Source organism: Microtus oregoni, unplaced genomic scaffold (assembly GCF_018167655.1).
Source record: "Microtus oregoni isolate MIOR12 unplaced genomic scaffold, Mior012 000143F_ref0000043, whole genome shotgun sequence".
Taxonomy (NCBI): domain Eukaryota; kingdom Metazoa; phylum Chordata; class Mammalia; order Rodentia; family Cricetidae; genus Microtus; species Microtus oregoni.
Genome location: NW_024544793.1, coordinates 1,014,409 through 1,158,587, shown reverse-complemented (window position 1 = coordinate 1,158,587; position 144,179 = coordinate 1,014,409). Strand labels below are relative to the sequence as shown.

Here is a 144,179-nt window from a genome sequence, read left to right as displayed (position 1 = left end):
ACGTGGAGGAAGCAGGGCAAAGGCAGAGCCTTTCCTACCTGGCCAGTTCCAGGAGGCCAGAGGCCAGACTCCAAGGTGGGGAGGGGCAGAGGTCAGGCAGAGGAGAAACTTACAGGGCTAGTACACCTCCTATACACGGAGACTAAGTACTTCACACACGTCATCTCACTGAACTGCCCAACTACAACTCTTTGTCCCTGCTGCTATGACAAAATGTCAGAGACATTTTGTGATTTATGTACAGTCAGTAAAAATACATTTCTTATAGTTGTAGAGATTGGACAGTACCAGATCAAAGCATCAAAGGGTCTGATGACAGCTTCCAAACTTTCTTTGCTTCCAATATGGCACCCTGAGTGTGGCTTCTTTTGGGGTGGGGAAGTAGGGAGTGAGGGTCAATACTGTGTTTTTACACGGCAGAAGATACATGTATTAGTTACTTTGGGGGTTGTGAACAAATACCTTAAAAAGTCAACTTCAGGGAGAAAAGATTTATTCTTGGCACACGGTTTGAGGGGGTCACATTCCATCATGGCAGAGAAGTCCTGGCATCAGTAGTGTGACGTGGCTGATTGCATTACATCCACAGTCAGGAAGCACAGAGATGAATACTTATGTTCCACACATTTTCTTCTTTCTCTCCACACCCCCCCCCCTTTTGGCAAGTACTGGGGGTTGACTCTAGGATCTCCTGCATGTGAGGCAAGTCCCAGCCTCATTTTCTTCTTTGTATTCAGTTGAGACTCTGCCAGTGGAATTGTGCCTCCCACGTCCACGATGGAGCTCCCAATGTCAGCTAAACCTCATAGCCACACCCAGAGGCTTGTCTGTCAGGTGATTCCGTATTCTGTCAAATGGGTCATCAAGATTAACTATCTTGCTGGTTAAAAGAGAACATTGGGGCCCCGTGTGGTGGTGCATGCCTTTAACCCGGGCATTTAGAAGGCAGAGGCAGGCAGATCTGAATTTGAGGCCAGCCTGGACTACAGCGTGGGTAACAGGGCAACCAGGCCTACACAGAGAAACATTATCTCAGAAGAAAAAGAAAAAGAACACAACATTGGATTGTTCCCTTCAACCTCCATTATAAGCACTCCAATCCATTCTTGAGGATGGAGCCCTCGTGAATTAATCACCTTCCAAGAGGTTCCTCTTAATACTATCACCTGGGGGGGGTTAGTTCCAACCTATGAGTTTAAAGGGGTACATACCTGGATTGTGCAGAAGCAGCTTTGAAGCCTTAAAGGGGATTCGTAAGGCACTTGGAGCCTCACAATTAATGTGAGGTGCCGAGGAGCAGAATTTAAAATAGTTTACTAAATCTGAGGTTTAAAAAACAATAAACTTCTAGGATAGAGAGCTAGATAAGTCAATGGAGCAGCGATATAGCCCACGGTAATGATATATGACACTATGGAACTGAATTGCATAGTGTTGATGTGGGGACTAATGACATGCCAGGTTCACATAGGTCGGCTATCTCATTTCTGTTCCCAACTACAGCAGATATGGCTAGAGAACAATATTTCTTCTTCTCATTCAACTAATTTTTCCAGTAGGAAAGCAAAAAAAAAAAGCCCCCCCCCCACTGCCTGCTCACAGCCGGGGTTCCCTGGGATGAAGACATGCTTTTCTTCCTACTCCCCCTCTTCTTCAATGTGGCCAGTTGGATCTCAGGCCATTATCAAGAACTCTTATTCCCATCCAACTCCCTTGATTTATTTGAATAGCTTACTCATATATTCAGAATCACATATTGAGAAGCACCAGCTCACTCTGAGGCACTGTTCTGGTCTGGGGCTGCATTTATACCGAAGACAAAGGTCACTTTGTTGGGGATAGTTTTGGTGAAGGGAGACTGCCAAAGTGTATGCATTAGGATTTTGTAACATTTCAAAGCTTTTTCATGGCATATACTATGGATTTCACATCCTCTGTGATACATAGAAACACTGCCCCACTGTATCTTTGCTGTAGATTTGATGTACACTTGGAACAAACTGCCTTGCTCCCTGCAAGGTGGAAACACCTCTTGATTCAGCCTTTTAAATGTGTGTTGAGTGCCACCTATGTGCAGAGAGTGATATTGGGGAGTTCGGAGAGATCCAGAAGATCCAGAAGAAGGGGGTTCCCAGTCTGAGGAAAGAAGAGGTGCATTTCTTTGGGAACCCCCATGCTGTGGAAGGAGATTAGAGTCCAGAGTAGAAAGACAAACGACCCCAGGACCCTCTTATAACGGGGAATCCCAGCTGAATGTAAAAGAAAACCAGGTGAGTTTGGAAAGAGTTGGGAGGCCCTTCCCCATAATGAGACAAAACTAGGTAGGGGACAGCTCCAAGCAACAAGAAAGGGCACATGGCAGAACCTGCAGAATGTCTCCCGACAGTGTAGAGGAACCAGGAGGCAGCATCTCCAGGGGAATGGTTGGGGCACAGGGACAGGAGGACGCCTTTTAGATTGGGTGGGATTGTGAAGTTTTGCCACATGCCTGAAGAACTCACTCGCGGGGCCAGACCAGGGTAGAGGGTACTCGCTAGGAGACAGCAGGAGAAACAAGGGTGGTAGGCAGTTACCCAGGCAATCACCTCCAATTCTAATTCAGTTGAAGAGAAAGAGGGGGAAGGAGGCGGAGTCAGGGAAGATTTTGAGTACCCCCCCACACACACACTTGGTAATAGAGAGTGACAAAGGGAGAAAGAACGTGATCGGGGTCAGAAATGGACTGGGGTGTTGTGGGGATCCCAAATAGGGTCCTTCTCCAAATGCTCAGGTACACTGACAGCTGTTAAGGAAACCAGGTCGGAAAGGGTTAAGTGTGCCCCTCCATTGATCCAAAGGCTTCCTGTGTTTGAAATCCTTCAGGTCTCTACGAACTCTCTGGACCCCGGCCAGGCAGGCATTGTCCGGGGAGCGGCTGTGGGTTGTCCGAGCGGCCGCTCAGCCTTTGTTGTGGGGCCACCTCGGGGTTCCCTCTCGCGTCCTGGATAGGGCTGCAGCGTGCTTGCCGGGAGGGGGGCGGTGCGGGAGGCTCACTCCCTCACCCTCTTCCTGCTCTCCGCCCCCCCACCCCCACCCAGCCCTCCCGATGACCACATGACCAAGTGGGCTCGCGGCCAAACCACAAGCTACAAAATGCAGCCCCCGAAGTGAGCAGGGAAGCATTCTCTCTAGCAGCCTGGACCAACGGGAAGTTGCGAGTCGCGGGGCGAGCACAGCCGGCCACTTGGAGAGTTTTTGCTGCTGTCCCAGAGCCACCTAGGCTAACTTCGCGGCGTTGCCCCGCGGCGGCAGAGAAGGCTGCTGCAGAGCAGAGGCGGCCAGCGGGCGTGGGGCCGGCTGCCAGCAGCACTGCTGGGGCGCGCACCCTCCCGTGGTCCGGGAGCCATGCGAACTCTGTGCCCGCACGCGCCAGCCCCAGCTCGCGCCTTTCTCAGTGTCCCTGGTGCCCCACTTCTCTGCCCCTCTTCAGGGCCGCTGCAGACCGAGTTGCAACATGAATCTGCGACTCTGCGTGCAGGCGCTGCTGCTGCTCTGGCTCTCCTTGACTGCGGTGTGTGGAGGTGAGTGCGTGCCCTTCCACTTGCCCGGGTTTTCTCCAGGGCTCTTCCTAGTTGCAGCCAGCGCGCTCCTCTCTTTCTGCCCCACGCTCTTCCCGCCTCCCAGGAAACTCGGCGCGAGCCTTGCAGGAGCAGCCACGCGCCAGCCACACCGGGAGACAGATTGACAGGGCATCCCAGGGCGGGGGGCGGGGGGCGGGGGCGACATGTTATGTAGGCACTGCTTCTTCGGACATTGCGGGGAGGGGGGTTCGGGAATATCTCATACATCACCATTTGGCCCCTCTTGAGTACTCCTCTCAGTTTAAGGCACTCAGGGCCCCAGACTTGCACCCTGTGTCCTATACCCTGCACCCCACTTGGTGGCAGGGAGTATGGGGATATGTCCAGTTCACCTCATGGATCAGTGGAGGTGACTGACCTGAGCTGAGTGGTCTGAGCTCCACGTTGAAGGTCTCTGTGTCTTGGAGTTTAGGGGGCCGCTGGCAAGTTCAGGGGCTTAAGCGGCTGGGGATGATGTGCCAACTTGTAGACGTGACACTTGTTGCATAGTCAGGGGGGCGGAGGCGGGGGGGGGGAGGGGGGAGGGCGGGGGCGACCGCAGTGGCTAGTGAATCCCAGCTGTTGCTCCTTTCAGCCTGTGTGTGAGCAGAGGCAGCCTACTTAGGCAGATCTGGACTGGACAGGGTCAGGCTGGTCTCCTCCTGCACTCCAAGGTCCTGGATGATCTTCTTCCCTGCTCCACGTGGGCCACCTGGCCTACAGCCTCTATCTCTCTGGGAGACTTGCTTCTTCTGTATTCTGGCTTCATCCTCCACTATTGCCCCAGGTATAACTTCAGTCCCCCTGTCTCCAGGTACCAACCCAGTAAACACAGGCGGCCCTCCGTGCATCTCAGGGAAGTGGCAGGGCGGGAGGGGGGGAGTCCTTCATTTCCACGTGTACCAGCCCTGCACCTGGAAATTCTTGGCACTGGAACTCCCTTGCCTACTTCAGTCAGGGTCTTCGGTGTCCCAGGAGCCCCTGCCCAGGTTGCCTGTCCTCTGTGTGTCAGAGCCTTCTGAAGCTGCCAGCTCCCACCTTCAGCTGCCCCAGTCCTATGATCTGGCTGTCAGTGCAGCCTGCCTGGCACAGCAGAAGGGGAAGGTCAAGACCAGGTGGACAGTTGCCAGTGCCAGGGCTGGAGTCACAGGGAAGTGAGAGGGGAGAGAGAGAGAGAGAGAGAGAGAGAGAGAGAGAGAGAGAGAGAGAGCTGGACAGTGGGCTTTCTAGAGGAAGAAACCCAGGAACTTATTTGGTTTGAACCCCTCCAGAACAGGAGGATGGCCCGCTGCCCAGGAGCCTCTAGAGTTCTGGCCAACTCTGTCTGCCTCTCTTTGTGGCCACCTCCTTTCTGTGCTCTTGTTCTTTGGCATTGCCTTGCACTCAGGCTTCTCCGGAAAGTACGTTGGCCCGGTCGATGCCTCCTGCCTCCAGGTAGCTGTCCAGTGGTCTCCTGTGAGACTCTAGCACTGGGGCAGCCCCTGCTTGGGAAGAAGGGTGAAGACTTTCTTCCCAGAAACTTCTGCCGGTCAGGCAATGGCAGGAAGGGAGCAAAAGCTGTGAATAAAGATATTACAACAGCCTGCCCCTCCATTGGCTTACTTAGACAATTTGGTTGGCAAGACAACACATCTTCATAGTTTGCCTTCAGAAAGGTGGTACCTTTGGAGAAGAACATGATTGGGTACAGAAAGGGTGCCCCAAAGGAGGCTGGACCACCTGGAGCTGCATACTTCCCTAGAGGGTGAGGGGAGAGTATAAGTAAGACTTTGGCTAGTAGATACTCTGTGAATCCTTCAGGGTCCAGGGGCGAGCTGATTTCAAGGAAGTAGTTTCTGGTCCAGACCCCGAAACTTCTTGCTTTGTCTCCTCCTTTTACATGAAGTCTTTTGCACATCATAATGTGGGCGTAAGCCTCACCCTTACGTTTTATTTAAGATTAGCATTGGCTACTTCTAAAGATCCCACTATTTTCCCATACTCTTCGAGCAAAGGAGGACACCTTTTTGGAGGTAGCCAGCAGCCAGAGGTTTAGGTGTGCACACTTCTACTTCCACTGTGTCCTGGTCTAAAGAGCAGAGCCCTAGAATCACTTTGTCCTTAGAGCAGGCTTGCATGAACTCTCCACAGTCAGTCCCCAAACCTCCAGGCTCAAAATCCATACTTCCTCTTCTCTTCTACTTTCTCTTCTGACTTGGAATGTTCACCTCTCTTCTCCCCTCCTCCAACTCTACAGACTCCTCACTGCCTCCTGACCTGGGATACACTTTGCTCTTCTGAGTCTGAGAGTTTCTGAGTCCTGGCCAAGTGTCCCTAGGTCTCTGAGCACCGCTTTCTTTCGTCTCCTCCCCCTTGGCAACTTCTACTCCAGCACACAGTGTAAGGACAGCTTACTGTACCCCTCCCACTGTGGAGAACATCTCCACTTCATTCCCAGTTCTAAGCTCTAGGCATCCTTGTAACCCGAGCCAGGCCTGTCAACAGTAAAGTCCTGAGGCTAGTCGGGCTTCCCAGAGCCTGATCCAGATAAGCAAAGCTGGCTGTAGAAGACAGCACAGAGTCTCGGAGAAGGTGGCTCATATCCCAAAGACCCAAGCCTTACTACAGAGCAGTGGGCATAGATAGCATCACCAGTGGGATCTCCACCAGCACCTAGGGGTGGGCTTGGAAAGCAATCACTATACAGACCAGACCCTGAACAAGAAAATAGGTGCACCATTCTGCTGAGGCTGGCGTGTTTCTGAAAAATTTCAGACTCCTTTTTGTGTCTCAGCAGGGTTGGAGTTCAGGTTGCACGAAAATCAAATCCCGCTCTTCCCCTGGCTGCAGTTCCCAGCTTGAAAACGCCGTTGCCTCACTCTTGTGAACAAGGGCTCCAATCTTCTTGGCTTGAGATTCTCTGGGAAATAGCTTCTGCTTCCTTTTAAGCAGAAAATAAGTTGGAAGGGCACATTGAAGTGTATTGGGGTATTCCCCGTCTCTAAAGGGGAATGCCTTTTGTACAGCCAAGACCTCTGTGGTGATGAGAATCAGTGGCCTCTAATTTGTTCTTTCAGACAGGACAAAGCCAGGGTTTCAGGTATCGGCTGGCTTATCTGACTAGCAGCAAAAATAGGAAACGAATGGGTGATGGGATCAGAGTGTGGGAGGAGCCCACAGACTTCCTGTGATGGGGAGGATAATGTGCTCCACCCCAATAGGATGGAAGAGACTAAGCAGCTTCTGGGGTGGCCACTTTCCCAGGCCTGGGTGAGCCTCAGTGAGCTCAGGGTGGATTTTCTTTGCAGGTCTAGAGTCTAGACATCTTCCTGGCCTGAGTTGGAGCAACTGTCAGCATGTTGCCCATCCTGGCTCTTGACTTTCCTTCCTATGGGGCCCTTCCCCCCCCCCCAGTCTTCTTTGACTGCCATAGACACGGACAATCTCGGGCCATGAAGACATGGTGGTGGGGGTTGTGGTGGCGGTGGTGGTGGTAGGGCGTGTGTGTGTGATAACTTCCTTCCTCCTGGCACTATCCATACCTCTTTTACTCCGTGCTTACTGTATCTCTAGAACACAATGGCTTAGACCATTTTTCCAAATCCTGTAGTTGATGACATGGACATGACAACCAATGTCTTATTTTTTTAAGGCCTGTCGGGTCCTTCTCCTATGCATGACTACATGCTGGACACAGTCCTTACCATCCGCTCCCTTAAACATGTTTCTAGTTCTGACTTCTCGTTAGCATTGCTAAGACTCACCCTCAAGGCTCAGGGTAAGCTTTGATGAGATCCTAAAACTCAGGACATTGGTTAGATCAACTGCGGGGGAGGGGGAGGACACCTAACAATGGTGCTCCTGAGCCCCTTCACAGATGGTAACAGGAAGGCAACTCTAGGTTAGTCAAACAGAAGCAATCCCTAAGGCTTCTCATCATCATTCCTCTTGTCTCCAAAGTATTAATATTTTTAAATCTTAGTTCTCCTGAATAATAGGTTTACAGGCTCAGTTGTCACACTGACACACTTTAACCCCGAGCATGGAAGTGTGGCAAGTCAATCCTTGTAAACCCTTGGGTTCTAGTGGGCCTGGTGGTTTTTCTTGGACAAGAATGGAAGGGTTTGTAGGGATAGAGAAGGTATGTGTGCGGGGGGGGGGGCATGTAGTGTGCTTTCCTGGATCTGAGTGAGGAGGAAAAACAGCAGCCCTAAAGTCTGCACAAAAAGGGCCACAAGGACAAACCTCGCCCACTTTTGGCCCAAGAGGATGCCTGGAAATTGTCTGCAAGCTGAGAAAGACTCACTAGAACCAAGGGGCCAAGGAAAGAGCCAGAGTATGGGGGCATTGGAGACAGGGAGGAGTAGCCAACTGGATGCTATATGGAAACTGGGAGCCACTGGCGGGAATTCCTTGATGGACGGCAATGAGACTCAAGGAACAGGGATATATAGCTGAAGGCAAAACTGATGGTGTGCATGGAACAGAGGCTGGTATTCATTATCATCGGCCTCAGGCACTGCTGTGTTTCTGAATGCCACGCCCATATTGGGCATTGCACAAGCATCCTACTCCTCTGCCTCTTCCCCAGAACCATCTCACCCCTGCACACTGTCTGCTTCTAGTGTCCAAGGATGTCACTGGGTACTAGCTCAGCTTTCCTGGCTGCACTTCTGGCTCTGTGGGAGCTGGCACATGTGCCTTCTCCCTCATCTTTCCCAAGAACATCCTGCACAACTTGGATTCCATTAGGGTCTCAGTGGCATCAGATGCCTTTTGCACTAAGCCACATGTGGGCAGATGGAGACAGGAGCCTGGAAGGGCACAACAGAAGCCAGGTGGAAAGAATTTGAATCAGATTTTGGGTAGGAGGTGTGATCTAGAATGGTAGATTGATGGGGTGGTGCCCACCCCACTCCTGGGCTTACCCCAGGAATGAATGCATGGGCATACTGCCACGGGTGACACTTCCTGCACGCATTCACTCACATGTGCCGTATTTATTAGCCTCTAAATTTGGTCACAGGCTGAAGAGAACCCAATGCAAAGCAGGCTGAGTCAGTTATGTCCCAGCCACATCCATAAGGAAGTCTTGGGAGCAAGGAAAAGCCTCAAAGATCCCTAACTACTGACGAGGTGCCCAAGGGGGACAGATGAGACCCCTAGCACACCGAAGTGAGTCACCCTGCCTTTTTTCAAAGAATGTAAGCATGGGGTGACATTCATTTGTTATTTGTTTTAAAATATTGCAGCCAAGGGGAAAAAGAATAAGCAAAGCACACGAGCCCATTCAATAACAGACATATGGACATAGGTCCATGAAGGGGCATCATTGTGATGTTGTATGTCTGAAATGTTTGGAGGACACCAGCTGCAGGGGTGCCATTATGCATCATTGTGCACTACAGCCAAGTTGTGCTCCACGGCCAGGTATTGGCTTGATGCTCCAGAATGCACCCCGATCATGACATTGTCCAAGGAAGAACTTGTTGGTGCCTGTCAGACACATGATATAACTGCTCAAAGGATATAAAATTAGTCACCCCAATAGCAAAACAAGTGGTTCCCTTTGCCCCAGAACAGTGCACGGGTCTTTTGTCTTTTCATCAGGTTGGAAAAGAAAAATTATGAGGGGCGCCAACTTGTGGAGAAGTTGCACTGTCCCTTGGGCCGTGGCCTCCTCTGCTGTCTCCACCGTTCATCTTCCTGGCTAACGGCTTTACTCCTCTCCTCTCTGCAGTGCCACTGATGCTGCCTCCAGACGGGAAGGGGCTAGAAGAAGGCAACATGCGCTACTTGGTGCAGCCCAGAGCTTCGAGGACTGGTCCTGGGCCCTGGCAGGGAAGCAGGAGGAAATTCCGCAGACAGCGCCCCCGTCTCTCCCATAAGGGTCCCATGCCTTTCTGAATCAGGTATTAGAGCCCCTTGCCAGTTGGTAACACTAACGGGTATGGACAGCCTGCTATTGAAGATGAGACACAGCAGGGTCTTAGAGCTTCCTGGGAGCTATTTATTTCTAATCTATTTTATAGAAGAGATTGTGACCCAGCGAAGGCCTTAGCGCTTGGGGCCAATCTCCCGACTCCCTCCCAAGAGCAGAGTATTTTGTTTTCCCTCTACTCTTCTGCCTGGGATTGGACAGGCTGCTGCCACTGAGTAGTTCTCGAAGTCTTAGCAGGCCGTGGCTGGAGAGGTGTGCCGAGGGCATGCCTATAGCTATCTAGTGTGTACTCTTACCAGGTCCAGGGGCGCATGGGAAGGCAGCAGAGAGCCTAGGGACTGTCAAGCATGGGACAGGAGAGCCTGGGTGGTAGTGTCCAGAGCTGGGAGAAGCAGAGAGGAATGGAAGGTGGCCAGAGAGATCAGGGCCCTTGAAGCCTGGCCTGCTTCTTCCGCTGGTGCCTTCTTGCTTGGTGCCTTGAGAGTGGGCATGACTTTTGTTTCCTCCCTAGTATATGTCTGTGACTTCTTTCTTCTTGTTTTGTCTCTTTAGGATTGAAGGGCTCACCACGTCCCGCCTGGTGCTGTTCTCCCTACTCCACAAATTCGTTCTCTTCTCTGGAACCTTCACATCCATTTGGCTCTCGTCTTGCACCTGTTATAGCTGCCAATGGTCCTGGCTCTTCTCACCCACCAAGTTCCTCTAATGGCGTGGTCCTGCCCCTCGTTTGCATGATTCCATTTCTCTCACAAGGATCCAATTGACCCATCTCCCTGGCCACTCCTTGGACTGCCATTGGAGACCCAGCTTCTAGTTCTAGTCCCTATCAATTGGTCTTAGCCTTCCCTTGCCCCTTCCCTCTCCCCATTATCTCGGAAAATGGACAGGAGCACTCCCTCCTTTGATGGATTCCTTCATTCCTTCAAAGCACATTTGTGCTTTCTTATCCATTGGACTTCTCACTTAGGAGTACAGAGATGTGCAATGAGACACTTTGGTTGAGAGGGATTGGGTGTTGGGATCGGGAGAAGGTGCACTAGGGACACTGAAATGTGGGCAAGTGTGGTGAAGGGGTGAGGAGAAAGCGCTGCCACGGCTTCTTTCTCAGCTCTGTCTGGCCCTGTCAAGGAAAAGGCAAAGGAGAGGGACCCATGAAGTATTTTGTCCTCATCCTTTCTGCTCTCTGTCGCAGCTAGTTCAGTCTCCAGGTCAGAAGGGGAGAGTGTTGAGCCCGATATGGTTCCATACTCTCCTGGGAGTAAAAGCTAACTAAGAAGGATAGTTGTTTTTGCCAAAAAATAAAAAAATAAAAAAAAATAAAAAAAATCACCGAGAATCAGAGCCCAAAAGACCCTTGAAGATCACTTGCACAAACAGAGGCTCCTGAGAGTGGAATGACCCGCTCAGTGCCACTGCAGAGTCTCAATGGGGACCAGGTCTCCAATCTCCCACTTTGTGATGTCCGTTTTCCTCTTGATGATGTCCTTTCATAGCAAATGAAGTGACTTTGGCTGGGTTTAGTGCAGAGGGTGGCTGGGCAGGATGGGGAGGGAGAGGCAAGCCAGCTATGAACTGCCTTGTGTGAGCATAGAGCTTCCCACTCCCGACCTGTCCTGGAATATTCTGTAAGTGGTGAGATGGCCAGGTCCCAGCCACACACCCAGGCTCAAGCTACTTTAATTGGGGTTCTCAGGCACTGAAACTACCATTTAGCCCCTGGCACTGGCTGTCATGATCCCCTATGTTGACTGGGCCCTTGTTCTTGTGGCTTTGGGGGAGGCATGTCAGAGTGGAGAAAGGGGAAGAAAGGAAGGAGAGAAGGAAGAAAGGAGGAGAGATGGGCGGTTGTGAAGGTAGGGTCCATCACTCCACCAAGAGGCCCCGACTCTTGCCAGGAGTCCTTTGCAGCCCTTCCTTGAAGGGAGACCCTCATCGTTTGCCTGAGCAGATGGTCTTCTCAGAGGCCTCCCAGGAGGGAGGAAAGAGAAGACAGAAGCTTGATCTTCACTTACATATGTGTAGGGCAGGGAAGTCAGGACCCCCAAGCCCTGTATTAACCCTAAGATTGCCTATCCATCCCTCCCCAAAGCCTTTGCTTCCCATCTGCTGCTGCTAATGCTGCTGCTGCTGCCACTGCTGCCGCTTCAAAGCCCACCCTGGGGAGCTGGGCCAGGCATAGCTTCCTCTTGGGCTTGAAGTGGGGAGCTGGCTGGTGCCTCTTCTACTGCTGGTACCCCTACCAAGGACCAGGCCTTCTTCCTCTTTGTTGTTTCTGCATCTCCTGCCTTATCAGCCTGCCGTGCTCAGCCCCACAGGGAAGGGGAGAGAAGATGACAATGATGGCTGAGAAAGAGGGGAGACAGCAACAGAAGAGAGGAATAAGTGGGCCTGGTGGGCTGTCTTATTTAAAGTGGTTGTGTATGATTCTTATACTAATTTATATAAAGATATTAAGGCCTTTTGCGTAAAAAGAAAAACTGTCCCCTTAACTGTGCCCACTGTATTTGTAAAGATTGTTCTGTGTAAATATGTCTTTATAATAAAGAGTTCAATGCTGACAGTTTGCCCTTACTCTTTGAGGTCATACTCAGGAGGGGCCTTTCTCTCCCCCAAGGGCCATGCTTGTCCCTGTGCCCACAGTTTGCACGTGTAGGAGGGAAGTGCTTGCATCCCCGACTTGTTCTAGGTCAGCTGGCCTCAAACCGATTTGCTGCAAGCTCACAAAAGGACTCTCTATGTTTAAGGGCCAGTTCACATAAATTTGAGCCCCTTTTAAGTCCTCTGGCATCTGTTCGAATGTCCTCATTCTCCTGGCAGTGTCGGGTCAGGTCGAGGATTCTTTTTTCAGAAGCAATTCATTTAAGGACATGCTGATCAAAGGTGGGATTTGTACTAAACGTTTTGTATCCCTGGTGGGTGTCTACTGTTTTATCTGCTTTTGAATACTTTCAAGACTTTTCAGCCAGTTTGCCTTTCTTGAAAAATGTTGTTTCCAGCCACAAATACATTTGGTAATGACTTTGTATGTTTCATTTTATGTTTCACAAAGTGGAGTTGCTTGATGAATGAGATAGCCTGGAAAATAAAATGCAAGGAGTTCAATATAATTCTGCCCCATCTGTCTTACTTTTTCATGCCTGTTGTCAAAATGTCAATATCTTGCAGAACAGACACGAACATTGGGTACATGCTAATTTGGTTAATAAACCCATTAGGTGCGCACAAGCATACACAAAACAGAGAAAAACACAATGAGACAGAAATTGTCAGAATAGATACGTTTGATAAATCTTGTGAGAAATACTGTAGACTTGACAAATATTTAGTACCAAAAAGATTTCATTGTAAAGCAAATGCCATCAGACAAACTTGCTAAAGAGCCATAAAGCTGCTCACCAGGCAATAACACAGAAAAAGTCACCTACAAGCATGCTTAAGTTTCTCCTCATTAGCAGAATGCCGCACAGTGAGCCATAGTGATTTTAAAATACAGCACTTTGGTGAAAGCGCCTCTTAGGAAAAATATGTAGCTGTGAATCGCTGGTTTGCTGTTTAAGTGAACTGGTTGTCAGAGGAACTTAATACATTCAGGCAAAGCTTGGAATTGGGATGGGCTGCACACGGATTGCTTTGTTATCTCCCTAATCTCACCCCCAGCTCTCATTTCGCGTGGAATCAAGGGCACAGGGGTGGTGTTGGGCCACAAGTATTCTGACCCACAGGTATTCAGGCTTCTAGCAGGTTAACAGAACTCTGTACAAAATACGAACTCATTTTGTCATTAGGACATCTTGGACAGATGAGAGAACACCCCAAGGGAGGGGAAGTACTTGGCTCAAAGTTTCATAAGTTGTAAATAATTACAGAATTTATATCATGGGAGCTGGGTGGTGGTGGCGCACGCTTTTAATCCCAGCACTTGGGAGGCAGAGGTAGGCGCATCTCTGTGAGTTTGAGCCCAGCCAGGTCTACAAGAGCTAGTTCCAAGACAAACTCCAAAGCTACACAGAGAAAAAAAGAATTTATATCATGGATTCCAGAATGCAAACTCTGCAAAGTAAAAGATCTCCTAATCAGGAGGAAAAATGAAGTATAACATATGGGGTTTTGTTCCAATAAGGGAAACTGAACTTTGGTGTAGGAGACAGCATGGCCTGGTGGAATCAGGGAGAGTGAGTGAAGAGAGACTGAGTAATTAAAACTGGCCTATGAAGACCCAACAGCATCTGGGAAGAGGATGGTGAGCAGGCGAGGTAGGGGCTAAGAAAAGAACAGCAGGCACCAGGTTGCACAGGGCAAGTGTAGTGAACTGGGTACCAGTGAGTGGATGCGAACTTGACTTCCTTGGGACCGAGGACAGGGGAAGGAACACTGATGTCCCTTTGTACAGATGACTTGGGACCTAACTAGAGCAGGACCATATAGATGATATCCATTGGTGATATCTTGACTTGAACAAACAAATACAATAGAATCAGAGCAGTGTTGACTGTCAAAATGCTGAGCTTCCCAGAGATATCCAATACATGTGGCCCAGGATAGCTATGAGTACGGCCCAACATAAAAGCATAAGTATACGTAAAACACTATGAGCTTCCTTCATAACCTGATTGTGTGGTTCTTTCTTCCTTCCATTGATTTATTTGTATATGTGTATGCCTGTGTGTGGGCTTGCTTCCCGCAAGTGGAGGGGCCGGTTTATGCAGTTCTTGAGTGTGACAGCTGTAGATGGCAAATGTCACACAAAATAAATGCTTGCATACTCTTATAACCTACAAGCTGAGCTTAGACACCTGTAGCATGAATAATAAATCCAGAGACAGAAATTGGGGTTCAACCCGAAAACCAGAAAAGCAAAGCAGCCAAGCCACTAGAGAAGTCTTAACCTCTGCCAAGGCTGGGCCACCACAAAACTAAGTAGACTAAGCCTCTCTCTTCTCCCATTTTATATTCCCTCTCGTAGTGGGATTAAAGGCATGACTCCCTAGTGCTGGGATTAAAGGTGTAGGTCACCACCACCTGGATTTGTTTCTGCATTGATCTTTTGTAGCCCAGGGTAGCCTCAAATTCACAGGGATGCATCTGCATCTGTCTCCCAAATCCTGGGATAAAAGTGTGCCACCATTACCTGGCCTCTGGTGGTTTTAGCTTTCCCTCTGGTCTTCAGGCAAGATTTATTTATCAAAATACAAATAATATCCCACTACAGACACCTCTGCTAGATGAATCAACAGTGATTCACTTGATTATTTCTAGACAAGAGGCCCCAGACTGATGAGTTGAGGGGGGTCTGGCAAAGAAACTGAAAAACAACACTGCTTCTAAATCCATCCAGAAACCGGGCAGCCTTTGGAATGACAGAGACTAGGGAAATAGATTCGGGCTATGCAGGGCTTTTCAGATCCAGATGTTGATATCAAATGAGCCAAGGCTGCAATGGCGCCTTTCTCTTCATACTCTCTGATTGACTTGAGACCCCAAACTGGGGCTGGGCTCCTCTTCCACAACCAAAGAACCCATGGGGCCTGGCCTAAGTGACCATTCTAGGGTGCTTATATAATTCCGTTTCTAAGATCTAAAGGCTATTCAGCTGAATTTCTCAACCCAAGAGTTCTCTCTGCCCAGATTGAACCAGAGCCAGCTAACTGCCAAAGAAAAATGGTGGAGTAGCCTTAGCCAATATCTTCCTGTCCTGGCTGGCAAAGGCTGTTTACTCTGCCAGCATTTTTCTGGAACACCCAAAAGGAAGGCCTCGTGAGGTTTCCTTTGAAAACCTACTTTTCCCTTCCTAGCGGCTAGTGCTTGGAGAGGTAGCCCAGCAAGGAACTCACATGCCGCTGCCTTGGACTACAGTCCAGTGGTCCGAGGTCCACGGAGACACTTTCTTGAGTGTCTTTCCTCAGGGGTCAAACACCTTTTCTGCACAGTGTTTTCAAATCTGCCTCACCTATTAATTACGTCTGCCTTGTCATACAGAAGCAGCCCTAGACAGTGCATGAATCAATGGGCGTGGCTCTGTTCCAACTAAGCTTTATTTATAGAAACAGGTGGCAGGTCAAAGTTTGGCCAACTTTGGTCTAATGAAGCAACGGCCAGTTCTTCGACTCACCACTCAGATACTGCCTGGGGCAAGGCAGGAAGACCAAGTTTCTGCAGCCAAGTTTACAGTCGCGGGAATGTCATGAGCTGGCTGTGATGTGACCACTGAACCAGGATGTGATAATAGTTTCCCAGAGTGCTTTTAGTGGAAGAAGTCTGACTTTAAGATCCTGGGTCAAATCCTGCTTCATTTACTCATCTGTGTGACCTGGAAGGCAAGGTCATGGCCAGGGTGAGCCCTGTCTTCCTTCCTGCCCTAGATGCGGCAGCTTACTTTCCAGGGCTGTGATTAGAACCAGACAGTACTGCACAGGGGGAGTGTTCCACACAGACCCTAGCTCCCAGGACGCGCTCATTAAATGGGTGCAGTTATTATCTGCTCTCAGTCTCACACGAGCCCCAGGAATGAATAGGGAAGTCTTCACCTCCACTTTATACAGGGAGTAAAAAAGGCTTGAGGAGGTGAAATGGCGTGTTCAAGGGCACGGAGTAAGTAGCTCTACTTGGCAAGGCAAGCTTTAAACCCAGTGCTTACCTCAGCAGGGGTTCACTGTCCTGCTCCCAAAACATCTGCATGCCATGCCGAGTGTGTCTCGGTCACTGGAAACCAGCCCTCAGAGACAGCACACAAGGCCTTCTCCAGGGACAGAGTTGGCCCACAGAGATTCTCCCTTGTGCCAGCTTTAGCTTGGGCTGCAGCAGCCTGGAAGGTCTCTCCAAAGATGCCAATCCTCAATACTAGCACCTCACCTGGGGTTCCTGAGATGCAATTGTGGGACTAGACACCTGTTCCAGGAGACTTAGTATTTAGGGATCCTTTCTCTAAGGATCGGGGGACCCGTAAACCTAGGTTCCAGTCCTGAATCTGTTTCTGTATCCGTTTTCCAGGCAGCTTGGCCAAGCCTTTCCTCGGCTGCTTTAGGACTCAGTCTCCCCCGCCCCACCCCCTACTAGGTCACCTAGAATAGATTGTACACTGATAGATGGCTTTAAAGTCTTGGTGGCAAGCGGATCTCTGGGAGTTCGAGGCCAGCCTGGTCTACAAGAGCTAGTTCCGGGACGGGCACCAGAGCTACAGAGAAACCCTGTCTCGAAAAAACAAAATAAATAAATAAATAAATAAATAAAAATAAAGTCTCTGTGGCTGAACTATGCTTATAGCTGGAATCCAAGCCAGCAGTGAAGGTGCTTTAGGGACTTTTGGCTGTCCTGTGGTGGCAGTTCTGGTCTGGGAGAGGAAATGGCCATAGGGTGGGATGGGAACTTCAGCCTTCTCAGGCCGTTGCTGGATTACGTGGCTCTATACCACTTCCCTTTACGCCAGGGAGGCTGGTGTTTCTCCCATTGTGCAAACAAAATGCTTTCCTGTCTTCAGTGTTAAAGAACTGGTAGGCCATAGTTGAGGGAACTCAGTAGCATGAAACCCCCAAGCTCAGAGTTCTAGATCCTACCCAAGCTTGCCCAGTCTCAGACCGTGCGATTCCAGCCAGGTGACTTCATCTTTTGGGGTTCCAGTTTCCCCTCATCTATTTGCGTAGAAAAATCTAACAGTGGTCTCCCTATCTCAGCCATAAAGAATTCCAAGGTCAAAGCTACCAAGCCTGGGAGGTCATTCTGTAAGTCAAGCCCCTTCGTTTTTACAGATGACAAAATCGAGACCCTGACCAGGAGAGTGGCACTTAAAGGAGGGCATGACTAGGGACTCTAGCGTGCATCTCATGTGCCATGTATGGAACTGCGCCTGCTTTGCCTTTGTACCCATCACAACCCCATCCTGTAACTGAGGAAATGGAGGCACTGAAAAGCTAAATCCCCCGCTCGTGTAACGGTCCTGCATGGCATAATGCGAGTGAACAAAGAGTGAACACAGTGGTTTTGCGTTAAAGGAAGGCAATAGCCCTGGAGACTGGATCCATCGTCTTCCTGGGCTCCAATTTTATCCTTTCTGAAATGAAAGTCACAGTCCTTGGCTTATAGTAACCGAAGTTCCTGAAGCTGAGTGTTTGGTATGGTGCCATTGTTGTAGACTATTATTTTAACTAGGCAAAGATGCGCTACATTTGTTTATGCTGCAGACTAGTACTTTAACTGTGTAAGGGGGTGTTACTTTCGTTTCTGCTGCGTTTGTTTAATTATGTAAAGATGTGTTGCATTTGTTTCACCTTGCCTGCCTAAGGCACCTGATTGTTGTAATAAAGAGCTGGACAGCCAATAGCTAGGCAGAGAAGTGATAGGCAGGGCTGCCAGGTGGAGAGAATAAATAGAACCCTAGGCTCAAAAAGGAGAACCGAGAGACATGCCTGGGGCAAGAAGCCGGATGCCAGTCACCAACCAGCCCTAAGAGAAGCAGAGAGAGAGAGAGAGAGAGAGAGAGAGAGAGAGAGAGAGAAAGGTAAAAAGCCATGAGACAAGAGGTAAAGAGAAACAGGTTAAGTTAAAAGGGCTAGCCAGAAACGAGTATAAGCTAGACCAAGCATTCAAAACTAATAAGAAGTCTTTGTGTCATGATTTGGGAGCTGGTTGGTGGCCCAAAAGAAAAAAATCCTGGTACAGCGCCATGAGCCAGTACCTGTGTGTGCATGTGTGAGAACTGCCTCCTTCAGCGGGTGCTTATGAGCACCCCCCCACACACACATTTTGCATGTGAAAGTGTTTTATAAGGTGCAGAAAGCTATAGAAATTCTTAGGGTGTGAATATAGTTCGGGGGTTGAGTATGTGCTTAGCATGCCTTAAGTGCAGGATTCCACCTCTCCAAGAGAAATCTTAACATGTGTTAAATGTGTACAGAGTGCATATTATGAACTGCATTCCATATGAGTTGGGGAGAGAGAGAGAAAGAGAGAGATTATTTAAAATCGCAATAGATGTTTAACCATGCAGCCCTGGAAGAAAAGTCAGGACTTCTAGGCAGGTTCTCTGGGAACTGTATGGGTGTCAGAGAGGCTTCCTACAGGAGACTTGGGACATGAGACCTCAGGAATGAGTCTGGAGCAAGAAGGAGGGAGGTCCTTGTAGCCAAGGGCTCCTGTTAAAACACTGAGGTAGGACGGGATAGACATGATTTCTCTGTAGAGCCACATTACAGGTAAGGAAGAGAGGTTGTAACTTGCCCAGTGAGGGATTCCACTAGACTCCGACGTGCCCTAGACTGGGAAGGCAGGATCTGTGATAGCTAGGGCATCCAGTCTGGTAATTTGCTCAGAGGCTCTATCAATTTTATCAATTACTTAGGAAGGGCAGTGCCCCTCCCCGTACAGGCGGGAGTGGTCGAGTGCACCTGGGCCAACTTTCAGGCTGGCAGGATACTTTAAAAGTTTCTAAATTCTGCAATCCTAAACGGTGGCTCAGCGGCTCCAGCCTGCTTGCTCAGTTTTTGGGTGAAATCTAGTGTGGCGTGAAAGGCTTCCCCCTGCTGGCGGAGTCTTGGAACTGCAGCGACTTTTTCCCCACTGAGCTCCACACCTGCCAGTGGCTAATGCGTTGTTTGCTTCTCAATTATCTGTTGCCCCTGCGGCAGCCTCTGACTGTACCAGCTGTGTTTGAGCAGAGTTCTTGTTTGGAACACGGAGAGAGGCTGACATCTAAGGGTGCCGGGGGTGAATCTTGTGGAGCCGAAGAGTAGCAGCTGTGCCCCTTTGGTGGCGTCCTTTCAGAACTGTCCTGGACAGGTTCCTGGCCCTCAGTGAATGCTTCCTTCAGCGAACTCCTTGTCACCACTGGTCTCTTCTGTTTCAGGGAGTGCCTGAGGGAAGCTGCTGGCTTCTCCAAGAAACAGTTGCATGTGTTTTGGGGAAACCGCTCAAGGAGTGTGTCTAGCCTCTGCTAAGACCCATACCCTGGACTCCTCTTCGCCCCTGTCTGTGCTGGTGAAGCTGTATAGGGTGTTTCTACCCAGAGGACACCCTGATTAGTGGACATTTCTCTGCCTCGATAGTTACCCAAGATGTTCAAAGGTGTCACTCCTACTTCCTACTTTCGGGTACCATGTGTATAGTATATTAACCCAGAGCTTTAGGAGACTGCGAGTTAGGGTACCACTCCTGTTCCCAAGCCTCTTCTAAATGACTAAAAATACTAGCCCACTGTGCCCACCTCAGCAAGCAAAGTCCCCTGGTGAGGTCATTAGCAGAGTATTTGAGCCACTCCATCCGGACGGAAGTGTCAGATAAGACCCTATGAATCCCTGGACTTCAGTCAAAGGGAAGCTTCCAGGTGAGCTCAGAAACGTGGGAGCTCTGGAAAGGCCTGCTTGGCTTCTAGAAATCAGCTTCAAATGCATGCTCGCACACAGGCCTCACTTTGTCCTTTCCCCACGGGTAAAGCGCACCAGCCCTACCTGCAGTATTTCTAGGAATTACCCTCTCCGGCTCCCTTAACTGTGACGTTGACTCCTGTCACGCACCAGGACAAGCAGGGAGGAGCTGCTTCCCTCAGGCTGCTATTGCCAAGCATGGATCTTCTCTCATCCACTCTACACCTTGCTCTTTCTGTTTGCTGTCCTCCCGATAGGGTGCTCCTGAGGTCTGACAAGTGTTGTCACATAAAGGAAGCTGTTGGGCCAGCTCTGTGAGACAGATAACTGGGTCCCTCCTCATCGCCCACCTTTACTTCCCTTATTTATACCATGGAGATGATCCCACTTCCTTTCGCTGGGGTCTTTAGGGTCGGTGAATCCCAAAGCAACGTGAACAGAAAAGTCACTGCTGGGGATATCTGAGTGGAGAGTTCAAAGCCCCTGGGTCAGCACAGATCCTTGGCAGGATCCCGGATGGTGCAGGAGGATGCACAACCTACAGTCCTACAGCATCCTGCGCTTAGTGGGAACTTAAGGGGAACCATCATACCACAAAACAAGTCAACATTATGAAGCACTAACGTGCTAGGTACCATTTTGTGTGCTTGACTACCATACTCATTGAGTCTCCAGGACAACTCCACCAAGCGGAAACTCTCATCCCCCTTTTATGGATGGGGAAAGCAAGGCCCTGTAAGCTTAAGCAAATTGCCTACAGTCACACAGCTAGTAAGCTGGGCCGAGATTTAAAGATTACAACCTACTTCCAGGACCTGTGCTTGGCATAATCATTACTGTGATCCAACAGTCTACACAATCCTTGCTGAGTAGAGCTGTGTTGTCTCTGCTTGCTTTCATCTAGTAATGAGATGTTCATTACTTCCCAAGTAGCCTGGATTGGTTTCACACTGGTAGACTTTTTTTTTTTCAGTAAGTCTGGTCAAGTTTTAGTGACCCAGCCCTCACAATGATCTAAGGTCCCTGGAGATACAAGTAGGGAGTAGGTTATAGTAAATGTCATTCTTGCGCATCCTCACATAGAGAGAACTTGGCGGGGCAGGGGTGGGTTGCTGGCATTCAGGCAGATCTCTGTCCGGATCACAGAATCCCCCAAGGCACCTAGGCTTCTTTGCTACCTCATGGTCCTGGTGCAGTGGCTGAGAACTAGACAGGGTGAGTGACCTGCCCCAAGGTTCTGTGGTAGCCGAAGCCAGGAATTAAAATGGTTCTGCCTCAACATTCTTTTCAGTCAAGGACAGTGGATAATCAGGCCTTACCTCTAGTTATAACCCACCCATAGAATCCACAGCACTCGGTGTATTAGTAAGTGCTCTCTAACACCAAGAGAATGAATGGGATCTAAGGGTATGAAGTGCAAGGACACAGCCTCCTTTCTGGCTGGCCTCAATTTCCTGGAAGAGTTAGTTTTGCATCCTGCTTTGAGATCCTTAAAAGCATTTCCATGGTAACAAAGCAGAGACTTGCCACTCCAAGGCCAGATTCTTTTCTGTTGCACAGAAGCTGAGCTCACTTCAGAAAAAAATACCCTAAATGCCTCCAGTGTCTGAGGAGCAGGCCACTGTCAGTAGGGAGGCCTGAGGAGTAGGCACTGCCAAGGGCGGATCCCCCAGAGCGTATCTGGGGGGGGGGGGGAGTTCTTGGGCCCATCGACCTTGCTGGGGTTTCCATGGTAACAACACTAGGCTAATGGGTTGCCAGGGTGACAGCGCTCTACTGCTAAGATTGCACGGGACTGGACCACACAGGGCCCCTGAGTTGAAAAGATGCTAATAACACCTTTCTGAGTTTCTATGACAACAACACTCAAACACTCTGTTGGCTTTGTCCCGAATGCAGATTAGGCCTCCACCCTTCACCCTCAGCAAAGAACACCCTGGAAGGTGGGTCCCCTAGTCCTGCACGCTTAGGATTTGGCCCCTGCTGTTTCTTTCCCGAGGGAAGGGAAGGTACAGGTTTATTTCCCTTCCTCAGTGTCCCTCTGCTTTCCAGACTTTCTCAGCGTGTCTGCTTGAAACAGCCTAGTTCTGGAAGGTGGCCTGGGACAGGAACAGGGCTCGGTTTGATAGGTGTGGGAGCAAACAGAGCTTCGGGGACCTTTGGGGTTGAATGCCTTTCTGTAGTGGCTGCTCTCCGGCCACTTGAGTTCATATAGTCGCAGAGCAAAGCCAGGAACATGGGGCCAGACTTTTCAAACTCTTTCCAAGGCCATAGCACATATAAATTCATTAAAGCAAGACCAAAGCCCTCCCTGTCAACCATCGGGTTTCATTTCTCCTATCAGTGCCTCCCTGAGGCACCTACAATTCTGTGGAACACAATTCAAATAGTCTCAGCTTTGGGTCAGTCCATTTTGTGTTCCGTACGCTGCGAGACTGAGAACCAGAGAGGTTGAATGAGTGGCTTAAAGCCCCACAGACAGTCATTTGAATAGCCGGAACGAAGCCCCAGGGTTCTGGTATTTGTAGTGTCTCTTGTCTTGGGATGCTATGAATTTCTGGATGATCTCTAACCTGGACTCTTTGACGCCTAGTTTTTCTGCTTGTTCCTGGAATTTATAATAAAGGTGTGTCTGGGAGGAGAGAAGGCTCCGCGTTTAGGATGGACCTTCCAGACCTGACTTCCACACTTGTGTGCTAGCCAGTAGAGATGCTTTCTGTGCTTTATAAGAAGACATAAAGGCAGGCATGATTGGCTCCATTTAATGGAAAAAGAAACTGAAAGACAGGAGAAAATGAAGCCTGGGCGAACAACTATCTTTTCAAAAGGGTGCTACTCAATAGCTCCAGCAGAGAATTTTATGAACAGTGTTGACCCATGACCTCTCTCTGGTGACAATGAGCTGAAGCAGGTGGATTCATCCAAGTCATTAGAGACCTCTTACTACCTGCTTCTCCCACCAATATTCGCATGCAATACACTGCCTAGTTAGGGGGGAACTGGAGGGCAGCACCACTCTTCTCTCTAAAGCAGGAAGCATTCTTTCTTCTAAATGTTGCACAGCTGCAGGCCATAATCTTGTTAGTATGAGGATAGCTATGGCGATTCCTAGTTACCATGGAAACTCAGGAAAGCGTATGAACGTCAGTTGCAGCAGAGGTCTGTACCTATTGGGTGTGGTGCACACTCCCCAAATCCCAGTACTTGGGAAGGTGAGTCACAGGGATGAAGAATTCAAGGCCAGGCTGGTCTACAGAGAAAGACCTTGTCTCAAATCAAACTAAACCAAACTAGCAACGACAAAAGTGGCTGTAAGGCCAGCAGGGTTGCTCATCAGGCACATAAATCCCTTGCTATGCAAGCCTACTGGCCTGAGTTCAGTTTCTGGAATGGCAGAAAAGTGGGCTCTGTAAAGCTGTCCTCTGGTTGTCACGTGGGCCGTGGCACCCGTACACGCCACACCCACAGTGATAACCAATAGAATTGCTTTCAACGGTCTGTAGTTCCTTCAGTCTCGGGGAGCAGCACAAGCACCTCCACATTTCTTGAACATACGGACTTGTGGAGTCATGTGTCTGACTCATGACTTTGGTGAATGTAGTAACTTCTTTTGTACCACAGCAGCTGGCAAAGGATGCAGGCTGCTTGCCAGTGCCTTTCCCGGGACTTCACCCGGACTCTGTCAGCACTGAACTTCCTCAGAATGCACCCCTCCCTCCACTCGAACAGTTTATTTTCACTTATTTTTATGTGTAATGGACGTTTTGCCTGTATGTGTGTCTGTGTACCACATGTGTGCCTGGTGCCCAGAAGGTCAGAAGAGGGCATCAGATCCCTGGAACTGGGCTAACAGACAGCTGTGAGCCACTATGTAGGCGCTGGGAATAGAACCCAGGCCTCTGGAAGGAGAAACCAGTGCTCTTAATTGCAAAGCTGTTTCTCCAGCCACTATCTGAACATTCCTGTCTTGAACCCTTTGGGTTGTTTGGCAAAACACCGAACACTGGATAATTCATCAACCACAGAAATTAGTTTCTCATAGTTCTGGAAGCTAGGAATCCAAGAAGAAAGTGCTGGTAGGTTTGGTGCCTGGTGAGGCTTGCTGTCTGCTTCAGGATGGCACCCTGTGGCCAAGCCTTCCTGAGGGGAAAAACACTGTGTCCTCACATGACACAAGAGTAGAACTGGATGCCCACCCCATTTTCAAGTCATCTCTAAAGTCTCCACGAGGGCTCTACCCTTGAGACTTACCTCATAAAGATGTGTAAGTGTGTTCATATGTGAACATGAGTGCAGGTGTCCATAGACGCCACAGGCATGAGATCCCCTGGAGCTGGAGTTATAGGCACCTGTGAGCCACCTGGCATGGTTCTGGGTGTATGTGTGTCCTTGGGTCCTCTTGAAGAGTACTAAGCCCTCTTAACTGCCGAGTCACTTCCCCGGTTCAAGACCGCCCCCCACCTCTTAATACCATCACACTGGATTTAGTGGACTTATTTAGGTCAGAGTTCCTCCCTTGAGCTCTTTCTGCTGTGGGGTCACTTTTCTGTCTCTCCCTGACAGCCTCAACACAGTCACATAGGTGCCTGGTGAGTACCACATGAACAGCGACAAGGGCAGCTTGCTGGAAACACCTTTCCTCTATTCCTTTGTATTTCTACCCTGGTTTGGGGCCTTTAAAGCTTTGCTGCTCCTACAAAGGCCAGAGAACCTTGTGAGAAAGTTTACCCTGGGGCTCATGATTAAATAGGTCTCCCCCTTTTGACAGAAGGCCCGGAGGGAGGCACTTCAAGCACCTTGGTATGCACATTCTGTATGAAGAAGTGTGGGTCTCCAATAGCCCCAAATCCTGCCCTGTTGTGTTGTGCCACTTCTGAGTGACCTTGAATGAGAGTGACCCCATGGACGGCAGAGCCTAAGGCACTCCTACAAGCAACTCGCCCAGGTGGGAATGATAAGACCAGGTGGCCTGGATTCCGGGCCCAGCCCTACTACTTAGCAGCTGCACAACTACAGGCAAGGGGTGGAGCTGGCTAAGGGTCATTTCCTCATCTGGAAAATGAAGGTCCTGCTAGTTTCTACTTCTAAAGCACTGACACGTTAATTCTCTCTGTGAGAGTTGATGCTTGGTCCCAAGCCAGCACCCAACAAAAATGGAAGGTCTAGAGGTGTTGTAGCTGTAGTGTGGTGGCCAAGGAGATTCATGTAGCGCATGTGAGGTTCTGGGTTAGCATCCCAGCACCACAAAAAGAGAGTGAAGACACTTTTCATCCCCATCAAGGCTGAGACATTCTTCCCTCCCACTTAGGTCCCAGCCATTGTCACCACTCCGCTTTGCATCAGCGCTGTTCTATTGTCCCATGGAAAGAAAGCCCAGACTGTCTATTCTAGTCTGCCTGATTGAGACTCAGAGCAGAGTTTTATATTTATTATTATGCATTTGTTGAGCACCTACTATGAGCATTCTCAGGCTCCCCCGAGTGTCCTTTGGAGCAACTCTTAACTCTGCTCAGAAGAAATCTTACTACAGTTTCTCAGTGGTCCTTCCTTCCGACTGCAGCCCTCCCCTTCTGCCCTGCCCCAGCAGCTCTGTGATATTGAGACATACTTCTTGCTGCTTTTGTACTCCGGTTTTCTAGACCATGAATGTCTAGCTAGTCTCTGGGCCCACTGATAGCACAGGCGGTTACAGTGAAGTGCACTTCCACTAGGTTGTCCTAAGATCAGGCATGGAGGACTGAGCTTCCTGGCTTCTGTAAAGGCTCGACCTCTCTGTCTCCTGGGGAAAGGTAGAAGGCCAGGTTTGGCAGACATGTGGCAAAGGTTCCAAAAGGAGACCCCAATCTCACCCATAAATTTCTGCTTCAGTTCAAGGCTGTATGAAAACAACCTCGCAGGCTTGCCTAGTGCCTACCAGGTCTAACCTAAAACTGTTGCACCGACCTTGACCTTCCTGAAGAGCGAGAGAGACTGAGAGGGGGACATAATAGGTAGATCTCAAGTAGGGCTACTTACCTGTCTGCTGTCTCTTCAGACCATTGTTGATTGGCGTTGATCTCCCATCCACTATCTCATTAGGTCTCATCCAAGCCCAACTAACTTTTGTGGCTTGAAGTTCAGCAGGCCAGTCTGCAAGGGTTTTCTCAACACATCACCCTCATACCCCAAAGCCTTACAGTTTGAGCCATAACTTCTCAAGAGTGAAGACATTTCTACTTATTTTCCTGCTTGGACCTAAACCTTGGTCTTCCATTCAGTTCTTTGTGTTGTGAGGACAGTTCCTCCACCTCACAGACACAAGAAAGCCAAGCAAGGTTGCTTTTGAGCTGGGTCACAGGAACCAAAGCTGCAATCGAACCATTGAGAGGCAGAAGACCTGAATGAATTCTCCAGTCTGGTTCATTTCTTCATTGTGTATACGACTTAGGGAAGGCCATTTCCCTTCTCTGTAACTGCTTCCTCCTCATCTGTGAAATTGAGGTGATAGCCTACCAATCTTGCTAGGGAAAGATGAGGCTCACATAAGAAGGATCTGTGTTAATGCTTCCAAGCTGCACTGTGCTTATAAATACCCATAGGAGATGACAAGATGCCTGTCTTAGGGTTTCTATTGCTGTGAACAGACATCATGACCACAGCAACTCTTATGAAGGAAAACATTTAATTGGGTGGCTTACAGCTTCAGAGGTTTAGTCCATTATCTTCATGGTGGGATATGGCAGCATGCAGGCAGACATGGTGCTGGAGAAGGAGCTACATCTTGACCCCGCAGGTAACAGGAAGTGGTCTGAAACACTGGGTTTGGCTGAGCATATATGAGACCTCAGCCTGCCTCCACAGTGACACACTTCTTCCAACAAAGCCACACTTTCTGATAGTGCCATTCCCTATGAGCTTATGAAGGCTAGTTACATTCCTCAATGCCCTTCTACCCCTCCTAGATATCTGGCTTCCACCATTCCCCTCCATGCTCTGAAGTGTATTTCCCTTCACCAACTCCTTGCCCTTCTTCCTCGGCCCCCAAATGTGCTCAGAGGTTGCCTGTCTGCCAAAAATCTTGTACAACCAAACTTGTTATATATAAATTGTGTTCATGTGCCTTCATTTTTTCATCCTTACATTCTTATCTGTTGGCTTTTGATGCCACTCATCACCTCTCATCTTCCCTTATGGTCTCAGTAGAAGACCCTTTTGGTTCTAATGGTCCTCAGAGAGTACCACCTCCTGATATTCCTATCCTTGTCCAATCTAACCCGCCTTGACTATGGGCTGAACCTAGAAAGGTTAGCTAATGGATGATGCTAAGACAGATAGGCAGGCATTTCTAAGACTACACTATAAGACAGTGATACCTGTCTTATATTCTCTCATTATGCCTTCCTTGCTCAGAGGAATTTGGTTGCCATGTTGCAAGCTACCCTCTGGAGAGTTTCACATGGAAAAGCATGGAGGGCTGCCAAAAACTAACAAGTCACTGAGACTTTCCTTCCAATAACAAGCAGGCACCAGAACACTCTCTGCAGCATCCAAGTGGTTGAGCTTGGAAGTGGTCTCCCATTGAGTCCTGTAGGGACTACAGCCTGACAGACACTTTGACCCAAGCTTGGAAGAGAACTTAAGACAGAGGATCCAGCTAAGCTACACCCAGATTCTTGACTCAGAGATTATGAGATAAACTCCATTTTTGTTTCCAAACTACTAGGGATTGAACCCAGTCTTGTGTATAGCAGGCAAACACTCTAACATTGTACTATGTCCACCTTCTGCTTTTTTGAGACAAGGTCTCACTATGTAGCCCTGGCTGATCTGGAACTCGCTATATACATCATGCTGGCCTGGAACTCATGGAGATTCACCTGTCTTTGCCTTCCAAGTGCTGGGATTAAAGGCATGCACCGCCATACCCAGCTCTCCTTCTACATTTCAAGGATTTGTTTTTATTTTATTTTTTTTTTTGTGTGTGTACATGAGCGCCATGACCACAGAGGCCGTAAGAGAGCATGGGAGCATCTGGAGTTAGCCATAGGTTCTTGTAAGCGACCTGACATGGTTGTTAGAAACTAAACCCGAGTCCTCTGCAAGAGCAGTAAGTGTTTTTCACCGCCGAACCGTCTCTCTAGTTCCCCTCTCTTTTACTTTTTATTTTGAGAGAGGGTCACACTATATCAACATGGCTGGTCTTGAACTCTCTTATAGCCAGGTAGGTCTTGAACTTGCAATCCTCCCACCTCAGCCTCCTGAGTGATAGAAATATAGGTGTGTACCAAATCACGTAAGGCATCAATCATGTACTTTCTGTATGACTAACACCACAAAACTTTGCATCGCAATCTATAGAAATACAAGCAAAGCATTCAAAAAGTTGAGCAGCTGAAATTATCTTACTAGGAAGGTAGATATACAAATTGGAGCACATTTATATAGTGGGATGCCATAGAGTTAAATTGAAATAGATGTTTAAACATGCTAAATCTCAAAAACCTAATTTTGAGTAAAAAGAGCAAGTTACAAAAAGATATAAACAGGATATTGTAGTGAGTCTTTCTCTGTACTTCCAGTTAGCTCCTAAATAACAACATGGAGACTTATTAATTATGAAAGCTTGGCCTTAGCTTAGGCTTTTCTCAACTAGCTCTTATAACTTAAATTATCCCATTTCTATTAACCTATGTTTTACCACATGCATTACCTCTCTGCTACCTTGCACCTCCTGTTTCCTCTTCATGTCTCATTGGAGTCCCTGTGCACCTAGATTCCTTCTGCTCTTCCCTCCCCTCCAAATCTTGCTTAACCTTTCCTGCCTAGTTATTGGTCATTCTGCTTTTTCTTAAACCAATCAGAAGGTGCCTTAAGCAGAGACACCTCTTTATAGTGTAAATAAATCTTCTGCAACAGGATATCATTTTATATAAAGTTCATATAGTCATAAAACCACCGATTTCATTGTATATAGATGCAATGTATTGTAAAAGCATTAGAACACATGCTTATTTCAGCTGCACATATGATAAAATTTGAACTATACAGAGTAGCATGGCCTCTGCACAGATTTGGGAAATAGTCAATGATTTAACATGGAGAATCTTGCCTATGCCTCACCATACTAACTGTGGATAAAGATGGGAGCATTCGATTGTTCCTGTTGCCATGCCTTTGCTCTACCACAATGGACTCTAACCCTCTGAAGCTGTGTCAAAAGAAGCATTTTCTTTTGTAAATTGGCTTGACCCTGGTGTTTCATCACAGCAATAGAAAAGTAACGGAAAGGTGGGAACTTCGTTCCAGGCAGTAGGCTGTTGGTGTGAAGAACCTGACCATGTTGTTTTTTGGAGGACTTTGGGAGACTTTGGACAAGAAACATGGTTGTGTGTTGAAAACAGCTCGATGAGCCATGCTAGTAGGAGCTTGGGAGACAATAGTGCTGGGGGTAATGTGGACTCTGGAGGCCAAGTTCAAGTGACTTCACAGGGAAACAATATTAACCACTGGGCTCCTCTAACTAGTCCTTTTTCTTCCTCTGTTTTTCCTCCACACCACCAACCACCACATCATATGTGTTTCACTTCTTTCTTTACTGCTTTCCTCACATGAAACTGTAAACGCTAAGGCAGGGGTTCTCAGTCTTCCTAATGCTGCGACCCTTTAATATAGTTACCTCATGTCATGGTGATCCCTACCCATAAAAGGATCTTTGTTGCTACTTCATAACTATAATTTTGCTACTGTTATGAACCCTCATGTAAATATCTGATATGCAGGATATCTGATTTGTGACCATGGTAAAAGGGTCACTTGACCTTCAAGGGGTCGCAACCCACAGGTTGAGAACCACAGCTCTAAGGGGATGAGTTTGTCTATTGTGTTTCCTGAAGGGACTCTGGAGCAGGTGGAGGCTAGGGACAGCCTTCATTCAGGACATTTTTCTCTTTTTTTTGTCATGAAGTTTTCCTGGACGTGGCTCAGTTCTGAGCTTACAGCAAAGATAGTGTCTGGCCCTACCATTCCTGAAGGTTTTCCAGAACAATAGGTCAGACAAGAGTGCGCATAGGAGAGTGTGTGAAGACCTGTGCGGATGTAGGCAGGCTTGGGAATGGAAGGTAGGGTGGGACTGCGGAGCTGTGTGTTCATGCTCTGGAGGGAGAGGTAAGATATGTTCGGCTGGGAAAGGGTAAGCCCAAAGCACAGAGGCCTAGTTAGTTTCCAGCTTCACATCCAGCAGGTGTGCTTAGTATGGCTGGCACTAGGATCTGGTGATATCCTCCTGATGTCCCAGGAGGAGCCAGGAGTGCTGGTGACTAGTAGGCCAAGCATCTCTGAGGAGGTGGGGGCCAAGCCTCTGGCATTTCCCCTCCTGAGCCAAAGGAATGCCGGAGAAGCCCCAAGAACAATGGGGAGCTGACAGCCTCTCAGAGGATCTGTGACGTGGGCCCTAAAGGGGGAATGCACAGCTGCCGGCCAGAACTCAGGGGAGGGGAGTGGGGCTGGCAGGGATACAGAGAGGCTGAGGAATCCTTGAAGGAGGAAGGCGGAAGCAGCTGGGATGACACCGATCGGCATTTCCTGCCTCAGGATGCCCTCCTGCTTTCTTCACTTCCACTGCAGCTGCAAAAGCAAAAGCTGCAACTTGCATCCGGCCCCCAAAGGGCGTTCTAGAGCTCTGGAGTTGCAGACCCCAGTGAGGCACGTCCACTCTTACCACCACACCCAGTCTCAGAGAAAAGAAGGCAAATGGCTTACCCAGTAGAGGAATGCCTTCTGGGTCTAAAGGAAAGTGGTAGGGGGTGTATTCAAAGTGTTCGCCTTTGTAGCCCTTCTCCACCTTTGCCAGAAGAGTAGAGGAGGACATTTGGGTCTGGAAGGTGTGCTTGCCTTCGTGCTCACTCACTGTGAGGTGCGCCTACCTCCAAGTCACACTATTTGTTGCTCAACCTCCATGTCTTTTATGGGTGCTTTGGTGAATAATGTTTAGCCACGGGCGGGTTGAAGCCTTTCTCTTCAAAGACCTTCTTGTTTTTTTGTTTTTTTTTATTTCCCACCTTGGTACTCCATTCCAGGACTCTGAAATCTCTTTTGCATTGTAACACACACACACACTACACTACTTTGACTACTTTGGGGTATGATGATACACGCCCACCATTTGTAATCACTGGAACTGCACCTCTCAGCCATCCTTAGCGGCTATTCAAGGCTTCAGCATAGAGAGGATAAGCTAGAATCAGCATAGCAACTATACCCTTCTGTCCCACTGAAGAAGGCTTATTGGAGGGAAAGTATCCTCATTCTTGGAATAATTCCAACTGCACCCCTGCAATGAAGTTTGTCAAGATGCAACCTTATATGTAATGCAAGATCATGTCTTTGCACATTTTGAAGCTTTATCATGACATGCTTTACAACTGTCTTGACTCTGCTATTTGAAAGGGGTTCCCACCAGAGGCCACCAACTTTCCATATTAGGACAAATGCCTGAGATAATCAACTTGTAAGAAGAAAACGTCTGTTCTGTTTTAGTGCTTTCAGTCCATAATGAATTGGCCCCATTATTTTGGGCCTGTAGGAAGGTAAGCACATCATTGTAGGAGCATGTGGCAGAGAATTGCTCACCTCATCTCTGGAAAGTGAAAGAAAGAAAGACAATGACACTGGGGTCCCACAATCTCCTTCAAGAGTAGCATCCCTGTGCTGGTTAGGCTTGACTGTGAACTTGATTGCATTGAGAAGCACCTAGGTAATTAGCAGAACACACCTTTGGGTGTGTCCATTAGGTTATTTTCAGGGAGGATTGACAAGGAGGTGCTCTTGTTTCCTTCTGTTACTGTAATAAAGCAATCTGACCAAAAGCAACGTAAGGGCAGGATGGGTCTACTTGCCTTAAATTTTCGGGTCACAGTCCATCACTGAAGGAAGTCTGGGCAGGAACTCAAGCAGAAACTGAAACAGATACTGTGGAGGAATTCTGTCTACTGGCTTGCTCACTGGCTGGGCACAATTAGCTTTCTTCTACAACCTGGGACCAGCTACTTAGGGATGGCGCTGCCACAGTAGGCTGGACTCTCCTGCAGCACTTAGCAAGCAAGGCAATGCCCCCACAGACATAGCCGCATGCCAATGTCATCAGTGTAAGCTGTCAGTTGTGGCTTCCTCTTTCGTGACTCTAAGTTGTGTCAACCTGACAATAAAAACCAGCCCAGGGAGAAGTCATCTACTGAATGTTGGCAGTACCACAGGCTGGAGGCCTGAGCGGGATGGAAGGGGAGAGAGGACAGAGTCAGCGTTCTCTCTGCTTCCTGTCGGCCACGAAATGAAGAAGCTCCCCAGCCATATGTTCCTTCCACCATGATGGTCTGCCCAAGTTGGTGGGGTCAAGAAAACATCTTTTCTCCTGGAAGTTACCTGCTCATGTTTTCTGTCACAGTGACACAGAGTCTGTTTAATATAGCCCCCAGTGACCCAACTTCCTTCTGCTAACCCCTACCTTTGAAACGTTTCACTGTGTCACAACAATGCCATATTGGGGACCAAGTCTTTAACACATGGACCTTTAAGGAACACATAAGCATGACCCTGTAGTAGAAGGTCCTCCCACAGACACCTGAACCCGGTTGGGGTAGTAATGACCTCAGTGTAGATGCCAGGTAACAGGTTCAACAGCTATGCTTTGCTGGACCTCCTTAGAGCACTAGGGGGCAGCCTGCTCAGCATCTTGTAGGTGTATACCTACGAGCTGCTGTTGACTGACAGTGGGTCAGCTGAAGTGGTTCAGGGAACAGAGTGGCTGAGGACCAAAGCTAAGGATGCACTGCTGGAGATCCAGAAACCTTAGAGCCCTTCTGCATGAGGTACCACAGTATATTTTGTTACTGTAGCAGAATACTGCAACCTTGGTCATTTACAAAAATTGTTCTAGAGGCTGGAATGTTCCAAGGCTCGCCGACAGCATCTGGCAAGGATTTGAATGCCTCCGTGCTGTACGGACGACTTCCCATGAGGGCAAGTGACAATGTGCAAAATAACCACATAGGAATAAAGCCACGCCACTAAGAACGCGCACACTCCTTTAATCCATTCATGGAGGCTGCGCGTGCCAGTCAGCCTTCCTCCTCAGCACTGGGAATTAATGTTCCAACACATGGAATTTCAAACAATAGCTGAGGAAAAAGTGCTTAGAAATCAATTAAACTTCTGCTGTGTAGAACCATTACCATCAGTCACATCTGGCTACAGAGCATTTAAAATGTGGCTGTTGCTATATAGGATGTTCTCTAAGAGTAAAATATATACAAGAAGTAGAAGAGTTTGCCTGAGGAAAACAATGAACTATTTCATTAATAATCTTTTTTTTTTTCTGAGACAAGGTTTCTCTGTGTAACAGTCCTAGCTGTCCTAGAACTCACTTTGTAGACCAGGCTGGCCTTGAACTCAGAGATCCACCTGCCTCTACCTTCCGAGTGCTGGGATTAAAGGAGTTTTGCCACCACCTCCTGGCCTCATTAATATTCTTTGTACTGATTATATGTTAAAATGATGGCATGTAAAATTTTTGTATATAGTCAATTAAATAGCACAGACTACCAAATATATAAAATCACAAAAGGGAGGGTGCAGAGATGGCTCAGTGGTTGAGGATAATTGCTGCTTTCCCAGAGAAGCCAAATGTAGCTCTCAGGATTCCGGTCATGTCAGGTAGCTCGTGACTACCTGTAACTCCAATTCCTTCTATTCAACTCCGTGTTGTGAATCCCACAGGCGCCTGCATGCATACACATGCCCTCATGTGCACGGCATGCATGCACACACACACGAAAAGTAGACTTTTAAAAAGTTGCAAAGGGGCAGGAGGAGCTCTTTGAAGTGGAGGAATACACTCACTATCTAACTGTGATGATGTTTTCACAGATGCTAACATATATCAAACTGTGCGGTTCAATATATGGACTTCATTATATGTCATCTGTATAGCAATAACACTGTGCAAAAATTCCCTCATAGCTTCACTGCTACTACGCTAGAGGGTGAAAGGACTAATTTCATCTCTTTAATATTTTTTTCCATGAGACTACTAGAATACTTGGAGTTACGCGTGTGACTTGTACTGCGTTTTTATTAAGCAGGGCCAACCTAGAGATTCTGGTTCACTTTACAGATTGTAAACCCAAGGCACAGAAAGGAGAAAGGGGTTTGTTCATGGAATGAGATGAAGAAAATATTTTTTTACCAGTTAGCACCAGCAGCCACAGAAGCAGAGAATGCTGCCAAAAACCTTGAAGTTAGCTTCTAAGGGTAGGGAAAGGGTGCTTGTCCCTGATTTTCACACCTGTAATAGGTACCAAGACCTCAGGAGGCAAGGGAAGAATTTGGACCAACTTTGGGAATCTTGAAGGGAAGCGGCAAGGAGCAGTGAAGAAAGGGAGTCAGAAGTCGCAGACAGATGGAGGAAGTCTGGGCTCTCTATTGAAGATCTTCAGGAAGTTCTTGCTCTCTCATCATGTACTTGGGGAGAACTGAGGAAGGACCAAGGTTTCGAACCTTGGTCATTGTAGCAGTAACAGAGACCATGTCACAAATCACAGGAACTAGGGGGCAAAGAGGAGCACAAGATACATTTTCCCGGGGGCTGGAGAGATGGCTCAGCGGTTAAGAGCACTGGCTGTTCTTCTAGAGGTCCTGAGTTCAATTCCCAGCAACCACATGGTGGCTCACAACCATCTGTAATGAGATCTGGTGCTCTCTTCTGACCTGCAGGTATATATGCAGGCAGAACACTGTATACATAATAAATAAATAAATCTTTAAAAAAAAATTGGAGCCCTGGTACCTGCAAGTTAGGTTTCTAGTCTCCCACAGAAACTGGGAGTCAGGGTACCACCTTTAAAAAAAAAAAGATACATTTTCCCTATTATTTCCACACCCTATGAAATTCGCAAATATCATGAATAGGACTCTTCTTGGCACTGGCCTGGCACAGAGGTGAAGGAAGGCTAATGCCATTTAGGTCTCAAAGGGCACGGGGGCCTGGGGAAAGCTCAGGAATCCACTTGAGTGGTTAGAAATGCAAAGGCGAGGAACAGAGTGACTGTGGATTTCATTCCCACCTCCCACTCCTTGATTTGACAATTGAATAGTAGTAAAAGGATTAAAGAAGCTTCCATGACTTGCAAAACAAATCTCCATCCCTTCTCATCCTGCTGGGCGCTGCAATATATACAAAAAAAGCACAATCACTTGACGCCTACAGAGAAGTCATTTCAACAAGCAAGCACAATGGACAGAAATCAGATAGCAGGGTGGCTGAAGGACAGAGGGACTCTGGGGAGCGCTGAGAAAATAGCTCAGCAGAGTGGTGGAGCCTAGGTCCAGCTTTGCTCGATAATGAGCCTGATTCAAGGGATTTCTGAGTATGTCTAGAATCCTTGGGGAGGAGGGAAAGAGTGAAAGCAAGCAGACAGCATCTGGCAGGACAAGCACACGAGGGACTGAGTAAGTTGTTTGAGAAGGACGTCACTAAGATTTTCTGGGAAGATGTGTACTGACAATTCTGGGTTGAGAGTAGGCAGAAAACTGTCTAGATTGGCTCAGGGTATCTCAGGGTCACCAACAGGAATCAATGTGATGGAGGTCACCTGGTGCATACTTTCTCTGTTCCCTTTAGCGCCTTCTTCAAGTATGTACACTGGCATGTACATCTTCACAGTTTGGTAGTGATGGTAAGTCCAGCTCGGGACATCCTTCTGGGACTAGATGAAGGCCTGAGTGAATGTGTGTTGTTGAACTGAACATGTCCATGTCAACAACTCCAATGCCTCAGATCCATTGGAATAGCAACCCCCACCCCCAGTCAGGCTCAGGGAAATGGCAAAGCCTTCCTCTTGTCAAGTATCAATATCTTTAGCTAAAATCAGTACATGCAGAAACTCTGTTCCAGCTTCCTCATCAAGGATGACTGCAACCTCTGAAACTGCTCCCTGGGAAAGATCCAGTTAAAAGGTTATGGGGGGGCATTTCCCCTGGGATGGGCCAGGAAGACTGCATAAAGGACATAGCATTTGATTTGGGCTTCAAAGGAAGGCAGGAATGGTATGTTCTTTTTTTTTTTTAAGTTGAGCTCTACATTTTTCTCTACTCCCCTGCGTGCTTCTCCCCTCCCCTTTAACCCTCTCCTAAGGTCCCCATGCTCCCAATTTACTCAGGAGATCTTGTCTTTTTCTACTTCCCATGTAGATTAGATACATGTATGTCTCTCTTAGAGTCCTCATTATTGTCTAGGTTCTCTGGGATTGTGATTTGTAAGCTGGTTTTCTTTGCTTTATGTCTAAAAGCCAGTTATGAGTGAGTACATATGATATTTGTCTTTCTGGGTCTGGGTTACCTCACTCAATATGATGTTTTCTAGCTCCATCCATTTTCCTGCAAATTTCGAGATGTTGTTATTTTTGTCTGCTATGTAGTACTCCATTGTGTAAATGTACCATATTTTCCTTATCTATTATTCAGTGGAAGGGCATTTAGATTGCTTCCAGGTTCTGGCAATGACAAACAACGCTGCTATTACCATAGCTGAGAACCCGTCCTTGTGGCACGATTGAGCATCCTTTGAATATATACCCAAAAGTGGTATTACTGGGTATTGAGAAAGGTTGTTTCCTAATTTTCTGAGAAATCGTCACAATGATATCCAAGGGGCTGTACCAGTTTGCATTCCCACCAGCAATGCAGTACTGTTCCCTTTACCCCACATCCTCTCCAGCATAAGTTGTCATCAGTGTTTTTGATCTTGGCCATTCTTACAGGTGGAAGATGGAATTTCAGAGTTGTTTTGATTTGCATTCCTCTGATGACTAAGGATGTTGAACATTTCCTTAAGTGTCTTTCAGCCATTTTAGATTCCTCTGTTTAGAGTTCTCTGTTTAGGTCTGTACTCCATTTTTTTATTGGATTATGTGGGTTGTTGCTGTCCAATTTCTTGAGTTCTTTGTATATTTTGGAGATCAGACCTCTGTCTGATATGGGGTTGGTGAAGATCTTTTCCCATTCTATAGGCTGCGGTATTGTCTTCTTGACCTTGTCCTTTGCTTTACAGAAGCTTTTCAGTTTTAAGAGGTCCCATTTATTAATTGTTGCTCTTGGTGTCTGTGCTACGGGGGTTATATTTAAAAAGTGGTTCCCCATGCATATGCGTTCAAGTGTAATTTCCACTTTCTCTTCTATGAGGTTCAGTGTGGCTGGCTTTATGTTGAGGTCTTTGATCCATTTAGACTTGAGTTTTGTGCATGGTGATAGATATGGATCTATTTTCATTCTTCTACATGTTGATATCCAGTTATGCCAACACCATTTGTTAAATATGCTTTCTTTTTTCCATTTGATATTTTTTTGCTTCTTTGTCAAAAATCAGGTGTTCAAAAGTATGTGGATTAATATCCGTGTCTTCAATCCAGTTCCATTGGTCCTCCTGTCTTTTTTTATGTCAATACCAGGTATTTTCAGTACTGTAGCTCTGTAGTAGAGTTTGAAGTCAGGAATTGTGATGCCTCCAGAAGTTCCTTTATTATACAGGATTATTTTGGCTAGCCTGGGTTTTTTTTGCTTTTCCATATGAAGTTGAGTACCGTTGTTTCAAGGTCTTTGGAGAATTTTGCTGGGATTTTGATGGGCATTGCATTGAATCTGTAGATTGCTTTTAGTAAGATTGCCATTTTTACTATATTAATTCTACCTACCCAAGAGCATGGGAGATCCTTCCTCTTTCTGGTGTATTCTTCAATTTCTTTCTTCAAAGACTTAAAGTTCTTGTCATATAGGTCTTTCCCTTGTTTGTGTAGAGTTACCCCAAAATATTTTATGTTACTTGTGGCTATTGTGAAAGGTGATGTTTCTCTGATTTCTTTCCCAGCCCATTTGTCATCTGTGTACAGGAGGGCTACTGATTTTTTTGAGTTAATCTTGTATCCTGCTACATTACTGAAAGTGTTTATGAGTTATAGAAATTCCTTGGTAGAATTTTTGGGGTCATTTATGTAAACTATCATATCATCAGCAAACAGTGAGAGTTTAACTTCTTCTTTTCTGATTTGTTTCCCCTTGATTTCCTTTTGGTGTCTTATTGCTCTAGCTAGGACCTCAAGAAATATTTTGAATAGATATGGAGAGAGTGGACAACCTTGTCTTGTTCCTTATTTCAGTGGGATCACTGGGAGTTTCTCTCCATTTAGTTTGATGTTGGCTATTGTCTTCCTATGTATTGCCTTTATTATGTTTAGTTATGTTCCTTGTATCCCTGCTCTCTCCAAGACCTTTATCATGAAGGGATGTTGTATTTTGTCAAAAGGTTTTTGGCATCTAATGAGATAATCATGTGGTTTTCATTTTTCAGTTGGTTTATATGGTGGATTACGCTGACAGATTTTTATATGTTCAAACATCCCTGCATCTCTGGGATGAAGCCCACTTGATCATCGTGGATGATGGTTCTGATGTGTTGTTCTTGGATTTGATTTACCAGTATTTTATTTAAAATTTTTGCATCAATGTTCATGAGTGAGATTGGTATGTAATTCTCTTTCCTGGTAATGTCTTTCTGTGGTTTGGGTATCAGGGTAATTGTAGCCTCATAAAAAAGAGTTTCACAATGTTCCTTCTGTTTCTATTGTGTGGAATAATTTGAGAAGTATTGGTATTAGTTCTTCTCTGAAAATCTTTAGAATTCTGAACTGAAACCATCTGGTCCTGGGCTTTTTTTTTTTTTTTTGGTTGGGATACTTTTGATGACTGTTTCTATTTCTTCAGCAGTTATAGGTCTGTTTATTGCTTATCTGGTCTTGATTTAATTTTGGTAAGTGATATTTATCCAGAAAGTTGTCCATTTCCTTTAAGTTTTCCAATTTTGTGGAGGACAGGTTTTTGAAATAGGACCTGTTGATTCTCTGTGTTTCCTCCATGTCTGTTGTTATGTCCCCCTTTTCATTTCTGATTTTGTTAATTTGATATTCTCTCTCTGCCTTTTGGTTAGTTTGGATAAAGGTTTGCCTATTTTGTTGATTTTCACAAAGAACCAACTCTTGGTCTCATTGATTTTTTTGTATTGTTTTCTTTGTTTTTATTTTGTTGATTTCAGCTCTCAATTTTATTATTTCCTGACATCCAGTTCTCTCGGGTGAGTTTGCTTCTTTTTGTTCTAAAGTTTTCAAATGTTCTGTTAATTCACTAGTGTGGGATTTTTCCAGCTTCTTTTTTAAAAAAAATATTTATTTATTACGTATACAATATTCTGTCTGTGTGTATGTCTGCAGGCCAGAAGAGGGTACCAGACCCCAATTACAGATGGTTGTGAGCCACCATGTGGTTGCTGGGAATTGAACTCAGGACCTTTGGAAGAGCAGGCAATGTTCTTAACCTCTGAGCCATCTCTCCAGCCCCTTTTCCAGCTTCTTTTTTTTTTTTTTTTTTTTTTTTTTGGTTTTTCGAGACAGGGTTTCTCTGTGGTTTTGGAGCCTGTCCTGGAACTAGCTCTTGTAGACCAGGCTGGTCTCGAACTCACAGACATCCGCCTGCCTCTGCCTCCCGAGTGCTGGGATTAAAGGCGTGCGCCACCACCGCCCGGCTTCCAGCTTCTTTATGTAGGCATTTAATGCTATGAACTTTCCTCTTAACACTGTTTTCATTGTGTCCCATAAATGTGGGTATGTTGTGTGATCATTTTCATTGAATTTTAGGAAGTCTTTAATTTCTTCCTTTATTTATTCCTTGAACCATTGATGATTCAGGTGAGCATTGTTTCATTTCCATGTGTTTGTGGGCTTTCTGGAACTAGTATTGCTATTGACTTCTAGTTTTAAACCATGGTGATCTGATAAGATACATGGGGTTATTGCATTTTTTTCTATTTGTTGAGGGTTTTTTTTTTTTTTTACCAAGTATGTGGTCAATTTTTGAGAAGGTTTCACGAGGTGCTGAGAAGAAGGTATATTCTTTTATGTTTTGGTGGAATATTCTATAGATGCCTGTTAAGTCCATTTGAGTCATAACATCTGTTAGTTCTCTTATTTCTCTGTTAATTTTTTGTCGGACTGACCTGTCCAATGGTTAGAGTGTAGGGTTGAAGTCTTCCAGTATTAGTGTGTGGGTTTAATGTATGGTTTAAGCTTTAGAAATGTTTCTTTTTTTTTTTTTTTTGGTTTTTCGAGACAGGGTTTCTCTGTGGTTTTTGGAGCCTGTCCTGGAACTAGCTCTTGTAGACCAGGCTGGTCTCGAACTCACAGAGATCCGCCTGCCTCTGCCTCCCGAGTGTTTCTTTTATATATGAGGGTGCCCTTGTATTTGGGGCATAGATGTTCAATATTGAGATTTCCTCTTGATGGATTTTTCCTGTGACTATTATGAAATGTCCTTCTTTGACTCTTTTGATTGTTTTAAGTTTGAAGTCTATTTTGTTAGATATTAGGATAACTATACCAGCTTGTCTTTTAGGTCCATTCGATTAGAAATTTTTTCCCAAACCTTTACTCTGAGGCAATGTCTGTTTTTGAGATTGAGGTGTGTTTCTTGTATGCAGAAGAAGGATGGATTCTGTTTTTGTATCCAATCTGTTAGCCTGTGTCTTTTTATAGGTGAGTTGAGTCCATTTACAACTGGAGTTACAGATGGTGGTAAGCCACCAAATGGGTGCTGGAAACTGAAGCCAGGTCCTCTGTAAGAGCAACAAGTGCTCTTAACTTCTGAGCCATCTTTCTAGCCCCAAGTTGTCTTTTTCTATGTGCACTGCAAATAATGAGTAATTTAGGCTAACCACAATCCCATGAAGTAAATGCCCTTACCATCTCCATTGAACGGATACAGACATAGAAGCTGAGCAAGGCTCAGTGAGTTACTCGAGGCCACACAGCTGGTTAGAGATGAAGCCAGAATCACTCTTAGCAGATTCCATGCCATAGCTACTGCTCATACTACCTCTGGAATGGCCAGAAATAGTATGAGAGTAGGAGGTGCAAGCTATGACTTGAATAAGCAGAATCCGGGATGGATATAAATACCCAGCATCTAGTGGAAAGCAGAGATTATCTGGATGACTTTAGTGTACAGTACCTGAAGGAGAAGCTATCCACAAACAGGCAAAAAAAGAAAAAAGCAGTCTCAGATTCCATGTTCAGGTACCCAAGGGCAAAGAGTGCCATAGTGCTTTGGAGGACTCACCAGCAGCATCATTCATTCATGCCTGACTCAAGCAAGGAGATGCCAATTCCCCCCCGCCCCTTGCACCCTGCAACTGTACCCAGAGGCTGCCCATTTCCCAGAGGGCTTCACTGAGCCCCACTGACTATCTGCTGAGCTCCAAAGCCAATGTTCATCTGAGGACAAGAATGGAAAATCCATCATGCTCCAGGCAGGAAATTCCACAGTGAAGGCCCTTGAGCTGCATCCCCGCAGCAGGAGCCATCCCCCGTGCAAGACAGGTTCCGTTTCTGTTTTGTTTGTTTGAGGACTGGATGTTGTTATTCCCTGCTCTGCCTGTGTTTATGTCAGGACACATTTACCATCAGAAAACAAAGTAGAGGCCAGGGTCGGGCCAATGCAGCCCACTGTGGAGTCCTTCACTGAGGCATTTCCGGGCTTGCTCCCTCCTGATGAATTTCTCAATTGAACAACATCAAAGATCTTCTCTTCTAGCCTTTCTCTCATCTTCAAGGGACTGTGGTGCTGAAAGGAAGCCATTTGATTCTTGAAGCAAGGTAACATCTAGTCTTGATGTCCCTGCCTGATGCCAGCCCGAGTGAGAAACGGAATAGTCTTGCCAATTACACCCAGTAAGCACCAACATAGGATGGCAGACCTTGATCCTCAGGCCTCTTTCAGGAGGTATTCATTTACAGGAAGCCAGGGCCAGGCCTGAGAGGGTAGCCTGGGAGAGTGCTTCTCACTGAATCAGATCTCAGAAATGGAACGCAAGACCGGAGAGGAAACACCCCCTGCCTCCGGTAGGAGCCTCTTCATTCTGCAGACGGAATAATGGGGGTGAGTGCGAGTGATCTAACAATGGGCAAGAATGGAGGACTGGTGCTGAAGATCAAGGCTGGAAGGAGAGCAGATTGAGGATTGGAGAACAAGGACTACACACAGGGTCTGTGCAGCTATCATGCCCAAAGTCCCTCGATGCCTTTCCTTCATTTGCTCTCGGACCTCAATCTTGGGTGCTTGACCTCTGGCCTGGGCCAGACTAGTCTCTTTCTTTCCTTCTTCATCAACCTACCGGCTCTTGCTACCAGCTGACACATAGCGAATTCCGTCTCCTTCCCAGTTCAATCTAAGCCCCTTTGTCTGCTATGGCTTCCACTGCCTTTTCCGTCCCTGTGAGCTGCAAAATGTCTAGGCTGCAACATTTTGCATTATGCCATCTACCAAACAGCACGTGGGTGTCCTAACACCCTCCTAGGTGAATGAATGCAATCTATCAGTCAGAGTACAGACATTTCTCATTTCTCCTCTCCTTTTCCTTCTATTCAGTAAGGGATGCCCCGTGGACCAGTGAGAGATTGATATAATCCAGCAGACTCCTGATCAACATGGGAATCTACTGACCACTTTGACTAGGAGTGACTGAGGACAGGGACAGAGAATGGACTGGTGGCAAATAGAACAGAATAGAAAAGATAACAGGAAGAGGGCAGGGACTGTAGCCCAGTGGTAGTGCTTGCTTAGTGTATATAGCAGCCATGGATCCTATTCCCAGCAGTACAAAACTCAAAAAGTATATATATATATATATATATATATATATATATATATATATATATATAAATAGGATGAGTCTGGCTGGAAAAGGAAGACAGTTCCCAAGCAAATGGAGGAAGATGATACACTGGCGATAGCCAGAAGCCATGGAGAGTAAACAGACACATACTGACCAGTTCCCTTCTTCTCCACTGTGTCAGCCCGTCCACTGGGCACTCGGAGGAGTCTCTAGGAGTGTGGCTGTGCAGGATGGGACATGGGTGCTATGCCAAGCCACCCAGACATTTCCTGATCTGGGCCTTGTGGACATCCGACCCCGTGCTCATCCTCCTAGATTCAAGGTCTCCTGTGTGAGGCACCTGGATTTGAGCATCAGCATCTATGAGAGGAACAGGCAGATTGGTCCTTGTGTGACTTTGATTCTTCCCTCTGCTTCTTCCAGCACCTAGCATCATTCCTGGCGTACAGAGTGCTCAGCACAGTCTGAATGACAAACAGTAATATTATTTTGGGCTTCTAGATTGCCTACTATGTGACAGGTGATGTTAAGTGCTTTACAAAGATGATCTCAACCTTGACAACCCAATCAGGAGAGTGTTATATTTTAGGTTCATTTTATAGATGAAAAAATCAGGGCTAGGGCTATAGCTCAGTTGGTAGAGTGCTTGATTAGCATCCACATGGTCCTGGGTTTGACAAATTGAGAAGGCAGGCAGAGAGCAAGGCACTTGTCCCTGTGGCTCTCTGCCTGTCCCTTTCATTGGTAGGGAATGGGGTCCTTCAGAATGGCAACATCCAAAGCTTAGGGGTGGGGGTTTGCCTTTGGACATAGCCTCTTGTACCAAGCCCTACCCAAAGAGAAAAATCCACCTAGGCCATACCAGGCTAGTGCAGAAGGCCTTGTCCATACGAAAGCATGCAGCCTGGCTCCTGGGGGCAGCCCCACCCACTTCCCAGGAAGTCACTCTTTTGGTAACACCTATCCTGGCCACCATATTTAAAATTGTTCCCATCCCTTAGTCTCCTTCTATGCTTTGTTTTTCTCCATTGATGTTGATTATCAAGTGATGTGTCTGTCTGTGCAGTTTTTTTTGTCTTCTGCCCCTCTCTACTACACCATGCAGACAACAAGAGCACAGGAGTCCAGGCTGTTTCATTCACTGCTAGGATCTCAGGACCAAGAATTGGACCTGCATGAGGGAGGTCAGGACTGCAGCTTTTTGTAAGCTGTGTATGATGCTGTGCACACTGTAATATTCCTTGACTCTTCTTCATGGGGAAACACGGGGTTTTGGAGGCGCCTTTCCAGAGTCCACTAAACTGGCTGGTGTGAGGTCTTAACTTCAAGTAGAGACAGCCTCTCGCACAGATGACTTCCCTGCTGAGATCAGTGCCCGCTCCCTGTGGGCTCAGAGAAGGGCTGAGGTTCAAAAGGTTTCATCAGGTATGAAACTGATGCAAAAAAAAAAAAAACCGCAGCAGTCTCGGGGCCATTGTTTGTTTACCACAACTGTCAGCAGGCAGGATCTAAACTGCAGGAGAAGCTGATAGAGTACTTCCTAAGCAACCTGGGTCAACAATAACCACAACAAAAACAGGGGAATTCCCCAGGTTAGCGACTAATAATAGCTCACTTTACACTGGCCAGCTGTGTGACCTTTGGGCAACTTCTTTGACCTCTCTGAGCATAGCATCATTTGTGAAAAGTGGACCTCTATGAGATGAAGATGAATTAATAGAAAATGTCTGGAAAAATGTATAGCACACAGTGCATAGTGCATCAGAACATGCAAGTTGCTTACTCTTTGTGGTGTTGTTTGTAGATCATAAGTGTCCCTAGAGAGGACCCATGGCCCCATATGTCGAGCACAAAATACGCAAGCTGAAGGGAGGAGACTGTGATGTTACTGAGGATAGTCAGATCACTATGAGTTGGTAGCCTTTAAGTGAGACCAGAGCGATTAAAATGATACAACTGGCAAAGACCCAGGGGAAGAACTTTCAAGACACGGGAACAGCAAGTACAAAAGCCCAGAGACATCAAAGAACTTGGGGCTCTCCTGGATGGCTGAAGGGAGAGGCAGATATAAACTGATCCAACCAGGCCTAATAAGTCACACAAGGGAGAATTTGGAAGGGCCACCAGTACAAGGGTGGTCTCCCAGTACCGAGATCATTCCCTAGAAGAACCTGTCATAACACATTATAAAATCATGCGCATTCTGTCAGAAGAAAGACATGTCCCCCCCCCCCCCCCGTCATCCATTTCCCTGTCTGGGTTTTAGACATCTCAGGGCAGCAAAGCATCTCCATCTTTGATTTTGTCAAGGTAGACTTCACACTCATTCACTGTGGAAGCCCCAAAATGTAAGCCCATTTCTACCTTGTCTGAAGGTCAGAGAGTTTGAGTAAATAGTCTTCATTCTATTTACTCATTTTTCTGATTCCCATGGCCGTCCCCTGGTAAGTGGGTATACTTGTCGAAGCTGGTCTCTGACAGTTCACACATAAACCGGGCTTCCATTTTTTAGAAGACCCAGTCTCCTGTAGCCTAGCCCAGCCTTGAACTTGATTGATATGTGGCTAAAGATGAACTTGAACTTCAGATCTCCTGTCCCCAGGTCTCGGGAGTGCTAGAATTACAGTCACGTGTCGTCATGTCTAGCTGAGGCTGAGACACAGTGGATTTGTTAAGCTGTAGTATACAGGAGCAGCCTAATGAAGCACCTCTGCTGAAAAGAGCTGTCTTCCTGGTGTGCCCGAAACTGCACTGGGCAGCTGGGCAGCTTACCTGGCAGGCAGCTTTCCCAAGACTCCCCCTTGGCATCAATGTCTCATTGGCCTATGATTGTCTGATCAGTTCATCTGAATTTCTTGAATGACTATTGATATATCTATGATAAAATGTGTGTTCACACATTGAGTAGGAGACATTGTAACTTCAAAATATACCAAACACGGGAACGAGTTCCCCACACTTCACCCACCCCACAAGACCCCATTCCAAGTCATGGTGGACATCCTGGTGGCTTTTTTTTAAAGATAGTCTCACTGTGCAGTTCAGGTTGGTCTTGAATTTACAATCCTTCTGACTCAGCCTCCCAAGTGCTGGGATTACAGGCAGTTTATTTGCTCTTTGAAACCACTTGGCAGATAATCCTCTCTCTTTGTTGCCCTCTGTCTCTGTCTCTCTGTCACTCTATTTCTGTTTCTCTCTCTCTCTCTTTTTTTTCAAGACAGGGTTTCTCTGTAGCTTTGGAACCTGTCCTGGTCCTAGCTCTGTAGACCAGGCTGGTCTTGAACTCACAGAGATCCGCCTGCCTCTGCCTCCCGAGTCCTGGGATTAAAGGCGTGAGCCACCATCGCCCGGCTCTGTTTCTCTCTTGTGTGTTTCCTATCTGACATCTCAGAGTTGTCCTCTAACCTTCAAAAACTCTGCAAGGCTCAGCCTAGGACACAGTATATGGTAAAGCTTATATGTAACAAATGTCCTTGTATTACCCTATAATTTCCCAGCATCCCTTGCAGTTAAGTGTGGGCAATATAATTCTGATGGAAAAGCATCAGTGGAAGTTCTGTGTGCTCTTACTGTGCCACAGTGTAAGGAGTTACTGTGCTGTTATGGACTGGATTATATCCCTCTAACCCTTTGCAAGCTATTTTAGAGTGTCTGGATCAGGAGCAAAGAACTAAGCGAAGATGAATTCAGAGAGGTGGGGCCCTAATGCAGTAAGATTAGTGCTCTTATCAGAGGGGACCTTTCTCTGTCAAGCGATGATGCAGTTAAAGGACACCATTTCCAAGACAGGAAGCTGGCCCTCGCTAGACACGGAACCTTTCAGTGCATTGATGGTGGACTTCCCAGCCTTCAGGACCAAGAATGCATGCCTAATGGTTGTTGCTTTGGCTGTTGGCTGCTTTAGCCTGAGCTATGGACTCCATGTTCCTCCTGGTCTCTTTTGTCCTAGTTCAGAATTCCTGGAGGCCACTGGTTTCAGAAAGCTCCCCTAACCGTTGTCAAACCCTTGCTAGACTGTATGAGGAAGAAAGGAAACTTTCCTGTGCAGGTCGCCTTGGTTTCAGGGTGTCCATTATCACAGCGTGACCTTCTGTATACAGTTAGCAGAGAAAAGGATGGGACACACCCCTTTTAGCCAAACAAGTGTGGAACTCAGTAAGCGGTACCAGCGATTCTCTCTATCCTGGCAGGCCTCCTCTACTGAGCTGGAGTAGGAGTAGGGGTGGGGTGGGGGAGCACACATCCTGGGAATTAACACGTGTAAGCCTTGCTTCTTGGCCCCCTAGATGCAGCAAACAGGGACTGTTTAAAAGCCTCAAGGAATCTGTCAACATTTCAAATATAAAAACCAGAGCAGAGAACAGGAGCTGTTCACAAGATGGGACAGAGTGGGAGGCAGGGCTTTGTTTCTAGCAAAAGCCCCATTCAAATGCGTTCCATTTCCTTAACAGGGGTCATGCCTTCATCTTTTGAGAACCAGAAGCCCTTTCTTCAGGGCTGGTTTTCAGGAGAGGGCCGAAAGGGTGGGTCCAGGGTTTAGGAGGCCTCCTGGTCACAAAGCAGGAAGCAGACTGCACAGTCCAGCCCACAGTTAGCTCTCTGCTGCCCCGTGAGGACGTCAGGATCTCTCAAGAGTAGAAGAGGCCTGTGCTGCTACTTGAACTTCGTCATGTTTTCTCTCTTATTACAGTGCTCTCTCGGGCCATACCACCCACATGCCCAACTCTATAGACCAGAGGGTCTCAATCTGCGGGGCGTGACCCTTTTGGCAAAACTCTGTCTCCAAAAAATTTATATTAGAATTCATAACAGTAGCAAAATTACAGTTATGAAGAAGCAATGGAATAATGCTGTGGCTGCGGTCAGCACGCTGTGAGAAACTGTATTAAAGCGTCCCAGCAGCAGGAGGGCTGAGAATGCCTGCTGTACACCATCCATGGGAAAGGACGGATTTGAACTTGGGGATCTTATTTTTAGTTTTTTCAAGACTCTCTTATAAGAATCTTCTTCCGGCCGGGCAGTGGTGGTGCACGCCTTTAATCCCAGCACTCGGGAAGTAGAGGCAGGCGGATCTTTGTGAGTTCGAGGCCAGCCTGGTCTACAAGAGCTAGTTCCAGGACAGGCTCCAAAAGCTATAAAGAAACCCTGTCTTGAAAAACCAAAAAATAAAAAAAGAATCTTTTTCCAGCCAGGGGTGGTGGTGCAGGTAGTGTACACTTTTAATCCCAGCCCTCGGGAGGCAGAGGCAGGTGGATCTCTGTGAATCTGAGTCCAGCCTTGTCTACAGAGTGAATTTCAGGACAGGCACCAAAGCTACACAGAAAAACCCTGTCTCGAAAAACCATAAATAAATAAATAAATAAATAATTTTTTTTCTTCCATCAGAAAAGGCTTTCCAAATTATTTTCCTCATTCAAGGCTAAGCTCAAGCCCAAGCCCCCATTCCTGCACCCCGCTGGCACCCCAAATAAACCCTCTTTGGTAATGTCCATGAACCTTAGTATCACAGGATATAACAGATATCCACTAAGGCCACTATGTCCTGAGCATGGTGCTGGCTAATTTTGTTTCCACTCTATCTCATCCGATCCTCTTAGTCCCAGAGGGGCATGGCTAGCACCCCCAATCTGCACCCAGGGAAACCTGTTCAGAGAGGAGAAGTGACCGGTAGACTTGCCCATGTAGCATATGGCCTAGCTGGCAAAAAAGCATTTCTCATCCCCAGGCCCTGATCCTACTCCTCGCCCTCTATGCTTTCCAGAAACTCAATTCCCATCATAACTTGTCTTGAATTGTTCTGAAACAAAAGCAAAATGAACTTTAAAATTCTCTTAATTATTGTACTCCCTACAAGGTTTTGGGAGGGGGGGGGATGACTGCTTCTAGCTAATTAAAATCTACAGAGGGGCTGGAGAGATGGCTCAGTGGTTAAGAGCACTGGCTGTTTTTCCAGAGGACCTGGGTTCAATTCCCAGCACCCACATGGCAGCTCACAACTCCAGTTCCAGGGGACCCAAAACCCTCATGTAGGCAAAATACCATTGCACACAAAACAAACAAGCAAAGAAACAAACAAACAAAAAACTTACCCCTTTGGACAGGACCCTACAGTTTAAATTGGCTGCCTGCATATATAATCTCATCTAATCTTTACTACATTCCTGAGCTTTCTGCCTAGTTTACAGGCAAGGTAACCGAAGCTCAGAGTTTTTCTTTTTCTTTTTTTCTTTTTATTGAGCTATAATTTTTCTCCGCCCCCCCTTCTTTCCCTCTCCCTTTCTTCCCTCTCCCATGACCCCCAAAGTCCTAATTGACTGAGGAAATCTTGTCTTTTTCATCTTCCTATGTAGATCCATGTATGTCTCTCTTAGGGTCTTCTTTGTTGTCTAGGTTCTCCGAAATTGTGAGTTGTAAACTGGTTTTTCTTTGCTTTCTGTCTAAAAGTCACTTATGAGTCTAGGTTGTTTCCAGGATCTGGCTATTACAAATAATGCTGCTATGAACCTAGTTGAGCACATGTCCTTGTGGTATGATTGAGCATCTTTTGGGTATATACCTAATAGCGGTATTGCTGAGTCTTGAGGTAGATTGTTTCCTTATTTTTTCCAGCAACGGAGGAGTGTTCCTTTTACCGACATCCTCTCCAGCATAAGCACACTTGAAAGCATTGGCACAGGAGACCACTTCCTACGCATAACCCCAGTAGCACAGACCCTGAGAACAACAATTAATAAATGGAACCTCCTGAAACTGAAAAGCTTCTGTAAAGCAAAGGACACAGTCAACAAGACAAAACAGCAGCCTACAGACTGGGACAAGATCTTCACCAACCCCACATCAGACAGCGGTCTAATCTTCAAAATATACAAAGAACTCAAGAAATTGGACACTAAAAGAACACATAATCCAATAAAAATGGAGTACAGACCTAAACAGAGAACTCTCAACAGAGGAATCTAAAATGGCTGAAAGACACTTAAGGAAATGTTCAACATCCTTAGTCATCAGAGAAGTATACATCAAAACAACCTTGAGATTCCGTCTTACACCTGTAAGAATGGCCAAAATCAGAGCTTCTTAACAAGCCAGGGGAATGCATCCAGCAAGCAAACCCAACTTGTTTTCCTTATCCCAAGGTGCCTCTTACTCTCTAAGGGGTCTCTGTTAATCCCTTTGCCTGTCCTCTGACAATTTGGTATGCCAAACCTTATTTCCACTGGCTCTAAAATAGCTGAGGCCCATAATGGTGCTCATTTCTTCTCCAGTCTTTGGTCTTGGAGCCAAGGCACAGTGAGTTGTTCAGCAGACACTCACCAAGCACAGTGTGAGTTGGCCTTCTGGAGACCCTGGAACTGGCAGCTAGGCCTCGGAGCTGAGGAACAAGCCTCAAGAAAGACTTGCCGAGGAGCTTTCCCTGAGGGCTCATTAGGAGCTTTTCTACGGTTCCCATCATCTCCTCCCCTTGATACAGGAGGAAAGTTGGGGACATCATAGGACAGGGAGACTGGCTTAGCACTGTGGCTTCTCCCCTATCTAGTTCCCCAGAAGCGTGAGGGGGTTCCAGGAGAATTCTATCAAGGGGGTGGGGCTTGGGCTGCTAAAGAGTGAAGAATGGCATAGCTATCAAAACCCCATTCCTGGCTGGGCATCGGCGTGGGTAGCAGTCGTGTAGCTCCCTTCAGGATGCATATGCTAGCAAAGTAAGGGGGCATGGCAGCGGACTGGGCTATGGCCACTGTAGCAGGCCCCACGGGCTGCACATTTTTCCTGCTATCAAGGAGCCACCTGGGAAGAGAGCATGGTTGAGTTGTGTTTCCTTATTCCACCCACAGAGAGTGGCTGAGTAGGGGACCCTAGGAGCAAAGATCTTTGGGGATCCTCTGGAAGGGAGGATGAAAGTATACAGTGGAGGTGTGTGTGTGTGTGTGTGTGTGTGTATGTGTGTGTGTGTGTTCCCTATTGAATTAAGGCTCTGCAGTGACTCGGGTGAGACGCAGCCCCCAATTACTATGGATCCATCTCACCTTCTTTAAAGGACCCCCAGCAGCCCCTGCCTTCTGGAGGCTCCTCCCAGGCCAGGCCTGCCTAGCAGTGAGAACAAAGAAGACTAGGCTATGGGGTTCATTCTTAGACTCGAGATCAGGCCTCGAGTGAGGCACTGAGCGTTCTGAGGTGAGGCGCCCACTCTGAGCTACGGCCCTGAACCTCCTCAGGTTGCCCCTTTGAGTGAGACAGAGCGCACTTAGTTTCCCACCTGAGGGCCTTATTTGCCTCTTCATGGCCACCTTAGGGCCTGGGCCAGAACCCAGAAGACTCCACAGGGATTCCCAGTACAAGAACCTTTTGAGATTTGGTGCTGAGAATATAGGAATCGGAGGCTGGTACAGCAACCAACCTTACAACAGACGGGTGACTGCTGCAGAGCCACCTCGGGCCGCATTCCCAGGCCTAGGAGTTTTCTGAGTGTGAGAAAGGACGGGGCGGGGGGGGGGGGGGGTAAATATTCAAGGTTGTCACATTAGGAAAAGGGACAAAAAAGACCCAGGCCCGATGACTCTGCCATTCCATGTCCACCTTCTGGGTCCTGTCAGGTAGATTTAAACAGAGGGTCAGAGACGGGCATAACTGAGCAGTTCCAGTCAAGATGTGGTCTTGCCCATTGCTGAGTCCTCATCATCCGCATGGGTTCTGCCCTCTCTCTCCTGCAAGGTGCTCTGAAAAGGTGTCAGAACTATCTGGAATCTTCGGGAGACAAGCTCCTCTGTTGGCTGGCACCATGGCCTCAGCCTTTCCTTCGTCCCGCATGAATTTCCCATGGGAAAAATTTCTACGGGGTCCACTGTTTCAATAGATCTATACCCAAAGGGAGGGCCCCAACCATCTTTAGACTGTCTTCATTCCTGGTAAGATGGCCACACTCTGAATTGCTGAGAATGACTTCAAACAGAGCCCTACTCAGGAAGCTCAGCACCTTCATTCTGCCCTCAGACTTCAGGGGACACTCAGACTTTGATGAAGAGGCTGAGGTGATGTGGGAGGTCCTTCTGTATATGTGTGGCTTTTATTGGTCAATGAATAAAGCTGTTTTGGCCAATGGTATAGCAGAGTAAAGCCCGGTGGGAAATCTGAACAGATACATATAGAGAGATAGTAGGCGAAGTCACCCAGGAAACATGACATATAGAAAATGAGGTAATGTTTCAGCCATGAGGCAATCCATAGATTAAAAGAAATGGGTCAATTTTTTTCTTTGGTTTTTCGAGACAGTATTTCTCTGTAGGTTTTGGAGCCTGTCCTGGAACTAGCTCTTGTAGACCAGGCTGGTCTTGAACTCACAGAGATCCTCCTGCCTCTGCCACCTGAGTGCTGGGATTAAAGGCATGTGCCACCACCATCTGGCTTGACATGGGTTAATTTAAGATGCAAGAGCTAGCTAGAAATATGCCTGAGTCATTGGCTAAACAGTGTGGTAGTTAATACAGTCTGTGTGATTGTTCGGGTCTGGGTGGCTGGAAAATGAAAGCAGAGTCTCTGATGACACTGAGGTAATCACTGAGTGCCTGTGCCATTCCCCCCTTCTCCCCTCCACTGATTCAGGGGTCATCCAGCTGAGAAGAGCAACACGCCCTCTGCTTTCAATCAGATTTCAGGTTTGGGTTAGTCTCCTATTGTTCTGAGCCAAGACATGGGTCAAACACAGAATTCTTCATGCGGCGTAACTTTAAACTATGAGCAATAACAACTCAGAAAGAATCTACACATGATAAAGGAAGTCACGTACACAAAGTGTTTTTAAAAGTACTTCTAATAATTTTCAGATTGTAATATTTGAGTCTCTGCAAATAGTCATCTTGCTGGCTTCACTCTCACGTTCCCATCTCTCACCCTTGTCCACAGGGTCTCCAGTTGTCTACTTGAAAAATGAAGCATCTTTTCCGGGATTACCTCAGTTCCTGGAGCTGCTCCACGGCCTGCAAGTTTTCCAGAATGTGAGCCTCTGGGGGTTTGGTGAATCAAGGGTGGGCGGCACTGTAGTCGTGACCCCTGAGTTGTGCAACACCCTAGCTTCATTCTAGCAACTGATGAGAGATGCTTGCCCAACCTCCCAGCTGAGGGGCTGTGCTCCTCCTGTGTCATCGAGACATTGGCCTGTTCTGCTCCCTCTGAGAACATCAGCTTTAGCCCCACTTCCTGGCCAACTCCAACATACACACATTTTGTATATACACATGGTTGGCTCAAAGCGAAGTGCCTGAACCAACTTTTTTGCAGCTAAGGGGTCTTCCTGCCATGCATTAGCTCCATCAAACCTCAATCCTCCAGTTCCCACAAGGCCTTTGCCTGTCTTCTGCGTCACTAACCTAATCGTCCTTCCGGGGACCTCCTTAGGCAGAGGAAACTCGTCAGTCTGCAGTGGTGGGAATTGATTTTGTTCTCGGTGTATGGTATGGCTCCAACTCTGGATCCCTGCAGATGGCTATTCAGTTGTCCCAGCACTGCTGACTGAGTGCAGACATGAGAAGCAGGGCAGGGCAGTGAGAAGCGTGGACAGTGAGACGTGCTCAGGGACTAAGAGAGCGTGTGGGAGCAGCAGATGCGCCTGTTCCCAGCCGCTCAGCGCTTACTCTGAATGCGCGGGATCAGGGGCGACATGGCTGCGCCAAGCTGTATTTGTTATCTCTTTCTGTTGGTCTTCTGAGCATCTATATGTGAATTCCTTTGAGTTAAATGTTGGATGGCATAGACTGACTACGAAAGCCTGCATTAAAGTGCCCAGCCTTCACTGATAGGGCTCGGAGCAGAACAGTCTAGATTACAGTATTTAGGGAAATTTCTGTAAAGGGTCAGACAGGAAATGTTTTTGTTTGTGGGTCTCTGTGGCAACTTTCTTCTTATACTAAAATACAATTAGTGATAACATGGAAAAATAGCATTGCTATGCCCACATAAAACTTTATTTATAAAATCAGATGGTATATTGGATTTGGCCCATGGTTTGTCAACTCCTGAGAGCCACTAGAACAGAATTCTAGAGGATTTGTTCAGGGGCAACTTACAATTAGTCACACTGTATAGAACAATACTAAACATTATCATCAAAAGTCCTTTGTGGCTAGGCAGGTGGGCAAAGCTTCTGGCTAAGGTCCTTCCGTAATTATGCCCTGTTTCCAATCTCACAAAGCAGGTTATTTTGGCATTCTAGGTTTATGCTGTCCCTGAATTTAGTCTATATCTTGTCTAGGGCCATTACACAGAGCTGGGTTTACTCTCATCAACGCCCCCCACAACCTCCCTCAGGCTATTTCTGTTGGTAGGACTATACTGTCATTCACCAAGGACAGAGAAAACTCAGGAAAAGATGGCCTTAGGGTGGTATGCTGTGTTCGGTACAAGATAAATGTGGGCCATTTATCCGAGTGGAGCTCCTTAGCAGGTAGTGACATATAAGTGTTCACTTAATCTCAACTCAACCTGACTTATGCCTTCATAGAATGAGAAAATGCCAGGAGAAAGTGTTTTGAATTATCCTTGGGTCAAGCAAATGTGTTCTGCAGTCAATGTGAGATGTCACTTTGCTGTTCCTTTAGCAGGTGGCAGTTCTCAAGTTGTGTTTTGTGGTATGATCCCCTCCCAGGACTGAGCAGTGTGTACCAGGCATGGCGGTGCATATCTTTGATCCCAGCACCTGGGAGGCAGAGGCAGGTGGGTTTCTGGCTTTGAGGCCAGCCTGTTCAACAGAGTGAGTTCCAGGGTCTGAAGTGGAAGGTGACAGGGATGGATACTGCTTCAGACAGAGGTTGGGACTTGTTACCACGCACGTGGCAACTGTAGTCAAGAGAACGAGCTAGGTTAATGGAGAGCGTGGAGTAAGAAGTGTAACTAGCTAGTGGTAGAGCCAAGATGCAAAGGGAGCCTGGAACGGCACCTCCAAGTGAGTGAGGATGGAGGAAAGCTAGGAGAAGGGTTTCCCAGAGTAGGTCACGTTCATGGCTACTGGCCATTAAGACTTGATCACATGCCTTTGGAAGGCTCGACGGCAACTCACAGCAACCCCGTCCACCTGCAGCCTCCTGCGTTCCTTGTCCTCCTTCAGCCACACAGTCAGGGATCATTCGGTTTCTCCCCAGTTCTCCTTCGGGGTGCCTCCTTTCCACCCCCGCTCCTCCAGAAGGCCCGGTCATTTCCATTCTCTTCTCTTCAGAAGATCTAAGTCATTAGCTTTAGGCAGCAAGATTACCTTCCAACCGTGGATGGTGCTTTCAAAATAACTGACAAAGGAAAAGTTATTTGATTTGGCATGGTGTTTTATGGAACACAGGCATGAAATCTCTACTGCCTCTAGACAGTTTCAATTTAGGTTTTTTTTTAAAAAAGGCTTTGTTTTTGTTGGCTTTTTGAGTCACAGTAGAAAAGAAAATGATGGCAAAATAAGAAAAATCACCAGTTTTAAATGCTTTTAACAGGAGAACAGTCATCCTCTGCTGCCACCTACTGGTCATAGCTGCAGTCTGCATGTGTTCCTAGTTCTTCAAAGCCAGAGTCACTGTTAGATGGTGTTAGATACAGCTCATTGTCAGTAAAGTGGGGTGTGTGTGTATGGAGGGGGGTGTTGGAGATTTATAGCCCATGGAACTCTTTCTAGGGGGTACAGATAAGACGGGACATCAGTAATATTCTTTGTCGAAGTTTGAGGAGAAACGCCCCTCAATGTGAGGGTGAGGACATGAGGCTGGCAAGGCCTTCTCCAGTCACCTCCAGGCTTGAGCAAGACACTGTGTTCATTCATTTGAACACACAGACATTCCTTTCTTTCATGAAATAATGTTTTCCTTAATCTTTTTCTGAGTACAAAAAAGCAATACAGGCTCATTGTAAAAGCTCTAGAAACCCAGAGAAATATCAAAGTTAACTAAAAGCATTGAGGTTGTCATCACAGGGTGGCTGGGGGGTGCACTTTGTCATAATCACCAGCAACACTCCCGAAGTCACTGTGGGGGGACATGTAATTTACAGCAAAATTCCGCTTTCTGTATAAGGGCAATATACAGCGTCAAGACAAACCTTCCAGCTTCCCTCTTTTTTATTTTTTAAAAAATTTTATTTTATATTCCAAGCACAGTTCTCCCTCTCACCCCTCCTCCAGTCCCCTTCACCTTCCCCAGAACCCATCTGCCATTCACTCCTCCCAAAGGGTAAGGGCTCCCATGGGGAGTCAACAAAGCCTGGTGCATTAAATTGGGGCAGGACCAAGCCCCTCCCCTCTACATTAAGGCTGCGCATGGCATCCCACCATAGGTAATGGACTCCAACAATGTATCTCATGCACCAGGGATAGATCCTGGCCCTACTGCCAGGGGCCTCTCAGATAGTCCAAGCTTCACCACTGTCTCCGACACAAGGGTGACTTTCCCATATAATCAGATTGGTGAATCCCCCAACTACCATCATAGAGCTTTCATCCAGCAACTGACGGGACCAGATGCAGAGATCCACACCCAAACACCAGGCCAAACTCAGGGAATCCAGTCGAAGAGAGGGAGGAGGGAATATATGAGCAAGGGAGGTCAAGATCATGATGGAGAAATCTACAGAGACAGTTGAACCCAGCTCATGGAAACTCATGAACTCTAGACAGCTGTGGAACCTCCATGGGACTGAACCAGTTTTCCTCTTAGTGGCTTCTAAACTTCCCTCCATGCACATTCTGAAGTCATCACGGACTACAGTATCATGATCCACACTGACTGCTGTCAAGTGTTTAGAATGCTGTTTCCTAGTATTTTCATTTGCACGTATTGAGCAATGCAGCAGGTTTCATAATGAGGTTTTTGTGCATGCATGCAATGTACTCCAATCACATTTAACCTAATCACCCTTTCCTTTCCCTTTCTCCCTCGTCTTTGGTCTCCCTTTCCCCCAAGTAGTCCCCATTCTACTTTTTTTGATTCTTCTTTAACTTTAGTTTCCACCTAGTAGAAACTTTTTTTTCTATATAGTGGCACTTTTTTTGTGAGACTGGCTTATTTGGTTTAACATGATCATCTCCAGTTCCACCCAGTTTCCCTGTGAATACCATGATTTTGCTTTTCTCTATGGCTGAATAAAATTCCACTGAGCATACATATCTCACTTTCTTTATCCATTCATCTGTTGATGTCTGATGTGGGATTTCCCTCTGTATGCTGTGATTACCATTAATAAATAAAGAAACTACTTTGAACCAATAGCAGGGCAGAACTTAGATAGGTGGGGAAAACTAAACTGAATGCTGGGAAAAAGAAGGTCAGAGTCCCCCGCTGGAGACAGATGCCAGAACTTTAGCCAGTAAGCCACAGCCATGTGGCCATACACAGATTAATAAAAAATGGGTTAAATTAATATATGAGTTAGCCAATAAGAATCTGGAGCTAATGGGCCAAGCAGTGATTTAATTAATACAGTTTCTGTGTGGTTATTTCGGGGCTAAGCAGCCAGGAACCAACAAGTGGCTCTCTCCTTCTACAGATGGTTTCATTTTAAGCTGTTGTGCATAGTGTAGCAATAAACATGGCTGTCCATAGCTCTAGGGTGTGTTGGCAGAGTCTTTCAGTATAGTCAAGTGTGGCATAGCTGGGTCATATGGTCCTTGTATTTGCAGTTTATCTGAGGAACCTCCAATCAATTTCTCTAGTTGCTATACCAGTTCACATTCTCATCAGCACTGTGTACGTGTTCCTCTTTCTCCAAATACTTGCCGGCATTTGTTTTCGTCATAAAATCCACTCTGATTGGGTTAGATGGAATTTCAAAATAGTTTTGTCTTTGAGACAGGGTTTCTCTGTGTAGCCCTGGATATCTTGGAAATCCCTCTGTAGCCCAGGCTGGCCTTGAACTCACAGAGATCCAACTGCCTGCTCCTCCTGAGTACTGGAATTAAAGGTGTGCACCACCACCACCCGGCTGTTCATTTTTTTCAATAGCAGAGAAAATGTAGATTTATTAAGGAAAAGTGAGAAAGAACTACAGAGAGTGGGATGGGCTCTCTAATGTCCCTTTCACTGGTGCTTAAAACACTGGGCAGTTACATGCGCACTGACTATATGCACTTCCTTTGAGAATTGTCTGTTTAATTAACTTGCACATTTATAGGCTGGATTGTCTGTTCTTTAAAAAAACATTTTATTTATTCTTTCACAATATTTTTCTTTTCTTTTTTCCTTTTCCCTTTTGCTTTTCTTTTTCTTCTGAGATAAGGTCTCTCGACATAGCCCTGACTGAGCTGGAACTCCCTGTGTAGACCATGTTGGCCTCTAACTCACAGGCATCTGCCTGCCTCTGCCTACTGAGTGCTGAGATTAAAGGTGTGTGCCATCACCATCTGGCTCAATGTTTTCTCTTTTGATGCTTGATTTTTGAGTGTTTTATATACTTTACATGGGAAGTAGGAAGTAGAAAAAGACAAGATCTCCTGAGTAGATTGGGAGCATGGGGATCTTGGGGGAGGGTTGAAGGGGGAGCAGAGAGGCAGGGAGGGGAGCAGAGAAAAATGTAGAGCTCAATAAATATCAATAAAAAACCAAACTTATCTTAAGCAAGGTATTGACAGCAAACATCTTTAATCACAGCACTTGGGGGCAAGGCAGTCAAATCTCTGAATTCAAGGCCACAGAGTGAGTTTTAGTGAGTTCCAGGACAGCCAGGGCTACACCAAGAAATGCTGTCTTAAACAACAATCACAAAAAATAAACCAAACAAACAAAAAAAAACCAAAACAAAAACTGATCTTATTGTACCACATTAATGGTATGTACTAATTCCCCACCTGCTCTCTCTCTCTCCCTCCCTCCCTCCCTCCCCCCCCCCCCCCCCCCACACACACACACACACACACACACACACGCATGCGCACATGTTTCTCTGAAGTTAGAACTTAGAATGAATAATTAGTTGCATGCACATTTTAGGAACATGTATTGCACACAGACTTACATCTTCATGTATTTTCAGGAATAATTTTTGTTAACCAAATATTATTGAGTGCTTTTCCTTTGCAAGGCCCTGTGGGGAAAACTCTAAATATTCTGTTTGGTTCCATTTTTGTTGGGACTTCTGGTCCGGAGGGGCAGCAACACTCTCTGACAGGTGGCAGTCCTAAAGCATAGCCTAGAGGGAAAGTCCAGGAATGTAGGAGGCAGGAGGAAGCTTTTCTGGAGGAGAGGATAGCAGGTTTGCTTGGGCCTGAACAGATGGGGTATAGGAGCTAGGCCAGTGGTTCTCAACTTGTGGGTCACAACCCTTTCATAGGAATTACATTAGATATCCTGCATATCGGATATTTACATTACGATTCATAACAGCAGCAAAGTTCCAGTTATGGTCGGGAGTCATCACAACTTGAAGAACTGTACTGAAGGATCACAGCATTAAGAAGGTTGAGAACCACCGAGCTAGAGGGATGCAAGGGACTGATACAGACTTGGCAGTAGGATGTAGGTGGGTTTCTGCAGGGGGAGTGATAAGAAGGCTGGGAGTGGGAGATTCACTCACAGAAGTGCGCAGACAAGAAGCTCAGGTTGAAGAATTAGAGCTTGTGTGGTCAGTCGGAAGGAAAGGGCACGGAGAGGCGGAGAGGCGCTACATCAGTGGAATGCAGTAATGGGCAAGATAAGCCGAAAGAGAGAAAGACTGGCAGCTGAAAAGTTAGGCAGGAGTTGGAGAGCCTCAAGCACTGCACCCCGGATCTGATGTGATGACAGCTTGAATTCTGTGGGGCCCAGGAAGTAGGCAAGGGCAAAGAGGGCCCAGATAGGGGGAAACTTTGAGTGTCCAACCTTGGTTCCATTTCTTAGGGTGTCTTTTCAGACATTTATGTTTACTCCCCAACTCTTCCTTTCCACTTTCCCCCTTCTTTCGTCAGCCACTCACCCTTCTCTTCCCTTTCTCAAACCCATCCTCCTTCCACCGGCTTCTTCTTCCGCATTCTTATTCCCTGCTTTTCCCCAAGTATTTTTGTCTTTAAATAAAAAGAGTCCACATATTTGTCTTATTTCCCATCTTACCCATTTCAGGTTCCCTCCAAGCCTTCCAGTGGCCTGTAGCTAGTAAGAGCTTGATAAGTACTTGTTGACTTCTAATTGGTACAGGACTACAACTGGGGCCCAGAGGCCTGGAGTACACAAAGGCTTAGGCCTGGGCTTTCAGAGAGAGGAAGATATCAGGAGAAGCAGGTTAAAGTCTAAGCTAAGTTGAATATCAGCTACCAGCAAGAATATTAAGTTGATGCTCTGTATTGAGGATGAAGCTAAAGGGAATTTAAAGGGGCCTTTCTACTACTATGGTTTGGATGCTGAGTGTCCCCTAAAGGTTCATCACCTGGGGTGACAATACTAAGAGATGTTGTGAAACTGTCTTCATGGCATGGCCATTGCCATCTTGGGGTCAGAGCAGCTGTGATTACTCACTATTATCATTTCTGCCTAGGAGGCATGAGGAAAGGTAATCAGACCTCCCCCCCCCCAATCCCAGCCACTCACTTCCTCCTGTCCGTCCCTAGTTACACGTCACCTTGTTCCAGCTGCACACAGTTTAGGGAAGTGGTAGAGTGTAGTACGTAGGAGGTGGAAGGTTGTCTGGGGGAGGAGACTGCAGAGATGCAGCTTTTCTGAGTCATCACTCATGCTAGGGTGGGGCTTTCTGATGATGCAGCTGCTTGTGAGTCACCCATGCTCCTGGAAGAACTGGAATAAATTCACTCATCCACCAAACTAGACTTGGATAGAATCAGCTCTCTGGTCTATCACTGTTCTGTATGTCTTGGGGGTAAACAGACTCCCCAGAAAAAGTAACTGCAACAGAGGCTTTTGACACTTTCAAGAGGTAGGGCCTAGTAGGGGAGATCCTTAGATAAGTGGGGAGCATGCACTTCAAAGCGCTAGCAGGACACCTATCCCCTCATTTTGTCCTGACATAGAGAATTTGTCCCACCGTGAACTTCCCAACATTGCCTTCTGACACCCGCACTAGAAGGCAAAAAAAAAATCTGGTCACATGATTATGGACCAAACCTCCCAAATCAAGAGCTAAGTAAGCCCTTTCTCCTTTTAAGTTAATTATTTCAGGTATTTTATCCTAACAAGGGAAGCACACACACCTACATTCGTTTTCAGCACAGTAGTGGAGGTAACAGTTGCTTCTATTAGTCCAATTTGTACTCAGGAACATATTCTATTCCGTCATTAGTGGAGTAGTAAGTTACAGTCTCTTTGAGCCTTGCCTTGACTGTGGAAATGGGGATAAAGCAGTATCCCCATCATAAGTTTCTAAGACCACTATCAAGGCCAGAAGGGATGAAAAATGCAATATGACAGTATGGCACCATTATAGCTCTTGTGAGAGAAAGAAACATTCATATATAGAGAGAGGGGCGAGGGGGAGGGAGGTATCACCACATCAGCCTTCTGACAAGGGACACCCATAGCTTTTGTTGCTTGTGAAATCAAACAAACTCCTGTCCTTCCTTGGTTTCTTAGGTCCCCAACTACCTCTTGTCCAGCACAACCTCCCTGTCCCTCGGCTCTGCCTGGTTGTCCTCAGAACAGGCCAGCTGTTTTTCTGCCTTAGGACCTTTCCTCCCTTCTTTTGTTGAGATATAATCTTCGCACCTGGAGCCTGAATGTTTGGTTTCTGTGGTAGGTATTGTGTCACTGCAGGTCAAATACAGATAAGGTATCTTTTGGCTCCAGGGGATTTCGAAAGATCACAGCTACAACCTCTAAGACGCCTTCCCTGTGCGAGTCTTCTTGCTGTGTCCTCTTGTGCTCACCCTGCACCGGTCTCTCCACAGGGCTTGTGATGATCTGCAGTTGCTTTGTGAACGGTGTGCACGTCTGTCTACCTCCAGCTGCTCCACCTGGCCAATGAGAGCACCATCAGAGTAGGGACTTTGTCTTGTTTAGTTCTACGACTCTAGCACTCTGCATAGCAACAGTACATAAAGGAGACACCCAAGAAATATTATCAAAATATAGTACTGTTATTGAAGGTGTGAGAGGACACATCATGGTTGACAGGACAAAGTCTGGCAAGGGTGGATGGAGAAAGCATCAAAGGCATAGATGGAGGAGTTGACTTCAGCAAGGAAGAACACAACTTATTTCTGAGACAGGGCAGAAAAGAGGGGGTGGGGTGAAGATAGAGACATTGGGATGTGCAGGGGCAGCTCTTTGAGTGGGTGGCATCGGCCAGATGGCTTTGACATCTTCACAAAGTGGATAGGTACCTGTCGGGAGCTGAAGGGCAGCAGGAGAGGGGTCCGAGTATGGAAACCAATGGAACATTTTGGAATAATTAGGTTAGCTGCCATTTATTGAGCACTTGTTTACCAGGGGCTGCTCTAGGCCTTTAAAATATATTAACTGAGTTTGGCATCATCACAAGTCTGTAAGGAGGGGAGGACTATTATTGCTTCTATTCTAAGAGTGGGATCACTGCAGTTTGGATATATTTTGAGTGTATCAAGCCAAAGGACATGTGTTGTAAATTTGGTCCCTAGTGTTGAGATGGCAGGAATCTTGAAGAGGTGGAACCTAGTCATCACTGGGGATGCTGTCTTTGAAATGGATTAATGTACTTCTCAAAGGACTTGGGTTACTTCTCATAAGTGGGTTGCCGTTAAAAGAGAAGAGCGGGCCCCTGAAACGCTTGCTTCCTCTTGTGATCTCTTCCTATTGCAGTGCTCCGTCCATGATGTTGTGCTAAAGCCAGAAGTCCCTCACTAGAACTGAGCAGATTCCAGCACCAACTGAGATATCCAAACATGAAGTTGTACGAATGATAAGCGCCCAGCCTCAGGTAGTTGGTTGTAGCAATATAAAGTGAACTAAATATATAAAAATTTTGATTTGCCAATTATCTATCAATGAAGCTGGTGAAAACGTGGAGATTAAGCCAGAGAAGAGAATGAGGAGGGAGTCAATTAACTTTTGCCTAAGGAAAATTTTATATATATTTAAAATATAAAATATGACAGATCTGGGATTTGAACTCATGTTGGAGACTACATGAAAAGCCAGTAACATTTCCTATCTCTCTAGTTCTTAGTGGAACATGTAAAGGATCAGCTGGATGTGGACAGGAGGTCCATAGAACCCCATGTGATGGACACAGGGCTAGTCAGTCATAACACCATGAAAGAAAGCCAAAGAATGGGAGGAAAGAACGTGAATGGGACAACATGGAGAGCTAGTATTCGGCACAGCAAGCTGGGATCTGAGGCATTCTGAAATGGGAAGAGGGAATTAGTCTATATTATGTACAAAGACTTGAGCTGGGAAAGAATTTGCAGCTCACTAAAAGGGGTAAACGAACAATGCCAGATCAGAGTGGCAGTAATGGAGAAGGGTTATTGGTTAATGACTAAGATATTTCAGGGTAGAATTATTCAAAATATGGTCACGTAATCCTGACCTGGTCATGAAATGCTCTTGGATACTTTAGAGCAGTGCTTCTCACTTGTGATGGCTCTTCTTGGTTGTCTTTGATTTGGATCTTGAGACAAGAAGACACAGGCCTTTGATCCAGACCTTGAGGCTAGAAGGCACACCTACAATATGGGCCACACCTTCTGCTGGAAGCCTAGATAAGGACAATGGAAGAACGAAGGGTTAAAGCTTCACCTGCCTGCCCTCCCCTTGTCAGCACAGGCATTCCTTCACTGGCATTGGAGTCTGCTTCTCCAGAATTCCAGCACACACAGAAGCCCAGCTGAGACACAGGCTTTATGAGACTGAGCAACTACTAGATTCTTGTTCTTTCCATCCACAATTAGCCATTGTTGGACTGGAGCCTGTAAGTCATTCCAGTAAATACACACACACACACACACACACACACACACACACACACACACACACGTACACATACCTGCTTTTGAACCGTCTCCAGGTGATGATTCTTGGGTACACATAGACTTAGTAGCCACCAAATTCAAGGCTTGGTATACCTTGGGAAATTTTAAGGTTTTTTTTTTTCTCTTTTAGATCTGACCTACTGCAACACTTCCATTAATTAGGAATTCAGGAGAGTGGAGAGATTGGTGGTCTTAAGTCATGCTGTCTGCTATAGGGTGGGCCGAAGAGTAAGACAATTAGAAAGATAATGACCAGGTAAGAAGGTGTGCCCAAGGGATTATGGTGACCTGGACTAGTGAGAAAGATCAATGTGTGGTACCAACACTGAGGTGGGATTGGAAGGAAACGGATGAACAAAAGTTAACATGGATGTTTAGCCTAAGCTAAGCATCGGATGGTGGCATTAGCATACTCAGACTTGAGAGATAACTGATAGGAGATAGGGACTGGGCAGAAATAAATGCATTTGGGATAAGGAGTCCATTTTGGACATGTGAAGCTTGTGATGCCTGTGGGTTTTTCAAAGGTAGATATCAGTCAACTAATTTGACACATTGGGTAGAAAAAGAGAGATGAGCTCGAAATAGACATTTAGGGTCAGGATCACTGTGGTGCTAAGGCCATGGCAAATGATAAGATATCATGAAAGGGATTGATGGATGAGCAGAGTAGAACTGTTTAGAAAAGGTCAGTCCTGGTTTAGATGGAGAAGAGGCTTTAATGGGCTGGGCGGTGGTGGCACACGCCTTTAATCCCAGCACTCCAGAGGCAGAGGCAGAGGCAGGTGGATCTCTGTGAGTTCGAGACCAGCCTGGTCTACAAGACCTAGTTCCAGGACAGGCTCCAAAGTGAAACCCTGTCTTGAAAAACAAAGAAAGAAAAAAGAAAGAAGAGGCTTAATGGGCACAAGGAAGCATAAATGACTGATTAGGAGATCTAGTTCCACAGAATGGAACACCAGTTAGCTTGTAGGAAACCTAGGCATGGGGTAGCTTGCTCCACGAAGTGAATTAGACTTGGCGCAACACATCTGCAATCCCAGCACTAGAAGGCCAGGGTGGGAGGATTGCTGCTGGTTTTAAGACTAGCCTGGTCTATGTAGTGATACCTTGGATCAAAAGTGGGGAGATAGGGGCTGGAGAGACGGCTCAGTGGTTAAAAGCACTGACTGTTCTTCCAGAGGACCGGGGTTCAATTTCCAGCAACCACATGGCAGCTCACAACTGTCTGAAGATCCAGTTCCAGGGGATCTGACACCTTCATACCAATGCACATAAAATAAAAAAGTTAATAAACTATAAAGAATTTTTTTAAAGTGGGGAGATAAAGGTTTCAGAGCCTCTGAAACAAGCGTTATTAATGTAGACATCCCCATGAACAGGAATTACGGCAGGGGGTGGGGTAGACAGGGCAATTGGGAACTAGGTAATGATAATTGTTCTGTGGAGGCCAACAGGCAACCAGTGTGGTCTCTGGTCCATCAGCCTCAGCTTTCGCTGTTGTGATGGCTCGCTCTGATGTCAACCTCACACAACCTAGAATCACGTAGGAAGAGGGGTTCGATGAGGGTTTGAATACACTGGGTTGGACTGTGGACATGTCTTAGGTGAGTGCCTGATCATTGATGTGGGAAGACCTTGCCCACTGTGGGCAACACCATTCACCAGGCAGGGGATCTGGAACTGTAACAGAGTAGAAATAGAGCTGAGCACAAGCAAGCATGCAAGTATGTATGAATTAGATTCTCTCTGCTTTTGAGTAGGGATGTCATGTGACCAACCGTCTCAGGCTCCTGCCACTGTGACTTCCTGTTAGTGGTGGGCTGGAAGCTAGAATTGTGGGTTAATAAATGATGTTTATTTATCATGTATATGGTATTCTGCCTCCGTGTATCCCTGCAGGCCAGAAGAAGGCACCGGACCTCATTAGAGATGGTTGTGAGCCACCATGTGGTTGCTGGCAATTGAACTCGGGCCCTTCTGGAAGAGCAACCAGTGCTCTTAACCTCTGAGCCATCTCTCCAGCCTGAATTGTGGGTTAAAATAAACCCTTTCTCCCTTAAAAAGAAGCCCTTTATCCCTTAAGTTGCTTTTTGTCAGGATATTATATCACAGCAACAGAAATGAAACTAGAACACCCAAGAACTTGTCAGAAATACAAATGCTTGCCATTTCCCCTGCTAGGCTTTAAACATACTTGTCCTCAGGAAAAAAAATTAATGTTGGGGCTCACTTCCCAGTCATATCAGTGTCAAAAGGTAGGATCTAATGGGAGGGATGGGGGTCATAAGGACAGAGCCTTTAATAATTGAAATTAATGCTTTTCTTGTGGGAATGGGTTACATATAACGAATTCAGTCCTTTGTCATTCCTAAATGTCTCCTCCTTCTATTTCCTGCTAAGAGTTGAAGAACCAGGAAGCCCACAGCAGAAGCCAAGCAGATGCCCGTGCCATGCTCCTGAGATCTTCAACCCCCATAGTTGTCAGTCAAAATAAATATCTATGCCTCTTAAATTACCTTGTCTTGTCTATGGCCACGGCACTACGATCATTCCTGATCCCATCGATATTATCCAGTCCTTGAGTATTCTATTATAGCAACAGAACATGAAATAAGATATCCACCCCAGACCTACTCTGCAATTTGGAGGTGACTTCCAGTTTTCCTGGTAGTTCTTAAGCCCTCGGGTGACTCTGTATAGTGTGAGGACCAATGGCCTAGGAAGCTCTCAAGAGCTTTTTTTTTATGCCTAAGACTTGAGAGGGCAATCTCATTCAAGGGTTTTAAGTGTAGCTATGGCAGTGGTCATTTTTACATGCTGCGTAAAATTAGAGCAGCTTCCAGGTGTTGCTGATGCTGCTGTCCTTGGGGACCACATTTTGAGAACCATAGCTGTAGATGATGGCAATGAAGGCCAGGATTAAGAACCACTCACCTAAATTGTAGATGAGGAAGTCAACAGTCCAGAGAAATGTCTTCGAAGCATGATTCAGGAACAGGCAAACTCCTTTTCTTTACTAAGGTGGTCAGGGGAATAGGTATAGCTTTCCCAGGACAGAGATAGAAAGTAGCACTGTGGGCTAAGAATCATTTCAGGTAAGGAGTTAGCAGTGGTCTAGGCAGCAAAGGTCAAAACAAGGCATTTACTCACCAAGCAGGAAGAGGTAGAAGTCAGGCACACAGGATAAGGCAAAGCTCCTTAAAAGGCAAGAGGCAGTAGGGAGGAATGGGCAGAGTAGCCAGTGTGGCTCCCAAAGTTGGACAGCAGCCAGGTGTTTCACATGGGTGGGCTTGCTATTCATTCTTTTTTGTTTAATTTGAGTGGGTGTGGCCAAAGAGATGGCTCAGGAGCTAAAAGCACATACTGTCCCGAGGATCTGAGCTCTGTTCTTAGCACTTATATCAATTAACTTACAACTACCTAGAACCACAGTGCACAAGCACACACACACACACACACGAAGAAACAAACTACCCCAATCAATCAAGACAGGGCCTTGTTACACAGCTAAGACTAACCTTGATCCCAGCAGATAACCCAGGCTGGCTTCTTAATTGGTTCGGCCTCCTAAGCAAACACCGGGTTTACAGATGTATACCACCATATTTGTTATATCCCAAGCCCACTTTGCAAAAGGTTTATGGGGGCCACCCAGATGGGCCAGTGAGTGACAAGAACTTGTCACACAAGCTGGACAATCTGAATTTAATCCCTGAATCCCAGTATAAGGAGAGAACTGAATCCTGGAAGTTGTTCCCTGCCCTACTCTCTCTCTGTCTCTCTGTCTCTGTCTCTCTCTCTCACACACACACACACACCACACTAAAATAATAATTATCATTTGAAAATGGGCTACCGATAAGGTCTGAGACACAGAGGCATAGCTGTGCTGGGCTGGCATGTCTCAGGGTCAGATGACGGAGAGTGGAATAGACTAAGTACAAGCTGGTTCTTGCCTAGCTGACAAGGTTATTAGCATTAAGTGAGAAATCTAAAGCCTTAGGTACAGTCAGTGTGATAGAAACAGAAATCTGGGAGTGGGAAATCTATAGAGCACTTCTATGTGGCACGCAATATTGCTGGCACTTATTAATGTACTTTCCATTTAACAATGCCAGACCTCGAAGACCATGAGAAAGTTGGGACATTGTTCAGTTTTTTTTTTTTTAACAAGGAGGTGATGAGACTGATGCGATTATATCACATAGGTCAATATTACACTTGTTTCATTTTACAGGCAAGAAAACTATAGGGTAACTAGTCCAAAGTCACTCACAATAAAGAAGTGGCAGAAGCTGGATTGAACAGGAGACTCAAGATAAGGCAACTGGGGTGAAATGCTAACTGATGGGTATAAGTTAAGGCTATGTAGGGTGTTCATTGACCCACATCAAACTGTGAAGTTTAAGCCTTTTCTGTCCACCATACTACAGGACACGTCAATCATTGTCCCCTCTGAAACGCTCTATTTGTACAATGACAATGAATTAAATCATTTACTAAGTCTTTCTCCTTAACATTCTGGGGTTTTTACAGTTACACTAGGTGGCTATGGATTATTAAACCACACCAAGAGCCTGTTCAACTTGCCTTGCAACAAAAAGACTCTAGCAGGGCCCCTATAACAAGCGAGCAGCAGGGAAGGTGGGGGATGCAGATTTGCTCTGACTTCTGACAAGGACAGCTATGACGCCTGCTATGCCACGTTGCCCCCTGCTACATAGAAACTGCTGGCTGTCAGTCTCCATTCACAGAAGAGGACACCTTCTTCTGCCAAGCCTTTGGGTGGAGCTAGAACACCCCCCACACCAAGGGTTCCTAACAACACTGAATCAGCACATGAATCTGGCAGGCTCACAGAGGGAGGGAACTGGAAAAAGGCCCTGGCTGAGAAGAAACCTCCAGCTGAAGCTTCTCCAGTCTCCAGGGTAATGAAGTCAGAAGCCACAACTTCATGCTGTGGATGGGCCAGGGCACAGTAGTGTCCTGTTGAGCTGACAAGCATCCTCTCCAAGTGCCACAGAGCTCATACCAGAGCCTCCCCAAAGTGTTTGTAAATCTATGCACCTCATTACCCTAAGTAATACACTGCTTTTCAGAAGCTCTAAGATGGATTATGTGAAGGCAGGCTCTTTGGGAGGCCCATCTAATCCACCTAGGCTGGCTCCAAGGGCAACTGGGCTCCTCTGAAATGTGGGTGTTCGGACTTGCCCTACTTCTGGAGCTGGTGGGATCATGGATGTGACCTTGCGGTAACATTTACAGGATTAAGAATCAACATACAACCAGGCAAGATGGTGTGTAACTATAGCCCTAGCTACACGGGAGGCTGTCAGGAGGACTGAGTGAGTCTAGAAGTTCAGCCTCAGCAATACAGTGAGATTCCATTGCACATGCCATCCCAGGGGGTGGGGTGGGATGTGTCATGGAACAGATGAATTCACTGGTGCCTGAATCCTTAGGGTCAAAATAAGGATATTCGCTGGCCCCAAAAGTACAGGACTTCATCAGTGTCTGAAAATACATGGTTTCTCATCTCTTAGGGAAAATACACCTTTTTAAGTATTTCATTAAAAATTTTTTTCTTTATTTATTTGTGTGCGTGTGTACATGTACCATATGTGTGCAGGTGCCTGCAGAGGCTGTTAGATCCCTGGAGATGGAGTTACAGCAGTTGTGAGCTGTCAGGGTGCTGAGAACCAAACCTGGGTCCACCACGAGAGCAGTAAGTGCCCTCAACTGTTGAGACATCTCTCTAGCTCCAATTTTATTTATGTGGCTATGCCACAACATGTGTAGGGGCCCCAGGACAATTTTCAGGAGTCAGCTCCTTCTTTCTACCATTGTAGTTCCTGGGAAATGAACTCAGGGCATCAGGATTGATGGCAAGTACCTTCATCCATGGAATCAGCATTTTTCGAGACAGGGTTTCTCTGTGTAGTCCTGGCTGTCCTGGAACTCACTCTGTAGATCAGGCTGGCCTCGAACTCACAGAGATCCATCTGGGATTAAAGGCGTGTGCCACCACCGTTTTGTAGTCCTGGTGCTAAGGATGAAACGCAAGGCCTTGTGCACGGTAAGTAAGCACTTTAAACGAGAGTTAATAGACCCAGTGTGGAAATTTTAAATGGTATTTCTCTGTAAGCTAGGTGGTGACATGTACAGGTATAGTTAGTTGATGGGGACTCCAAAAAAACCAAGTGAGACCAAGTGACACAAATCTTCTCCCTTCAGTTCTTTCTCACTAAGGTCCCAATGATTTTTCACACAACATATATTTATTCAGAAAAATTGCAATAAATTATAATAAAAAAGATGACACAAAATACAGATTCCCACTAGCAGCTTTGCTTAGTGACTGAGACATTTTGTGAAATATAACAAAGAACTTCAGATTAAGAATCAGAAAGCAGTGAAAGAACTAATGTAATAGCATCCAATAGATTTGAATAATTTCTTCCTGAAGACACGAGGTGCTGAGTTTCTCCCTACCAATTGGATATGAAATCCTTAATTTGGAAGAACTAATGAAATAGTACCTTAGAGGAATTAGGGATTCCTCCCTACCAGTTGGATATAAAATCCTTAATTCAGAGGAAATATGAGGTTGAGGTTCTGGAGAGGCAGGGTAGGGAAGCGAGTTTCTTCCATCTGATCTGTTTTGTTTCCCCTACCTGGAGATTGTCTAAAAGCCTCAACTGTATATACATCCTAGGCCAAGCTGAACAAAAGGTGGAGGCAGTGAAGCAACTTGGTGCTTTGGCCTGAGGAAGGAAGGACATTACATGCATGCTCCACAGAGCCCCTGCTAACCATATTCTTGGTCACCCAAAGACCCAAGGTTGGCAAAATATTACAAAATGGGCACAGGAGAGGCATTTCCCTGTGGACCATTTTGCCTTGCCCCAGCTCCTATCATCTGCTTTTTAGGTGATTACTTTCTGGCCTAATAGATACAACAAAACTCCTAGTTCTGAGTCTTCCACTAACCAACTATTGACCCAGGTAAGATCTTCAGTTTGCTGGCAACAATACTTTGAGTTCTTTTTCTCAACTCCCATTTGGGGAAGGGCTTAAGCGGTCTACTGCAGGATACACACCTTTTGTTCTCCAAAGAGCTCAATTTTGAGGAGACGAGAGAACTGGAAAACCACTGGATGTTGGATGTTTCCCTGGCCCTCTCCTCGGATGCTACAAGAGTCATGAAATCAGCACCCAAGATTATACACACAGCCTTCTGCAAGCTCGGTATGCCCAATGGTAAGAGGCAAGAATGAGATAACTTGCATTGGTTTTGATGAAAGAGAACCAAGCAAGCCAATTTTACCAGGCGGTTTGCAGTTAGTAGCTGGTGGTGGCTTGTTTGCCAGCCAATATATTAGTTCTTAAAAAAGTCTGTCCACACCACAATGCTTGAATAAAATGAAAAGCCCAGAGTTGTTTTAGGTGGGAGAGGTAAAGTGTGTGGCTGGTCCCACTGACCAGCCTCTCTTACACAGCACTGGATATAGTGACTAGGCACCAAGGGCAGGCTTTCGATCCTTGATGTGAAGGAGTCAGATAAGGAGCCCAGAGTCAGCCCTGCTGAGAGAGGGCAATGTATTCCCTTGATATGTCTGAAGATAGGAGAAAGGGTTCTGAGGGTTACCCTCAATAAGTCTAGGGGAGGAAGAAAGGTCCATGGGGCCTCACTTGAGGTACACGGACTCCTTGTTTGACTGTGATGCAAATATTATTCTGGAAATGGGTTTCTAGTGGAAGATGAGTTCCCAAACATCCAGGATTACGTACACCTCATGTCAAGTTTCGATACTAATCAGCAAAGGGAATTAGGAAGCAGGACCTGTCAAGCATGGACAGTTTCACTCCTCAAGTACTCACAGGGCTTTCCTCGCTCGTGTAATTTTCTCACATCAGTGGGATGCCATCTCCATGGTCCATAAAACTATGTAACTAAACATGACCCGAGACAAGGGAATATGGTTCCACCAAGTGTGGATCCACGAGAAGGCCAATGGTACAGTGACACATAGACATCCTTGTAGTAGAAATGCACCAGTGTATGCACCAATCACATGTAGACAGTGAGCTTCATGGTTGAGGACACCCAAGGAGTCACTAGTCTCATCTAGGTGTCCTTCAGAGTGCGAAGTAGTGACACGGGGAAACGGTGGGTCCAAAGTGCGTTATGAGACAAGTCTGAGTTATAGCAAGTAGTGCTTGTCGGCCTAGAATGTATGCCTCAAAATCAAGGCCTTGGGGCATTAAAGATAATCGTGATGCCTGGGAAACAGGGCAGGAAGCACACCCCTAGGTAAAGGAGTATAAATACAGGCCTCTTTGCTTTACAAAGAGTAAACACAAAACACCAAAATATGGTAACTTTGGCTTGGAAATATATGCCTAAAAGGATTTTGCTGTGTAGGATATGGTGAGGAGGGGTGAAGAAACGCTTTCCTTTGTACTATTACCAGAACTTAAGATCCTACAGTAGACCCTTTTGGTGTCATGACTCTTCAAATCATTCTGAAATACGAGGAGCCCAAGATCTTCCTCCTCTAGAATCTCACATAGGAAAAGACTTAGTCTTCCTCACTCCCGAGCAGGAAGACCAGAAGGAACTGGATGGCACGCTGGCGGTCACCTGGGGTCTGTCTTGCCATGAGGTTTGGTGGAGGCCTTAGGAGAAGGCTCGTGAAGAGAGTAGCTGGAGGGTAGGAGAAAGAAAAGGGGAAACCCATTGTCAGACTTGACCTAAGCAAAACCTGAAGGTTCAAGGTGCAGGGAACAAGAACAGTAAGAAGGCCGGGCGGTGCTAGCGCACGCCTTTAATCCCAGCACTCGGGAGGGAGAGGCAGGTGGATCTCTGTGAGTTCGAGACCAGCCTGGTCTACAAGAGCTAGTTCCAGGACAGGCTCCAAAACCACAGAGAAACCCAGTGTCGAAAAACCACAAAAAAAAAAAAGAACAGTAAGAGGGAAGTGACTGCCCCATTCCCGAACATCAAATACGGTAGAGATTACGCATGATGCTCCCAGATGATTCTTGGCAAACACTCGCACAGACTTGCTCATGTAGTCCCCTTACCGATCATGTTGGCACTGACGTTGTTGTAGTCAGAGAATTTTAAGAGCTCGCGAAGGAATGCCATCAAGTAACGGAAAACGTTTCTATGACATCTTGGAAGCTGGGAAATGACCTGTTTGTTAAAGAGGAGCGTGGAGTGAGGTAAAAAGCTTAAGGGGCATAAGCGTTTAGAGCTGCCATAAGAACAATTTGGAATCTAACTCTTCGTGGCCCCATTTGCCTGTCACTACCCTCCATTACTTACTCATGACCAGTAGTAGATTTATTACCTGACGAATTAGAACTCTGAAGTGGGTATGGTTTGGTTTCTCTCTATTTAATGTCCAGGTCATGCACTCACCTCGGAGTCCCATTTGCACAGTGCCTCACCAGAAGGTAAGTGTTCATCTGTTCCTTTTCTCCTTTTCCACCAACAGCAAAGGCATCTGTCAACTTAAGTGTTTTTTCTCTACGATCTTACTTGGCAATGATGGGTCCCTCCTACCAGCACTCACTGAAGTGATTCATAGCTGGTCTCAGCCATTGTGAACCAAAATATTCTCAAGATGAAAAACACACCAAGAAGGGAAGAAGGGGAAGGAAGGAAAGGGAAAAGAGGAAAAAGAAAGGCTCCCAATTGCTACGAACTTTTCCTGGTAATGACAGCTAGAACTGCCCTTACAATTATTTGCCAAACAACCCTTGGGTTCAAGTAACCACCACCCCACTAAGTTTTTCTGTTAACAGAAATAGGTCAACTAGAAAACATTCCAATATAATAGAAAATGCTAGTACCTAAATTCAAGGGTTTCAACTTCCTTCATTTATAGTGTGTGTCAGGGGCAAGGTGCTTGCACAGATCAGAGAATAACTAATGGGAATTGGTTCTTTGTTATCATCACTCTTGGTTCTGGGGATCAAACTTAGGTCACCAGGCTTTGTGGCAAGCACCTTGACCCATCAAACAATCTCACTGGCTCTCCCAGTCTTTTTTTTTTTTTTTGGCTTTTCAAGACAGAGTTTCTCTGTGTATCCCTGGCTTTCCTGGAACTGGCTTTGTAGACCAGGCTGGTCTTGAAGTCACTGATATCTGCCCGCTTCTGCCTCCTGAATGCTGGGATTAAAGGCATGTGCCACTGTGCCTGGCTCAAGGGTCTTAACTTTTAATGATGGTATCCTGTCATGAAGAACAGACGCAGGCCCATTCTATCATATAGCTTTGTAAAACTGAAGACTCCTCTATGGGAAAACCTGCACTGGGCATATCCCCAGAGCAGCAGAACTCACCTGTCTGCAGATACGAGGATCATGAGCAGAGTCAAGACATCGCTGATACAGCTCATAACAGATGACAGGCTCTGGTAGCGCTTCCAGGAAAATAAGTAGTGCCTCAGCCACAGAGTGGTTACTGCCAGCTGAATTACCATAGTCAAGGGCAGAGGGACCCAGAGAAAAGCAAGACAGACATGTGACTGGCTCCCTTCCTCAAGTCTCTAAGAGGGATGATTGTTTTCTTCTCTTTTAGGATATACTGCTCCTGACTGGAGTTTGATAATGGTCCAGGTATTTTGCAGCCAAGTAGGTAGAGAATTGCCCAAAGCCCCTTGAGAGTCCCTTCACTAAACTAGAGACTCAGGGAGCACAGCCTGCACAATGATAGGGCCCAGTGGATGGGATATAAACTGGATGTCAGTGTTTTTCTTATTCTTCTTCCCGCCCTATGCTAGCACTTGAATGGGAAGGCTAGCAGGAATGACCAGCTGGCTGAAGGAGAGCAGTATTGGTGCTGTGGATCCCTCGTCCCATGCTCCTTGTTGTCCACCCCTCGATTCCTCTTAGGCCACACAGAGAGACTAACAGATCTCGACAGGTCTTGAGAAAATAACAAGATATTCAGTGACTATCTTGTAATAAGACAATGACAAAAGTCGATATAGAAACACAAAATCAAACGCAGGCGGGAAAAGACTTTGGCCACACATCTGTCCAGCTTCCCGAGCCTTGGGCAGAAAGGATACGGATTGTCTCAGGAATGCTGGTATCCAGACAATCAATGATCTGCTGTAACTCCTCCTGCATTCCAGGCGTTTGGAACAGGTCCTCCTACCAAAGAAGTCAGAATGAAGGGACCTAGGCAAGCTCTCCATCCACTTAAGTTCTGAAGCTTGCCCAGGAACTGGGAGAGCAGCAGGAAGAAATGTGAAGGGAGCACAAGCATTAACGGGTAGGGAAGGAGGTATGGATGTAACATCGTCTTCCTTTAGTGTTGCTGTAATCCATGTCAACGTTTATCTCAAGCAAGAAAATGACCTGTACAAAAATGACATGTCAGCCTCTAACTGATAGGGCAAGGGACTAGATGGCCAGATCAGGAAGCCAGACAGTCCACTGAGGCTCTGGAAAACAAGGCAGAGTGGACCCTGCATAATCACAGCCATATCAAATATGGACAGAATTGGATGCCAGGAAAGGAGGAAATGGCACATTCACGACAAAACTTGGTTTCCAAGTTATATTAGTCTCAGTAGGTCTGAGAAACATTACCTTCAATTTGGTCAAAGAAAGTTCTTTCTTTTAGGGAATGAGTCGGGCATGGCTAGTGTTTCAGTATAGGATTTAAAAGAAAACTCAGTGCTATGTGAAGGAAATGGGCGTGAAGTTTGTTTTAGTTTTAAAATTTGTACTTGGCTACAGGGCAGCTAAAAACAGGCATTGGACTGGGGCACTCAGTCGTTCAGGGCAAAGTGCATAACACAAGCCTTGGGCATTCTCAGTTCTGGCCATGGCTCTGCCGTCAGACTCAGAGTGTGGTCTCAGGCGCCTTCTCAGCTTGTATGCTTTAGAGGTCCGACAGCACAGCCGCATGGAGGTTGCTTGGATGGGTGAAACGCACTACATTGATGTGAAGCACTGGAATTTCCTACAGGATTCACACACACTGTATAGTTTCATAGAAGCTTTTCTCACACTTACCTGGTGACGGGCATATCTGAATAAGTGATCTACTAGAAGCCAGATCTCCTTGGGGACCTGAAGTGGTTGCTCACTAGCACCTTCCTCCAAGGGGACCATCTGGAGAAGGGATTTCTCCTAACAGATGAAAAGGGATGAAAGTCAAAGGGGTCTCAGAATAAAGAGATAAATCTCTTTCAAAATCTGCACAAATAAGCACAGTGTGATCTTTGTCTCTTATGCTTGTGCATTTTCTTCTCAGAGGGGACATCCATGCGCGGGAGACACTCAGTAGTGATTCTGGTACTTAACCAATCGCCTTCCATAGTGCTTCATTCAATCAGCAAGCATTTCATTTGTACTTGGGGTGTGCATCCTCTGGATGCATTCCATACTCTGAAGTGAGACCCAGCACGACAAGAATATAATACAGTCACAGTGGAATCTACACATGACCAGTAGCTGGACCTTGAAATCACAGTTGTTAGTATGGCACCCCAAAAGGCAATGTTTACATTTAGGTTTCGGTTTATTCTACGAACTCTCCCTTGAAGTCTCACGACAAATACTTCTGGGAGTTGTATTGTTTCTTTAACTGATTAACTTGGTTCTGAGAAATTAAAGATAATTCTGCTCATTAGATGCATAAATATGGATTCTTCAGGCTTGATCCAAGTTTCTAATCATAAGGTCCAAAATCCAAAAGTAATAACCTGGAATATAGCAACCGAGGAGCTAGAATACCGTGAAAATTTCCAGAAATTTAATTTATGTTAATAGCTCAGAAAGATTTCTAGGGGCTATTATTTGTTTTACCTAGTTTTCTATTGTTAGAGTCTTCTGAAAGATAGAAGACAAAAATCCAGAAGTGACATATATCAGACAAATAACTAAATTCAAAGGGCAAAATAAACTCAATTATCTCCCAACACTCAAAAATAAATGTTAATTTAGCTTACATTTATAGATTCAAATAGAAAGCATATGAAAAACATAATCAAACTAGGCTAAAAGGCATCTGAAGACAGTCTTCAGAAGAACCCCAGTGGAGAAAGCCATGTTCGGATTTTAGCATCCTCTTCCTTTTGCTAACTCTAAGTCATGCATTATATATTGTCAATTTTCAGCTTGTTGTCTGACACTGTACTACCTATAACCTCCAGCCATATAGCTTTAAGGGAAATAAAAAAAAAACTATCACTATGCTCACAGGGACCACATATGCTACAGCAGCACCCAGGTATTTTCTTAACAGGTGCTCTTTAATAAGTACCAATAAACTTTCAGGGAAGAGAAGGGAGTAGGGATTGTTAGCTACCATCACCTTTCCTTCCTCTCTTTCCCTGGGATGCTATGTCTTGATATTCATACTTTATGTGGTTGCTATAACTCCTATTGGTGACTCGCCTACTAACTTCATTCTAGTTGTATGTATTACATGCAGGTATCCACCTGCTATTGGAGCCCAAACATTTCACAATGCATGCTACTAACTTTTTGAATCAAACAGGACACATGTGCAGACTCTTTAGCAGATGTCACCCAACTTAACAAGTATAAATTATTCATGCTTGACTCATATATTTTCGAAGAAAAATCTGACATCCAACTAAAGGTTATTCCTGTCCTGAGGCATTAAGACAACACAAGGCACAGTCTAACTGTATAGACAGAACATGGACTGCCCTTAACAGAGAAGAGCTAAGAAGCAAAGATATCTCAAGCCTTAGTGGTTTAAAAGGTTAATAAAATGTCAGTAGGTTATATACAGCATCTACTATCCACTTTCAAATTCACGTGTGATAATAGGAAATGTTACACTTGTAGCTCTGAGGCCTAGAAAAGGATACAATAAGAAAATGGGGCATGAATAGTTACAAAAAATGTTCTGCACATTATTGTGAACTCTGATGTTCCAAGAGGAACCAAGACACTCTGCTTCTTTCAACAAGACCCCCTATTTGCCTTCTTAGCCTACACTTAGTGCTAGTGGTTAAAGATTCTCCACCTTCACAATGCATTCAATTCCACCCAGTGGAGAAGTCCCTCAAACACTCTATGAGCATGCTGTGGAATGTGGAGCTCCTGCCCGTGTTTGGCAGCCCTGAGGGGAGCCTGGCATCTCCAGTTGATGATGGAAGAGGCTGCGAGGCACTGCAGAAGGGGCATGCCACTAGACAGTTAGGAAACAGCACCCACACCTGGCACTCTGGTGCTCAGAGGCAGTGGGACCTTTTAATAGCCTTTTCTACTTTTCTGGACCTTGGGCCATGTCTGCCAGAACCTAGAAAATATCTTTCTTTGGTTAAAGACAGATGGCTAGATTAGATGATTTATGATTTAGTTTCACAATTCTACTTTATGCTCTATTTCTTGACTATATCTGGGTATTCTCTGAAAGTAATTAACCATTATTACCAAGAACTCCCAAATCACTCCTCTGTTGTACGTGTGGTCCATGTGTATGCCTGGGTATATGTGTGTATGTAGGCCAGAGGTTCACACCACTTGTCTTCCTCAGTCTGTTTCCATCCTATTTTTTTTTTTAAGACGGGTTCTCTCACTGAACATGGAGCTCACAGATGCTATTAAACAGGCTGGCTAGTGAGCGTCAGGGACCTACCTGGTATCTGTTCCCTAGCACTGGCATCACAGATGTGTGCTGCTGTACCTAGCTCTTCTGTTTATACAGGTGTTGGAAGTCTGAACTTGGGCCCTCACGGTTGCCTAACGACAAGTACTTTATTTATTTTTTTTTAATAATTTTTTTTTATTAAGAAAAGAAGAAAAAAAAACATAAACAAAAAACAAGTTTCCACCTCCTCCCAGCCTCCCATTTCCCTCCCCCTCCTCCCACCCTTCTCCCCCTCCTCCCACCCTTCTACCCCTCCCCCCACTCCTCTCCCCCTCCCTCTCCAGTCCACAGAGCAGTCCAGGTTCCCTGCCCTGTGGTAAGTCCTAGGTCCTCCCCCCTCCGTCCATATCTAGGAAGGTGAACATCCAAACTGGCTAGGCTTCCACAAAGCCAGCACATTAAGTAGGATCAAAACCCCGTGCCATTGTCCTTGGCGTCTCATCAGCCCTCATTGTTCGCCATGTTCAGAGAGTCCGGTTTTATCCCATGCTTTTTCGGTCACAGTCCAGCTGGCCTTGGTGAGCTCCCAGTAGATCAGCTCCACTGTCTCAGTGGGTGGGTGCACGCCTCGTGGTCCCGACTTCTTTGCTCATGTTCTCCCTCCTTCTGCTCCTCATTGGGACCTTGGGAGCTCAGTCCAGTGCTCCAGTGTGGGTCTCTGTCTCTGTCTCCATCCATCACCAGATGAAGGTTCTATGATGATATGCAAGATATTCGTCAGTATTGCTCTCGGATAGGGTCATTTCAGGTTCCCAATCCTCAGCTACCCAAGGAACTAACTGGGAACCTCATGTTGGGCACTTGGGAGCCCCTCTAGGGTCAAATCTCTTGCTCACCCTAAAGTGGTTCCCTTAACTAAGAATTGTGGTTCCGTGCTCCCCTATCCACCTTTCCTTTATCCCAATTCTCCTGATTCCCCAAATCCCCCCTATTTCCCTTCTACCTTTTCTCTCCCCATCTCCCCTTACCCCCATCCCACCCCACCCCCAAGATCCTAATTTTCTCCCCGGGAATTGGGTCTACTTCCCTTAGCCAAGAGGATAACTATATGTTTTTCCTTGGGTTCACCTTCTTACTTAGCTTCTTTAGGTTCACCTATTGTAGACTCCGTGGCCCTAATTTATGGCTAGAAACCAATTATGAGCGAGTACATCCCATGTTCATCTTTTTGGGTCTGGGACACCTCACTCAGGATAGTGTTTTCTATTTCCATCCATTTGCCTGCAAAATTCGAGAGGTCATTGTTTTTTACCGCAGCGTAGTACTCTAGCGTGTATATATTCCATACTTTCTTCATCCATTCTTCCATTGAAGGGCATCTAGGTTGTTTCCAGGTTCTGGCTATTACAAATAATACTGCTATGAACATAGTTGAACAAATGCTTTTGTCATATGATAGAGCATCTCTTGGGTATATTCCCAGGAGTGGTATTGCTGGGTCCAGGGGTAAGTTGATCCCGAATTTCCTGAGAAACCGAAACACTGACTTCCACAGTGGTTGCACAAGATGGCATTCCCACCAGCAATGGATGAGGGTACCCGTTCCTCCACAGCCTCTCCAGCAAAGGTTATCCTTGGTGTTTTTGACTTTAGCCATTCTGACAGGTGTAAGATGATATCTCAAAGTTGTTTTGATATGCATTTCCCTGATTGCTAAGGAAGTTGAGCACGACTTTAAGTGTCTTTTGGCCATTTGAACTTCCTCTGCTGAGAATTCTCTGTTCAGTTCAGTGCCCCATTTTTTAATTGGGTTAATTAGCATTTTAAAGTCTAGTTTCTTGAGTTCTTTATATATTTTGGAGATCAGACCTTTGTCTGTTGTGGGGTTGGTGAAGATCTTCTCCCAATCAGTAGGTTGCCTTTGTGTCTTATTGACTATGTCCTTTGCTTTACAGAAGCTTCTCAGTTTAAGTAGGTCCCATTTATTCAATGTTGCCCTTAATGTCTGTGCTTCTGGGGTTATACATAGGAAGCGATCTCCTGTGCCCAGCTCCTGTAGGGTACTTCCCACTTTCTCTTCTATCAGGTTCAGTGTGTTCGGGCTGATATTGAGGTCTTTAATCCATTTGGACTTGAGTTTTGTGCACGGTGATAGATAAGGGTCTATTTTCATTCTTCTACAAGATGACATCCAGTTGTGCCAGCACCATTTGTTGAAGATGCTTTCTTTCTTCCATTTTATACTTTTAGCTCCTTTATCGAAAATCAGGTGTTCATAGGTTTGTGGGATAAAATCCGGGTCTTCTATACGATTCCATTGGTCGACTTCTCTGTTTTTATGCCAGTACCACACTGTTTTCATTACTGTAGCTCTGTAATAGAGTTTGAAGTCAGGGATGGTAATGCCTCCAGAAGATCCTTTATTGTATAGGATTGTTTTGGCTATCCTGGGTTTTTTGTTTTTCCATATAAAGTTGATTATTGTCCTCTCCAGATCTGTGAAGAATTTTGATGGGATCTTGATGGGGATTGCATTGAATCTATAAATAGCCTTTGGTAGAATTGCCATTTTTACTATGTTGATCCTACCAATCCAAGAGCAAGGGAGGTCCATCCATTTTTTGGTATCCTCTTCAATTTCTTTCTTCAATGCCTTAAAGTTCTTGTCAAATAGATCTTTCACTTCCTTGGTTAGATGTACCCCAAGATATTTTATGCTGTTTTTGGCTATTGTGAATGGTGAAGCTTCTCTGATTTCCCTCTCTGCTTCCATATCCTTTGTGTATAAGAGGGCGACTGATTTTTTGGAGTTGATCTTGTATCCTGCCACATTACTAAAGCTGTTTATCAGCTGTAGGAGTTCTTTGGTGGAGTTTTTGGGGTCGCTTATGTACACTATCATATCATCTGCAAATAACGAAAGTTTAACTTCTTCCTTTCCAATTCGAATCCCCTTGATTCCATTATGTTGTCTTATTGCTATTGCTAGAACTTCAAGCACTATATTGAAGAGGTATGGGGAGAGTGGACAGCCTTGTCGTGTTCCTGAGTTAAGTGGGATGGCTTTGAGTTTCTCTCCGTTTAATTTGATGTTAGCTGTCGGCTTGCTGTATATAGCTTTTATTATATTTAGGTATGACCCTTGTATCCCTAATCTCTCCAAGACTTTTAACATAAATGGATGTTGAATTTTGTCAAATGCTTTTTCAGCATCTAATGAAATGATCATATGGTTTTTTTCTTTCAGTTTATTTATATGCTGGATTACATTGATAGATTTTCGTATGTTGAACCAGCCCTGCATCTCAGGAATGAAGCCTACTTGATCATAATGGATAATTTTTCGGATGTGTTCTTGGATTCGATTTGCCAGTATTTTGTTGAGGATTTTTGCGTCGATATTCATGAGTGAGATTGGCCTGTAGTTCTCTTTCCTGGTTGAGTCTTTGAGTGGTTTTGGTATCAGAGTAATTGTGGCTTCATAAAAGGAGTTTGGTAATGACCCTTCTGTTTCTATCTTGTGGAATACATTAAGGAGTATAGGTATTAGATCTTCTTGGAAGATCTGGTAGAATTCCGCATTGAAACCATCTGGTCCTGGGCTTTTTTTGGTAGGGAGGTTTTTGATAACCTCTTCTAATTCTTCGCGACTAACAGGTCTATTTAGATTGTTCACCAGGTCCTGATTTAACTTTGGTATATGATATTTATCTAAAAAAGTATCCATTTCCTTTACATTTTCCAATTTTGTGGCATATAGGCTTTTGTAGTAAGATCTAATGATTCTCTGAATTTCCTCTGTGTCTGTGGTTATGTCCCCCTTTTCATTTCTGATCTTATTAATTTGCAAATTCTCTCTCTGCCGTTTGATTAGCTTGGATAGTGGTTTGTCAATCTTGTTGATTTTCTCCAGGAACCAGCTTTTTGTTTCATTGATTTTTTGTATTGTTTTCTGTGTTTCTATTTTGTTGATTTCAGCCCTCATTTTGATTATTTCCAGTCTTCTACTCCTCCTAGGTGAGTCTGCTTCTTTTTTTTCTAGAGCTTTCAGGTGGGCTGTTAAGTCTCCAATGTGAGCTTTCTCTGTTTTCTTTAAGTGGGCACTTAGTGCTATGAACTTTCCTCTTAGGACTGCTTTCATAGTGTCCCATAAGTTTGAGTATGTTGTTTCTTTATTTTCATTGAATTCCAGGAAGACTTTAATTTCTTTCTTTATTTCTTCCTTAATCCAGCTATGGTTCAATAGTTGACTGTTCAGTTTCCATGACTTTGTATGCTTTCTGGGGGTAGCATTATTGTTGAATTCTAACTTTAATCCATGGTGATCTGATAAGACACAGGTGGTTACTAATATTTTTTTGTAACTGTGGATGTTTGCTTTGTTACCGACTATGTGGTCGATTTTCGAGAAGGTTCCATGAGCTGCAGAGAAGAAGGTATATTCTTTCCTATTTGGATGGAATGTTCTATAGATGTCTGTTAAGTCCATTTGATTCATTACCTCCACTAATTCTCTTATTTCTCTGTTAGGTTCCTGTCTGATTGACCTGTCCATTGGTGAGAGAGGAGTGTTGAAGTCTCCTACTATTAGTGTGTGCGGTTTGATGGCTGCCTTGAATTTTAGCAATGTTTCTTTTATGTACGTGGGTGCTTTTATATTAGGGGCATAGATGTTCAGGATTGAGACTTCATCCTGATGAACTGTTCCTGTTATGAGTATAAAATGCCCCTCTCCATCTCTTCTGATTGATTTAAGTTTAAAGTCAACTTTGTTAGAGATTAGTATGGCCACACCTGCCTGTTTCTTAGGTCCATTTGCTTGATAGGCCTTTTCCCAGCCCTTTACTCTGAGTAGGTGCCTGTCTTTGTGGTTGAGGTGTGTTTCTTGTAAACAGCAGAATGTTGGATCCTGTTTTCTTATCCAATCTCTTAGCCTGTGCCTTTTTATAGGTGAGTTGAGTCCATTGACATTAAGTGATATTAATGACCAGTGGTTGTTAACTCCGGTCATTTTTTTTTAGTCGTAGAGTTTGTATGTTTCCCTTCTTTGTTTTGTGTTGGTGAAGGGTCTCTAGATGTCTGAGTTATTGTGGTCATTGTTGGACTCCTTGGTTAGTGATTTTCCTTCAATTACTTTCTGTAAGGCTGGATTTGTGGCTGCGTATTGTTTAAATTTGTTTTTATCCTGGAAAATTTTATTTTCTCCATTTATAGTGAATGAAAGCTTGGCTGGGTATAGTAATCTGGGCTTGCACCCATGGTCTCTCAGTTTCTGCAGTACATCTATCCAGGACCTTCTGGCTTTCATGGTTTCCATGGAGAAGTCAGGTGTAAGTCTGATAGGTTTACCTTTATAAGTAATTTGGCCTTTTTCCTTTGCAGCTCTTAATATTCTTTCCTTATTCTGTATGCTTTGTGTTTTGATAATTATATGGCGAGGGGATGTTTTTTTTTTTGATCCAGCCTATTCGGTGTTCTGTATGCTTCTTGCACCTTCATAGGAAAATCTTTCCTTAGGTTGGGAAAGTTTTCTTCTATAATTTTATTAAATAGATTTTCTGGACCATTGAGCTGCCCTTCTTCTCCTTCTTCTACTCCTATTATTCTTAGATTTGGTCTTTTTATTGTGTCCCATATTTCCTGAATGTTTTGTGATGAGAGTTTGTTGGACTTGCTGTTTTCTTTGATCAGTGTGTTTATTTTCTCTATGGTATCTTCAGAATCCGAGAGTCTTTCTTCTATCTCTTGTATTCTGCTGGTTATGCTTGTTTCTGTAGTCTCTATTCGTTTACCTAGATTTTCCATGTCCAGACGGCCCTCTGTTTGTGTTTTCTTCTTTGCCTCCATTTCAGTTTTCAGGTCTTGAACTGTTTCCATTATCTGTTTGATTGTTTTTCCTTGGTTTTCTAGGGTATCATTCACTGATTTATTCAATTCTTCAAACTTTCTGTTATATTTCTCATCCATTTCTATAAGGGCGTTTTTTACATGCTGTTTAAGGGTGTCAATCACTTTCATGAAGTCAATCTTTTCTCCTTCCTCTTGATTAAGGGGTTCTTGTCCTCCCGTTGTGAGGTCGCTTGTTTCTGGTAGCTTCATGTTGCTCTTCAGCTTGTTGGGCGAATTCTTGCCTTGACGTCGGCCCATCTCTTCTTCCAAATGCTCCCTATGGATCTTCTTTTACCGGATTAGGTCTCCTTGCCTACCAAACGCTGTCTCTCCCCAATGTTGGCTCTCCCAATGCTGGGTCTCCTGGCGCCGAAAGATCAGGCCTCCGTGCTGGTTGGGCAGCTAGCAGACAAAGCGCCTACCCCGCTTGGTGCAGGCAGGCCACAGAAACAAAGGAACTGCTGCCCGCCCGGGAGCCCCGGATACTCGGACCCAGCGCCCAGATAGGCTGGGCTGGGCGATGCCACGCGCCTAAAGAGGGCAGTGGGGGCGAAGTGGGGAGGGCTCTGGACGGAAGCTGGGTGGGCCAGGAAGAAAGAGGCAGCACCCGGGGAGTAGAGGCCCTGCAGAGAGCCCAAGCAGGACAGGGGGCCAAGAAACCCCCGAGCTCCCCGTCCCAGGCTGGCGCCGTGGGCCAGAAACTCACCCCAATGCTGGGTCTCCTGGCGCCGAAAGATCAGGCCTCCGTGCTGGTTGGGCAGCTCGCAGACAAAGCGCCTACCCCGCTTGGTGCAGGCAGGCCACAGAAACAAAGGAACTGCTGCCCGCCCGGGAGCCCCGGGTACTCGGACCCAGCGCCCAGATAGGCTGCGCTGGGCGATGCCACGCGCCAAAAGAGGGCAGTGGGGGCGAAGTGGGGAGGGCTCTGGACGGAAGCTGGGTGGGCCAGGAAGAAAGAGGCAGCAGAGAGCCCAAGCAGGACAGGGGGCCAAGAAACCCCCGAGCTCCCCGTCCCAGGCTGGCGCCGTGGGCCAGAAACTCGACAAGTACTTTATTGACAGGGCTATCTCCCCAGCTTCCAAATCACTATTAATGCTACAGGAATAACATTTGTTGGTGTTACTATTATTGGAAGCAGGGGCAGCTAAACAGTACCCTCCAACTCATGAGTTTTCAGATAAGATATTTCAGAGACAAATCTGGAAATCTGGGCTAGAGATGTAGCTTCATGGTCCAGCACTTGTCTGGAAATTAAGAAATGCAAGTGCAGCTGGGGTAGAGCTCAATGGTGGTACATTTGTGTAGCATATGTAAGGCACTAGGTGCCTAGAGCGTAGCTCAATTCAATGCTTATCTACCATCTACTATAAGGCCCAAGTTTGAGTCTCAGGACTGCATAAAACCAGGAGTGCTATAATCCCAGCACTGGGGAGGTGGAGGCAGGAGGATCAAACAGCAAGGTCACTTTTGCTACATGATGAGCTTGAGGCTAGCCTGTAATACATGAGAGTCCATCTTAATAAAATCTATATCTTGAGTTTTATTCCTTTTATAAACAGTATCAACAACTTGTCAGATGGATAAATATCATTCCTGAATTTTGAGTGTACTTCAAGACACGTGGCGGGACATCAGGGCTTATTAGGGAATTCTCACCAAGTCAGAGGCCTCTGATATGAGAATGCTTAGGGGCAAGTTCCAGGGACCACAGTTAAGTGTTAATCAAGCCCAAGGAAGCCTTCATTACCACCAATGAATTGAATTACCTTTTCTAGGAAGCTGTCTTCTTCCTGAGAGCAGAGCAGGAGAAAAGTCATTGGCAGATAGACAATGATTAGAGTTAATTCACAGCATTAGAAACAGCTCAGTATTAGATCTTGCTAGCTTGCTAGACATGGGCTTTTAAAAGCTCTGAACCCTTCAAATGACAAGCACTGAAAATAGAACACGTTTTCCACATGCAAAGTTCTTTGTCATGCATAGTATATTATTATACAGTTCCCTGGGATGATCATTCAAAAACCATCCTTCTATAAGCCTTGACTTTTCTGACCCCGGGAAGCTGCCTGAGAGTCGAGTCAAGCCTGGTGCTGCGGCTTCCTGTACATCTGTTGTCATGTGCAGTTCTTACCTCATCCTAATGCTGGTCTGAGAGCAGACACTCAGAAACAGGTGATGAGCTACTCCTTTCTATCGCTCTTCTCATCTCATCTAGTGCCTGGAGTCTCCAAGAGTTTTTACCTTCTCTTGTACCCACCCGCCTCCTCAAAGGCCTATAGACTCCCCAGATTTGAAGGGCCTACTAAAATGTACATGGATTTTATCTCAGAGCTTTGTGGATCAGAGTATCCATCAGTTCCTTGATTTTCCTAGTGGACATAAAAGACAAGAAGCAGAGGAAACAGCACCTTTTCTCTTCCTTGTTATTTCTGCACTCACTACAACCCAATGGAAGCGAGAGCAGCAGCAATGATCACCACCACTTAAGGAATATCTACCAGGTACCAGCAGCCATGCCAAGGGTTTATATATGATGTCACTTTATCTGCACATCATTATGAAACATTAGTCCTGTTTTACAGATGAAGAAACTGAGGCTTTGGAGGTTAAATTATTTGCCCAAGGTCACACACAGGTAATAAGTGACAGAGTCAAGATTGGAACCCAGGTCTGACTAACCCCATTCATTATCACCCTACTCAGGTAGACAATTCAGAAAGGACAACACAAGCGCTTCCCAGATAGAGAGGCAGGGGAAACCTGTGGGAATATTTCTAGAATCAGCTAAGAACAGTGATAAATGCTATTCGCAAGGCAGCAAGGTTAATGCAAAGAGTATCAGCCCAGATGTGAGACAGGCCTTGGTACAAATCTTCCTTCTGCCTCCTACTGATTTCTCAGGCAATTTACCACACTTCATCTTGTCTCAGCGCCTTCATCTCTGAAGCAGGTAAAGTATTTTCTACATAGGGATAGTGAAGCAGTTTAAAGTTAGGAGGAAATGGGGTACACTGCCCCAGAGACTCTCAACTGGATTCTTCCTGATCCCATTGTAGACCACGGAGAAAATCAAGGCTAAATCACATCTCAGGTCTGGTGGGTGTAAGGAGAAATCTAAGACTTGCTGTCAGAGAAGCAAAGGTGTCTGGAGCGGGAGTGAGCATTTATTTCCTGGAGATTGCAAGTGATAATCCTGAACCTATTATCCTGAGTTGTTAATATGGCAATTAGGGGTCTTAATATTGTTAGATATTGTTAGATACTTTTGAATTTAACATGCTTTTCTGCATTTACCTAAACTTTTAAATACCATGTGAAATAAAGTAGTCAGAGTCCTAATAATAGTATGTATAAGGTCCATATTGTTCTATCATTATGATATTTCTAAATGTGAAGTTGATTCTCAGTGCCAGCCATCCAACTTAACAAAAATTTGTACTCTAATATTAAGTTTAGAAACACTCGTTAATAAATCTGACAAACAAATCTGACGTGACACACGATATACCAAGCAAAATGAAGCAAGGATTTTGTGTCACTGTAGGCCCTGAAAGTAGTTCCCTTTGAGTGGTGAGCATCTATCAGTATAAAGGGCTATGTGAAATACCTTCTAAGGAGGACAGTGACAAGTAAGGACACAGAGAAGAGAAAGATGTGGTTGGTCCCTGCTTTACAATTCTGACCAGTCCTCCTTAGTCTCATAATTTACAACTAATATTCTTATAACTCATATGTACAAGTTCGCAATACATGGCCACTTGTTCTTTAAAAAAATAATAAACCCAGGATTTTTTTTGTCAGCTGGTGTTAGGGCCCAGAGCTGTGTACATGCTGTAGAAACTTTCTCCTACTGAGCCACATCTAAGCCCTTAAGTCACAGGATTTGGATGAAGGGAACTAATGTGGAAGTAAGCCAGGCCCAGTGGTGTAGGCCTGTTATGACGGTTACTAAAGAAGTTCATATGGACACAGGAGTTCAGGGCCAGTCTGGAAAACATAGCAAGATCCATGCTTAAAGAAAAGGTGGAAGAGGCAGAAAGAAACAAATGCACAGAAAAGTTAAATGACAAGGTAACTAAGAAGAACTTATTCATCTTGTTTGTAGGGAGCATAACCTAACTAGACAATGTTGAAAAAAATGTCAAAAGCCAAAAGGTGACACTGAATGACAGCTTAACGAATCTGGATTGTCTCTAACAGGCCTGTGGGAGCCACTCACTACCTTTGGGCAAGGAAAACCATTGCCCCCAGCGGGAGTAGTATTACAGAACGTTCAGGCTGGTAGACCTGAATGGGAAAACATGAAGTGCAGGAACAAAAGGAAACATTAAATGACTATTAGCATAGGCCAAGAGGGAGAAAAGAAACACCTTAAAACTAACAGGGGGGCAGGCAGTGGTGGTGGACACATTCAGTCCCAGCACTTGGGAGGTAGAGGCAGGTGAACGTCTGTGAGTTTGAGGCCAACTTGGTCTACAGAGAGAGTTCCAGGACAGGCAAGGCTACACAGAGAAACTCTGTCTCAAAAAGCCAAACCAAACCAAACCAACCAACCAACCAACCAACCAACCAAACAAACAAACACTAATATGGGGGCCCATGAAAGAGCTCAGCACATAATGGTGTTTTCCACTAAGCTTGATGACTTAAATCTCTGGAACTCACACGGGAGAAGAAAAGAAAGCAGCTCCACAACACTGTCCTCTGACCTCTACAAGTGTGCCTTGGAGTGAAAACACAAGCTAAATCAGTCAGTGAATCAACTTATTTACTAATATGGGGCCTAGGAGAAGGCTCACTTGATGGAGGTGCAAGTATACTGGATCCTACAAGCCAGGAGAGAACCAGCTCCCAAGAGCTGTCCTGTTCAACACACATGTGCTGTGGCACATGCATGTCTGTCCAAGTACACGTACACACACAGACACACACACACAGACACACACACACACACACAGACACACACACACACAGACAGACAGACACACACACACATACACACAGACAGACACACACACACACATACACACAGACAGACACACACACACACACAGACAAAGAGAGACAGAGAGAGACAGAGAGAAACAGAGAGACAGAGAGGGAGAGAGAAATTTATTTAAAAAAAACTAGAATAGAGAAAACATATTTTAAAATAGTGGCCAGGCAGTGTTTCTTAGTGGTAGAACGATTATCTAGCATGAATACCACAATACCACAAACATGAGGAATGGATAAAAGAGAAAACTCTAAAAGAATAAAACTGATTGATAAAATGCAACTGGAGAGGCAGCAAATTTACATGAAAAGTTGATTTCAAGCCGGGTGGTGGTGGCATACGCCTTTAATCCCAGCACGCGGGAGGCAGAGGCAGGTGGATCTCTGTGAGTTCGAGACCAGCCTGGTCTACAAGAGCTAGTTCCAGGACAGGCTCCAAAACCACCGAGAAACCCTGTCTCGAAAAACCAAAAAAAAAAAAAAAAAAAGAAAAGAAAAGTTGATTTCTGTGGTAGCTAGGATGGTGGCTCAGTGGTTAGAGCATCTGCTATATAAGTGTGATGGAGTTTGGCCCCCCAGAACCCACTCAAATGCCAGGTAGGTGTGGTGGCCCACCTGTAATCCTAGCCTAGGGGAGATGTGAGATCTTCAGAAGCTGGCTAGAAAGACTAGCTAAATCATTGAGATCTGTGTTTGACTGAGAAACTTTGCCTCCACAAATAAGGTGTGAGACAGATGGAGAATGATCCCCAACATCAAGCTAGGGGCTTCACATGCATGAGTACACACATGCACACACCTGAATATGCATATACACAGTGCACATCACACACACTTGAAAGTGTAAAAAGGAAAATAGATAGTGAGTTTACTTCTCTGGGTGTAGGCATAAAGACAACAAATGTAAATTACACTTAATCCAACACTAGCCTGAATTTTGAAACTAGAAACATCAGTTAATCTCTACTAATAAAAGGTCACTCATTCTGTAGTTCAGTGGACTTGAAAGGGCACAAATATTCTCTTTGGTAAAGGCTCTGTTGATCTCATTCTGAACAGGAGCCCACTTCAGGATTTGTTTCCCTGGGGTGACATGACACGTAACCAATGCAATGCAAATCATTCCTAAGTCCAACATTTACCCTAAGAAGAACGTTCTCGGTAGTGAATGTAGCTAAAACAATATAAAAGAGGGTTTCTGTTTTTGTTTTGCAAATTGAAGATTCAGACTGACAGTACTGGGGATTGAATCCAGGGCCTGTGGAATGTTAGGAAAGAATTGCATCTCCACTAAGCCACATCTCCAGCTCCCTCACCCACTTGTAACTCCTTACGTGGAGACAAGGCCTGTTAAATTTCTCAAGCTAGACTTGATCTTGTGATCCTCCTGCCTCCAGTCTTCCAAGCGACTGGATAAAAGGTGTGTGCCACCAGGCTCAACTAGAAGGTTCCAATTTAAGAATAACTAAATGGAAACTGAAGTTCTCAAAGAAATAGTTCATATGAAATATATAGAAGAAACCAGTCATACAAGTAACAGGACAAGAAAGGAGCAATTAGATCAGCAAGATAAAGAAAACCCAGGGTGAAGAGAATACAGGTCCTGAACAAATCACCAAGCTCCTATCTCAGACTTTATATTCTTCTCCTCACTGGTATGTTCTCCACCCATCTTTCATCTTTTTCGTGTCTGTACTTGCAACCAAAACCCTTAACCAGTTCTGGCACATCAAGCCTGGCCTTCTTTCCATTAGCTCATTCTATATGCAAAACCAAAAGGTTCCTTCCAATATGTCAATTTTCAACCTTGTACTAGTCCTCAAAGTCTCCTGAAGAAGGTTGGAGATAATCTCTGGCTCAAGCATAAGTGCATCTCTTTATTTTGGGACCATTGCCTACCCCTATTCTACAGAACCAGTTTCATGTATCATAATCTGACCCTTCACCCTCCGGGGAAATCTTAGTATTTCCCACTCATGGTCACTTTTCTCTTACTTTGCATCCTTTATTCAAGGTGCTCCTTACTTCTAGAACACTCTATTCAGCTTATACCTAAATACATGTTTGCTTCTCAACTAGGCTATGGGGTACCTTTTCACAGACTGGGGTTTGTTCTTTTCTTTTTATTTATTTAATGTGCATTGGTGTTTTTACCTGCATGTATGTATGAGGTTGTTAGGCTTGGAGTTACAGACAGTTGTGAGCCGCCATGTCGGTGCTGGGAATTGAACCCGGGTCCTCTGGCTGAGAAGGCAGTGCTCTAACCTCTGAGCCATCTCTCCAGCCCCCACATGTTTGTTTCTTAAGTGCTCTGATTTGAGTGGAAATATGTCTGTGGTCAACTTCAAATCACTTTTCTAATGTACGTTATTCATATGTACTGAACATATTTCTAGATCATGTTAATGTTACAAGCATCAAATATCCATTAAGACAAAAATAGGCCGATTCTGAGATTGATTTTGCAGAGATTTCCTGGTGAATCGATAAGCTTTTATAGCACACAAGGGCTTGAGCAACTGTGTAGAAAAGGAATCTACAGTGAATACAAATTACAACCTCCATAACATTCACTTTACATCATTTCCCAAAGTGTCGACTTACCCAAACAGAGTGAACAGTAGCCAGTATGGACCACTAATGTTCAAATTATCTCCAACAAAACTATCTACTAACCATAACTTAGGATTTAGCTATATTTTGCATGCAAGATACTTTCATGACCACTAAATTACAGAAACTCACATAATCTCCATACTACTTTACAGCCAGCATGTAATAAATATTGATGATTATTTGCAGGTTAACAAGTTAGTTAATAAATTAGAAAAATGGATCTTTGTTTTGAGAAAGAATAAAAATAATTACAACAGCAAATAATTCTCATCTGTTTCCTCTTTACTTAATCCCAACTATCCTAGGAGTTGTAGAATCTCTAATATTGAATATGGTTGGAAGAATAAAGTAACATATGTATCTCCCTGAAACAGTACATGGAAACAAATCACATGCGCTGAACTCATTTTTGGCTTCCCTGTGAATTTATAGCACACAATACAATACAGGACATGTACCAGTATTAAGGGTACTGTCTCATGGGTTTGAAATATCCCGCTGGGTCCAGAAAAGCATGAGTGAACATGAGACCTAAAGAAGTATTTCAGGGTCAAAGTAGGCGGAAAGGTGTTCAGAGAGGGAAGTGGTGAGTTTAGATTCCTGTTTACTGCCTCACAAAATGGAGAACTTCCTTATTGATGAGATAACAGTAATTTAATAATACTGAAATGCAATAACCTGTGGAAAGAATGAGAGCCCTAAAGCCTACAAAATAAGAACTTTCACAAAGAACAAATGATGATCATGGATGTATAATTTAATAAAAAGTCATTATGTAATTACAAATGACTAAGGTTCTATTTCTTTAACCCTGAGTCAATAATGTCCTGAAAGAGCAAAGAGGGCCCCTTACAGAGATGCTGATTAATCTAATGATTTTGTGTACTTTCTACTTACGGATGTGGTCAAATTGCCTGATAATATCCTTTCTATACAGTAAGACCTTTTAAAGCTTGCTGAACCTCCTAGTCACTTCCAGAATATGAAAAAAATTATGGTCAGGTACTATAATGCTGCCACTGACTTTGATAAAATAAGCCATGGTCTAATTGATAGGAAAACAAGAGTAAAGAGAGGGTATACAAGGATAAGTTAAAAATACCAAAGAAGAAATGGCTAAATTTAGGAATTAAGAGACCATTGCCTGGACAACTAAACTAGACTCTTAAAAGGCAAATGACAATAAAGAAAAAATAGAGACTTGCTCTACTATGAAGGATATACATATAAACATGCTATATACTACATGAAAGGTACTACAGAAACCTTAGCATATATATGAATATATGCATATACACATATACATACACACATGCTATACACTACATGAAAGGTACTACAGAAACCTTAGCATATATATGAATATATACATATACACATATACATACACACAGGCTATATACTACATGAAAGGTACTACAGAAATATTAGCATATATATTAATATATGTATATACACACATACATATACATACACACATGCTATACTGCATAAACCAAGATTGCATTTTGGTTTTTAAAAAGCTATAAAAGAAATTGCTAGAATAATTGGAAAAATATGAATATAAACTAGATGTTAGACGGTATTGTGGATTACTGTTAGCTTTCTGAAATATAATAATAGTGTGTGCATGTAAAAGTTTGTCCTTTTTCTTAAGAGATACAGGCTGAAGTACTTAGTGTCAAGATGACATAGTGGCACTTAATTTTAAATGTTACAGAAAAATATCTGTGTGTGTGTGTGTGTTTGTAAGTTGTGGGAGTTCACGGTATTATTCTGTTTTTTTCTTACACATTTGACATTTTTTATAAATTGAAGGATCGGGGCTAGAGAGATAGCTCAGCTGTTAAGAGCACTGGTTTCTCTTGCAGAGAACCTCAGATTGGTTCCCATTAACCAGACAGAGGCTCACAATGACATAGTTCCAGAGGAATCCGACACCCTTTCCTAACCTCTGTTGGTAGGCATGGAATGCATATGGTTCACAGACACACACACACACACACACACACACACACACACACGCGCGCGCACGCGCGCGCGCGCAGAGAGAGAGAGAAAGAGAGAGAGAGAGAGAGAGAGAGAGAGAGAGAGGCAAAAGCAGGAACAAAGAAAGCTAGGAAATAGGGTTTGGGATGAAGTAGAAAAAATCATGCAGAATCTATTCTAACAGGTGAAATGCAAAATTTGAAAACTAAGACTATGGTGGCAGGCCTCATGCCAAACAGGAGATGGCCAACACAAAATGAACCCATCCATTCTGGTAAACATTTTGTCTCATCTTGCTTTGTTTGGGCATTTTTTTGTCCCACTTGTCTTTTGCAAGGCTTCCTATATTTTGTTTTTATAGTTTTTGTTTGTACGCACATGCGCGTGCATTTCTTATGATTTTTTTCCCTTTTAAAAGAATTCTAGTCTTTTGTCTTTTGTTTGCATCTTTGTCTGCTTTCTAAAGTCAGAGAAGAAAGAGTGTGGAGTTGGTTGGGTGGGGTGGGAAGGCTCTGGGAAAAGCTGAGGGAGGGGATCTGTGATCAGACTATATTGTATAGTTTTTTTTTTGATACAAAAAGGGAATATGGTGGTAGAAGAAAAACAATTACGAGAAATACCAGACTGGCAGGATATGAATTTCTATAGAAAATGGGTTTCTTTCAAACACAGGTAAAGCCTTCCATCATGAGAGCTCTATGGAAACAAATAGAATTCCAGTGCTGTAATTTGCTCTGAGTCACAGGTGCAACAATTCCATGGCAACAGCACAGATACAAGTCAGCAGGCTGCTGCTCCTCCTCTAACCCTTCTTGTGGGATATTACAATCACTAGCTCTGCCCAGGCCTAAGCACCAATGTGATTTTATCCACATGATAACATTTGGCTCTTCATTATATTTGATAAAAAAGCTAAGAATAAACTTGTAGTGCCAACCTGTACACACATCCAACAATAGTTTCATTTATCAGAAAAGTTTTTAATAGGATGAATTTGCTATTAAGTCATGTTTTTTTTTACTGAAAATAATATACTTTCTCCTCTTAAGACTATAGATATTCTATAATAACTTGGTTTGGGAAAGGGGAGGAAATAATTCTCTTTTCCTTTTTTGAGTCACATTAAGTGAACAAGCCTCAGTGTGCATTATACCCATCTATGGACTGAGTTTGCATCTCAGTTGGCAGAGTGCCTGCCTAGCACGCATGAAGCCCTGGCTTTGATCCCCAACACTGCATAAACCAGGCTTGGGGCATATACCTGTGATCCCATACTGGGGAGGTGGAGACAGGGAGATCAGAAGTTTAAAGTCATTCTCATTTGAACAGGAAATTCAATTCCAGCCTCGGCTACCAAAGAAAAAAGCTTCTAGAATATTAGTAAAATGTAGACTCAGGCTTCATATCTAAAAATTCTGTTACCACTGGTGAATGGGGATAGGTACCTCTACGTAGAGTAAGCACCCCTAAGACAATGATGCAGGTTCTGTAAGCTTTCCTAACAGCCTGTGTTCTCATCAGCAGCCAAGTTTGATTTGATATAATGTAGGGAGGGATACTGGAGAGGAAGTCAGACAATCTGGGCGAAAGATCTGTCACTAACTTAGCTGACTATGGGCAACTGAATGCCTCTGGACCTCAGTGTTCTTGCCAGCACAATGAGGATAATACCGCATGGTGCCCTTGCCACACCTCACATACATGCCAATTTATGTGAAAGAGTGTGATAAACCTAACAAGCATCATAGCTTTGAGAGAGCCTTTAATCTTATTTTGGAAGTATACTACCTACTATAGTCACAACAAGAGTTAACGACAGATTAGCCTCTTCTTTTCCCTCTTAGGCTTAATTTAATTTAAGTAGTGCTAAGATAAAGTGACATTCTTCTGTATCATTTGTCAGTTCCCCTGACCCCAGAAGAAGAGAGAAGGCACAGAAATAATGGGGACAAAAACATGCAAATTAAATGTGAAGACGATTTATGTTTTAGAATGCTTCTCACCAAGTCTATGAGTTTGGTAACAGGAACTTCTCGGATTGGCCTTTTCATTCGACACAAAGCCTCTAAGGATGTACCAAAGCAACTCGGAAGGTAATTCCCGCCGATGGTCAAGAAGTAATCTTTGCCTCGATCCAAATGAAGGACGAGAATATCCTCAATCTTATCTTCACCAGAGTTCAGGATGGTTACAGAGTCTTTGCTGACGTAGACATCAAGAGAAATGTCCACTGTCTCATCTGAAATGAAAGAGATGGTGCATTGTAGCCCAGAGCTTTCTGGTGGAAAAATCAGCTGTCCTCAAAAACAAGAACAAAACAACAATGGGGAAAGGATGGGACACACGAATATAAAGACAGTGAAGCAAGAGACAAGCGCTTAGAGAACTAGAAGTTAAGCCAAGGTGGTGGCAAGCAGAGGCAGTGGTAAAGGGGAAACTCACTTGGCTCCAAGTAGCCCTCAAAAGGTTCAGCTCGAAGCCATGGCTTGCAGTATTGGCTGTCATTAAGTTTAGGGATGAAAGAAAAATGGCAGGGAACCTGTCCATTGTTGCTGATCTGGAACTTCTCCTTTTGCAGCTGCCGAAATTTCACATTCTCAAACATAAACTGGGGAACAGACAGACACAACCATGCATCACTAGTAGGGGAAGTAAGTTGGATTATTCATAGACAATATGAATCAAGAGTAAGGTAGTTATTAATCATACCTACCACATGTATTCACAGACCGAGACGACTTCCTAGCATTGGCTTTCCTACATTATTTAGCTAACACCAGCAAAGAAGGTGCTAGGTAACTTTTGACCCTGTTCAAGGCTACTCTGATTCTTCCAGGGATCCTGAGATGAACACAATTGTGGTCCAGGGTGCTTATTCTGTGACTAGGCTCTGTTCCCTCAAACATATGAACTGAGCACCAAACAAGAGTAACTAATATGAGGACTTCCAAGCTGCTAGGTGCGGTTTTAAGAACTTCTCATGTATTAACTCATGTAATCCAGGAAAGGGAGCTGCATCTCTGAGGCTTTTTGTGCTCCTCTAGCTACCGAACTGCAAAGCTGACACCAGAACAGAGACAGTCTGACACCAATGTAGATGTTATCCTTGATGCCCTTTGAAGTGACACGGTTTCCTCTGTGTTAACTAATAATGGATAGTAGACAAGAAGCTGTCTAGTTTTGCTCACCTCTCTCCTGCTAAGTTCTAATGAAGGAAGGAAGTCATTTTCCATTCTGTCCATAATGCGTACGATATCTTCAAAGACCTTCCGATACCTTCGTTCATCCACAACCTTCACCTAACGGGAAAGAAGGAACCATTTTCAGCTCTACACACTCCTAGCTCATCTCCATCGAAGAGTAATAATTTCAAACTGGGCATTACGGGGACACCTTTAAGATAAACTGTAGTACAATCAACACCCTTCAAAGCTTTAATATCCTGCTTCATCCATAACCTTCACCTCAAAGGAAACAGATTTTTATTTAGTCTCATGTAATCTCAACTTCTCTAAGAAGTTCTAATAAATTCTAAAAGCCACTAAAATAAATTAATAAGCATTATAAAATCCACTTTATGGGAAAGATAAAGTCAAATGGCTAAATTTCTGGAAAAGTAAAATCTCTAAGACGTCTGATAATGGTATATGTCTGGGTATATGGTATATATTTTTCCTTGCTCCATTGTTAATTATCTGAGAGTGGAGAAAATGAGAACTTGTAATAAAAATGATTTCTTGCAGTGCTAAAACACATCCACTGCTATTTTTAACAAGCAAAAATTGTGAAACTGTACAAAATAATGCTCGAAGCATTTAAGTCCATTAGTTGCTATGCCCGTTGACAGGAATCAGGTAATTGCTCAGATTACTAACAGGAAAACTGTGGTGTTAGGAAATGGAGCCAGTGACCATTTTAGAAAAGGGCCACCACAACATGTCCTGGAGTAAAACCATGACAACAGACAAGTCATTTGGAGTAATGGGTCAATAAAGTTTCTAGATGACACAGCATTTCCAGCTTCCTGACATAGCTGTATTTTTGTAAATATTAAAAGTTCAAACAAACTAATGTTACCACTTGGCATAAGTAATGTAACATCACTGTCATATTTGAGACATCAGTTTCCCTTTTACATAAAGTATAAAATCACAAAAATCCATCTTAAAAAGATTAATGTATACAGCAAAGTTCTGAGGCAGATGTGGGAAACAACAGAACTAAATGGACTAGGGAGGTTTTTTTTTTTAAAAAAAAATACATTGCTGCCATAACTTAGAGAACTGAGGAACTGAGGGTTGATCACTTTAACCCCACAGTATGTAAGCATTAGGTTAAGTTAAATCTTAAATTTTTTTAAAAAAATGTAACTTTTTCTTTCTTAAAAAATATTGTTTGAACTTTCAAGACCACAGAAGCAAGGGCTATTCTAAGATTTGAGCAGTTCACATAACTGGCTCCCTGGCAAGATCTGGAAAACTATGCAGATTCTTTCATAAAGACGAGGTAAGAAACAGATTCCACCTGGCTGAGGTTTAAAAACACAGGGGCCTGGGACTATTCTCACATTGTTGAGGTGAGGGGTTCATGGCTCCATCCTTTTTTCTTCTTACAAAGTTCTCTGAGCAATGGGCATTTTCCCTAAAATCTGAGAGCCATCACAGCAGATCACAGAACCCAGTGCAGGGTAGAACACTGTCTCAAACAGTCCACAGCAAGTCTTTAGAAACTGACAACAGAACACTTGACTCCTTTGCTAAAAGTCCCTGGGGCCTGTGGTGGTGCCCCAATGTGTAATATAGATTTTAAAGTCTCTAATAATAGTTAGCACAAGGTTCTAAAGTATGAAGTAGTTACTCAATAAAAGCAAACCTATTCTCTATGGATTAGCACTACTTAATGGTGCATCTAGGATAACAGACAGTGGTGGGAAGAATCTTACCATGGGATACATTCATTTCAGAAAAGGAAATCCCCAACAAATTAGGAATTCAGTATAAAAGGAAAATGAGCTAGATCTTAACAAAATGACCCAGAGAGATATACTATATATCACAAACAAAATTCACATCAGCACATAGTATAAGACCATTTACAACACACACACATATACACAAAACTTTTGAGCAGAAAGACATATGCAGAAGTCTAGCATAGATATAAGACATTTCCACCATTACAGAAAGCACCAATGATGACACACGTCTAGGAAGACAAACACTCATACATGGTGTTGGCCTGGCTAGGAAGTAGGGATTTATGAAAAGTCTCAAGTGGGAGATGACAGTTACTAAAGAGTCTCAGTCTTTTTTTTTAAAGATTTATTTATTTATTATGTATACAACATTCTGCCTCAATGTATGCCTGCACGCCAGAGGAGGGCACCAGATCTCAGTACAGATGGTTGTGAGCCACCATGTGGTTGCTGGGAATTGAACTCAGGACATCTGGAAGAGCAGCCAGTGCTCTTAACCTCTGAGCCATCTCTCCAGCCCCAAGAGTCTCAGTCTTTTGTGTAAATTCGGCTTAGGTCTCTATTTTAACAAAAAGACAAATTAAATTTTCTTCTTTGTGTGTGCATGCATGTGTGTGCATGTGGCACGCCACACATGTGGAGGTCAGAGGACTACTTTCAGAAGTTGTCTGATTCTCTCTTTCCACCATGTGGATCCCAGGAATCAAAGTCGGGCCATCAGGCTTGCTGACAGGTACCTTTACCCACTGAGACACCTTGCCAGCCCCACAAAGGGCTCATGCAAGTGTTGTATCACTCTCAAGGAAGTCATGCTGGAACTCCCTGAGTTTTTATCTGCTCATCTGTGAAGTGAGCATTGTTGTGGGAAGTAACTGACATGCACAAATTCCCTAAAGCCATTTTGGGCCTACAGATACTAGCTGCTGTATGTTGGAATGGAAGGGAAGGGGTGGGGGTGCATAGCTCAGTGATCTGGCAGGTGTTTAGAAGGCACAAAAGCCCGTGTCTGATTCCTAGCATCAAATTAAAAACAACTGTGGATACTGGAAGGCGAGAAACAACTCCTACCCAAACTGTCTTCTTACTTTTACACAGCACACAGCATGTGCCTCCCCAGCCAAAATATAATAAGAAACAAAAACAAGTGCAGCCCAAAAGTGGAAAAAAAATAAAGTTGTTGGTTGTCTTGAAAATTTTAATATACTCTAAGACCAAGAATTAATTTTGTTTCTCAAGGAAATGCCCTAAAGTCATTCTTCTTTAAAAGAGGACTTGAGGGTGGAGGTGGGAGTGGAGAGATGACTCAGAGGTCACAAACACTGGCTGCTCTTCCAGAGGACCCGGCTTCAATTCCCAGCACCCACATGGCTGCTCACAACTGTCTGTAACTCCTGTTCCAGAAGATCAGACTCCCTCACATAGACATGCATGCAGGCAAAAATGCTAAGGTACATAAAATAGAAACAAATAAATCTTTTTTTAAAAAAAGACACATGGGTAACACCTATGACAGCAGTCCCTGAAACTGACATAAACAAAAGTAACCTGTCTCACTATGCCCTTCGCATGGTTGAACTCATTAATCCTCATGAGTAGGTCCCATTACCACCATACTATGTAGAGCAGATTGACACATAAGGATGCTAAATAAATTGTCCATATTCTTCACAATTACAAAGTGGTTGACCTGGAATGTAAAACCAAGCAGTAGACTACCTAATTCATCCTAGTGAGACTCACAAGAGTTATATCCTGACAGGTTACATGACCACATATGTGGAAAATACACAAGAAGTAATCAAAATATCAACCATCAAGCTTATAAGATAATTTCCACACTCATAACACAGTTAAAAATGGGAAAATGCATTCATATTAGAGGCGAAACAGGTTATCAATTCAGCCTAAGATGCAACCAAGTACAAAAGAACATAATATCTATGCTGTTTGAGAGGAACGTGCCACTGCAGTGGACAGGACTCTCTTGAATGAGTAGATCTGGTTCTGTTCTGATCAGTCTGTGCCTACATGGAATAAAATATCTGCATATCAGTAAAAAGACGGGATCATGAAGAAATAGAAGGCTAGCATTTGGGAGGGTTGAGGGGTGCTAACTACTCAACTCTGAGAATGATAATTTGCTTAGAGAACATTTATGGCACGCTAGAGTACGAATTTACTCTATCTACATAATGCTCTGGAAGTAGCTACTTAACACGTAAACAAATGAATGAGCAATTAACTATTTACCCCAATATGGAACAGGGCGCTAACAGGCTTGTGGTCACGAGTTTTGAGTTCCATGTGACTCCGGTAATGAAGTTGATTAATATTTATTCCTCTCCAAAGAATTCGGTCACACCAGGCTGGAACGCGGCATTTCCCACTGTAAATAAAGGAATGAGTCACAAACAGAGTATACGGTACTAGGATGTTGTAACACACACTGGTTTAGAATCACATTAGGCCTCTTCTAATATGCTTCCAATGAAGCACATACTTCTCCTTCCCAGGCGGTCCCTATCATCTTCTCTACATTGCAAGCACCGATAAGGGCCTGTGTATGCTTGTCAGCCACTAAACTCCTAGCACTACTGCCCAGTACAAAGTATAACGTGCCTAGTGTCAACTAATGGAGGGATGGTTTCCCTAAATTTAGGTCTGCATCGTAAATGTCACCACAGGGAAGGATGGAACAGCACCTCCTTAAAATAGCCTTCTCAGAGCCAAGGACAATGGCACTGAGTTTTGATTCTACTGCATGGACTGGCCTTGTGGGAGACTAGTCTGTTTGGATGCTCCCCTTCCTAGATAGACCTGGATGGAGGTGGGGAGGACCTTGGACCTCCCACAGGGCAGGTAACCCTGACTGCTTTTAGGACTGAAGAGGGAGGGGGAGAAGGAGTGGGAGGAGTGGGAGTGAAATGGGAGGAGGGGAGGAGGTGGAAATTTTTAATAAATAAATTAATTAATTAGAAAATAGCCTTCTCAGGTCAGGATCCCATCCTTAATATTTTCTCTTCCTTTGCTCCACCTGACTGCAATGGCACTCCATGATAGACAACTAATGAACTTGAAAACCGCCATTCTCTATTTCTAGGCCGGGTTTAACCTCTGGAGAAGACTAGAGCTTTCTCTTCTAAGAAGTATGGGTCCAGATTTCAGGATGTCTAAGAGGATTATTTTTGTTTTTTTCATTAATGTGTGTGTGTGTGTGTGTGTGTGTGTGTGTGTGTATGTGTGTATGCAGATGTCCTCAAAGGTCAGAGAAGGATGTCAGATCCCTTGGAGCTGGAGTTCCTGAACTTAGGTCCTCTGCAAGAGCACCAAGTATTCTAGTCACTGAGCAATCTCTCCAGGCCCTTACCAGTGGATTCTAATGTGTTCTCAGGACCAAGAATGACTCTGCTTGGAGAACTGCTTATGACTCTTGGTTCTCAGAGTATCCAGAGTCAGTAGCAGAGAAGTAGTTTGGCTAAGAGCATTAGGTAAGCATTAGGGGAGGAGGCTAAGAGCCTTAGGTGAGAAAGAAAGGTAAGACTAGGGAACACAAAAAAAATCTAAACAAGTTTGCAGAGGTGACAGAAACAAGGTACCAGAGGCAGTTCATAAAATGTCACCAGCCCTGATATCTAATTAATACTTTCCTAATTTAAGCTCAGTTTGAAATACTCTTCTGTAATAACACTAAGCCATTAGATTTCCCTCTCTGCATACAGAATGATATAAAAAAATCCTAGCCTTTCAGGAGGGACATGGAAAAGCACAGGAAAGATCAAGCCTTAACCTCGTCTGCGAGAAGGTTCTTATCACTTTACCTGGAATCCCATCTGTCAGTTTTAGAATCATACTTGTAAGTGGGAATAAACTTGATTTCCCCTTCATTGAAATCCACAAAGGCTTTTTTCTGTGTGCGCTGAATGTTTAACTGCAGCCAGAAAGAAACACCATGTAAGCACAACAACACTACATTAGCAGAGGTGATAATCAGGCTGGTTGGTCACTGTTCCCTTTGTAGGGATCCAGTTCCAGAGCCCTTTCAAGTGTGGAAAAATACACAGATAAGACTGCTAATCTTTCGGATTCAATGACAACACTTGTTATTAGTACATTGCCATTTTATTGCCAACTGTGGTCAGGACAAAACTGTGGAAACAAGAACTTCGAATAGTCCTACACTGTTTAGAACTGGACAGGCACAACCTAGCATAATCATAATTACAACACCACCATCACCACCAAAACCATGCAGACCTTAAAAGGATAATTCCTGAAACCAATTTCAATGACTAGCTAATGTTTTTTCTTTTTTAAAAAAAGTGGGTGAATTGTTGCAATAGAGAGGCCTGGTGGTTAAGAGAGCACACTGCTCTTCCAGGGGACCCAAATTTGTTGGATGGCTCACAGCTACCTGTAACTTCAGCTCTAAGGGATCCACAGACTTATTCTGGTCTCCATGGGCACTGCACGTACATGCTCTAACCCATTCTCCCTCTCTCTCCCTCTCTCTCTCTCTCTCTCTCTCTCTCTCATTCTCTCTCTCTCTCTCTCTCTCTCTCTCTCTCTCTCTCTCTCTCTCACACACACACACACACACACACACACACACTGACCCTCCTGTCTCCATCTCTCCCTGTTAGTGCTGGGGTTACAGGTCCATTTTTCCATACTTGGCTTTTTTATGGATGTTGGAATCCAAATTCAGGCCATCATGCTGGCAAGGCAAGTACTCATTTCTCCAGCCCTATAACCCATTCTTGTAGAAAGTTATCCTCACTCAGATATTTTACCAAAGTTACACAAGATTCAGCAATTATCCCAACTGTACCCTTTCTAGAAGCAAGAAAGAGGAAGGAATACAAATTAGCCATTCGACTTCAGTGTAAAGGCAGATAGCTAAGGAAGACTCACTATAAAAACTATTGTACTGCACAACACTTGAATTTTTACTGTGTCTAAAGGTCAAAAGGCTCTCATAGGGATTTAAAGACATTTGAATCAAGTTAAAACTTTGTCTTTTCTCATTAAGAAGCATTTACTTTCACTCCTGTACCATGATGTGCTGGGTGGATAATAAGAAAGTAAAACCAGCATACCAAAGAGATAAGTGTTCACATATGTTTACTGTGGCATTAGTTATATAGCCAAAAATAAGGAACCAAGAAAAGTGCCTGTGAATACTGACTAGATAAAGAAAATGTGACACACATATATTATTCAGTCATAATCAATGAAGCACTGTTATTTGCAGCAAAATGGATGAGCTAGACGTAATTATTGTTAAATGAAATAAATCTGACACAGAAAGACAAATGTTACAATTTAGCTCTCAGGCATGAAAGCCAAAAGAAGTCAGCCTGAATGTAGAATAGTGATAATCAGAAAGTGGAATGTGAGGAGAGGTCATATAAAAATAACGAGGTGATTTTTATGGTGCTCTAGATTGTCCTCACAGCCTAACATAGATTATGCAAGTGTTTGACCACTGAGCTACATCCCCAGATCCCAGAGGCTGGATTTGATTATTCTACTCCAACTCTACATGCTGATACATCAAAGAAACACAATGACTGTGTACAATTAATATGTATTAATCAAATATGAAATGACATGAAGGAATATTCATTTTCATGGATCACTACCTATATTCCAAAAAAATTATTCTTATGATCAAGGTGTTTTGGCCTATGTCTGTAACAGCAGCACTTAGGAAGCAGAGGTAGAAGAAGTGCAAGTTCAAGGTCAGCCCTAGGCTATATAACTAGTTCCAGGCTAGGACAGGCTTTATAGTGATGCTCAAGTGCAAAAATAAAAAAAGGGTGTATAAAAATAAAAATTCAACTCATTTACCAGCTTTACACACCAACATAGAGGCTTATAGTCACAGACTGGTTTACTGAATATCATGTTTTGTCTGAGCGCTCCATAATCAATAATTTCCCCACAAGTACTTTGGTTGTTCTTGTTTGTTTATATGTGGGTAGGCTTCCATGTAGGGATGTGCAGAAGTCAGAGGGTGCTATCAGGATGCTTTCTTCAATCACTTCTCTACCTTATATTTTGAGACCAGGCTCTCTCACTGAACCAGGAGCTCACTGTTTGGACTAGGCTGACTGACCAGTAAGCCCTTGGGATATACACCTGTCTCCCTCAGAATGGGGATTACAGATGCATGCTACTGTGCCTGGCATTTACATGGGTGCTGAGGATCCTAACTCAAGTACAGATTCTTATGGAACAAACACTTTATCCACTGAGCTACCTTCTCAGCCCCTTCCACTGGTTTTAACATCAACAGCTAAATATCAGTCAACACCAACTTATCAACCAGTTCCTATTTGACTATAGCTTATGCTGGTCATTCCCAAAAAACCTTTTTTTTATTAGCTTCCCAATCTCTTTCATAGGGCCTGCCCCTCTGTTTGATCTCCAAGCTGTTGCTCAGTCTGCCAAATAATCACAGAACAATTTTCCCCATTCCATCTGCTAAAGCACATTAATAGAGCAGAAGGCAATTCTCCTCTAGGAAGTATTCTCCAACTAACCTCATGTATGCTGTAGCCAATCTAGACAAATCTCTAAAATCTCTGCCTGATAATGACTTATTAAATGAATTTTACATTGGCTTTTTTTCACCAACATTATCTCCCTTGAATCTTAGTACTTAATCAAGGCACTCCAAATCTATATATCCCCAGGTACAATGTCTTACAAGATAGTAAAACTTGCATCTCTTCCCAGCATAAGCCATGCCTACCATGTCTATCTCATAATCCTCACCATCTCTGCCACTGAAACTTCACTTACCTGGTCGAATTTCAAGAGCTTCTGAAGGTCATTTTTATTAATAAGACTTTTCACCTCATTGGCGTCAGGCATGCAAAGTCTGTAGTTCAAGTCTCCCAACCAAATGACAACACTGAAGACCAAGAAATAGATTAGAATAGCACTAATTAACATTAAAGTCAATCAGAGGAGAACTGAGAGAAGAAAATGGGTAGACTACTTATAAGGATCTATTTATCGCTGACAAGGGGTTTAAAGCTGCCATCAATTCTTTAGGGGCAAGTACTGCCAATCCCGGAGAAAGCCAATAGACTATAAAATATCTGGGAAAATAGGCACGCCACATAAAACTGAATGAAAGTGGGGCCATATAGTATACATATGGGATTTGGAAGCCAAGGAATTAATGGACTGAGAAGCATGCAGTTTATTTGCTGGATTAGCTTCAAAATTTTTTCTGGCCACCTGCCAGGTCTCTAGGCAAAGAGAATCTTAATGCTTTTTGCCTCCCAGAGCCCTGAGGTTCTGTAGGTGCTCTGTCACGGTTTGGATGGTGGGAAGGACTGACAGCCCACTAGGAAAATTGAGCCCGACCCTCCAGTGTAGTCAACCTGACAAAATCTGTTTCAGATCTGAAGTTCAAGTTCCCCCAAAGAAGGATACTGGCACCTTACTTCTCAACCGCAGCACCAGGACTTGAGATGTGCCAAGACCCTGAAATTACCACATCAAAATGGGTCCCTTTTGAGTCACCTCAAGTTCTCAAAGGCAACAGGAAAGTTTGGACTCTTGGGATTAAATTTATGGAATTTCTGGGGGCTTCATGAACATAAATTTCAAGGCCTTGACTTTGTCATTGTGAAACCCAATTCTATATTCCCCCAACTGTTGAGACAGTAAGGACATATTCCAATATTACCACCTTGCCCTGTTCCTTCCTTAATTCCCCTAATATCCACTGCTTCTCATAATCCTAAATTATCTTTTGATTTACTACAGTTCCCGCCTTGCGCTATTCCTTCCAAATCATCGTCTCAGAGTTTCAAAGAATTTCTCCACAGCTGATTCTTTGCGACACCACCTAACCCATTCCTCAATGGACTTCTGCTCCTGTCCTTATGAAATCCCCATCTTCGCAGACCTATCCCTGCCACCCATTTTTAATAATCACAACCGTTAAGAAGAATAATGTAGATCTGCAGACACAACGTTGGAAAGATGAATAGGGCAATTTTCTCATACAACAAGTATGTGTGTCTGTACATGTATGGAGAAGAGTCTAGAAGAGACTGTTGGATGAAATGATGCATGCCTCCATATCCTTATATTTTCTCTAGTAGCTGCACTTAAAATATAAAAGTAAAAATAACAACTTTTATTTAACTTAATACACCCAAATCATTAAGGTGTGATTAATGTTTTGCAAATTAAGGTATCCCACATTTCCCCCAAGCAATCTTCAAAATCCAATATAGCTTTTGCTCACAGACCTTTCAGTTTGACGAATGACTTTCAAATACCAACAGCCAGATGCTGGCTATCATATTAGACAGTGCACATCTAGAAAGGTCTACATTCAAATGTTAAATACAGTCTCCTATGGAGAGAGGGACTGGCTGGGGAGAAGAGGAGGTAAGTAAAGGATTTTAAACCATGTTTATTCATTTTATCTTTTATTATCACACTTACAGTGACCATTTCTATTTCATTATTTAAAATGACACTAATGTGTAGACTCCTTCAGCATTATTTTAGAAGTTACACTAATACAAACCTTTCTCCCCCTAATGCCATATCTAATTTCTCTGCCTCAGTGAATCTAGTTCTAAATAACATATTCTCTTCTTTGTGGTCCAAATCCCCAAATGGTAATCCCTCCCTTTTCACAGCTCCATAGCTTCTCACCCTATCTAACCACTGCTACATCTCCACGCAAAGGCCATGGAGAGGCCACTTACTCATGTTTCATGATGTTCAGCTGTGGGAGAGCCTGATTGGGGACTGTAAAACTCATTCTTGCACAGATGTCCTTATAATCCTGATTCCTTCTTTCAAACTCTTCCACATGGGCAGCCAGGTGGGAATTGACGATGCAGAAGGTGGTGTTATGAAATACAAACCTCACAGCGACTCCTCCTTTGTTTCCCTGGTAGCAAAGGCAATTATAAAGTTAGGAAACACGGGGTGCAACCAAATTTCACATAGATATCAACAATAATCAAATTAATTGCCAAAGTAACTCACCATTTTCCCCATGATTCCAGTTCCCACAGTTTCTGTAGCAATATCACGTATATACCGACACTGATCTTTTCTGGCAAATATAAGAAGCATCATCCCCACAAGGCGGACTAGTTGCACCTATGAGTTTCAGGGAGTTACAAACAGCTAATGTGAGCATCACTTTCTGCTACATAGCTACCTTCTTAGAATGACCAACAAAGTGATTACTGATGTCCACATCTGTATCTGCATCCTCTAATTTCCTATTGGACCCCATAAATTGGAAACCAAGGTTCTTTGTGGAAGCTCTAGTCTCAATTTGACTAACAAAAGATAATGTAGAAGATAATGTAGAAGTTTCTCTCTCTCTCTCTCTGCTCTCTGTCTCCCCACCCCTGTGTGTTTCTATTTGTCAGTGCTGAGGATCAAATGAAGAACTCCGAGCATGCTATGCAGGCAGGCACTCTATCACTAACTCACATGCTCAGTTTTAGCTCTCTTTGTAAATCACTTTGTACCCTACTGACAGTACATTAAAAATTCAAATAGTAAAAAACAAGCCATTATCCCAGCAAGTTCTTCCTTCTCCTTCCTAGACTCTGATTTCATGTTGTCTAAGATATTTAAATCTACAAACAGTGATCCTTTGAATTTTGATTATTTTTAGTCTAAATGAGCCAGAGAGCTGTAATATCTTCACGATTTATGCCACCTACATAAACTGTTCAAAAGCAAAGAAGAACATTAGATTACTCCTTCTGAGATTAGGATTGTCGCCTTGAAATGAAAATATTTCTCCTAGTAGCTAAATGCCTATACCAAATATCTTCTAAAGACCAACAAACTTGACCACCTTGCTAAAGTCAACTTTATTGCTATTATTATTTAACAAATAGCTGAGTGTTGTGGCATATACCTTTTAAAAACTATTTATTTTTATTTTATGTGCATTTGTGCTTTGCCTGAATGTGTGTCTGTGTGAGGGTGTCAGATCTTGGAGTTAGAGAAAGTTGTTTGCTGCCATGTCAATGCTGGGGATTGAACCCAGGTCTTCTGGAAGAGCAGCCAGTGCTCTTAACTGTTGAGCCATCTCTTCAGCCCCTCAACTTTATTCTTCACCTACAAAGAAGTCTAGAATTTGTTTAAATACCACAACACTGCTGTTCTTGTTCTGAATCTAAAGCACACTTTATGCACCCCATAAGCTTCAATCTGCTTTTCTGGTAGGCATTTCATTTTGGCCATGTTGGAAGACAGTTGTACTTTTATTGCACAGACAGATCAATTAGCTTATATGTAATTATTTTGACTTAATTATTAATGCAAAAACAGTAAATTGTTTTCTTCTAAAGGCTACCCAAGTTATAAAAATTATGAACAGAAAACTTATGCTCCCCCCCAGAAGAAACTATGGTAGATTAGGCTCCTATAGCACAGTATTTCATCTGAGGAAGAATTCAATTATTTAACAAGCTTTTTGAAAGAGGTTCAGCTAATGGACTAACTCCCAGTGAGGTCTACTTAGTTATAGACTGAAAGAGATAATCCAGTGCAGCTTACTTTTTTATACTTGGCCTTTGAAGGCAGACCCCTTTCCACGGCCATGGACCATTCTTGCTCTTTTACAGACTCAAAGTAGAAAAAGGCTTCTGTGCTCAAATCCAGCTCTTGGAATCTGAGGGAAAAATGGGGGCAGAGGCTATAGCTATGGTATACACAGCCCATAACTTAGTGACTGCCTCCTTTTCCATTTTCTGAGACATTAGAGTAAAGGTAAAAAAAGAATGCAAGATAAATTTTATAAAAGACATGTAGTTTTTTTTTTAAAGAATCCCCACCATTATATTCATAGGTTATACTAAAAATAACAATAACAATCAAAACTCTCATAGGGATAGTAGTGAAACTTTTCTTTTACAACCTTTGAATAATCACTGTGAGAATTGATTTCATCTGTTTCTATGATGAGCAATTTCCTATGGGTTTCATTCATGCTTTCTTTTGACCCACAAATTAACCCTCACATATAGTTCACATCAAGTTTTTAACCAAACGAGTTTTAGAAAAAATAGGAAGATGAAGGCTGGGGAAATGGCTCCGCCAATAAAGTGCTTGCTGTCCAAGTGTGAGGACATGAGGTCAGTCCTCAGCATCCATGGAAAACAAAGCTGTGGGTGTAGCATATACCTGCAATCCCAGCACTGGGGAGAAAGAGACAGGAGGATCTCGAGGCAAGCTCCTGGTTCAGTGGAGAGTCTCTCAAAAAATAAGGTAGATATAAGGTAGGCTTTAACATAGAAGTGGGTGGCAGTTAATGCAAGAACTCGTAATTGGCCAAAGTGCTGAGAATTAGTGATGGTGGAGGGCCCTGTCACCGTGGGGCAGCTACATCACACACTGCAAGGCTCAGGGAACATGTGGAAGAGGGTATGGAAAGAATGTAAGAGCCAGAAGACGGTGACATGTACAGCAAAAGGACGTCTTCCTGATGACATAATCATTGCTCCCCTTGAACTCACTCCAGTTGTGGTTGTCTGTATAAGACCTTTGCAAATTGGACCCATCAACATTTCATCATGGATAGGGGAGGGGCCCATGAGGCTCTACCCCTCCCTGAGGGACAATGGGCAGTTAATGGTTGCTGGTGGAAAGGCTGTCACTTTCTTTTGGGGTATAGCCACTGATAAGTTGCTCACGCTCCAGTAAAAAACCTCCCATTCATGTTCACATGAGAAACTCCAATTAAACACAATGGGTCACGTATATAAAGAAGACATGGGTGTAGGAGGTAGACTGGATGGGAAGAAAGGTTTCAGCAGGAGAGAGAGAAGGTCATAGGGGTGGAAACAACTAAAATTTATTATATATAAGAACGAAATGGTTAAAGAATAAAAAAATGCAAAGAAGGTGAGATGGAGACCGATCGTGGGAGACACCCAATGTAATGCTAACACATTACATACACAAACACATACACAAACAAAGGTGAGAGAGAGGCCAAAGCCATGTTACATTAATACCAAATAGAGGAAAAGGAAGGTCCAGAAGTGGTCTTTACCCAATGCAGTAAATATCAGGAGGATTTGGATCACAGTTCAGCCAAGGTTCTAAGCTGCTATCTGGAGACTGGCCATTCACATTCCAAGTTCCAACAAAAAATCTAATACAGTCCAACAAAAATTAATTTGAAAACAAAGATAAAGCATTAACAAACATAATACTACTTTTAACATTTCTATGAAAGGGTATATTGATCAACATAACGCTTCAAAGTGTTTTGCCAGCTACATAAGAAAAATTTTGCTCATAGAATACAAAGCCCTGGGTTTATTTTCTCTACATTTTACATCAAGTGAATCACCAAAAAGGAGCTAGGTCTGTATTTTAAACAGACACACTTAAATCTCTTGACAAATGTCCACTCAAACTTTATCCACATTCATTAAGGGAGAGCTTTAGGTTAGAATGGAAAGAGCTGTTTCTGCACTGGAGACAGGCTAATAAGGACAACTGTTCTGTAAGGAGCTATAGCTAAACTGAAAAAAACCTCCCTTCTTGAGGATCATGAGGACAACTCTTTGGAAAATTTTGATGAGGCAGATAGTACACTAAACAGGAAGGCAGAAGGGATGACTCATGACTGTCCTAATTGTTCACAATAAGTGCTGTATAGAATAGGAGGAACTGCAGTTGTGACTGGATTTGAGGAAATGATGCATGTTAGGCTAGAAGACGGGACTGGAGTCTTGGATTAGAAAGGCATATTCTGCCCATGAATAACACACTGGGGATACATGCCATACCCCATCACCTCGCCTTTATACCACACATACCAGGGTCCAGAAAATGAGATGTTAATGAGCCAAGGTGAGATGAAAACTAATAGGAAAGGATTCAGGATAGATCTTCCAATCTAGATGACTGGGTGAAACTTTAGTTAATTTATCAAAGCAGTAAATACATGGCAGTAATGGTGGACTTTAGTTTTCCAGTACTGGCTGGACAAAGATTCAGTAGGCCAGATGAGACACATACTTGTTTATAGAGGCGTGAGAGGACAATTTTCTATTATATGTGAGTTTGATTTGTTCCTCTAAGTGTGGGTAGAAATATTAGTAGACATGGTATTATTAGCAGTTAGGAAATTGAAAGTATTGTTTGATCTTAGATATATATGTTTTTGGCCAGCAGAGACATTAGTCTGAGTCAGATGAACATTGCCTTATAGCATGCTTTGATTCTTAATGAAGCTAATATTTTTACAAATAAAAAGACTGTTATACCTAAAGTTTTAGACTCAGCGAGTAGAAGACAGACAAACCTGAAAGACTGGAGGTTGACATATTCTTTTTCTCGCTTTGCAAGGAGATGTTTGATGAGACCCTCTCGCTGCCCAGACTGGGTATTTGGTACAAATAGCTTCCGCATGGTGTTGGTCACTTTGGGCTGTTCTTTGTTTGAAGTTTCCTTTTCACGTAGAGGCCTAGCACATCAAGCAGGATTCAAAAGTAAAACAGGCTAACATACAAGCCTATTATAGGGGGAAGTATGCTGTGACACAGGACTTACATTCTGTTTACTGAAGCAGGTGGAGGGGGTGGTTCCCGATGAATCGCTGTGGGGTAGTTTGGTGTGTTCACTGTTTTACCTAAATTCATAGATGAAAAATTATCCTCAAATCCAAGCAGTCCTGAAGGATACAAGATCCAAAGTGAAAGTGAAGAAACAGAGATCCTCAACATAGCCAGGATAGACAAGGCTTTTATGCGCAACATCAGCAATGTTGCTAAACAGAAGGGCACCACAGCGGTCGTAATCACTTAAATTATGCTAAGACTCGTATTCATCCAAGAAGCACTGATATGCTAACTGTAATGATAGAAAATTTATACTGATCTGGATTTTGAATAATGTAAGCCGACATTTACAGAAGGGATTATATATCATTTGTCTTTCTTACATTACAATAACCTCATAAAGTATTTTTAATGAAAACTCTTCCCACACTGTAGAGAAGGAAACAGAAGTTCAGGGTTTTTGAGTCACTCAAACATGATGACATAATCTGTAAGCTTCATGTCGGTATTTTACTGACTTGACATTCAAACCTAGGCTGTCTGGCTGTGGAGTTTGTACTTTTTAACCTTTTTTTCCAGTTGGCCTGTAAAGAGCTAGTATACCATAGAGTGAAACATTGGTCCATGGTCATGGGTTTAATAAAACCACTCTATACAACCAATTAATCTGAATACAATCTATCGACTCTAAAATGATCATAGCAACCGGAGATAAAAGAGTCTTTCTAATACCTGAATAAGTAGGTTTATCCTTAGTGTCTAATTTCTGATACCAGCTAGATGATTCTTTCTGTTCTGGAACAAGAAGCTGTGACTGAGCTGGAAAGACAAGATTTAGGTCAGAAACTGGGAAACTACAAACGCAAAGCTACTCATTTATTTAAACTCCCCGAGTAAATACATGGTCAGCACAATTCTGGAATGGAATGGAAGAGACTAAGGAAATACCGACACCTCTGAGTCATCTTGGGGGCAAAAGGAGGGGGATTACAGGCTGCAGGGAACTGCATGCCATGCCATCAACTTTCTTTTTAGAGCTGGGTAGACTTGTTCCTTAATCTATCCTGGGTTCATTCCTGAAGAAAAAAAAAATCAGCTATCAGGGCTCAAGGGGCAGGGGGCTTTGTTAACGGCTCCGTTACTCTGAATCAGCACATCAGTATTTTACTCCCACTGAAATAGTGGAAAGAAACTTGCTGAGTCTTGAGTTACCTTCCTGTGCCGCAAAGACTTCTGAGAGGAACTTTAAGCAGAGCTCTTCATCAGGAATTTCAAAGTGGCGTTCTCTGGTCCAGTCTCCTTGCACCCGAATTTTGCAGCCACCTTTAAAAAGAATTAAATCCATAGATACCTAGATGTGTGATACACTGCTTTATTGAGACAGTATTCTGAAATTTTTTGGTCAGTAGGAGGTCCAGATTACAAATATTCTAGACCTTCAATAAGGAGTGCACATCCAAGAGCAAGGGCTCGGTATTGCAGTGGTTGAGGGGCTGAAACAGAGAGGAAACCCTATGGGAAGTACTCATAGTACGCACAGTGCTCATGGACTGTGTCAATAAGCAGACTGATCTAGCAATAGATACTCAAGATTATAATAAGCTAACTCATAGCTTCCTATGTCCTGATCTCTCAGATGTCAGTGCAGGGATTTCTAAGTTCTAGCAAAAGATAATAAACTCATCAATCATCCTCTTCCTCTCTCCACAGTGGAAATCCCCACCATTTCAAGTCCAGCTCATATAGTATTCTAAAGCATGAAGGTAATATAGGAAGTAACATGGTTAGGTTCAGAGTAAATTCAATTTACAAGCTAACTTAAAAATAGCGGGACTGATTTAAAGTGTTCTAGAAAGATGTATCTATACCTCTAACACAAGTGAAAAATACCTCAAGTAAAAATGAGGATTTTGAATAATCTTGCAAATGCAACATAAAGATCTACTCCAAGAGTGGGTTGGTTAAGAAGAACCATTTGAGAAAGTAGAATTTGAAGCAAATTTACTGGGGCTGTAGAGACGGCTCAGCAGTTGAGGGCATTTGATGCTCTTGCTGATGACTTGGGTTCAATTCCCAACACCCACATGTTAAACCACAACCTCAGTAACTTCAGTTCTAGGGGATCCAACGCCCTTTTCTAGTCTCTGCAGGCACCAAATATGCACATGGTACAATACATACATGCATGCAAAACATCTCTAAACATTACGAACAGTAATACTTAAAAAGTAAATTTACAGCTGGTCTGTGGTGGCACACTCCTTTAATCCCAGCACTTGGGAGGCAGAGGCAGGCAGATCTCTTTGAGTTCAAGGCCAGCTTGGTCTATAAGAGCTAGTTCCAGGACAGGATCCAAAGCTACAGAGAAACCCTCTCTTGAAAAACAAAAGAAAAAAACAAACAAACAAAAAAAAAAGTAAATTTACAAAGGTCTCAGAGTTCTTTAATTATTAAAACTATTATTTTTATTTTATATGTATGAGTATTTCTGCTTACATGTATGTCTGTGTTATGTGTCTGACCCTTGCAGGTCAGAAGAGGCAGTGTGTCCCTCTAGAACTGGAGTTACAGACAGTTGCGAGTTATCATGAGGATTCTGAGAATTGAACCCAGGTCCTCAGGATGGGCAGCTGAGCTATCTCTCCAGACTCAGGCTTAGACTTCTTAAGGGTACAGCATACTCTCACCTGTTTTCTGGTGCCCTAAAATTACCATCTGACTCAACTATTCAGATTTTATGATCCAGGGAGCCTATGTTTTTGTTTATATTCTTATTCTAATGGATTACACATATTGCTTTCCTGTGTTCCTAAAGCTACACATTCCTTAGTCAGGAGGCAGGACACATATCCACATCATCCAATGCTCTCCAACAGTTTCAGAGTCGTCTGAAACTTAAGGGCTTCCCATATGTGCTTCAAGACTTTTCAGATTATTAGGATGGACAAAGTCCCGAGTTAGCTGGTCACTCTCCTGGTAACAATGATGGCAGATTCAGAGCTAGAAGGCATTCAACAAATAGCTGTGGAAGAGGACTTTTCTACACTTATAAATAATAAAGAAAGGAGAAATGGAATTCATATCCTAGTTTCTTATGTTGGTAATCTAGTTCTTGTCTTTGGTTCTGTTTTTGTCTTCTTTTTAAAATCTCATTTGTTTCCATCTTCATAGGACTCAGTGATTTTTTTTAAAATAAAATTACTGGTCAGAAGAATAAAAAGGATGAAAATGGAGGAATGAAAGACAACCAAGAGGGCCACAGATAAGATACTTACTGGGGGGATGCACTGTGCAGAGGAGAACAAAGGCAGGTAGACAAGTGTCATTTAGGAACAGCCTTAAAGCTACTGGGAAAAGCTTCAGGACCCGAGTCCTCCATTTCTCATGTCAGTTACAATCAGAATAGGTAAAACAGAGCAATCTCTATCTGATGCAGATTTAGTACAAGAACATTTAATCCCTTTCCTACAATTCTTGAAAAACAGAATTTAGCAAATATAAAATAGACCTATTTAATGGCCAAAAGATTCCGGAAACTGTTTGAAAATTATCACCAAATGCTCTTTTACCAAAATGCTTAGAAAATATAACAAATTATTTCATGACCCAACCTTCTCTTCTCCTTTCTCCCACCCTGCCCCAATTCTCAGCCTTCTGTGGGCAGCAAACATTCCTGTATCTTTCACTTCCTCTGAACAGTCTTTGTATCTCTTGGTAGTTCTCAATCATAGTTGCATTACATTCCAGAGGTTTATTTATTTGTGTGCATGTGTGTGTACCTACACGGGTGTGCACAAACAGGTGGAAGACAGAGGTTAAACTCTGTTATTAGGCCTCAGGAGCCATTCACTTTATCTTTTGAAAAATACACAGGGTCTTTCATTGACTTGGCTCCCAAGTGCTAGAATTCTAGGTACCTGTCACTACATTTGACTCTACTGGTAGTTTTAAGCAAAATACTTGCAAGGGATTTCAACATCCAACTCCATTAAAAATCAGATGCAAACACAAACTGCCTGATTTTCAAGTGGGTTACCCCTCCACAGACCGGCTTTGATCTCCTGCTCTCAAGTGATTCTCCCTCAGTTTTTCATGTAGCTAAGACTATAGACAGGTACTATCATGCCTGGCTTAAACATGATGCAATCCAATACCACCTCCTCCATCTCCATGTCTTTCAGGAACCCGCTCTCTCCTGAGGCTCATCCAGTGGGCTGTACTGCTTTCTCTTTCTTCCTCTGTGAGAGCGCCACTCTCTATAAGACCCAGAATTCAGGATCCGATGCCTGATACATAAGACTTCACCTCCACCTTGTTTGAAAACTGGTGCAGAAAACCCAGTTAACACCTTCAACTCCTTCACCCAATGACCTTCCCATTCCACCTCAGCCACCATTTCCTCACTCCCTACAGTGACTCTCTCAATAATATCCTAGATTTTCCATCATGGAAACACCATCACCTAACACACTCCAAATCAAATGTCTCACTGTGACCTACTCCTCCTCCCAATTTACCTGCTTATCTTTACTGGAATTGTTTTGGGCCTCACAGAACCTCAGCCCATTAATCCCTTCACTTTCTATCCATGGAACCCTTTTACTTCCCCTTTTCTCAAACAGATGTCATCACCATAGTCTGTTGCAAAAATCCACAATTGCCTTACCTCTGGTCTCCCACAACACCTATTTGGCTATATTCCAACCCACAAAAGTCCAACTAATTACCTTCTCAGTACTTCCACCAGAGCAACCAGAGGAAATAAGCACCACGTACACGGATGTATTGTGCTGGCTAGATCTATGTCAACTCGGAAAGAACTACAGTTGTCTGAGGAGAAAACATTGACGGAGAAAATGCCTCCATAAGATCCGACTGGAGGCAAGCCTGCAGAGCATTTTCTTAATTAGTGATTGAAGAGGGAGCAAGCCATGAGGAACAAGCAACACCCCTCCATGGCCTCTGCAGACTCCAAGTTCCTGCCTTGTTTGAGTTCCTGTCCTGACTTCCTTCAACGATGAACAGTAACATGAAAACATAAGCCAAGTAAACCATTTTCCTTCCAAAACTTGCTTTTTGCTTATGGTGTTTCACTGAAACAATAGAAACATGAACTAAGACACATATATATTCAGATTTGCTAGTATAATAAAATTTAGATCACCAACCTCAAATGGACCCTTTAGCCTAGAAAGCGATTGTTTCCTACAGTTAACTAGTTTCCTAATATTACCTGGAATAACCTTCACATCTTCTCAAGTACTCTCAGATTGTGGACCAGCTCCTTCTCATGTCCTCCCACTCAGCAGGTTGCTTAACCTATACTTCAGAGAATGGAAGCCTACCTGTTTGTACTCATCTCTTTTATGACCCCATTCAAAGAAGATCCCTTCTACTATGATCCCAATCCGTCCTCACACATCCCCCAGTCCTCTCAGGAATCACGCTTCCTGCTATTCTTTGGGTAGATGCTCCTCATTCCAGATTTACAAAAGTACTCATCCAGTTTGTCTACTATGGATATTAGTTGTTACTGCTTTTTGAAGTGGCTCCTCCTATATGTGACTTTAAAGAAACAGACAGAATTCTTTGAACTAACACAAATTATTTTCTCATTCTATACAGCACTGTCCCAAATTTTCTGGGATCTTGTGCAAGCTCTATAGCTGGACCGTCCAGTATGGACACATCTAGCTAGTGAGCTCTTGAAAACGGATTACTGAAATGGATGGCTGAATTTTGAATTTTACTTCTAATTCATGCAATACATGTGCATCAGACAGCACTGTGTGAAACAGCATAGCTCTCGACATAATCACATTATTTATATTATCATTCATGTGCTAGTGGTTTTGACTTTGCTTCTAAGTGGCCTCGGTTTGACTGTCAATTAGTCATCCACTCACACGTGTCCCAAAGAAATCTCAATTAAACATGGTTAAAACTGCATTCACTGGAACTGTAAATCCAGCCACAAACCCAGGGTTGGATCACTCAAAAAGCCCCAAGGGTAAGCCTACTGCTATTACTCTGCTAAACAGACACAGTATCAACCTGCCCTCAAAGCCCTCAGTCTTTATCCAAAAGATTGTGCAGTGGGTAGTGGTTAAGGAAGAAACTTACAGCTTGGCAAAATACAAAGTGTAAGTGTCAGTGGCAGGTTCAGCCACAAATGGGACTTCATATCACACTCCTTTCCCAAGGCTTAGGGGAAGATTGAAACAAAACTGTCTTCTTGACATGACAGACCCACACTGCACTTGAGCTGAGAGCAGCGGTGGGTATGTGCACAGCACCTGCACAAAATCAGTCAATCAACATTCTAGCATCAAGTGGAAAGGGGTTAATGAATCCTTACTCCTAACTGACGAGCTATGGACAGCTGGTGGCTTCAAGGGGAGGGAGAGTCAGTTTTCTTTAAGGATGTGGTTACTGGTAGGTCAATGGACGACTCCATGCCCAGGAATAGGTAAAAACAATCAAAACATATTATATAAAATTCTCAAACAAATAACAGTCTTCTCAAAGGAAAACTCATTCCACCTTCAATGTAGTTGTGCAAATGGGCATCATCATCTCAGTTCAGGGTAGAAACCCTGTATTTATCCTCGACACTTTTCTTCCTCCTACTCCTCACACCCAAGCCAATTCTTCTTGATCTTACCTCTAAATTCATCTTTCAAACCTGCTCACATCTGTCCATTTCTATCACCACCATACTCTCTAGCATATACAACCAAAGCAGTCTCCTAAGTGGTCTTTCTGCTTCCAGGCAAATGATGCTATATCAGCATAAAATCCTTAACTTCTCATTTTAAGATCTAAAAAGACAGATTCAACACTGTGGCTTACAAGATTCCACTGGATCTGGCCAAAGCCTCTCTTGCCTCAGTGCTCAAGCCCTATTCTAGGCACCCTAGCCTTTTATTTCCCAGAAAGCATCAGGGTACTTTTAAATTTAGAGTCTCATGTGCCCTTGATCTGGAATATTCTTTCTCTCCTCCATTTGTTGCCTGTCTCTTAGGCCCCCTGTTCCCAATTTAAATGTTTCTTTGTTTTTTTTTAAACATTTGTTTTTTTAAGATTTATTTATTTATTATATATACAGTGTTCTGTCTGTATGTATGATTGCTGGCTAAAAGAGGGCACCAGATCTCACTACAGATGGCTGTGAGCCACCATGTGGTTTTAAATGTCTCTTTGTAAATTCCTTGCCTAACTACAATGACCAATGAATAACTCTTCTTGTAAATTCTTTCCAATTTTTCTTTTATTTACCAAATCCACAAGCATGTAAGTGTCTAAACCTGCTGAAAGTCACTTTTCTATATTAAAATACATGAACTACCAAGAGTGTTGCTTTCTCTTGTAGTTTTAGAGCCTTGCACAGTGCATAGCACCCAAAATTACTCAAATATTTATTGAATACATGCATGAATTATAGGTATCTCTGTGGCTCTAGCAACAAAAAAATCACGGAAGGTAAAACCAAAGCAATAGCAGGACTATTATCTCTGCTGTGCTCTGATGATTTTGTGGGATTTACAACCAGGTCTGACAAACAGAAGGCACTGAACAAATATTTATAGAATAATGAGTAAACTAGGTAGGGTAATAATTAAAAATTAGCATAATAGAGTTCATCTAAAGGTCATAAAGATACAAAAAAAGGGGAAATCACATTCATCTCCATGAATAAGAGGGAGAAAATTGAATAAAATTTAGTATATATTCACAATGTTAAAGAACAGCAAAAACTTAAATACATTTATTTTGCTGTTAGTTTGGTTTTTTTTGGTAAGTGACGGAGTTTTGCTATGTGACTCAGGCTTTTTTTTCTTGTTTGCAAGAATTTTATTGAAAGATCTGAATACAATGACGTATTACATAGCTTGTTTTTTCATATAATAGTAGATTTCATGTTCTATTTCTCAATGTCACCTTTACAAAATCAAATATTATTTATTTTCTTTCTAGGTAACTAGTATAATTCTTTATAATATAATTAGTATAATATGTATAATTTATACATAATATAATATATATAATTTTCTTTCAGTCAATATATTCTGATCAAACACCCAAATTTCTCCAAGATTCTCCCCATTTCCAAATCTTCCCAATTCCAGACCTTTCTTTCTCTCTTTAGAAAACAAAATAGAAAATAAGACAACAAAAAACCAGAATGTCTTTAAAAGAAGAAACAAAGAAAAAAAAATCACAAGAAGCACATACCCATACAACACACACACAAAAGTCATAAAAAAAATAAAAAAATAGAAACCATAATATATAAGGAAAAGGCCAAACATAGTGATCTCAGACAAATGGTCTATAAAAATACCATTGAGTTTATTTTGTGTTGTTTATCTACTGCTGCACATGGAGCCTAGCCTTAAGTGTGGTTAATACAATCAGTGAGACTCCATTGAAGAAAACTACTTTTTCTCTTTGAAAGCAGATATCAGTTGGAGATAATTTCTCCATTAGCAATAGGAGCTTGTGTCCACTTTGCCCACCCTCATAGTTGGGAACAATTCTGGCTGAAACCTATGCAGGCCCTGTATTTCAAGTTCTTCCAGGGTTTAAATTTTACCCATCCTCCTTAACTAAAACTGGAAATCTACATTGAAAAATTTAAATATGGTACTGTAACTCCTTTCTGATTTTCTCTTATTTTTTTCTACATAGAGACTGTACATAGGAAGATGACTAGAGGCAAGGAAAGTAGAACTTGTTGCTGGGAGTTTGCTGATGCAGTGTGCCCAGTGACTACTTGCAAGCCATAATTGCTTTCTCTGTCTAACTCACAGGCTGGTCTTGAACTTGCTATATAGCCCTAGCCTTGAATTCATGATCATTTTACTTAAGCCTTCCAAGTATTCTGACTACTGGCACATGCCATGTCTGGTTTAAATGCAGTTTCTTACTTTTTTTTTTAAGGACCAGCAAGTAATCAGGCCAGAATGTCTTTAACTGGGAAATGCCACTTGAGGCATCCTCACTGAAACCCAGACCCACACAAGGATTAACACCATTAGTTAACATTGATCCCCAAATTCTCATCGGTACAGTAAGACATGAAACACAGCAATGGCTATAGCTATGAGAAATGGGGCAGAGTAGCTATTTGAACATAATTAAGGTTATCCAGCTACCAAAATGGAAAAAAATAGAAAAATACTAAAAATATATTAGGTGAAGTGGCCAGATAAAATATCCATGATTCATTAGTTGTTCATATGCTAGTGATAAACAATCAGAAGATAACAGAACCCCCCACCACAACACCAGCAACAAATCATAATGAAATTCTTAACCTAAAAATCTGATGTACATAAAGAAACCACAAAATTTTACTAAGAGTTATAAAGAGATGCATTGTGTTCCCGCAAAATGATTTAATTTTATAAACTAATTTAATAAAACTGACAAAATAGCTATGGTGAGATACTAGTTATTAGAAACAGTGTTTAAACAACCCAGCAAGGTGGAATAAGGCATTAATTCCAGCACTGAGGAGGAAAGGATCAATGTCATCCTTGATTACATAAGGAATTTGAGGCTAGCCTAGAATAGATAGAATTATTTTTCAAACAAAGAACAATAACAACAACAAAAGTATGTTTTAAATGATTTTAAATATCATAGGGAAAATGTCATGGTAAAGTGTTAAGTAAAAATCCATGATTAAAATCTGTCAATAAAGGAGTAGGGGTATAGTTCAGTCATAGAGCATATGTTTACCATGCACCAGACCTCTGGGGTCAAAGCTCATCATTAAAACTCTCTCCACAAAAACTATGTAGAAGGATTCTAATTATGTGGAAATATAATCTAAAGCAATAGGATATATATATGTTAGCTGTAGTATAACTTCATGGTTATATAGCAATGCTCAAAGACTTTAATTTTAATTATGTGTGTATGTTTGTGCAGATGGAAGTGCAGGTGTCTGTGGAGACTAGAAGAGGGCATTGGATCCCCTGGAGTTGGACTTACAGGCAGTTGTGAGCCACCTTAAGTGGGTGCTGGAAACTGATCTTGGGTCCTCTGCAAGAGAGATACTGGCTCTTAATTGCTGAGCCACCTCTTCCATTCTACCCAAAAGTTTAATTTGATACTTCAAAACTTTTTGATGATCACAAATTATAATTAATTGCATTAACTTTATAACCAGAAAAACTGTTTTCAAGATGTTTACTGCTGGTATCTAAACAATACATATTTACACCAAAATCAGTCTTGCCCATTAAGAAAGGGTTCTATTTTCTAGGGGTTGAACTCAGAACGTCAGTCTTGTACAGCAAGAGTTTTTACTCACTGAGACTTCTCCCTGACCTTATTAACAACAACAACAACAACACCTCAGGTTTGGAAACAGGGAGAGTTCCATGTAGCCCAGGCTAGCTTGGAATCACTATATAACCAAGGATAGACTTGAATTCCTCATCCTCCTTCCTGCACTTCAATCATTGAGGTTACAGATGGACGCCACTATCCCCAGTTTATGTCGTGCTGGGATGGAACCAGGACATTTTGGATGCTAGGCAAACACTCTATCAACTGAGCTACATCTCCAACCTGGTGCTGCTTTTTGTCTTGTCTAGTCAAAATAAAACACAGATTCTGAGTTACTTTCTCTCTTGGATACCTGCAACGGAAACTAGCAGCTAGTTTTACATAGCATGTTAGGACCAGCCTTTAAGACTTCCATATTTGATGATTAAAGAAAAGAATAATAAACCCAAACCAGAAAACCATCCAGTACAAATTAATAGGGCCAAGGGCAGAGACCATCTCCAAACAAAATTAATGTGCAACCAACCTGTAGCCTCAAGCTAAATGGCAAGTTCTGCTTATCCAAGGACTCAAGCAAGAGATAAGGCAAACTATCTGATTTCAATTCGTGTGGTCAGATACACTTTCCATAGCAACCACACAGTAGTCACAGTAGCAATCAAGTGCCCATTTTCTCCTCTCCAGAGCACAGCACAATTAGATGATAAAGAACATCTTGCATAGAAAGTCAGTGATTTGCATCAAACTGATAAAAATGAAAGCACAGAAACAGCGAAAAGAAGACCATGTTCCCTCTGATGAATCGAGGAAAAGAGAATGCTTGAACAAGTAATTTCATGGACTCTGCGCCTTTCAACATAATATAAGGAATAGGTGAAAACATCGTGAGCTTACACAAAAACATCAAGAGAAGGTGGGAGAAAAGTCTACAGTATAATAGCAGTCAAAAGATTCAGCCACAAAGAAAAATAGAGTCGTGACTTTTGCAGGAAAATAGGTGTAACAAATTACAATGACGATATTAAACAATGTGTCTCAGACTCAGAAAGACAAATACTGCATGTTTTCCCTCACACGCAGAGCCTAAATTTTAATATGTATCCAGGTGCATCTGTGTGGGGGGTATGGGCTAGAAGTCTGGAAAGGGGATCATGAGGGAGGAAAAGGTCTTATCCTAAGGGAATGTTGGGGAGAAGAAAACAGGGTCAAAGAATATATGTGACATGCAGGCAGAAGAAGGACCAATGAGGTGAAGAAAGGGTTTAGGAGGAAAGAGGCAGGCTGCTGTGGGAGGAAAATCAATAAAGCCAAAGTATGTTCGAAAATGCCGTGATGACATCTATTACTTTGTATGCTAACAACAATAACAACAAAAGAAAAGGCAACTAATGACTACCCAGGGATGAGCCCCTAATTTGTTATTCAATACTCTGAATCCATATACACACAAATAACAGAAACTTATTTAGCAGGTTGTATTTATATATTTATGCATACATGAATGCACACACATATGTAACTAATAATAATAATAATGAAGTTATCAATTTGAAAGTGGGGGGACATGGACGAAACTGGAAGGAGGGGACTTTAGAGGGGCTGGGAGAAGGATAGGGAAGAAGGAAAAGAATGTAATTATATTTTTATTTTAAATACACACACACACACACATAAAAAGCTAATATGGCTGGGTAGATAGCTTTATCAGTAAGGTGTTTGGCATTTAAGCATGAGGACCTGAGTTTGATCTTCAGAACCTATGTAAGAAAGCTCGAAATAGTGGAGCATACTTGTAATCTGTGCTGGGGAAGCAGAAATAGGTAAACTCCTAGTGCTTACTGGCCAACCAGCCAAGCTTAATTGGGGAACGCCAAGCTGGTGAATCCCTGTCTCAAAAACAAAGGTGAACAACACCTAAAAATGCTACTTATTGTCACTGACCCAAGGCCTCAACACAAATGCACAGATGTGTACATGTACACACACACTGCATGCTTATCTGCATATGTACTAACATAAACACACACACACACACACACAAACATGATCTGGAAACCTCAAGTTAAGCATTTTTCTAGATCTTTATAATTAATAAGTTCCACAGCGGTGATGCGATTGGTAGTGACAATAATTTGCAGCTTCAGGTGGCTTAAAGCTCCTCAGCAGAAGAGCTGATCACATTTCAGGTTTTAAAGATTCTTAGCAGCTATCTGTGTTTTCTCAGGCTCAGATGGAATGGCTTTGAGAGATGAGGATAATTTGTAGGGCAGCATTAAGAAAATGGTGACCACAAAATGAGATGGCTAAATACAAGCAAGATTCACCCCTGAAAATTTTCTCTCTCTCTCTCTCTCTCTCTCTCTCTCTCTCTCTCTCTCTCTCTCTCTGTCTCTCTCTCTCATTTTCTCTCTCTCTCTGTGTTTGTTTTTGATTTTCGAGACAGGGTTTCTCCCTGTAGCTTTGGAGCCTGTCCTGGAACTCGCTCTGTAGACCAGGCTGGCCTCAAACTCATAGAGTTCTGTCTGCCTCTGCCCCCTGAGTGCTGGGATTAAAGGTGTGTACCACTACCATGTGGCCCCCAAAAGTTTCTTAAATATAGAGTGATAAAGTTAATATTTGTAGAATGAAAATCAACTCCATTCAGAAAGATACTCACTGTTTGAAGCAATATCAATCAAAAGAGTTTCCTCTGCTTCTACGGGGAGGAGACAAACACAATGGAATCAGAGAGGAGAACACTACTCGTTACCACTAAAGACTATTTCATAACTAAACAATCACTCAGTCACCCCTCCCGAGTCTCAGAATACATTAAAAAATCCTTTGACTGCTTTTGTTTGGAATATTTTTTAAAATAATTTTTATAGCCCCAGGTTGTAAAGACTATGTACAATTCAACTTAAAAAAATGAGTTGATCAAGGACCCGACTGGAACTCCTCAAAGAAAATCAAGGGATGGTGACTTAATAGAAGGGAACATGAAAACATGTTTGTGCAAGTGAAGGCCAGTTTAGCTCTCTGTGTTCTTTCGATCTTATAGGAAGCCAGAGAAAAGTGACTAAAAGCCTCAGAGAATTCTTCTCACAGAATTATTCTCTCAACTCAGACATAGTCTCTGAAAATTTGTCAATGATCTCATCTCTGCTTTTGCCCTGCTGAAGAGTAGAGCATACTTAAAAGTTTTTTTCTCTTAGGCTTTAGTGAATATCTGTGTGTCTAAAAGGTATCATATCCAATAAGAAGTTTCAGACACAATGCCATCTTAATTGGAGCATGATTCACAGGAGACATGATGATCCAGACAGATGAATAAAGAAGATCCAGTGTATAACACACAGTGGAATACTGTTTAAGGACAGAGAGAATGAAATTCAGACCTTTTGGCCACTGGATGGAACTGGAGGATATTACGTTAAGTGAAATAAACCATCACAGAAGGATAAATATTGCATATTTTCACTTACACATGGAAGCTAAAATATGATCTCGTAGAAGCATAGAGTAGGACTAGAGACTGGGGTCAAGTAGTGGGTAAAGGGATCCAGAGAGAGTAAATATGGGATAGCAAAGTATAGTTAGATAGGAGGACTAAGGTCTAGTATTCTACAGCATAGCAGGGTAATAACAGTAGATCACACATTACTACACATCTTAGAAAAACTAGATGTCTTTGACAGTTCCTAATACAATGAAATGCTATTGTTTTCAATTTGATCATTGCATATTTCAGATTGTTACACTGTGCTCCCTAATATGCACAAGTATTATGTGTCAATGGGAGCGGGGAGAGAAGACAGCACAAGCTGTTTGCAAGTTTAGAGTTCTCTTTTCTCTCGTTGGTTTTCCTGGACTTCCTTTTTTTGCCTGGACTATCTGACTTCCCTAGATTTGAGCACAGGCTACTGTCTCACAGCTGACACTTAGTTCTGAGCTGGAATCAACCACGACCTCTGTTGATCAGATGGGAAGCCGCATACTTTTCCAGCTCCCTCACTGCACTCAATTCAACACCAGGCTCTACTATTCAGGTGCAAAGAGCAGTGATTAGTAAGGCACAAAGCTGTCAATAGCAGAGTGTAGTCCCCCTGCTCTCCATTGCAGGTTGACGTAAGTAGGAAATAAAGACGCAATGCTCTGCAATGCCCTTTAGTTCCACAAAACTCTGAGTGACTAGTTTCCCAAATAGATATGCAAGTCAGGAAATGGAAAGGAAGTGAAAACTCAAGGGCATATCATTTCAATTTGTCATGGGGGAAAATGGCATACATCTTCCACTGCAATACAGCAACTGGCCATCTACTTCTTACTAAAAATAATGGAAATGAGACCCTAGGGGTAGTAGGAAAGGCCCAAATCATGCTCAGACACCAAAACCTTTGGCTCTTTTGTGAGTGTAGCAACCCTATTACAGCATGTAGGAGCCTTGTTTACAATGTCTCCGGTGCAGGGCGGGTTCAACAACTGGCTTGCTTTTCGACACACCTTAGATGCTACTGCTGTATGTATTTCAATTTACTCCCCCCTCTTTCTCTTCCTCCTTTCCCCTATCTTCTCCTCTCCTTGTTCCTTTTGCTTTTTGTTGTTGTTGTTGCAGGCAGGGTCTCCCTACATGGCCAAGTCTAGCTTGGAACTCTTCCTTGGCCTCTAATTTGCAACCCTCCTGCTTTAGCCTCCTTCTGGGATATAGGTATGAGCCACTATGGCCAGCTGAGTATTTTTGAGTTCTTAATCACAATGTGTTTTCTTTTCAGCACACTGTTTTAAAAGTCATACACACTGACTACATTCACTTACAGGGATAAGTCCTGAACAAGTAATAAATATGCAGGGAGATTTATGTGCAGAGATGTTTGCCCCATTCCTATTTTTACCAGTGAACAGTAGTCCAAATGTCAACCAGAGGGAATAATTAGATTATGAGCTATCCATAAAATGGAACAGCATATAGCCATTGACAGCATGGGACAACACTCGTAATATAGTAGCAAGTGAATGAGAGAAAAATGTTGTATAGGATGAATCCTGCTTAATGATGTGTTGTGTGCACAGAGAAAAAAAATAGATATTAGGTGTCTCTAAAGGACGCTTTAGGTGACTTATTTTCTTCGTGCATTGCTGCTCTTTCCAACCCTTTTACAGAATGCATGTTACTGTTGTGAAAAGATCAAAGTTCAATGTAGAAAGCACCTGAGCAAGGTGGGACTCAAGCTCTCAAGATCCTCCACTGGGTACAGAATGCTTCTCCCTGAAAGAAGCACTGGACCTCTGGGAGGCATAAGACATTTGTTCTCTAGTAACCTGCTTCCTTTCTAGAGCAATGGAAGTTACAGAAGCAATACCTCCTACACAGCTCTCCCAGCTTTTGAGTTTCGTTGCAGAAAACGAACCAAGATTTTTCTATGTTCAGTCCTCAAATGTGAGGGTAGAAAGCTAAGTGTTCCCTCCCCAGAGTTATGATTCACCAATGTCAAGGCTTGAGAATCGATAGAACTGAGTATGAGGCATGACAGTCAGATACCTCATGTTGCCAAGGTGACTTAAATCCAAAGTGCCGAATACGGGAATCCTTTACAATGGACAGAACGTTGGTTAAGCCCAAGGTCGTCATTTAAATCCACATATATGTCAGTCAGCATAAAAGATTAGTTATACATATCTCCAACCCTACTCAGTGAAGCAGGTGCTAAATACATTCAGCATTTTAAACATAACACTTATCTTTTCAATGGCCGGTTAGAAGTGTTAACTTTTTCTGTGAAGAGTAATATATTTCATTTTACATGCAGTGACAAATTTGAATATGTATGGCATTATACACTGCATTAATGACCAAGGCAAAGCCTTATAAAATTAGCTAAGTCATTAAAGCAAGTACCTTGAACACATTTGAAGTGGCTATTTATAGGAACGATATCTTGAACATGCTCCTCCTTCCCATGCAACTGGATTATTAACCTAGAAGACAGAAGAATGTATTAATGAATAGTTACTGAAAATGCCAAATCTTTAGCAACAAAACACCTTGCTGTCTTGCTACACAAAAATTGTATATGTTTATTGGACTTGTTGGATTTAGTCCATTCGATCTGAGTATCATAATTAGTAAATGCTGCTCAAGGGCTAAGAGTGGTGATCAATATCTGAACATCCAAACTTGCTTACAGGCATAAAGAATGTATATGTATATGTCTTAAAAACAGTCTTAAGAGCATGCATCCCAAGTTACACAAGTTCATTGTATAAACATCAGACTGGAGAACCTATAACTTTAAGGGAACTCAATGATGGCAGGGACCATGGCTATCTTTTTGGTCATAGTATTTCTAGTGCTTAGGTTAGAGACCGGCATATCACAGGCACTCAGGTGCACTGAATCAATGAACCAGACAACCTGGTCTTTAGTTTTTCCCGTTCAGATTCATGTCTTTGACCAAAGAAGGGTTCTTTCTCTTTCGCACATGCATGTAGGTTGCTGGAAGAATAAGAAGAATTATTCCTGGACCAGTAAAAAAACAGCAAAGAGGTAGCCCAAACCATAAGTGGGTTGCCTTCACACCCTTTGTGTATGTTCTCTGGTTTCTAACTTCAGGCTGGTATTTTTTTTTTTTTGCAAGCACGAATGAATTTGGCTTCCAAGTATGAAGTGCAAGACTTCTAAATTCATGTATTCTTACTCCTTACATTGTTGAGGCAGGGTTTTACTGCAGTTCAAGCTGGCCTATAACCCAGTATATAGCTCAGGCTGATCTCAAACCCATGATCTTTCTGCCCAGCCTCCAACGTGCAGGGACTGTAGATGCATGCTACCACGTTGGGCTCACTTTTTAAAAATCACTTCTTCTGAGTGGCACAGAATCCAAGTATAACCTAATTAGGAAACCGCTGTTCTAAACATCAACTGCTTCCTTCATCAAGCACTCTTCAGTTTTGTTCAAGAATATCTCTTTTCTTCCTGAGCCCCACTTCAAAACCGCTCTCTTCTGTGAAGCCTATTCCGAACAGTTCCAAGCAGAACCAGCAATCTTCTCCCCCTAGCCTGGCCTTCCAACAGAACACATAAACAGCAGTTACATTAATTTCCCCTCGAGTGGAGCTCCTTCAGAGCAATGACCCTATTCAGATCGGTCTACAGTCTAGCAGATACTCAATCACTACTGGTTAAATAGGTGAACAACTTTAATTACACTATAAGCAGAGGTTAATTTCCAAATGAAACTCCCTGAAGAAATAAATATTTTTAACATTTCATTGTTTTCCCTGAAAAACCCTATATGTTTATTTTTCATTTTGGTCTCTCAAGCAAAGCTCTTCCATATTCAGAACCACAGAGCTAAATGTGGAGCTAGGCTTCAAGTCCTAAGACAGAAAAAGTCTGAAAGTAAAAAGTTCTGGACACCTAGGTCAGAGAAGACATTAAGAGGAAAAAAACCTTTGAGGCGTACAGATGGTATTATAGTTTTAGCTGTCTGCAGTGAATGTCTTCAGAAAAGAAATTTCACAGCCACACCTTTAATCCCAGCACTTGGGGAAACAGACAGGCAGATCTCTGAGTTCAAGACCAGCCTGGTCTACAGAATGAGTTCCAGGACAGCCCAGGGTTACAGAGATACCCTGTCTAGAAAACAAAACAAACCTTTTCTCTGTGAATTCTGGATTATACTGTATAGGTTTAGATCTCAGCTATGCAATGTTATAACTGAACAAGGAACCTAGTTTCCCTTTCTCTATCTATAAAGGGGCATGATAAGCACTTAGAGCTATCATCAAGTCACCATGCAGTAGTAGTTGCTATACCCTTAGCATTGATATGCACTCACACCACAGGGATTTGATTTCTCTGTGGGGAAATAGTCAAGAGTACTCCCCTTGCCAAGTTTAAAAGTTTTTCTAGTACAAGAGATTAGACAAGACAAATTCCTTATCCTAAGACCAGCTACGGGCTCTCATTTTAGAGTTCTAAACCCACTAAACAGGGGGTTAGATTCCTGCGTTGTGGTCATTACAATGATGATGTAGCTATTCCACTTGATTCTTATAACTTTGGCTCTTTTTTTTAACTGAAGAGGAAACCAAGAGACATAGAATCTACTGGTTTGTGCAGGTTATACTACTTCATACTGTTTCCACCTTGCGACATGATCGCGAAATCGAACCTTTCAATTCACTGTTCCATTGAATGCACTCTTATTAAACTACTCTTCCTGGATTTTTATAAAGTCTAGGGAAAATAATATGAATGTCTCACATCAGCACAACCGACCAAGCAGGATCTAGGAAAGAGCTACTTCAAAGACCTAGCTGAAATTAGTTACAGTGTCACCTGTAGCCTCAAGGCAAGGCTTATGGTACTTTTCTTCTGTGTGCAGCTAGAGACAGAGGATTAAAAAGTAGGGCCCGAGACAAATGGATTTTCATGCAGAATCTAATGTTAAGAGATGTTCAGATTTAAGTGCTCAACAACTGTTAAACGGGGAGAAAAATTGATTCCCAGAAACCAGTGAACCAAGGGTAGTACCTTCCACACTAACAGGGATAGGGCATTGTGATGTATAATGGTAACCATGGAAACTTTAGATGAAGCATCAGTGGCAAGGGGGCAAGGTTAGCAGCTGTGCACAAAAGCTTATCTAAATAATCTTTTGCTCAATCAGTCAACAGTATTTACTGAGCTCCTATCATCCAAGGAAGTGACTTGCACTGATAAAATATCAAATATCGCTTTATTTCTGTACATTTCATTAGCTTTTCTTTCCAACAGTCCAGTCCAGCGAGAGAGTTACTGCCCTATGCCAACAAATTAGTGAATTAATGAATATGCCTTCAAGCAAATGGAAAAAGAGGATCCAGGGACTGGAAGAGCCAGTCGAATGGGGAAAAGACAAGTCTGGAACATTAACAGTAGAGCATTTCCATAGCACTTTTACTTTGTAAACCACTTTTACACTTATGATTCCCCCAGTTAAACCTCCAAAAGTTCTAAGACAGTTTATGCTTTTATTCAACGTAAGAGGAAAGAAACCAAGACTCAGAAAACCTTATTAACTTGGTTACACAACACATGTCAGTTACAGGGTGCAGGAACTAAAGAACCCAGGCTTCCTGCTTCCCTGTCCATTGTGCCCTTCCACTGAGCCACAGGGCCTGGAGTTATCTAGCAACTTAAAAGTTGGTGATGGGAGGCCTCTGCTCAGGAAGTGCTCACTGCACACCTGGCTGTGAACCTGTTGCCCGCTTGGCCAAGGGGGCTGGCTCCTTGCGGTTTCAGACTCAGGGAGGTTTATGGAAGAAGGCGCTCTCCTCCGTGGAAGTCAGGTGGTTACTTACTCATATTGCCCGTTCTTCTGGGCTAGGGTCAGGGCGCAGGGCTCCCGGAGGGGACCCTTCATCTCCAAACCCTCCACCATATGCAGGCACTGGTCAAGGGTCTCTCCCTTTTTTTTTTTTTTTTTTGCAAACTCAGCCAAGAAGGGGTGACACGGGGTTGGGCACACACCAGCCGCCCTCCGAGGTTCCCCCAGTGTCCCCTCCCGAGCCGGCCCCCTTTCCCTGCTCTGCTCAGCCCCAGGACTTACACGTGCGGCACCCCGGCTCGCGCCCCCCGCCCCCGTGGCCTCCCTTCCCCTTCCCCCTCTCTCAGACGGATACGGCCAGGGGCTGAGCTCCGATCGGGAGCTGCGGCTCCATCAGGGCGGCCTCCAGGCTCTGCGGGGCTGCGGACTGCCAGCGGATTCCACGACACCGCCTCCTGCGGCCTGCCGCCCACCCGCCTCGGCTAGGCGGACAGAAAGGGCTCGGGAGCCAACGGGCGCTGGGAAGCCCGAGAGCCCGGGAGCCTGGGAGGCAGCCGGGGAGCTGGGGAGCTGGGGAGCTGGGAGGAGAGTGTCTGACCCGAGAGAGAGCGGCGCCTCCCGCCCCCGCCCGCCTGCCAGGCCGCCGCAGATTTCGCCCCCTGCGACCAACCTGGGGAACTGCAGCCAGATACCCGAAGGACTTGAGGACTCTGTAGCCGCTGGTCCAGCACAAGGCAAAGCAGCAGAAAGGGTCTGAGGACTTTGAAGACAGTCAGAGAAAAGAAACAGCCACATCGGATGAGCTGGGCCTATAGGAACCATAGCATGATGCAAAACAAAACAAAACAAAACAAAAAAAACCTTTAAACTTATGAAGCTCTCTGTTAGTCATCTTCTAAGGTGTTTTCTCTTTCCATGTTTTTCTTCCATCCCCTAAATTTGGAAATTACCCAGAGCTTAGCCCTCTGGCCCACCCCCACCCCTGCATTTCATCCTCCTCAGGTGACTTCCGAATTTGTGAAGTTCAAGCACACATGCCTAGTCCGTTCCACTCAGCCATCTGCCCTGAAAACTTAAAAGCTACATGCTTTCTTCGTCTCTCATGATCATTTTGATCCAAATAAACCTTATTCATATTTTCTTTGGAATGACTTTTCCAATTTCTTGTTTTCTCGCCTTTCAAATGGCCACGTAAACAAGCTTTTGTGATATCTGAGCTGGGTTACTGAATCTTTCCCCCACCCGAAGAACTCCTGTAACTTTTCCAGGCTGTTAATAGTCGCCCCAAAGTACTACCACTTCAGTTGTGTTATTCATTTGCTCCGGAAGCTATATTTGACTAGATATCAAGACTTACTTTAAAGCTATGCTAGTTAGGACTCTATAGTATGAGCACAGACCAATGGAACAGAATACACCGCCCTTAAATAGAGCCATCCACATATAGAAAATGGATTACTCAGTATATGTGCCATTTCATATCAGTGAAGAAAGAATAGATTCTTCATTAAATACCGCTGGGGATACTGATTTTTTTTTCCACATGGAAAATTATATAGTTAGATCCTTACCTCACACTATGGATGGAAAAATCAATTTCTGGAGGTATTATAGTTAGTAGTCAGCCTGAGCCCATGAAACAAGCTGTGCGTGCTCTATATGTCAGGGCTGGGGAGGTGAGCTAACCAAGCACTTTAGAGCCCAGAAGATCACAAATGAGTCCCAGATATCGGACATTAAGCTTTTTACACTGTTAGATTGTTGCTTGGCCTTGACCTGATCTGATCTTAACTGTGCCCAGGCTCTTCCCTCTGGAATAAGAAGGTATGAAACTTATTTTGGATTTTATAACAGCCTATAGTTAAGAGACTTTAGATCTTTAAAGAGAATGGGCTTTTAAAGTAATTGGTATTTGTAAAAGACTAAAACTATTTTTTTGTTTGTTTGTTTTTCAAGACCCATTTTCTCTGTTTAAAAGTCCTGGCTGTCCTGGAACTCACTTGGTAGGCCAGGTTGACTTTGAACTCACAGAGATCCATCTGCCTCTGCCTTCCAAGTGCTGTGATTAAAGACACGCACCAGCACTGCTCGGCTAAGACTGAAACTTTAAAACGTATTGAGATTAACATGAGATCCCAGAGAAAAGAAATAAAAAAGGTTTGGTTTAAAATTGTGTGTTTGTGTGGCAGAATTGACAAAGGGTGAAATGTCATAGGGTTTGTAAGCTCAACACAAACACAGACACACCCAGGAGGAAGGAATCCCAACTGGGGAATTGCCAGAATCAGATTGGCCTGTGAAGGCATTCTTCTGATTACTGATGTGGCAGAGTTCAGTCCACTGAGCAGATAGGTCTTTCGTACATGCTGTATAGGAAAGATAGCTAAGCAGGCCAAGGGAAACGAGCCAGTAGGCACTATTCCTCTAGGATTCCTTGCTTCAGCTCCTGCTCTGGCTTATGTTGATGATAAATTCTAACCTGGAAGGTGAAATTAGCCCCTTTCCTCCTCATGTTGGTTCTGGTCAGTGTTTTATCACTGCAACAGAAAACTAGGACAGGTAGGTTAAAAATCAAGTGGTGAAAAGCAAAACTTTGCGACTTTCAGAAGAAAGTGGGAAAGCAGGGGTGGGGGCTATGGGCCAGTGATAATATGGACATTTAGTATGCACAAGTCCCTGCAACCCTCAGCACCGAATAGTTATTCTCCTGGATAATGGAAGTAGTCAAGATTGCTGGGCAAAAATTGGGAACTGGGGGGTGGGGTGGGATGGGGGAAAGGGGAGATGGGGAAAGACAAGTGAGAAGGGGAGGATTGGGAGAGCTTGGGGGAATGGGATGGTTGGAATAATGGAAGGATGGATATGGGAGCAGGGAAGTATATATCTTAATTAAGGGAGCCATTTTAGGGTTGGCAAGAGACTTGACTCTAAAGGGGCTCGCGGGTGTCCAGGGAGATGTCCCCAGCTAGGTCCTTGGGCAGCTGAGGAGAGAGAATCTGAAATGGGCCGATCCTATAGCCATACTAATGAATATCTTCCATATCACCATAGAACCTTCATCTGGCGATGGATGGAGATAGAGACAGAGACCCACATTGGAGCACCGGACTGAGCTTCCAAGGTCCAAGTGAGGAACAGAAGGTGGGAAAACATGAGCAAGGAAGTCAAGACCATGAGGGGGGCACTCACCCACTGAGATCTATTGGGAGCTCACCAAGGCCAGCTGGACTGGGACTGAAAAAGCATGGGATAAAACCGGACTCTCTGAATATGGTGGACAATGAGAGCTGCTGAGAAGGCAAGGACAATGGCACTGGGTTTTGATCCTACTGCATGAACTAGCTTTGTGGGAGCCTAGCCGGTTTGGATGCTCACCTTCCTGGACCTGGATGGAGGGGGGAGGACCTTGGACTTCCCACAGGGCAGGGAATCCGGACTGCTCTTCAGACTGGAGAGGAAGGGGGAGGGGAGTGGGGCATGGGGAGTGGGGGGAGGGGGAGGGAAAAGGGAGGTGGAGAGGAGGCAGAAATTTTTAATAAAAAAATTACAAAGAAATGGAAACAAAAAAACCAACAAAATATCAACAATGAAAATTTTTAAAAAAAGAAAATACAGTGAGAATGATACTTTTTGTTACACTACTTTTCAAATGCATATACTTTTAAGACAATAGAGTAAGGCATGATAACACATGCCTGATATTCAGGAGTTTGAGGCTAGCCTGACTAGTTATATATATATATATATATATATATATATATATATATAGAGAGAGAGAGAGAGAGAGAGAGAGAAAGCTTATTCCAAGGAAAACAAGGAGATGAAACTAATCTTAGTGGTAAAATGCTTATTTACCACGTTCCAGGCTTTGGGGTTAATACCTAACAATACAACACACACACACACACACACACACACACACACACACCATCTAGTAGAAAACAATAAAATATATGAATAAATAATTAATTGTCAAGTATACCTTGGTGACTGCTAAAACATAAAAGGATGCACAGCTTTATTACTACTCAGGAAAATTAAAACATAAAATCATGAAATATTGCTTCACAATCTTTTTTTTTGGCAAAACATTGAAAAGTTAAGTAGCGTCTGTTAGGTCTCTGGCCCTCTATATGTCTAGAAATGATTTCAAGCTGGACAATAGAAGGATTTCTGATGGTTAGATAAAAGCCAGCATTCCTCAGGAACTTGTGTAACGGGTTTTTCCATCCCCCCCACAATGAATACCTCCCTCCAGCTACCTTATTATAATCTGCCTGGTTTGTCCGCCCCCTTCTGTTTTGGGACTCTATTTGTTGCTCTCCCCCACTCTCGAACTGCGTCCTATCTCCTACTATTTCCACCATTGTCTCCTGCTTTCCCACTTCCCTAGCTCTGGCCATGTCCAGTCTGCTTTCTTTTCTCTCTGCTCTGAACTCTTCCAGATGCCTCTGGATATTGCCTCTGTTTTGTTAACAATAAGAACCCCCCCCCCCCCGTGCAGCTGTCCTGTTGGCAGTTCCTTTACTGCATTCCCTTGGATGCAGCATCAAATGTTTTTGAGGGTGTAGAACACAGATAACTTGGGTAGAATTTGTACTATCATTCTAAGTTAGTAAAGAACAATTGACAATGTCCAATAAAAGTGAGAACACACCCTGTAGTAGTTTGAACGTAACTGACCCCCATAATCTCATAGGGAGTGGCACTATTAGGAGGTGTGGCTTTGTTGGAGTGGGTGTGCCTTGTTGGAGGAAGTGTGACAGTGTGGGGGCAGCTATGAGGTTTCCTATGCTCAGGATACCACCCAGTGTCTCAGTTGATTTCCTGTTGTGTGGCACGACTAATAAAAACCCAGAGACAGAAATTGGGGCTCTACCTGAAAACCAGAAAAGCAGGGCAGCCAAGCCACCAGAGAAGCCTCTACAGAGGCTGGGCAACTGCAAACTAATTAAGCCTCTCTCTCCTCCCATTTTATATTTCCTCTAGTGCTGGGATTAAAGTAAGGACTCCCTAGTACTGGGATCAGAGGTGAGGCACCACCACCTGGATTTGTTTCTGCATTGATTTTGTGTAGCCCAGGGTGGCCTTGAATTCACAGAGATCCATCTGCTTTTACCTCCCAAATTCTGGGGTTAAAGGTGTGTGCCACCATTACCTGGCCTCTAGTGGCTTTAGCTTTGCCTCTGGTCTTCAGGCAAGATTTATTTATTAAAATACAAATAATATATCACTACACTGTTGCCTGCAAGATGTAGGTCTCTCAGCTATTTCTCCAGTACCACATCTGCCTGCATGCCTGCTACTATGTTTCCCATCATGATGATAATGGATTGAACCTCTGAAACTGGAAGCCAGCACCCTCAATTAAATGTTTTCCTTCGAAGAGGTGCCATGGTCATGGTGTCTTTTCACAGCACTAGAAGGAAACCCTATGACACTCTTAAACCCAGAAATACATTCCTAGGTAGAAACCCTGGCAAAACTAATTTTTCTAAACAAAGAAATAAATTATTTTGCATTATTTGTAACAAAGATGGAAGCATATCAAATGCCTGCTGGAAGGCGAATGGTTAAATTTCGGTTTTCATGATTTCGGAATAAAATGAATGAATTTGAGCTTTAAGTAGTAACAGAATTAAATCTCAGAACTATGGAGTTAAACAAAAATGTATCATATAATATTTATCTAAATTCTGAAAATTGCTGTGTGTTGATTACATAGACGCAGTACATAACTGTCACAAAGGGGCATGATCACAAAATTATAAGGGAGGAGAGGTCTGAGAAGGATCCTGGGGCAAATGTGAATGTTATTATCTTTTCTCTTTTTTTCTTTTTTAAAGACAGGGTCTATGTAGCTTTGGCTGGTTTGGAACATGCTATGTAAACCAGGCTGTCCTTTAGCTTGTGATGATCTTTTGGCCTCCTTTCAAGTACTAGGATCACAGGTGTATGCCCTCAGACTTAGTTTTTAATATTTATTTCTTCAAACTCAATGAAAGTTGCTGTTGCAAGATTAGTTAGAACTGGGTGTTGGGTGCGTCTATTTTTCTATTGTTCACTTTTTCCTGCATTGGCAATCATTGGTAATCAATGAAAATGAAAAGGGAGCAATCTGTAGAAGAGGATGAGCAACGTCAGGTGCTAAAATTAGGCCAAGGAAAAATGAAGGCCAAGAGACTTTCTTTGTCTGTTGCTAGGAGTCCACTAGTGCACACCAGATGTGTGGTTTCAATTAGAGGTGAGAATAGAAACAAGATTACAGAGAATGCAAGGAGGGAGCTCTGACTTAAGAGAGTGGAGACAAGACACCACATATTGAAGAGCTTTGAAAACAAAGAGGAAGAAAGTAATGAACTTAGCTAGAAGTGTAACACAGGCTTTCGATGGAGCCCAAAGGCCCATTAAAGCCAAGGGATAGGAGCCAGCACATATTAGATTAAGTAGGCTGCAAGATCCCATGCAAAAAAATCATGAGGAGCAAGCCAATAAGTAGCAGTCCTCCATAGCCTCTGCATCAGCTCCTGCCTCCGGGTTCCTGCCTTGCTTGAGTCCCTGTTCTGACTTCCTTCAATGACATACAGTAATACGGAAGTGTAAGCCAAATAAAACCTTTCTTCCCCAACCCAAAGATCCCATGCAAATACCCTCAGGAATTGGAAAGGACAAGGATCCAGGCTGGAGATAGAGGAATCAACTTTGGTGAAAAGGCAAGATTCTTTCTTCCTACTTTATAGTCTTTGAACCTTAAAATAGTGCCTACCAGATAGTGGTTTTTGAGGGAACTCTTTGCTGGATAAAAAAAAATTAAGAGATTTGAATAGATACGAAAGTATATTAATGTAAGGACTCTAAGAGCTAAGTCTTCCATAAGGTAATAATGGCTGTATAGAAAAGACATTAAAGGGCTGGGAATATAGCTTAGTGGAGGAGTGTTTGCCTAGGAAGGTGAGAGAGTCCCATAAAGAGTTAAGTGGTCATGGAACAAAGTGCAAGGTAATGTATTTTTAGCTTTAAGGAAACAAAAATCTCCAAATCTTACCGGCATCCCAGTGTGCCTGAATTCTCAATGTGTATCTTTGATCTATTCCACAATGTCCGTTAGGAATCATAGGATTTTCAGAGGCAAAACGAAAACTTGAGATCCCGGGCCGAGCTCTTGGCTAGCATATGAGACACCCAGGATTCAATTCCTAAGTACTGAGAAAAGAAAATTGACATCTTAAGGCTATACAATACTAAATGAAACCAGTAAACAAGAGAAAATAATTTATAATCAAGTAGCTACAATATAGTATGTTCTATCAAGTATATCAATTGTTATTATTTTCCCAAACTCATTATATTTTGTTCTTGTTCTGTTTGGGACTTCCTGGTGCTGGCTTAATGGTCTACCACAGCACATTCAATCTGTGCTTGGTATGCTCCTAGCCCTGACGCCCATGATATCTGGAACTTGTTTTCAGGTCAGATCTCCCTACTTCCCAAGTCTGCTTAATTATTCTGCAGAGATCACAGCCATCATAAATTAAATTAGTTATGCACAGACAATTTCAAAAGCAAAATTGCAAAAGCCCTTTCAAAAATTTATAGTAAAATATAAATGTTTAATGTAAGAGGGGATGCATTTTAATATGTTTAATTTGATGCTGGCTGGAGCTTCCACAAGCAAGAGCACTTAGGGTCTGTGAAGGGAAAAACAGGCCTGCCTGGCACAGATGCAGCCAGGAGGAAAGATTGCACGTAGGTGAGTCAGCAGCCAGAGTATGGAAGGCAGGCAGAACTGAGGCATAAATGATTCATTAATTTTTAAATTACCACTAGTTGAAAAGCTTTGCTTTTCACACACAGAGGTCCAACTACTGCTATTGCTTTCCCTACAGTGCCACATGAAGAGCTCATTCTTATTTCCATATTTTACATTCCTGTGATGTATTTCTAGTTAGGCATTTTTACTTTGTTTACATATATTTTCCTTCTGGGTAGAATTTGCACTGAGAAAGATTTATTACCTGGGGTCACATACACTCTAGAGAGATGGTAAGAGGCACAGCAAGCAGAAACAACCAGCCTCTTTTAGCACAGAATGCCCTCCAGACTCTCCTTTCCCACTAAGCCTCAACTCACATTTGGTATTTCCTCCTTTCCTGGCTAAGTTCTCCACTTTCTGCATACATTGTTCTTGTCTTTGGACTATGGCTTGTCTTTGGCTTTTCTTTCCCATATATTGAATGCCACAGTCAGGCATTACTCAGACCTACTTGCCTCCTCCTCTCAGAAGCTAGAGAGATCCAGCTGACACAATATGCAATTAACCTGTCTTTCTAGGATCCAAGGATCTGTTGATGTTACATTTTTGTTCATTGGTTGGCTAATTTTTTTCTTTTAACTTTTAACATTCTATTTGTGTGTGTGTGTGTGTGTGTGTTATGTATGGTGAACAGAGGACAATTTGAAGGAGTCAGATCTTTTCTTCCAGCATGTATGACTCAGGGACTGAATTTAGGCTGTCAAACTTGACAGTAGCTGCCTTTTGTTTTGGAGACAGGATCCTTCATTTTACAGGTCACGCTGCCTTGGAACTCACTATAAAGAGCAGGCAGCTCTCAAAATCTTAACCCTCCTGCCTCAACCTCACAGCAACAACACCTGCTGGGATTACAGATGTTTATCATCGCACCTGGCTTTGAATGTTTTTTTTCCTTCGGTTATATGAGGAAGAACCTTGGGACTTGCACATGCTAATTCAGTGTTTTACCACTGAGCTTCATCTACAGCCCCTGGATATGTCTTTTCAGGGTTATTGCTTAGGACTACTTTTTACAGACTTCATGTTCTAGCCATCATGCCTTTGAAATCAAACATGTACAGGAGTTTAACTCAACAAGATAGGGGGGATCACTTGAACGCTGCTAGCTTGCCATCTTGGTTTTGACCTTTATAGCAGGTTAAGTTACAAAAATGGTTATAAAATACTCAGTATCTTTCCAAAGAATATGAGAGATGGCAATGTTGAAATACAGAGCACAAAATCGATAAAAGCTTCTACAATTTGTCAAGATGATACTCATCAAACTCATAAGATGATCAACATTCTTAGATTACATATAAAATTTTCCTGAGTGCTTTGGAAAGCCTAAGGGAAAAAAACAGAGTTATGGCTAAATTACAAATTAGTATCTCATTTATTGGTAATAAAATCATCCACTTCTGCAAAGTTAAGATCTCTAATTTCATGTACAAACAAAATAAAAATTATCAAAGTGAGCAAGTTTTCTTAAAACCATGGAATTAAATAATTCCAGACAAATTTGTTTAGGGGAAGAGACAGACTTTTGTCATCATTAGTATTATTATTACTACATTTTTATTCTTTAGTAATGGTGCATTAGATACTTGAGCCAGTAATTTAACCCAGTGACTAGATAAGTACCCACAAAAGTGAAGTGTATAAGGTCATATACGATCCAAGGTCACCACTGAGGGACATTAGTTATGAGTTATAAACATCAGATGTTTTATTATTAGTTTTTTATGTTAGTATACAAAATAATAGGTTTCACATGACATATTCATGCATATGTGTTGTTATACTTTGTTCTTATTCATCCTCTTCCCTCTCCTCCCTCCCTTGTGTCCTCACTAGCTGATTCCCTTCTTTTTCCAGCTCAGCCCTCTCTTCTGTTTTGTTATCACAAAACATCAGAATTTGAAAGCACTTTCTGTTTGTGAATGCTTCAAGGTCAAGTAATATTTAATCAACACTGCGATGGATATAGTAAGATGATCTATGAAGATTGCCTGAGTGCACCTACTCTCACCCTCATGACCCTTATTGATGCAGGCAGTGTGGCACAGTGTGGCACATTGGCCTCACGTCCAATGTAGGTGTCACAGAGGGAGAGAAGAATGTATTCTTGGTTTTCATCTTAAATCTCAGTCCAGGGTTTAAGAAACAGATTTGGTCGTGCTCTCTCTCCTTCTGCTCCTGATTTGGACCTTGAGATTTCAGTCCTGTGCTCCAATGTGGGTTTCTGTCTCTGTCTCCTTTCATCGCTTGCTGAAGGTTAATATTCAGGAGGATGCCTATATGTTTTTCTTTGGGTTCTCCTTATTTAGCTTCTCTAGGATGACTAATTATAGGCTCAATGTCCTTGGTTTATGGCTAGAAACCAAATATGAGCAGAAGGAGAGAGAGCACGAGCAAGGAACTCAGGACCGCGAGGGGTGCACCCACACACTGAGACAATGGGGATGTTCTACTGGGAACTCACCAAGACCAGCTGGCCTGGGTCTGGAAAAGCCTGGGATAAATCCGGACTAGCTGAACATAGCCGACAATGAGGACTACTGAGAACTCAAGAACAATGGCAATGGGTTTTTGATCCTACTGCACGCACTGGCTTTGTGGGAGCCTAGGCAGTTTGGATGCTCAACTTACTAGACCTGGATGGAGGTGGGGGTTCCTTGGACTTTCCACAGGACAGGGAACCCTGATTGCTTTTCGGGCTGGGGGGGGGGGGGACTTAATTGGGGGAGGGGGAGGGAATTGGGAGGCGGTAGCGGGGAAGAGACAGAAATCTTTAATAAATAAATAAATTAAAAAAAAGAAAAGAGAAAAAAATAATAAAGTAAAAAATAAATAAATAAATAAATAAATTCACTGTTTAAAAAAAAAAAGAAACAGATTTGGGAAGAGTTCCTGCTGGAAGATACACGTTATACTCCTCACTTCTATCTCTCTAGCTCCAACAAACAAAAGCCAAAGAAGTGGTAAGAACATGAGCAGGAAGAGGAGAGAAATTAGGAGTGGAGGTCTTGTGGGAAGGATGAGATGAAACTGTGTTGGGCAGCAGTAGAGACCCTGCCCTTAGAGGCATAATAGAAAGATGGATCCCTTAATGGATGGCAGCATTAGTGGATAACTGTACATCTCCAGGAAGACCTGTGAAAGCTACAGCCAGATTCAAGAAATGGGCTCATCCCCTCCCCCTCCAAATGATATTTCAGTCTTATTTTTATAAACTCTCGAGTTCAAAATCAATATGACTGTCCTGAAGGAGGGAGAAGATAAATCCTAAACTTGATTGAGCCTAAGTAGAAAATGACTGAAAGAGTCCCCATATAATGAATTGACTGGGTTTTATGTGGATAACCTAATCATTGCTCTCAGGAAGGATGGTGCCTCCGGAAAGAAATGATGTCCAGATACACGCAGTGGAAAGTCCAGAATTTAGTCTCTCTTTCTTATGGAAGTATACTCAGCACTAAGTACCCCACACAGTAGCATTTCCATTGGCATCTGTAAAACACACAGTATTTTCATAGGAATCTGTTAAACAATCCTTACAGAAAAAGATGGATGACTTGGAATTTTCCTAAGGGTGTTAAACATCAAAACAAATTGCAGAAATGCTGTCTCATTTCTTGAGCACGCATTCCCTACTTCAATATCAGTATTAATTTAGCTCTATCTATCGTCCATCTCCTCTGCTATTACCCAATGGAACCCTCAATTCTTCAGTGCTCACCTTAGGGCCTTGTTCTTTGAAGCTCTTCTCCCGTTACTGTTCAGCTGGAAAGGAATGCTCCCTCTTCTGAGCAACAGTGTGCCTCTTTGTACCTTTTATAGAACTTCTTGGAACTCTTCAAGGTCTGCTTTGTATCATATTGTTGCAGAACGAAGGAGCACATGCTGGCCTCTGTTCCTTCTTATCTCTACTCACCATTTCTCAGCACTTTGTGGCCACACGTTTTAGAGTAAATGGAAGATATCTGTTTATATTTTCCTCTGCTGTTTCTGTTTTGTCCTTCCTTTAATGTGTATAAAATAGATAAACACACTTAACAATAATTATAAAGCAAATGCACATGTAAACTCTGCCTGGTAGAAACAGGAAATCAAACAGTTAGCACTTGGGACAATACCTCTAGAGCAAGCATCTCTTTCTCATCATTCCTCCCCCAACCCAGGATTAAATCTGGAACAGCTGCTGAGCCATAATTCTCTGAAGTATAGAAATTTCTGTTTATTTTCGTTTATCAAGGTTTGTGTCATATTGGCTGTTCAAAAAATCTGAAGATTGAGCTTAGTGGTAACAGGCTTCTTTAGCATATTCAGGGCTGCAGATTTAATGATCAGCACCACAAAAATTTTAGTATCTCCTCTGTATATAAGCCACTATCTTTTTTTTAATAAAAGATTTATTTATTTATTTATTTATTATGTATACAACATTCCTTCTATATATGCTTGCATGCCAGAAGAGGGCACCAGATTTCATTATAAATGGTTATGAGCCACCATGTGGTTACTGGGAATTGAACTCAGGACCTTTGGAAGAGCAGTCAGTGCTCTTAACCTCTGAGTCATCTCTCCAGCCCTACAAGCCACTATCTTGACTTTTGTGATAATTAGTTCCTTGTTTTTTATTTT

At 43.7% G+C, this 144,179-nt stretch overlaps 2 protein-coding genes across 2 annotated transcripts; one reads left to right on the top strand and one right to left on the bottom strand.

The window, feature by feature from the left end:
* The first annotated feature begins 3,407 nt into the window (after positions 1-3,407).
* Positions 3,408-9,485, top strand: LOC121444823 (apelin-like). Its single transcript, XM_041646725.1, has 2 exons — positions 3,408-3,560; positions 9,319-9,485. Exons 1-2 carry the CDS (start codon positions 3,494-3,496, stop codon positions 9,483-9,485), a joined length of 234 nt encoding a protein of 77 aa, XP_041502659.1. The 5' UTR covers positions 3,408-3,493.
* A 62,284-nt stretch (positions 9,486-71,769) lies between these two features.
* On the bottom strand, positions 71,770-131,854 carry LOC121444829 (inositol polyphosphate 5-phosphatase OCRL-like). The gene is made up of 23 exons (XM_041646731.1): positions 131,775-131,854; positions 128,326-128,405; positions 125,107-125,145; positions 113,361-113,471; positions 112,881-112,967; positions 112,141-112,261; positions 111,893-112,054; positions 110,630-110,731; positions 109,132-109,246; positions 107,593-107,709; positions 107,307-107,494; positions 105,370-105,481; positions 102,381-102,490; positions 100,813-100,948; positions 96,776-96,886; positions 96,030-96,195; positions 95,591-95,826; positions 85,754-85,777; positions 75,545-75,661; positions 74,590-74,674; positions 73,859-73,986; positions 72,593-72,704; positions 71,770-72,212 (listed from the first exon to the last, which is right to left on the bottom strand). Exons 1-23 carry the CDS (start codon positions 131,852-131,854, stop codon positions 72,088-72,090), a joined length of 2,664 nt encoding a protein of 887 aa, XP_041502665.1. The 3' UTR covers positions 71,770-72,087.
* Positions 131,855-144,179: the final 12,325 nt, after the last annotated feature.

Coding starts and splice junctions, on each gene's coding strand:
- LOC121444823 (XM_041646725.1), top strand. CDS start 3,494: ATGAATCTGCGACTCTGCGTGCAGGCGCTGCTGCTGCTCTGGCTCTCC. Junction 3,561..9,318: donor CTTGACTGCGGTGTGTGGAG/GTGAGTGCGTGC, acceptor TCCTCTCTGCAG/TGCCACTGATGCTGCCTCCA.
- LOC121444829 (XM_041646731.1), bottom strand. CDS start 131,854: ATGGTGGAGGGTTTGGAGATGAAGGGTCCCCTCCGGGAGCCCTGCGCC. Junction 112,262..112,880: donor GGATAAACCTACTTATTCAG/GTATTAGAAAGA, acceptor TGTATCCTTCAG/GACTGCTTGGATTTGAGGAT. Junction 95,827..96,029: donor TGAGGGCTACTTGGAGCCAA/GTGAGTTTCCCC, acceptor CTTTCATTTCAG/ATGAGACAGTGGACATTTCT.